Source organism: Lipophrys pholis, assembly GCF_963383615.2.
Source record: "Lipophrys pholis genome assembly, chromosome: 8".
NCBI classification, from domain to species: domain Eukaryota; kingdom Metazoa; phylum Chordata; class Actinopteri; order Blenniiformes; family Blenniidae; genus Lipophrys; species Lipophrys pholis.
Genome location: NC_137630.1, coordinates 22,220,494 through 22,362,169, shown reverse-complemented (window position 1 = coordinate 22,362,169; position 141,676 = coordinate 22,220,494). Strand labels below are relative to the sequence as shown.

Below are 141,676 nucleotides of genomic sequence, written 5' to 3'. Positions count from 1 at the left end.
TAAAAAAGAGACAAACAAGCTCATCATCACATACATGAACCATGACGAGAATGAAATGAAGTTTAGATTTGCTCGAAAGCAGTTACCTGGTTTTCTGCCGCTAACTCGTCAAGCAATCATAACTGTTGCTATAAAGCCTTATAATGAGTGTATTTCATTGAAGTGGCGACAGATAAAGTGTGAATGGTTGCGATTGTCACACGAATTAATATTAAGATAACGTTATTGTGTGCAGAATGACTAAATCTCTTAAACTTCACAAAAAAAACGCTGCCTTGTTACGAGACGTCAGACCTGCTTTTGGCAGTTATCTGAAAAAAGCCACTCAAGTATTTTTCCCACTGGAAAATAAAACCTTTATTACCTACCAGTTAATCATGACCGCACCATAAATTCCAACCGCTGCCACATAAAAACAAAGACAGAAAGCCTAATATTTAAAATCAGTGATTGAATGATATTAACAGTGTAAAGTTCCGAGGCGACTGTAGATGTTCTGTGGTGGGGTCATGCAGGTGGGTGCTCATGGTACCAGATGGGAAACTCTCATTTCTGAGTTGGGAATGTTAGTAATACAACATGAAGCGGGTCAGAACTCACATAAGCGGCAGAAAAATTGTGAGCATTTGTCATGTGTTTGTTGTCTAATATTGGACAATGAACAAATAGTGAGAGCTGGACACCAAGCAATACAACATAGCTTCTGCTTTGGTTACAAGGACAAACTCCTCGTTTACATCATGTTCTTGTTCATGCAAGGAGGTTTCCATGCAGAAGCACTCAGGTTTTTATTTTAACTGTTGACATATTTAGTGGTGTGTATTTCAAAAGCTTTTTCCCGCCACTGGCTTACATACGTTTCTCAAATGCGTCTAGCAGGTGAACTTGGATGGTGATTATGAAGATTTGGTTTATGGTGACGACAACCTGCTGGCACTCATTTGTCTAGATTTGGCTATGGCAGAGTTTTTTCCAGTTGAAAACTCTTTGGCTATGCCGACTCTAGACTGAGTTAATTAATTATTCCCATGTTTTAAATGTCAAATTCTGCTGTGCAGTGTTCAGTGTGATCTCTTCCAGGTTTTACACTTTGCAGAAATCTTGGAGCTCCACTTCACTGCAATAATGTTGGATGATTACAGAGAGCAAGATGCACAAATGCTGACATTTTGAATAAAGCCACATTTGTTTCCTAATTTGTTTAGAACTTCTCTCTGGAAAATCACAGCTTGACAGCATTCAGGAGTATCTTTTATGCCTCAAAAGCCCAACTTTCCCTCTTCCTGTTACTCACAAACACACTGCGAGTGAATGACATTTACCATTTATTCTAATCATGTCCATAGAAGGAAAAGTTAACATTGTTGTTTAGAAGAAGAAAAATAATTCTCCTTTTCACACATGTGGCGTAGAAGCAGCATGTCTAACAGTTCTTCCCGGGAAGTCTTGAACCTTGTGCAGTCTGAGACGCAGCGAGGGGCCCAGAGGAAGCGTGTTACTTCCACACAAAGGCGGCGCTAACCACCGTTCATAACTAAAGCCTTATCTCTGACACAACATCTGCTCAGCAAAGTGACAGCAATCAAGTGGGTTTATAGTCACTGATTAAAAAAAGAACAATCTGACAGCAAGCCAACTGCTGTTGTGAGGAAATCCAAACTCTTACCTGGTCTGAACACTGACAAAGTTTTATTTGCATGTGGTTTACATCATCCACCGTGCACTGCCTCTCAAGAGTGTGGACTCCATCAGCCCCTCTTGGTTTTGTGGCCTCGATCATGCCGATGCTCCCCTGCCTCAACAGCTGTAATGGGCTCACCGTGGAGCGACACAAACACTGCCTGCTGCCCAAACACTCTTCAGCTGCTGTTCGACCCTCCTGATTGGCTGTGACATGCTTATAGCGGCCCCCCATCGCTGCGCTGACATCCACTTTGCCACGGCTGTGTGACACATCTGATTGCTTCTGTCAGGCTCTGTCCTCTCAGCCTTATCCCCTAAAAGCTCCGTCTGACCTTTGTCTCTGTTTTTCTCCCCTTTTCAGATTTTCCCTGCCTCACACTCAGACTATTAGTTGCTCAATCCCATCCCACAAACCATCAAAATGTATAAAGAAAAAAATGTTTTTTTGGCATCAAAGTAGAATTTCAGTGATTATTATGTTAATAGTAGCTGATTGCGCGTAATAGTTTGCGCTCTCCACAAATCTTGTTTTTTATGCACAAAGCAGCAGGAGTCTGTTTTCACACACAAACCTGCACAGTGTGACTGCCAATATTCAATCGCTCTGTTTTGGCAATTAATATTCAACCATCTTTGTCCTTGTATAATTGAAAAGAATTAGGGCAGGTGTTACTTTATGTTCTTCCCACAGTCAACAGATTTCATTAACCCTTTTCACCTTGAGCTCCTGCTGCCTGTGTTTTAGGCATGAATATCATAACACATACAGTGAGGAGGCCTCCGGGTACCACTGGCTTTGTAGTTGATGAAGCTTTATTGAATTAATTTGTGTTCTGCTTTAATATTACCAATATGGCTGATTGTGGCTGTGTTGGAGGCCTTCATGTCCCGGAACAACAAGATGTGGCCGGAGACATACTTCAGTTCAGAGTATTTCACCCTGGCCTGGTAGAAAAGATAAATAGACTTTGTTCATGAAGTGTCTCCTAGTTATCACTGTGGTCTCAATGTTGTGGAAAATATTTGTATTTATTTTAGATAACCAATTGGATTGTCGTCAGTCCAAACGATCAGTTCTGGCAGGACAAAACTACACTTACTGTAGCCAGAAGATTAATTACATGGAGACTCATTCTGGTTTCAGATATTCTGGTAGGGTGTGAAGAAGAGGAGCGAAGTCTTCCTCAGGGTCTGGTTGAGACTAATGGTGGGTAATTTGAGATGACACCACAGGTAATTGTACAAATATTTCAGTGATGGACATAAATAGGGCAACATGTGTAAATAAAAGCTCTAAAATACTGTTGAAGTTCTTCAATCCTTGTAAGGAAGTTTTAGTATTAAACTAATGAAGAAACAGTCTGCAGTTCAACCGTGTAATGTACAACACCTGAGCCAACTAGTTTGTAGTATGTTTGAACTCATGTTTGTACTGCAAGCTCATGCAACTAACGAGAACTGATAGAGGCTGTTTGTTATAATTCTGTTAAGTATGAAGGTATGTGACTGAGTTAATCGTAAATCCAAGCTGTGAATTATCTAACCACTGACAACCACTGATCTTTAAATCCAGAGCTTATTTTAGTTAAGAGTTGTTACTGCTAAGACGAGACTGTCAATAAAATGTATACGCAAGACAATTATCGCATGTGAAAAGGGATTTTCTTAACATGGCGAACCAGTCATTCAAGCTCTCACCACCGCACTTTATGGTGGGAGTTTTTTTCTCCTTTTGTCGGAGCGGCTGCAATTTAGACTCCTGCATTCCTTTGTTTGACCTCTTGACCCAGCTCATAATACCTCAATGAAGAAACCCAATCAATATTTTAACTGTTGATATAAACCCACACATACGGTAGTCTGTCTTGTAAGCACGGTTAAATGGGGAAACGTCCCTGAGACATCAGAAGAGAGGTGACGATCCGGCGCTGTGCTCTGTCTCGGTACTAAGGTGACCCTTGCCTTTGGGAGGATGGGCCGGCTCAGGAGTGGCCAGGCAAACAAAGCGCTCCCTGACCCCGTGACCCTGCTGTAGGCCAACGCTCACTGTAGAGGGTGTCGCAGAACCCTATCAAATAGTCTCCATAAGAGGACCTTCAGGGACGATTTGTTGATCTCAGTATTAAAACAATATTTCATACTGTAAAAGCTTCTTTTTTTTTTTTTTTGTCCACATAGAGGTTTATGATGAGTCCATAAATAGTGTGACGTGGACATCGTGTCTTCTCCCTGGGGGACCTGCTGCTATTAGCACTCAGCCTGGATCTCTAAACATCCACTCACACGTATTTCAACATAAACTCACACACATGGACCCCTGGACCTCCTCACTTACTCTCAGAGCCATTACATCTACATCATTACCATCAAAGGCACACAACTGTTATATGGACTCTTGATAGTCATTCAACAGCCTTTTATTTCCCTAACCCCTCACACATTGACACGTCTAATTTCTATTTCCACCTGAAAGAAAAACTGCAGATTCAGCAAGTAACCAAAAGAGAGGCTTAGAAAAGTATACAGTGGTAAAATTATTTATTTGTTCATTTTATTCTTTTAAATATATATATATTTAACCTGCTTATTCACACCTCAATGTAAATTCGAATACTATCATCTTCATAGCTGTAACGGTTTGTTTGAAAGCTGTTGAGAAACAATCAGTGATCTTTCACCATCAGGAGAAAAAAGGAGTAAAGTTCCAGAAAGAACTGACATGTTTATTTTCCTCATTAATTCAAATGACTCGACAGTGAAAACACCTCAGAAACTGCTCAGAAAACAAGTTACTGATATTACAAATAATGGTTTTCATCCATCCATCTCCTATATTGTTTAAAGCATTTTAGGGTTACGGGGACGAGAGCCGATCACAAGTGACCATGAGGAGGCAGGATGCATCTTGGACTGGTTGCCACTCCATCACAGGACAAACACAAAGCGATAGACCATCACACACACTCACAACTGCAAGTCAGTGAAATGTGATGCAATGCAAATTACACAAAGGGAATCTTACACCCGTCTTCACAGTAATATCAGGCATCCTCATCAATGAAACCAAAAAGAAATCAGACCAAGTCACTTTTCAATGACGTACCAATATTCACTTTCAGCTTCTTCTTAATTATTTTTTTTTTGGTTCCTTATGCCAGAAACATTCTGGCTGCATAGTTGTGTAGCGGTTATCACTCTTAGCTCGTATCAAGAATGTCCCTGCTTTGAGTTTGGCTTGGGGGCTTTTTTTTATAGAATTGCTTGTTCTCCCTGCACGTCTCTGGGTTTTCTCAGGGAACTCTGGTTTCCTTCCACAGTCTACATACATGTACTACTCTAAATGACCCGTAGCTGAAAGTGTAAGTGTGTGTGGTTGTCTGTCTCTCTGTGTTTGCCCCGTGACGGTCAGGGTATGGACCAGTGATGGATCTGCAGTGTCACCGGGCCAAGATGGATTGAGTTAATGTATTTTATTTTATTGAGAGTCACCATAATGTTTTTGCTTGATCGATTCAAATCACGTCCAAAAACACACTTGAATATGAGACTGAAGATTAACTATTCATTATAATTTTGCGATTTAATCAATTTGCAAGTATGCTTGTATAAAAAAAAAAAAAATGTAATAAAACATATTTGCCACTGCTTGATGTATTTTGGAGAACTTATAAAGCCTCAGGCTCCAGACCTCTATCTATCCTTCATTACACTCCTGGCAAAGGCGTGAGGCTAGAAATTTGTTTCCTGTAAAAAGCTTGGAGTTAATAGTTTGTTATTGGGGAAGTTTTGAATAAACACAGTTTGGGGCTCGTGTTTAAATAAGTCAAACAATGAGACACATCTGTTTTTCCTCCATATGTTCCATGTCATTTATAGTCATAAGCAAAAAAACTTAAAAAGACCATTTCTGAAACTATGTGAATTGTTACTGCCTTCACTGCTTTTTCTTTTAAATTAACGGATTTCTTTTTTTTTTAACTATTGTTTTGTAATAACTGCAATCTTTGAAGGGAGGTTGTATCAAAGCCACCTTGTAAATGTTTAATAATAATTATAGCCCCTCCGTCCAGCCGTCTATCCATCTTCTATAGTGCATATATCCTGTTCAGGGTCGCGGGATGCTGGAGCCAATTCCAGCTAACTATGGGCGAGGGCAGGATACACCCGGACAGGTCATCAGTCCATCCAACAGACAGACAACCACACACACTCACATTCATACCTCGGGACAATTTAAGGTCCCCAATCAACCTCACATGCAAGTTTTTGGACTGTCGGAGGAAATCGGAGTGGGTAGCCCATGCACACTTGGGGAGAACATGCAAACTCCACACAGAAGGGTCTCAGCTGGTGTTATGGTCCAGTGTTGATCGGCCTGGGGTACAAAGGAATCATGAATCCTTTTTATTTGAACCCAGACCTGCTGGCGCTGACTACTGCGCCACCATGTGGCCTAATTTTATCTAAGTGTTTCATATTAACATAGGTAGTTTTACAGCTTTTTACAGTTTGTGAACCAAGTATTGTTTTTCCTAAAAAATGATTGAGCATTAGGCACAAACCAAATCTGCTTAGAAATTATTGTGATGATGATCGTTTCCCAAACTTCTGATAAGAATGAGGATGAGAATAAAAAACTAAGATTAAATTAGGCCACATGTTTTACAGTAAGAATTAATAGGTTCAGTTAATTATCCTGTAGTCACTTTTTATTGGTTTACAGCCAATACTGGAGGGTTGTATCATTTTTTTTTGAAAGACACATGTTAAAGTCATATTTATGTCTGCGCTTTTAAAATGTAATATTAACTGGATGTTTCCCACTTTCAGTCATGGTTGAACACCAATATTAATGTCAGTAAAAAAAATACAGACATGAGAGAAGTTTTTAGTTCTGCTTCTTTTCATCTGTTTCTTTGCTCTGAGCAATTTTAGGAGAGGTGATCTACAAAATGGCCTCAGCAGACATTTTGGTTTGTCATGAAAAGGAGACAAAGGGGCTGCTACTGATGGCTGGAAACACGCTGGTTGCCATTACTTTTGAGTAAGAAATTACGCGTAAACATCACACAAATTTAAATGTGCCATTTTGGATTTTGCGCAGTGCGGCTTGTTTGTCTCCGTTACTAATACCGGAAGTAAAAAATAATCATCAATTATGAAAACTAATGGAACCTAAACCCATCAGGTTAGCTTTATTTGGTTGTTATACCCTATAATATACCATGTCTGTTAAATAATTACCCGTTTAAATGTCGAATGAACTCCGTTAACGTCGAGAGCTAATAGCCAGTAAGCTCGCTCGGAGCTACTTTGTCAGAGCTAGAATTTTGACAACTCCTGAGATAATAACTATTATTAGATTAATTGTTGTGGTGCCAAACTACGGATGTGAATATGTAGTAATTGCGTAGTTGTATTTAACTCTACGAAGTATTCCCAAGTTAATGTTATCCAAGATAAGCTGACGATGTGTCGGTGCAATACATCAGACAGGTTGAATTGAGGATAGTTCCACATAACGTGAGTACTCTGGTATATCAGAAACCATTTCTAAAAAAAAACAACATCTGGTCCTTTTTTTTTTTGTTTTAGTTCTTAAGTTGGTCCCGCCCCGCAGTGTTTCGATAACAATTACTGTACAAAAGTGACCAAATTTCCTTGGAGACACTGTAATTTCCATGCTAAAGCACTAGCCGAATGAGTTTTGAGTGTTTATAATTCCAGGACGTGTGCATGTGTCGTGAATTCTCGTAAATGTCTACTTCGCTGGAGAAGCGCACTGAAAATCCGCCATTGTTGTTGTTGTTGTTTCTTTTGAATGAACGCCAGTTTCGCTGCCACTGCGCATGCGTAGGCCCGGAAGATGTTTTCAAGGACACACAACGCCGTCTTTGTCTAATCAAACAACCAAACCGCAACAGAAGTTTACAGTATTTACTTGAAAACGTTGCTGCGGAAACATGTTGTAATTCTGGTGACAGGTAGTTTGACCAAACGTCCTCTGTTGGAGCACTTAACGTCAGGCTTTCAGACAGATGGGCGATTTGCATCGAATATCCTCTGTATTATGAGGTCTGGCTAAGTGTGCGCCGTGCAGGGAGTCAATAAACGGTCATTGTGTATATTAGGCAACGAAAACAATGTCCCAGGCCTAACCGCAAATGTTGAGCACGGAACGCGACAAGCGAGTGGGAGTTAATATGTATTCGATGCTTGTTGCGTAAAGTAAACAAAGCTGATGTCGTGCGACGCTTTTATCCAAAACAAAAAGCCCATGTTGTATGTAGCCTAATTGCAATACTGGCGCAGTTGTTGTCTTTCAGGTTTTCGAGCTTTAACATCGTGGGTGATCACAATGCACAGATTTCATTTCGCAGCAGAAGTAAACTGAACTGGTGCGTAAAATACGAGAACCGGGGTCTAGCTAGTTTAATTCCATTCTCAGTCGTGGATGTCGGTACAATTCGGGGTGACCGTACACGTTAATCAACCCCCCCGTGAGCTGGTATCGGGTTTCATGGGCGGATGCGTCGCTTCGTAAGCCAATATTGCAGCTAGCCGTCCCGCTACGAGCCAGCCTCCGTATCCGCTGTCCAATGGCTGCATGTCGGCCGTAAACGTCACAGGACCCCGTTGGATGGTAGGAAAATGTAGCAGGACGGAGCGGAGTTAGGAGGACCGGCTGGATCGTACTGTATGGGAGTAGCAGAGGTAAGCCAGCCACAATCTAACGATCGTATATAAACAAAACGAGTCGCGTCGAGTCTGCGGAGAAGATACAGAACGCAGATTGTTTGCGCACGGAGTCCGATCGAGACAGTATTGTTGTGGTAAATCCTTTACCGTTCAGCCTCACAACACAAAGACCCAGGACGACACCAGCAGAAACAATCAAACAGGAGCTTCCCACTTTCAACAATAGAATTTTGCTTCAAACACTTTCCTCCGCGCCGGCCGGTGAGACGCGGTGTGCGCACTGTGACGATCGGCTGTCATTGCAAGTTTCTGAAGCGCTTGTCAGGTTGTAACAAATCACTTTTTATCCACTTGCTTTCACGCTTGGATCGGACAGCTCTCGCCCCTCATGTCGCTGCTGCACCGTGCACCACCACCAGGGGCTAAGACACTATCTGACCCGACAATGTGCACCGATAGCCGTCGTGGAGCGGCTCGTTATCTCTGTATTTCGAGCATTTGTAATCTGATAAAGCAACGAGATTTCATGTTGGGGTTGGACTTGGTGAAAGTTGACGGCATGGCGACGTTCGCGGCAAAACAGGAGCAACGCGAGACTTTGCAGAGGTTTTCTATACATTGGGAGGAACAAGGGGGAGGAGAGACGGAAGAGAGCAGCGTGGCTCCGGAGTCCTGCTGCTCCCTCCGCATACAGCATGGATCTGCCTCAAGGCTCATGGTGTCTGGAATACTGTTACCTACTGTCAAATAACCTACATACAGTGATTAATATATGTGTGAGAACGTCTGCCTTCATGCCATCTGACCAGACAGACAGACAATAGGAGGATTAGGAATAACACCCACACTCCCCCTGCAAATCAGATATAAAATATAGGTAAACAAATAGCAACTATTTGAAATGTAATTTCTAAAAGACAAGTGTAATGAAAAAGTCTATCAACTATGTATTGCAGATTCGATCACTGATCCTGTCAAACATACTGTGTATACTGAATAACAAAAAGCAATCCTTTTCAAAGTTCCTGACATCCAGCTTCTCTGCTGGTGTGATGTAAATTAGTGCTCATCTTCTTGATCCAGGACTCAAACAGATGGAAATGAAGAGCGAAGGATTCAAGTGTTGAGACTTGTCACATGAGCATTGGGTGATTTAATAAATGAGGATATTTTTGGACTTGATGTCAGTGAAAATATAAAGGACATATTGGACTATTGGGAAAATATGGTTGTTTTCTTTTATCCTTTTTTTTTTAGCACGCAGCAAGATGGAAAGCAGAAAGATTGTGATTCCAGCCTCCTCCCCTGAGAAATCCAGCCATTTGGAACTGGTGACCTGGATCAACAACCTGCTGAAGACAAACTTCAAAGATGTGAAGGAAACGGGCTCAGGTGATGAGCAGTCCTCATGCAGACCGTCTTTTCAAACACTTTTCTTAGCTCATTTTAGTCCCTCGGCTCCCCGACAGGCTGTGAATACATGGCTCAGACTAAAAGCGTCACTTACATGGTTTCACTGGCAAATCAGCGGGAAGGCTATTCTAAAGCAATGTCAGGGAATGTCACATATTTGTATTGAAGTAAAAATGTAAATTTGTGAGCACAGTAATCATAAGAACTTTATTAAATATTATGTCAGTATTTGTTCTATTTCCCTGCTGAAAAATTACTGTAAAAAGATCATAAATCCATTGGCACTGCTTCTTTTTGAATTAACCACCTATGTTTGATCCAACAGGTGCATGCTACTGTCGGATAATGGACCGCATTCGTCCTGGATCAGTTGACTTGGCCCAGGTGAAGCTTGATGCGCAAAGTGAAGAGGACTGCAAGCACAACTTCAGTCTCCTCCAGGAGGCCTTCACCAAGAGTGGCATTACAAGGGTATGTGTCCTGTCCCTAATAGATTTATTTGATTGAACAGAGAAGGGGATTTGTGGGAAATAGAAGAATCCCAACGTGAGTGGACAGAAAAAACCCCAATAACAAACATGACGCACATCAGTGAATCATCGACTAAATACCACTTCTGGAGTGAAGAAGAGACAAATTTCATGAAAAACCTTCACTTATGCTCAGACTGTAGTTGTGTCATCTTCACGAAGTTGAGATGTTTTTGAAAACTGGATTTGTACATCACTACATACTCTGAAACCTTGCTCCTCATAGGAAACTTCACTTGTGTCGAGAATGCTAATGAGCTTTATTAAAAAAAAACATTTACATTTATTTGTATATGTGACATAAATTTACATAATTGAAGCCAAAGTTTCTTTTAACCAGAGGTACATTTGCCTTTGTTGTCATATGTTGTATGTTTTACTGCAGAGCCTTCCAGTTGAAGACCTCATAAAAAGAAATATCCAAAGCACCTCTGAGGCCCTCGGTTGGTTTAAAGCTGTCTACACTGCAAATGTGAAAAGTGAAGGATGTGACGCCGTGAAAGCTCAGGACAGCCTTGAAATTCGCCCTATTCAGAAATTTGCTAAGGCACGTAAGTGTAATTTAAGACCTTCTTTCACTTTAATAATAAAGTCTTGCAATAAGATCAAGATAAAATCCTTGTACATGACAAATATCTCTTGTAGTGATGTATATTCTTTTCATTTTCTCAGGAATATTTAAAGGGAATTCAAAAGCAGAAGAAAATGACAAAGGTCCTAAAAAGTTTTTTTACATTGATCAGTGGAAGGAGACTTACGATTGGGCTGAGCCGAGCTGTCTTGGAGAGCTTTTTACCAACTGCTCCTCTTGTAAGAGTACCCTAAGCACGGGTTCAAAAGGTACCGTGGAACTTAAACGACACCAGGAAACAAGAAAGCACAAGAAAAGGGCTGGTATTTTCAGGAATGTAGTCGCTGAAAGTCAAATCACTGAGCCATTGCCTTGCAGCGATGCAGCCATTCAGTTCATTTGCAACCATCATGCTGAGCCTGCCAGTGATGAACAGGCGTCGAGACGCTTTGCACGCTATAAACTGGGGAGGCAGTACCCAAAAGACGTCGTATCTGCTTGTCGGCATACTCCATACTGTGTATACATTTATGGAGGGGTAAACGTGGGAAAGGACGACACTGCCTCTCTGATCCTGATTGGGTTTTTTGATGTTGAAACCTCCCGTCACTGCGTCCGATTTGTTGATGCAGTCCCTTCAGTGGACGGTGCAGGAGATCAGACAGCAGCTGCAGTGGTGGAGACCTTGAAGAAATTTGAGTTTTCCACAGAAAATCTCGTCACCGTTTATATCAGTGGTGCAGCTTCAGATGAGATTTGCTCACAGCTCAGGGCGCTCAACACAAACATAATAACCCTTGGGGGTCTGTACACCGTCACTGATGCTGCTTGTCATGCTGGTGTTAAGCAGTTCTGCAAACTGGCTCAGGAGTTGATGGCGAATCTTCATGCATATCACTCCTCCAGCTCTGTCAAGAGTGACAACCTCAAGGCCCTTTTTGGCTCCGATATCAGTCAGGACAGCGTGTCATTTGATCCCAGCACTTGCTGCCTTACATTTTACCCGTTGGTCACAAAAATCTTGGCGATGTGGACAGATCTGAAGTTGTACTTTAGTTCTTGCCGTGAGGACGATGACAAGGCCAAGTCGATCTATGCTCAGCTGAAAGATCCCAAAGTCAAGGCCACGTTAATGTTCCTGGAGCAGGCCTTAAAGCCTCTGCACAGCTTCCAAAAGCAAACGCAGGGAACTCCCCGAGCCGATATGGTGCTCCTACTAGAAGAGGCCAGTAGCCTGCTGTCCACCTACACCTCTTATTTCCTTCATTCCCACGCCGCAAGTCGTTTCCTCAAGGAGCATGATGCTCAAATCCTGAAAAACCAAAAATTCCACCTTTCGAGCGGTGAACTCAACCTGGGTGGGAAAGCTGTGGAGGACTTCCTCATGAAGTCGGAGGCTGCAGAGGGGCTGTCGTGGTTGAGTGAGGAGGCCTTGTCGTTCTACATCACAGTCACCGGCTGCATTGCACAGGAGCTGCCGCTAAACGACTGGATGCTCAGGAGCGTCGCTCAGCTGCTGAACCCACAGAGCCGACTGAAGGTGACAGGGAAAGCTGTGGAAGAGCTTGGCACCAAGTTGGGAGTCTGCCGTTCCTCTGAGGAGGTCGAACAGCTCACGAGCGAGTTCCTTGACTATCAGCTGGCGGAGGAGGGAGAGAATGAAGAGAAACAGAAAGACGCGTTTAAAGAGATTTCACTGGAGACACACTGGGCCGGCGTATTCAAGGAAACCAAGCAGACGTCGATCTTCAGGAGGCTCGTTTTGACCCTGTTGTCGTTTCCATGTCCTCCACTTGATGCTCAGCAGTTTTTCACTCGGGTATGCGAATGAAAGCCGATTACATTTCCTTTTCCATGTTTCGCCTTTGTAAGTAACTTTACTGTGACTCTTATGTTGCTTTCTGTATTTTCTTTTTCAAGCTTTTTAAAGATGGCAAGGTTCCACTGGGAAGTGACAGCGATGCCTTAACAGGAAGTGAGTCTGACGTGCCTTCTGACAACTTTAGCAACAAGGACGAGCAAGGTGAGGAGAGTCCAAACATTTGCTTTTAATTTGATGTAAGAACAAGTTGTTCGTACAAACCAGCCATTGTATGTATGTACATGTAACAAAGCTATTATTATTGTACTGTTGTTGCCTCAAATCCTGTAGCTGATTGTTTTTCTCTTCTTTCTTTTTTTCAGCACTGAATGGCTTCGCAATAAAGACATGTAAAGTCCGTCTGAGAAAGCTAGGTCGTATGAAATGTGTTCACTTATTATCTCCATTATTAAACTTTTTAAAATGATGTAAATGTTTGTTTTAACTGCAAGTTTAAGCAACGTTATTAAACGATTTTGTAGCGAGTTAAAAGTTCAGGATGTGGTTGTAATACTTAGTTTTAATGTAACAAATTGCCGTTATCCTATTTCTGATCATAAATATCGTTTGTTTGTTTTTTGTCTTCCCAGACTCACCTACTGATTTTGATGGTTTACCTGAACACAACGATGTGTCATTGAATGAGGTGACGTCTTTTCTCTGCTTCTTGATCTACCAGAATGAAAAAGAAATTTTCTAAAGGTTATGTGATTAATTTATTGTAATGACTGTCGGCAACACCGGGGTGAAACCAAAACCACACACTTTGTGCAGCTGTGAATGGAAACTTAGCTCCCAAATAACTTTTGTTTTTATATTCCTCTCATCTTCAAGAATGACACGTTCAGTGTTGTTTGTCTGAACAAAGACGTGCCTGTTTTGGTTTGCGTTTTCATGTGCATATTATTTGAGTGTGTAATGAGAGTCTGCTGTCTCTCAGGAGCCCAGTAGGGGAAGTTTTGGCTGGGAAGCCAGTTTGCGCCAGAAGCCGAAAGCCCGTACAGTGTTTCAGGCTGGTGCTAACACCTGGGGCAACCCTTTAGATGTTGATAACGACAGCAAAAATGGTCTGGAGTCCCAAGATGAGGTGGTAGGTATACTTGAGTATACTACCAAAATGCCTATGGGCCATGACATACTGCTCGAACAAAATAATAAACCGCTTGGTTAGAATCCTAAATGCTAAAAAAATGATGTACCAAAAGCTCTTGCAGTTAATTATTATTATTGTAAGATACGAGATAAAAATGATGCATTAGTCATTTACTGTGACAAAAACACTAAAACTGTAACCACAACAGTAAGTAATAAAGTCTTAATGATCCAACAGTTCATGAGGTATCTAAAAGGAAATTGGTTAGCAAATAAAAGTATTTTCAATGTATTCAAATATTTGGCTGGTGAGGCGACTCCTGTCCAAGCAGCACTGGTATTTGTGATGTACAGAAAGCGTTAGTGAGGGCTGACTTTGTGGTTTATTTACAGACTGTGGAAATGTCGCCATCAGGCAAACACACACCAACCAGAAGACGACGCAAACAGGCCTACCAGGTAATACTTTATGGACAAAGATGGTTTTATTTGTGTTTCAGAGCAAAATGAGATTGAGCTACAGTGGTTTTTTTTGGTTGTTTTTTTTTTCTTCTGCAGGATGGAAAGGGCTTTCTGACAGGGGAGCTGGTGTGGGGGAAACTGAAGGGCTTTTCTTGGTGGCCTGGGCTGGTTGTGCCTTGGAAAACCAAGAACACTCCTCCTGGGATGCGGAGGGTGGAGTGGTTTGGAGACGGGATGTTCTCAGAGGTCAGAAGTGTCATGTTTGGATGTCTGCAATCATAATTTGCTGAAGTTTCAGAACCAGGTCTTTTATTTATTTTTTAACATCATCTCCTTTTTTGTTGCAGGTTTATATTGAGAGCCTGCAGCTTTTTAGTGCCTTCACAAAGTGCTTCTGCAAAAATTCCTTTGCTGGCTTGCCCCTTTACAAGTCAGCCCTCTTTCAAAGCTTGGAGGTAATCATCATGTCTGCACATTCACAAAAGAGCATGTCAGGTGGATGATATACATTCTATGTGGCAACATCTTTTTATGTCTGCTGGGTTTTTTTGGTTAGTTTTTTATTTTTTATTTATGAGTGTCACATCTCCATAAAATAATATCTCAGGACAACCAGTTACCATCTTTGGCGTCCTTCTTTGTGCAAAAGTGACAAATAAGTGTAAGAATATGGACAAGGAGAAAGAACAAAACACCAAGAAATACAACATAATCCCAGACTATTAAATGCAGCCTTAAGCTTTAAAGAAACTCTTGTTGTGTGACCTACGTGACTCTGTGTCCGCGATGCAGTCCGATGAATGTTTGACACTTATAATGGGCAAGAAAAGTAAAAGAAGTGCTTCTCTTTAAATTACAAAGGATCACAATAATGTTGATGGGTTAATCTTTAAATGAGCTTCTTTAGGAGAAAAAGAAAAGTGCTGGAAACCTTTAGTGTGACTGTAATGATCAAAACATCACACAATGTGATCACATTACCATAGTGATGAATCTCCTGCAGCGCTTGATCCAACGGTCAGCTTGAGCCAATATTTGCTAACAACAGGCAGAGGCTGGACACACAAATCAAGATCTAGTCGATTACATAGAGACAAACACGGACTCACGTTCACACACAATTTGGAGTCACCAGTTAACCTCGCGTGCATCTTTTGAGGGGGACTTTGATGAAAACCAATACACAATGAACCAATGCAAACAGCCTGGATTCAAACCTACAACCTTCTCATGATGAGGGTAGAACTCTAACCACTGCACCACCATGTGGCACCAAGTACACTGTTTATCTTATCTGTTTTATGAGTAAATAAATGTCTGTGTGTGCTTTGGTTGGAGACTAACAGAAGGTCTAAATGTTAAAATGACACATATTTCCCGGCTTTGTTGACTCGCTGTCAAACCAGTTGGTCCCAATGTGTCACGTCTCACAGCTTTCAGCGAATGCAGAACTACTCGACTCTGAACATCTGATTTATCATCGAGAGATTCACACACACTTGAACTACTGCTCCAGGTCTGATCACCTCTGTTGTCTGCAGCTTGCGAGTGAGCGATGTGGGAAGACGTTCGCTCATGCAGGAGATGATAAAGACAAAGAGCTGAAGATGATGATGGACTGGGGTTTTGGAGGATTTCTGCCCACCGGACCTGACGGATTTGCTCCCCCTGGTATGAATTCATTTACAAATCCGTCTGCTCAAGGTAGAGTCACTGGTTGCAAGAGTCAAAGTACATTTATTTTCTGATATTTCTATTTAAAAAAAACAAAAAAAACCAGTGGATTTTCAAGCGCTTGAGTCAAAAGGTTTAGTTCTGAGGTGACAGGGATGTCAACTATATTTAAAATAATATACTGCTCCCAACTCCTCTAAAACACTGTTAATTCCCTCCACATGTTGCTGTTATACATTAAACAATAGCTGGTATTCATGAATTACATTATAGCATTAATAATAGCAGGTCCTATAGGACAACTCAGAAGGGGGCTTGTCTGTTTTCTCTCCATTAAAGATTTTCATTGAACGCTTTTCCCCTGAGATGAATATCGAAGCTTTTATTTTCACATTAAAGTTTCTTTATACTACAATCCCCTGGTGTTTCAGATTCTCCGTCACGTCTTGACGCATCTGAATCTAGTCTTTCTGACTACCAGCCACCACCCAAGAAAAAATACGCTCTGAAAAATAGAGCCAGCGTGACCATCGTATACAACAAAGGTAGGAATCAGTTTTCACAAAGTCTATAAAGTGAAAAACTCTGGATGAACTCACTTTATGGAATAGAATGTTTAATGGTACCGTCATCAGTTGTGGCCTCATTTCCCTTATTTTGTTCTTTTTTTTTTTTTAACAGAAGCAATAACAGAAAAGATCAAAGAGAAGGGTAAAACAATTGAAGGTAATTATTTTTACGGGAAACAAAACCCCTGATTTCAGAGTTTGATATAAACTGAAATCTTAATCGTGAGATGATGCTTTATTTCAGATTTTTGTTTGTCTTGTGGATCGACTGAGATTGATGTGGCACACCCGTTGTTTGAAGGTGGTCTTTGCTTTAAATGCAAGGTAATCTAATAACCCAGCAACCTGTCTTGTCTGTCTGGTGCGCTTTACTCCATCCCAGCCCACTGTCTCAATGTTTAACCTTCATCTGAAACCCAGCCGCCATTAACATTCGAAATGCTGCGAAACGACCCTGTGACTGTTTGCAGGAGAACTTCACAGAGACGCTGTATCGCTACGACGACGACGGCTACCAGTCGTATTGCACCGTGTGCTGCGCAGGCCTGGAGGTCATTCTGTGCGACAACATCAGCTGCAGCAGGTAAACACGTCTCCGTGGTTATCCCTTTGTTATTGGACAGCTCGGCTACGGTGCTTTTTCTGATTTATAGCAGGAGTTTAAAACATCTGAGGGGTCCAGTGCAGCCTGTTCGGTCATGTTGCAGGGGGTACAAATTGTTAATTAATAAAAGCAGCATGTTTGTCCTCAGTGGGTCACACTGTTTAGACATAACACTGAAACCGGGAACTACAACTACATCAGCATCAGGTTCACAATGTGAGCTGAAACTTGTGAGCTCAATGATGCCGTCATTTTACTGGCCTGTCGTCACAGTCGTCTTTATTACCTCGGTATTTTTCACACCAGGAGATCATGTTCATAGATGCATACAATATTTGGGTAATTGCAGTACTTGACGAGGCATGCTGATGCTTTCACTTTACTTTAAAAAAAAGAAATGATTTGTTCCCACCTCACATCTTTCTGACACGTATATTTTGTTTTAGTCTAATTTTCAGTTTTTGTTCCTGAAATTCAAGTCACAATACAAGCATATGTATATACAATGAAATACTTGGGGTAATTTGTCAATCAATGCGACCAACCTAATAATACAGGATTGATCAAATCTGTTTAAATATCGTATGGGAAGGACCCAAAGGCTTATTATGGTATGGCGAGTCTCTGTCTTTTGTCAATATAAACACTTTAATAGTCATTATGCCCTGTAGTTCAGCTGTTGAGTTGTTTTCATTTATACAGTACAAAAGTACAGATGGTAAATATAGTACAGAAAGCAGTCAGAACACATTTTTGTTTAGTCTCGTACATAAAATAAGTCGGTTGTCCATTTCTGTGTCCGTGCTTTTTAAACTGTTATGTCAAATGTGATTTCTGAATTATTTGTGAGAGCGATCTCTGTAGGAGTCATTCCGTGAGTCACACTTATTTTCAGATGTGTATCATATCCCTATGTGTTTTGATTGAAGTTTAATTATCAATACAAATCAAACCCACAGTCTTGCTTTTACTCTGAAAAAAATTACCGTCTCATTTTTTGCTTCCTGTTTTTCCATGGAATCAGTTTTTCTGCCACACTTCCAACACCTTCACAGATTTCTCAGGCGGATCAGTCTCCTGGTTTTTATTTTTTTTATCTCATGTACTTCCTCGGGCTGTTTGTCATCTCTTCCAGGTGTTTCTGTAAGGACTGTCTGAACGTCCTGTTGGGCCCGGGGACCTTTGACTCGCTGAAAGATGTCGAACCCTGGAGCTGCTTCATGTGCAAGCCGTCCCAGTGTGGAGGAAACCTCCGACTCAGGCAGGACTGGGGGGTCAAAGTTCAGGACTTCTTTGCCAACAACAGCGCCATGGAGTTTGTACGAGCCACGTTCACTTCTGAAACATGCAGCGTTATTCTGTTGTGATGAGTTTGCCTCATGTGGTCGAAGTGAAATTTATCTGGTAATAAATGCTGCTTCCTCATCACAGGAGCCTCACAGAGTTTATCCCTCCATACCTGCTGATAAGCGCAGACCAATCAAGGTGCTCTCACTTTTTGATGGCATCGCAACAGGTAGGCTCATCAAGTCGGATCCAATCATTCTTTATTATAAACTGTGATGTTCTGTCTGAACGCATCCAGAGCTTTTCAAGATTCGGTCTGACTGTTCTCTGATTCAGGAATGTGCACAGATGTGATCGAGACACTTGGTCCGCATTACAAAATGTTCTCTGCCGTCTTTAACTGGCCCGTATGTTGACAGGATACCTGGTACTCCGAGACCTGGGCTTCAAGGTTGAGCGCTACATCGCTTCAGAGATCTGTGACGATTCCATCGCTGTGGGAATGGTCAAGCACAAGGGGAATATTGAATATGTCAACGATGTTCGCACAATCACAAGAAAACATGTGAGTGGAGATTGGGGGGGTGCGAAAAAAACAATCCGCTGAAAATCAAGTAGAACTCATTTTTAACTCCGTAGTCACTCAGTTTGTTTTCAAGTTCATGCTAATGGTTTTAGAGTTTAGACCTGAAGGTTGTTAAACTGAACCTGAGCTCTGTTTCTATTAAAGCTGGCTGAGTGGGGCCCTTTTGACCTTCTGATTGGTGGCAGTCCGTGTAACGACCTGTCCATGGTCAACCCGCTCCGAAAGGGATTGTTTGGTATACAGTCTTTAAACTCACCTGTTTGCACAACAGTGGGCTTTAATATTGTCTCATGCTGTAGTGTCCTTCACATATACACTCCTCTTCACTGAGTCTCCGTCTCCGTCCTGCAGAGGGCACCGGGAGGCTCTTCTTCGAGTTCTACCGCATTCTGACCTTGTTGAAGCCGAAGGAGGATGAAGACCGCCCCTTCTTCTGGTTGTTTGAGAACGTGGTTTTCATGAGCGGCAACGACAAATCAGACATCTGCCGCTTCCTGGAGGTGAATGTAGTTTAAACCAGCCTGATGAGAGGTGAGGGATTGGAAATGGCTTCGTTTCTCAACATTTTTCTTTTTCCTCAGTGTAACCCGATTCTTATTGATGCGATCAAAGTCAGTCCCGCTCACAGAGCGCGTTACTTTTGGGGAAACCTTCCTGGCATGAACAGGTGAGCAATAATTTAAGTCGTTCTTTTCTCGTAAGTGTTGCAATACTGGAAGAGACGATCACTTTGTCTTTAGAGTCTGTTTACTTCAGTGCCTGCTCTCTTTCAGACCTCTCGCTACGTCTCTGGACGACAAAGTGCTTCTGCAGGATTGTTTGGAACTCGGACGCACGGCGAAGGTAGAGCGAGTGTGAATGATTTACGAAAGTTTCAATTTGTTCAGTTTTTGGCCCCAACTGTGCATTTTTATTATGAATTTATTGTCTCTCCGTACAGTTTGACAAAGTCCGCACCATCACAACTAAGAGTAACTCCATAAGACAGGGGAAGTCGGGGCCGCTTCCTGTCAGCATGAAAGGCAAAGAGGACTACCTGTGGTGCACCGAGATGGAGCAGTAAGTCTAACATGTTATATCGCTCAGTTGTTTCCAGCAAAAGGTGGGTTGGGCTCTGTCCTGGCTTATTTGTGTTGTAAACTTTCCTGTGAGAGATCAATTTCCAGAACAGACGGTAAGTTTGCTTTATTATAATTGCATAATGTTTTATCGTGAAATGACAAAGCTGGCCACCTGTGACTCTTGGGCAGCGACTAAAGAAAGAAACACACCTCACATTGATTCAATCGATGTCTGTAGTTACCCATGCCTGACTTCACTTCCTAAAATCTCACAACGTCGTGTTCGATGAACCGATGAGAATCACCAAACGGACTCGGTGTCTGGGAGCTTTGCTGTTTATTCAGAGCTTGTAATTGACGGCACAAGCTTGATTACTCCGTTTCTAAGAAACACAGTCGGCAACATTTATAAAAAAAAACAACAACAAAGAATCAGAAATCTAAAAGTAATCCAGTTCGAGTTCGAGCAGGCGCTTTGCGTCCACACGTTACTTTCAGAGTTTCTTTCTAACTTTTGTGCGTTTGGCTCCTTCAGGATCTTCGGTTTTCCCAAACACTACACCGACGTGAACAATATGGGCCGGATGCAGCGGCAGAAGGTCCTCGGTCGCTCCTGGAGTGTCCCGGTAATCCGTCACCTCTTCGCCCCGCTGAAGGACTATTTTGAATGTGAATAGAAACCATGAATTGAAACTTAAAGAGCAGCAGCAGTAAACCTAAAGCCTTATCGTGCCCGGCGTTACTACGTAGTACAAACTTGTCCAAATCTCTGGGGGAGCTAAATTAGTTTACTGTTACATTAACGATTTTTTAAAAAGGTTATTTCCTAATGGTCCTTTTTATCTGGTGAATCGCCGATTAATCGTGATCCTCCGTCACCAGCAGACATGGACGCTTTCCAGTTTACTTTTATTTTTCCAGGTGACCTTTTGAGGAATCATGGTGCTATAATGAGACAATAATATTGCTCAGAACACAAGGCCTGTGTCACGAAGCGAGGAATGACGGCCGGTGAGCTGATTTCTATATTTACTCAGGTTCTGGTGCTACAAAGCTGCCTGTTCAGAATGAGGATCGGATCGAAGCTTGCAGGCGTGTTTTTATACATCACTGGAGGCATTTTGCCCACCCGAAACAATAGGAAATGACATTTTTGCACAGCTGTTATCATACTGAGTGGTAGCTGTATTTGAATTCCACACAATTTTAATAAGAGTAAAGTCGGAATGAAACAGCGATACACTGTAATTCTGCTATCTTTCAGTTTATCTTGTCGGTTTCATTGTATGATGTCACCATTGGGGTTCAGCGTAAATGCCGTCATAATGTCGCAGCAAACACAGACTTAGTGAGTGAATGCATGAATATAAGGAACAGACTCTGCTCGGTGGGAAACTAACTGGTTCGGTTAAAATCATCAGGTTTCTCCAGACAAAAAGTCCAGTGTGAAAAATGTTCTTCCTCAGGAGTTTTGAGTTTTACCACTTTTGAAATCTTTGAATCGTAGTTTGCTCGATGCAGGAGAAGCATGCCGCCGTTGTTCCTCACCAAATAGTCGCCGAGCTTCGTGACCCAGGCCTCGGCTCACTACCTCAGTGCTGACTCGGTTAAAAACTCGGCAGTCAACGTTTTGATATTTGTTAATTTATAACGACAAACCTTAACTTTGCATCTCTCCAACTTGATCGTTCTATTTTATAACATTGTACTGTATCATCTTACTTAAGATTTTGATCTAATCCAGATTAGATCAGGTGCTGTGATGAATTTTATACGTTTTCTTCTGATTAATATAGTGAACGACTAGACTTTTTTTTTAACTCTCCTTTTTAACAAATTCTTACCCAGAGACGGCGCATCCCAGCGGTGATTCAAACTGACTCAACAGGGTTTACATTTCATGTCATGTTTTTATCTGTTTTAAGGAATTTTATGTACACCAAGACCAAAAATGTTTTAAATCTGCTTACTGAGAACTAATTGTGACTGGAAAAAATATTTTAAAAGAAGTTTTTTAATCTTCTGAGAGGTGAACCCCGGAATAAGCAAAACACAGATGCTAAATCAAGTTCAGGTACTCAAACTGATCATTGACTGTTAACAACCGATGATTTTTTATTTTTTATTTTTTTTAAATCATGTTGCCTCAGAGAAACAAACACATCGGTGCTTTAACAAATCAGGGAATCTTGAATCCATCCAGCTGGTCCCCCGTTCTGCGCGTTTGTCCGTGTCAGGATAGAAACACACTGAGAGTTTAGTCTGCTTTATTTTTAGCAAAGTTAAATTACACTGCCATCACATTGTAATGTAAACTGTGTGTTCAGCTGCCCAAGACCTCCAACACTTTGGTTTATTTACCTAAATGGGACTGCTTTGTGTTCAGTTTGAAATAAATAACCACAAATACTTCCAGACAAAAGAAGGAATTTAACCGCGACATCAAAGCTCTGCATGTTTGTTTCCTGCAATTTTCTGTTTTTACGACGGCCACTCGGGGGCGAAAACGTTTTTGCCCTTTCACTTTTTAGTCAACACCAAGTTTCCACATTATACACTCCTTCACTCTCACTCGGTGCAGTTTATACTTCATACACCTTCTATCAAAAGCTCAACTATCATGAGATATTTACATTCCTGATAAACAAACTACTCATTTAAATGGGGACGTTTGTAGTAAAGACTTTAAAAAGAAACAATCTCATTTTCTGTCTTTATTAAACTGGTAATCTGCTTTGGATCGTTTTCTTTTTTTAACCATCTTATATTCAGGTGGCTTCCCCCCCCCCCCACTTGCATTGATGTCATTAGTTTGAATATCACTGAATTACCACTGGTGCACTCCTTTTTTTTTCTCAGCACTGTTCAGGTGTCAGGATGTTTGACACTGGTGTGTTTTCACTGTTTGAATGCCTCGTGTTCGAGCCGAGATGTTTCAGGCCTTCAGTGTGGACGTGTTCGACACTTTTACCTCGTGATTTACTTGATGGTGCTAACTTTACCTGTGCATGTGCATTTTAACTTTTGTGTTTCAGCCTCTGAGCCCAATAGGAACCAGTTCTATATGAACATGTCTTTTATTTTTCCTTGTTTCCTCAATTTGATTCAAGTTGTGCTTCTGTAGTCATAAAAAAAAACAAAAAAAAAAAAACAATGCAATGTACTGTTGAGAATATTGTGTGTTTGTTTTTGGGGGCTGGAAAAAAAAAAAAGGACTAGAATACAGTGAATAAAAGTTTGTGTGGGTTTTTACTGGAGCAAAATGTTTGATTTGGTTTGTTTTCCGGACAAACGTTGAACTTTAAGTTGACAAACGGTACGAAAAGTAAGGAAATAGTTTGGTAGATTCTTTGTTCTAAGACTTATTCTTGACAATAAACCTTCCATTTAAAGTCTTTTCATTGAACTCTTCTGCACATCCCACAAATGCATGTTCCTTACAAATATGGCACGACTCAAAAGGAAAACTATCCACCTTTCAAACAGTATAATCACGTATTGCCAGGAAGCATTTTTCCAACACATTTCCTTACTTTTCTGTGAAATATAATTTAAGAGCATTACATTTTACCATTTCCAAACAACAGTGGTGATTAGTAGTTGGTGTAAAATCCTCAGACATTTATATCTACACCTGTCTATAGTTTTTACAATGTTTGACGGTTGCCTACATTCCATGGGAAATATTTCAATCAGGAAATAAAGCTACACAATGCCTCGATATATTCCAGTCTTCTCATCTTGAAATACTTTGTCCGAGTCCACACAGATTAACAAATGTATTTTCTTAACTAGTCACGTTTCTAGTCAAAATGCCTTATACATGATAAAACAAAAACAGCCAAACCACATTTTACCTGCATACGACTTTTTAGATTGACGTGGATATCAAAGCAGAAGCAGAAATGATTTGTTTTGTGTTCATGAAGAGACTTCTATTTCTCTTATTTCATGATGATTTCAGGTTCATTCGATTTATTTTATTTCATGCACTTGAAAGAAATGCAGTGCGAAAGATTAAATCTGTCAAACAAGAAAATACACAAGTGTGAAGTTTGCATGTTCTCCCTGTGCCTGTATGCCAAGCATGGGCATTTTATTGTGTAGCCCTGAAGCCAATTTCCAAACACAAATACATAAAAGTTTTAACGGATAATAATAGGAGAAAAAGTCATTTGAACTTTATATACTGAAAAGTATTCCCCCAAAAAATCTGAAACGCTTTAAATATTTTCAAGTCACATTTGCTGTATCTCCTTGTAGTAAACGTGTTTGCCCCAATTTGGTCCTCTGGGAGAAAGTCTGAAATTTGTGCGGCCTTCACACTGACCCAAGTTGTCCATTCCATTTATCTTGAGTGTTAGATAGATCCTGCCTGGTCCCACAAGCTAAAGTCAATCCCAGACTCATGCTGTTTCCCAGGGTTTCAACCTCCGAGTCATCCTGGAAGGTGTGGGACTCTGGTTGCTCGGCTGCACATCCAGCTTCGTCACTCCGGGCACTTCCTTCCCCTCCTGAATGAGCCGCATCACCTCCGCAAAGGAGAGCTGCTCTGTCTGGGTTTGTGCAGAAGCTTCTTCTGTTGGAGTTTCACCGACTTCAAAACCCGAAAGCGAAGACGTCCTCTGCTCCCGCTGCTCAACAGCACAGGGGGAAGAGGATTTCTGCTGTTTGTAGCTGGACCGGTCGATGGGCTCAACAAACCTGGTGGGATCAGAAGGCAGAGGACTGATGGCACAGAAAACAAAGCTCGTGTCGTGAGGAGGAATTTTCTGTGACACTGTAACATGATGACCTTTAAAAGCATTTTTCCCCACACAGTTGGATTATGAAACTGAGGCACTACAGCACATAGCTGCACCACACACTTACTCTCAATTGCAATCAGGAGTTTCTTACAGGGGAATAACACTGTATTCTCCTTTTTACCTACAATTCTGTTCCTCACTTACCTTCTGATTGGAAATTGCAGCCAAGAGCAGTTAAGAACGAGCAAATTCTCCATTATAAGGTAGAGTAACACACAACACAAATATTGTAATCATATAGGAGAAATGCAGGCAAGTAGCATTTATTATAGGTGTAAAGAATTTAGAGTTTATTTGTGTTTGTGTGGCTATTGGCCTTTAACATTGTGCTTGTAAGACATCAGTTGTATGTAGCAACTGAAAATTGAGGAGAAAGAAAGGAAGGTCTGCTTTGCATGTTCTCAGCATGTTGTTATGGGCAGTGGTGAACTACAGACTATTACCTGCCTTTTCCACTGACACACCATCTTCATGGCTTCCTTCACCACATCAATCAATCTTCTCTGAGGTCTTCCTCATGTCAAAAGTGTGGCTGGGGTTCAAAATGAACCCTCAAGTAGTGATACTGACATTATATTTTTACAATGTATTAAAACCAGACTCCCATCTAATGAGAGGAAATACTGGCTAAACATGACATAAACGCGGCTTTTGCTTTAGGTCCAGAATAAACCAATTATTAAGCTAAAGTGTCTCACCTGCTATAAAAGAAGAGTTTCAGGTCCAGTATTTCTTCTTTGCTGCAGTCGGGCTTGTTCAAACACTTTAATCCGTCCACAAACCGCTGATCCGCCTCGAAATCAAACGACTCAAAGCGCAGGAAAACAGATTCCATGTTTATCAAAAGTCAGACTTATGTTTTTGTTTTCCATTCACATGCTGGGATGAAACATCCGGAAGAGTCCAGAGGTCTGACAGAGAAAGAGAGGGTGGGGGGGCACAGCGCCCCCACACAAACGCCTCCGAGCGGTACTGCACACAGAGCAGCTTCACTGATGGAAGACCAGTGAGCTCCCCTGCAGGTAACAGAGGATACGTTCGAAGAGTAATTCTACTGATGCACTGAGACCTAAGTATCATACATTTATCTTTTTGACATGGATAAATGGCAGCTCGTCGTGCCACTGTGACCATTATTTGTGGCCATTTAGCCAATTCCCAAAATAAAGTCATTTTGACCACTTTTGAACTTAATTTGACATGTAGATACACCATATTCATAATGTTACCTTACATTTGTGTTTAGAAATTTAAGACAAGCCATTATTGTGCATATGTTCTTGCAGTATAAGTACTCAGTGACAAATGGGCCCTATTAGGCCAGTAGTGAGGTTTAAATTATGGTGGTGGTATATAATGATATATGTTGACCAGTTCTATGCTCATACATCCAACCTGCACTCTAGACAGGTCTCCAGTCCATCACAGAGTAGACAGAGAGGGAGAAACAATCACTCACACTCATAATAACACCTAGGTACATACTGCATTCAATAAGAGTCACTAATCAACCTCACTGTGGGAAGAAACCAGAGTAAATGAAGGAAACCCACGCACACGGTGAGAACATGCCAGCACCAAGACTTGATACCATGACATTTTTACTGTGAGGCGAGAGTGCTAATCGCTGCTCTACCATGCAATCAATTTAATACATTTCTATATGTTTAGTTAGTATGTAAACCAGTTCTTTCAGTTCTCATTTATTGTGACACAATGAATTAACCCTCTGGTGGAAAAAGGGAAACATTGAGGCCCTCACAATGAAGAAAGTTGCCCATCCCTATACTACATCTCTGTGTGCCCAAATGAAAGGTCATTTGATAAAATATAAACTGGTTCATTGCTTGAACTGTCTTCAATTCCACGTTACAAGCACAGTTTTTACATTTTCCTTTCTCAGACAAATAATAATGTATATGAGATTACACAATTGCAATTTGTTTTGTAACTTTAATGCCATTAAAAAATAAAATTACTGTCTTGAAAAATGTAATTCAAAAGCTCTTCAAAAGGCTCACTCAGTAGAATGGTAGATTAAATGCTGTAAATTACACTAATGTAAAATTACATACTGGATATAGCACGAAAATGTCTTATGTAATTCAAGTAATGAGAGTTTAGTAATTTGCTTGACCAAGGCTGAGAATAATTTTGCAGCAGTATTTTCCTCAAACTAATAATAACTCAATCACCTAAAAACAGCTCACCTCTTGAGGTTCATCATAAACCTGCAGGTTTTTGTCAAACACTGATTATTCAATCTAAATGGTGAAAAATGTGGAGCAAAACTAGTCAATAAATGATCAAAATAGTTAAAAACGAGTTTGTAAATTAACTTATTTTTTCATTTATTCCATCTTCTAAACCACTTTATGCAGCTCAGGGTCATGGGGAACGGGGTGAACTTTGTGTTTTGCTAAAAATAAAAATGCAAAGTGAAGTGTAGCCACACTGATACTTTATTAAAACCAGAAAGATATTTTAGCATATAAATGTTCTTGTTTTCAGTTTCATGTGGCTTCACTGGCCCCGTGTATCTGGGTTATCATGTTCAACCAAAGCCTCTCCACTGGGAACTAACCCACATCGATGTGTGTGTTTGTGTAACAGTGGAGGATGAACATGTGTGAAATGTGACCCCGTGTGATTGTGTTCCTCCTCCTCTTCCTCCGGCGCTTGCTCGACCTGTCCTTGACCACGACTACCAGCTGAGAGACAAAGAGCCTCATCTGATCTCATCTGTAGAGAATCAGTATGTGCTTGAGGGAAATTCAAATGTTGATATTCTTATCTGTAGCACAAAGCTGAACATGGAAAGATTTTAAATACACATTTTGAAAAAAAGATTTTGCTTTTTTGCCCGGTGAAAGTGGAAGTCAGGAGTCGCGGCCACTGAGTAAAGAAGAGAAGTGAGGTCATGCTCCTGACAGGTTAAGAAGTCTCATCCTATTAACTGCTTATCGTGTACTTTTTCTTTTTCTGAACATGTGGCGTAACAGCCAGCAGCACTGTTCTCGAAGAGCTGATTACTGCCTCGTAAACAAGTGTCGGAAGTGTGAACAAAATCATAAGTGACCGTAAAACCAAAAACACATGACTGGATTCACACATGATTTCACGTTCGATGTTTGTTTATTGAATGAAACATGAAGTTATCCTCTGTAAACATAGTATATAAAATGTATTATAAGTAAGTGACATAAGGATTAAGCCCAAAGGTAAAAGGAGATGGTTTTTTTTTTTTTTTTAAATTGCACCATAAGAAATACATCTAAATACAATTAACTGAGCGCTCCACTGAATCATCTTCGGTGAAGCTGAGTTTAAAGACTACATGTTAAATCTGTTCGTTTCTCTTCCTGGTGTCGATGTTAAGCTTCCGTTTCAGCCACAGCTTGAGTCTCCTGCCGTGCTCGCTGCGGGCGGGTGTCTGTGCCGCTGGAGCTTGCTCGGGTTGGAGGTTTGCCTCTGGGTGGAACGAGACTGACGGGCGAAGCAGAAGGTCAACGTCCTGCTGGAGCTGCACTCATAGTTCCCATCCTGCCGGCAGAAAAAAAAACCAAAAACAGGCTGATGTGAAGCATGACAATTTCCATTATTAAACCGAACATAATAACAAAGAAATAAAGGAGACATAGTGGATGTGAATTGACATGTCAAAGCTTAATGTTTTTATGATAAATCTCAGCAGGATAAAGTAGAAAGGTTTTAATTGTTACTGATGAATGTTGTGAGCAATGTGTCAACAGTTCCCAAAACTTTATTAGCACCTATTTTGGTAATAATCTGTTTGGAACATGTTACTGAGCAGTGTTTGCATGTTACTGAAATGTAAGACTTGAATAAAGCTTCATAAACTAGTGTTGTCACTGTACTAGTTATTACAAATAAAAAATGACTAGTAAAGTAATTATTTTTTGAATGATCTCTTTAAAGTTTCTTGGTAATGTGTACATAGCTGTATTGTAGCTATTGCAGTAATACTTAAAGATCCGGAGATTAAGATTCTTCGTTGCTTGCTTTAATGTAGTTCTTTCATTTCTTTTAAAGCTTTAATTTCTTTCTTTTATTTTTACTTTTCTTTAATTTCTTTGTAAAGTTTTTATGTATTTATTTTATTGCTTTTATTTCTTTGTAAAGCACTTTGAAACTGTGTTTGAATGGTGCGCCATGAATACATTTGCCTTGCCTTGGGTCACGCTAATGACTGATTCATTCATTAAGTTCAGCTGAAGTTACATCAGTTAGTTGAAACATGATCTATAATCTGGATGTTTCTAAAAAAAAAAACCTAAGAAAAGACGAAGCAGCGATTAGAAAGGGCAGAAAATCTACACATGCAGACAGCAGCAGGCAGCACCTATAAAGGTATGTTGCAGTCTATTTAACAGCACTGATTCTGTGGATATAGACTGCTTTTAAATCTTATAAGCTGCTTTCATTTATCATTCATTAGACAGTAGATTCTCCTTCTTATATAAACAGGAGCTTAGAGGTGCTCAGACAATAGCTGGATTTTGATCATGTTAAAGCAAACAGTCAGTTACGTACAGTAAGTATGACTGATGGGGACAACAAGGCAACAAGGCAAGGTTTTGTTTTTTACTATGAAAGTAGGAAACTCAATGAAATCACACATTGTGATAAAGAAGACATTTCCTGTTTCCTGCATCCTAATCCATCAGTCGGTCATTAGACTGTACTGTTGATGAGGTCAACGATCAGCACTTCCCAGCCGTAATGTAGCCACGTCTGAATTGGTATATTCCTATTTGTGCATTGCTTTGTAATGCAAATATGCAAATTTTGACAACAGCCAATAAAAAACCGAATAGACTGTCGTGCTTTTCAGCACTGACCTCCGTTGTGGTCGTACTCGTGCTTTGTCTGCCGCTCTGGGTCAGGCTGCTCCCCTTCTCCTCCTTCTGCCCTCGACCGGCCTCCTCTCGCTGCTTCATGAATCTCTGGTTGACGATCCTCGTCACGCTGTCGTTCCTGTGCAGCGGGGCAGCCGGAGGCCTTATTGGGACTCGTTCAAGGTTTTTCAGGCTCTTCGGCTTCTGCCCCGAGCCAGGCGGCGCTGGTTTGTCCGCCCGGCCGCTCACCCTGCGGAGAAACTCCGTCACCAGGCCGTACCGGTTGGCGTTGGCTGCTTTGCTGGGGGGCTTGTTGCTGCTCAGAGAGCCGTGGGTTTGACTCGCACCTGCACGAGGGCTGCTTTGTCGATTCAAAACGAGGCCTGGGTGACCTTTGTGCGACATGTTCCACAGAGCTCGATCCCTGGAAGTGGATGAAGAGGAGGAGGAGCTCAGGTTGGTGGGTGAGGGGATGGAGGACACGGCACTAGCAGAGTGTCTTCGGTAAAGTTTAGGTGATGAGGTCGATGATCGAGGTCTCTCGGCTCGGCCTGTTATCCCGTCCAACGAGGAGGAGATGTGATGAGAGCGAGCAGAGACGAGCGAGGGGCTCAGGACTCTGGAAGGGCTATTTCTCATGGTGATGGAGGTCTGAGTCCCATCTGTCTGCTGGCCCACGCTCACCATCTGAGGCTTGATGAGGGTCTGAGTACCCGAGCAGGCCACGTCCACCCAGCGCTCCGCTAATCTCCCCCTCTTCTCCTGTGAGCCGCCGTGACTCGTGTGCCTCCAGCTGGCCGTCATCTCCTTCATGTCGTCGCTCAGGTTGGCAGAAGACCCCAGACAGAGCTGAGAGAAGGAGGTCGGCGGCGTGCACCAGGGGGAGGGCGTGCTGACAGATCCACTGTCTGAGACGGGGCTTTGCTTCTGCTGAGCCAGCTGGACTCTGCGGGCGGACGGCGGGCTGTAATAGATGCGAAAGACCGACTGCTCCGGGGCAGTGTGGCTCCTCTCCATCGACATCTGCTCAAAGTTGAGATCAGGGAAGCTCAGCGGCATGATTAGATGGTCCCACGTCTTAACGGGGTCCTCTTGGTCCAGCTGGGCCGCCTCCTGGCTCAGATAGCACCAGTTCTTGCTCCGCTTAGCACCGTGTGGAGAAAACTGTCGCCGGACTCGGCTCCCTGTTGAGCTGCAGATCCTGTGGAAACACCAGGTGATAAATTCGTTTGGTCTTCGATGGGCTCATGAACAAGATGTTTGTGGTGAACACTGACCTGTCGGCTCCACAGGATCGTCCATCATGGAGAACACCGCTGACGGGACGCTGAGGCAAAAGAGAAGAAATATTTATATGGACAAACCCTGTGAGGGAACAATCCAGACTGAAAATCCATAAAGACATTCCTGGATTTTCAGTCTGGATGATAATGAACTCATAGTCTTTCAACTACTATTCATATGAAGTGAAATGAGCTACTCATGACATTCAGGAGTACTGATGGAGACAATGAAAGCAAGTGTAGGACCAGGATTTGACTCCACTATTTTAGATGCATTGCTTTTTTTATGCAAGATTTTTAAACTAATTCATTTTTACTTCTGTTAAAACTTTTACTTCCAGTTTGACTGTAGTTATTTAGATTTTATGGCTGTACCTTTGATTCTTCTTCTCCCAGGAGAACTTAAAACCTTCAACATTTTCAGTATTGCTGAGCGCTGTTCACGGTACTGAGAAACATGAGTTTTGTCTGTGATCGTAAGGTACTACTAAAGGGGCTCAGTAAAGATGAGAAAGATTAACATATTTGTGAAACATCAACAGTTTTCTGATTAAAATGCTGCTGTGTGGCTGTTGTTTTTGGGACACGGTAACCTTTAAATGTGGCTCTATAGTGAACAGCAATCTTCAGATGGATAACATTTTACTCTAAAGTATTATAAGCTTTACAGAAAAAATACATTTTATCTCTGATTTGACACAAACTCGGCAAGGGAATGAGCCGCAGCTGCAGCTCAAGTGTGGACCTGCAAAGCTGCTGGCATGCTTTTGTTCAACATGGAAAAGTTGTTTCTCTGAGGAAAAGCAGGATTACAGTCTAGTCAGTGGAGTAACAAAGACAATCTGGCACTTTGAAGAAGATCTGCAGTCCTGTTGTGAAATAAAGCTTCATTTCTTTGAATTTCGATTGATCAATATGAGGAAATGTAAAACTCTGTGAATGTAGGATGCCGAGTTGAATCAGTGTTTTCATATTGTAGACTCCAACATGCCTGTCCTGTTTGGCTGCATCTCCTACAGGAGATTACCCTAAATACTCTGGCATGGGTCTTTTCATGATGCCTGTTGAGTGTCAGGAGGATGTGAAGCCAGGGACAGAGATCATCAGTTGGACTTCCAGCTGTATCACGCAGACACACACACACACACACACACACACACACACACACACACACACACACACACACACACACACACACACACACACACACACACACACACACACACACACACACACACACACACACACACACACACACACACACACACAGCAGGGCAGCTCCTGCCTGAAGGGTAAACACCATCCTTACCTCGGCGGTCTCGCCCGGAGCTGCTCTGGCCTCACTGTCAAATTCAATCCGCTCATCCTGAAGCTCTTCACCGAGGTCTCGCAACAAGCCTCGCAGCACGGACACGTCTCTTTTATCCTAAATAAAAACAACGACAAAAAATGCTTTATTAGATTTTAGGAGTGACTTTTTCACGCTGGAGGAGATTTATATGTCATAAAAATGTTTTCCTTTAATTCACTATGTCAGCTTTCTCTACAAGACTCATATAGACCTAAACAAGTTTCCAGATTTAAACATGCATCATACAAGTTTTTAAAAGGTATTTTCCACATGGGAAGGAAATAGCGAGAACGGGTGGTAAAATTCCAACTATAAAATATGATAGAGTATCTCTGGCAGGGAGAACTCACAGCCACATGGCTGACGGTGAACCAGATAACAGTGATCAGATTCACAGATTCCCCATCCATCATTTTACTACTGAAAAAACTCCAAGTATGCCTTTGGAAGCATTCCTTTTCTGTTACCACAACTTTAACATTAAAGCAGATTAAAGCAAAATTCATCCTGAGTTGTCCTACAGCCAGTCACAAGCCGTGGATTTACAACCGTATCAAATCCATCCATCTTCATTAAGTCATGTTCAGCGGGTGTTGGAGTCTATCCCAGCTATAACATCGACCAAAAGAGGGTAAACCACTGGCAGATTTCTAATCAATCACATGGGTAACACAGAGGGAGACATTGAGCTACACACACAGCCATAGAATAGTTATTAATTTAGCCAACAGGCATGTTGGATAGGTGTTTGGATCGTGAGAAGTAGCGTGTTCAGACCTGGATGCTTTCAAAGCACATGATCCATATACTAAGTCCAGGATAATTACTTGTGCAGAACCTGAAGACTATTCTTAAGACGCCAAATCACTGAACTGTAGGCGTATAGACGGACGATTTCTTTCTCAAGTGAAAATCGAACTCTGACATTAGTCATAGCCTCAATACAACCTCAACAAGAGGACACTTCAGACTAAACTTGTATGAATTTTCTCATTCTTCTTATTAATTTCAGGTTAGGTGGTGCTCATTTCTGAACCCCCTCATGCTTTTACAATGTCCTTATTCAAGTAGAAGTATCAGCATTCCTGGTTTTATACTTTTTTCACAAAAGTCTCTGTGCTTGTACTTATGCGTGCATTGTGTGTACTTTTACTGTACCTCTTTTCCCTTCGTGTCCGGTCTGTTAACTTGACACCACTGATGGAGGATCCAGAGAATCTGCAAAGAAAGCTGCATTCTCGGATCCCTACAGCTGCTGACAAAATCATGTTGATCGGCAGGCGTTGCTCCGGTTTCTTTCGCTTTCTGCTTGGCTTCGTTGGTGCAGCGGTCCACTGCACTCTCCAGCTGGGACTCTCTGATATTGTGAGCGTCGTGATTTACATGTCCGTCATTGTGAGCAGAGGTCTTGCACATATCCTCCAGTGCCAGAAGCGTCTCCACCCGGCTGATGAAACCCAACAGCATGGCCTGCAGAAGCTCCAAAGCCTCATTGAGGAATATCTTCTGTGTCTTCCCGTTGGAGTTCTTCTCTGTGGGGGAGGTGAAAGTACTTGAGGGAGGCGAACTGTGGCTGTTTTTAGTTGGTGTTGTTAGGATCTGGAGCGCCGAGCTCAAAACGCAGGAATGATCTCTGAGGGCAAGAAGTGCTTCAAAGTCTTTCACACTCATTCCTTTGAGCGCTCTGTTGGGTTTGTTGTTGCCGTCGTCGCTCTCGCGGCTGTCTGAAGGGTCCCACTCGCCTCCGATGGGACCTTCTCGCGGGATGTGACACGCACTCGCCATAACGTCATTCTGCGATCGGTAGCAAACTGCCTCAACACCCACGTCTCTTTTGTCTGACTCTTCATTCTGACCCTGCTCACACATCATGGGTCCTACTTTCAAACCTCTCTCTCTATTATCCATTGCGGTCTGATTTTCATCCAAAACATCCCGGTTCTCTTCATCTTCCTCTTCCCCTCCTCCTCCTACTCCTCCTCCTCCTCCAACTTTCTCTCTGAGGTCGCTCATCTCTGCTCGCAGTCCTCGGTTCTCCACTTCCAGCTCCACGATGCGCCGGCTCAGAAGCGTGGCTTCTTCTTCCACCAGTTTCAGGTGAGCTTTGACCTCCGCCTCTCTGCTGCGGGCTGAATTTTGCTTCCCTTCTGGCGATTGCGTGGCGTCAATGTCGCCGAAGGCTGCGTGGTACTTGGCCAGATCGTCGCGCATTGTCTCGCTGTCTGATACCAGGTTAGTGAGCTTCTTGCACATGAGGGCCAGTTCCTCTTTGGCAAAGTGGAGTTGGCACTTGAGATCAGCGCTGTCATCCTTTTTTAAACAAAAAAACACAATGAAGGGAATCACAACCACATGAAATAACTCAGGGATGCAACTACAGCAAATTTGTCATGAATCCGAATCAAACCTCGATCTGTTGAGAAAGCCGCTTCTCTGCTTTGCTGGCTGTTGATCTGACGCTTCTTTTCCTCTGAGAGCTCTGAGGGGCAAAAACAAATGTTTTACCACACACAATCCACAGAAATGGATCCAGATGGGGCAGCACAGTGACACAGTGGTTAGGACTGTTGCTGGCTGCCTTTATGCGTGGAGTTTATAAGTTCTATGTGTATTTGTTACTTAGATCTCTTCACACACTCATATTAATTAATTATTCAATTATTTGAGAACGAAAATGTAATCTCCAGGTGAAGGACTGACAGGTGACCAAATGTACCAAAGAATCACGAGTTAAACTTTACGCAATGGCCCTTTAAAGTATGAAAATACAACTTAAGCTGCAGCTCCATCCAACCCTAATTGGCTATAGCAAACCAGAAGATGAAGGGATGAGTGGAGCACGGAGGTCTGAAACTTCCTCTTCATCACAGTGAGGCAGGAGTGTCAAACCCGCATTAGTTCAGGGACCACATACAGAACAATTTGATCTCAAGTGGGCCTGACCAGTAAAATAACATCTAGGAACAACCACAACTCGAGATGTAACGGTTTCTGCTTTTCTTCAGCCCCTCACAAGTTTCTCAGACAATTCAATCTCTTTCTGTTGTGTTGTGCTGCTGCTACTTTCTGAACAATACCCTGCTTTTTTTAATCCTTTACCCTCATATTGAAATTAAAAGCAAATTTATTATTAGTTATTTCTACACTTTCAAACCCAGTCGAGGAGTTTTCCATTTTCATGCTGCTCAAACATTTCGCACAAATCTTTCAAGCAGATTTGAATTTTAATCCTTAGAAAATCTCCCAAATTCTTGAAATAAATAACGTGAGGCTACATTTGGTCACCTTTTGAGAGCTGAATTTGTGGGGTTTTTTCTTTCTTTCATTTGTGTGTCAGAAACTTGTGATTAAGTGTGACGGTCCTAAAATTTCAAATGTCTTCACATTACATCTCCCAGCAAAGTAGGATGTATGCAAACATTACTCCAGAACCTAATTAGTAAAGCTAAACTCAAACATTTGTGTGAAACATGAAATCATTGTATTTTATAAGCTATGATAAATAACTGGGGTTTTTTTGTTTGTTTGTTTGTTTGTTTTTGTAAAATGTCCAAATTGATTTCTTCAGCGTTACACATGGTTGAGGAATGAATTAATAAAAGTACGAATTTACCCCAAAAGCCCGGAAAACACAAGACCGAAGCACCAAAAACAAAGAGTCTATCCACATTTTGGATTGATAAAACCATCACAAAACAAATATAACTTGGATTTTGACTTTATAAGGAGAAATGTCCAAGGATGCTCCAAATGTACGATCTCCCACTTTTATTCCTTCTCTGCGCCGCATGACTCAAGTTATTTGTAAGTCTGAGCATGAGCGGAATGTAAGCTTGTGTCTGGCAGCGTTGTCTCCCTGTTAAACACCAGACTGGATGTCACTGTGTTAATAATAGTGTTCTTATAGTCGAGCTGGAAGATGCGGACACCAGGACGGTTTCCTGCTCAGGGTCACGTTACGGTCTCTATAGCTGCCGTCCTGAAATGTGATATCGCTGACAAAAGGTGACATTGTCACCAATGCTGCTGCTTTATCTTTCTCACTGCATATCCTCATGAGGATTTTGTTATTGTTGAGGTCTGTGCAGCTTCTCTTTGAGCTGACAGCCTCGTGTTTCCTCCTTTAAACAGTCCAGCAGCAGAGCAGTGAGGCTCTGACCGTCCTCCCTCCTTCAGATCTCTCCACTCTGTGTTTTGTGCTCCTAGATTAGGTAATCTAAGTGGATTTCCCTGTTGGGATCAAAGAGACTAGCCTCTGCCTGAGATGAGTGGACCAGACTGAGCCCATGCCAAAGCACCGAATCCTGGATTAAACCAAGCACGTGTCACTGGAGTGCTCTGCAGTGAGCAAAGGATCCAGCAGGAGAGAATCAAAGGTGCTCAGGGTCTTCATTTGATGTCGGGGGAGTTGTGGCACCCCGTTTGATAAAAGGGTATTCAAGGATGGTTTTAGGTCAGTGTGTCAAGGCATCAACAGCCGTCTTTTTGAAGGCCATAATACACACTGATCCAGATTTAGCCGGGCTTAATACAAGCAGAAAGAGAGAAAGCGAGAGTCTATTTTTGTAATCCCTCGCACCCTCTCTGCTTTTTTTCCTGTCTTCTCAGCCGACATCATCAGCTGTGCTGAGAGTTCAGGCTCCAGCATACCAGGCTGCTTCACCCAGCCCCGGCACCGGGCAGCTGCCGGCCCAGCCCTCCTCCTCCCATATCCCCCAGGGTCACGTATCATTTGACTTCAGGGGGGAACGAGGGATGAGAAGGACAGCTGGACGGGTGCAGCTGTGTGGGGTAACCGAGAGAAGGACAACTGACCACAGAGATGAACATTTAACTTTCTGTCAGTGTTCAGACCACATATCAAGATCTCAGACAAATGAGTTATTAACGGTCCAGTCCAGTCAGCATTTACAAGTAACTAAGAACTGGAATTGTTCCCACTACCAAGTGTGGGAAATAAATGGGAATCCATGAAAATCGGAATATTCCACTGTGAAGTTGGGGGGTGGGATCATTAGAGTTCAAGACACACATTTAATACCACTCAAAACAGCAGCAATTCCACATCTACATGTACTCCGCAATAGTCCTTTATCATACGACCCACTACCCACATCTGACCTCATTTTCGGCCACAAGAAACACCATCAAAAACCTCACAACCAGAAGGTTCCAGGTTCTAACCTGTTGGGCATTGAGACCTTTTGATAGTGAGTTTGCACATTCTTCTTGTGGGGGTGTGGATTTCCACCAGGTCTCCAAAGCACTAATAACTTTCCTGACACTTTGTGTGTGAATCTCTCAAAGGCAGCACGGTGTAGTGATTTGCACTGTGGCCTCACAGCAGCAGGATTCTAGTTTAAAATTGGAGTCCAATGAGGCCTTTCTGTGCAGGGTTTGCATGTTCTCCCTGCAACCGAATGAGGTCTGCAGCAATCTGTAGATGTGCTTGCTAATTGTTTCTGTACATTTCCTGTTAGTGTAAATATGTGTGGATGTTTTTCTCTATATCCGCCTTGAGATGAAGCGATGATCGGCCCAGCTTTGCTTTTCCACCTGTTTGTTGGGATTGGCTGCAGCCCTCACCCCTCCCCCAACCCCTCTTCTTGACAAAGCTGCTATAGAAGAAGAATGAATAGAACCTTATTGTTGTTTAACAACAGTAGTTTTTTTACTCCTATTGTTGAATGTCTTGAGGGATCAATAACGTATGAATGAAAATCTCAAATTGGTCGGTCAGGTTTCACTGGTTTCAGGTTTCTACATCACATCTGTGTTGCTGCCTTTTAACAATCCTCTCTTCTTTTGGCTTTGACAAAAGCCTTTCTCACATATGTGTTTTCAAGGTGGGCCAGGATAGGCTCCAGCCCCCACAGGATAGTGTCCTGGATAGAGTGGGTAGAGGATGGAAAGGTGATTGGCGTTTCAAGAATTTTACCGTTAAACTCGGCAGGGTGAAATTGAAACTCCTGGAACAGCTGTTAAGTAAATGTATGACTTATGGGGACTCTGATGTGAGAAGCTCACCTCTCTGGTCTTCTCCAGCTCCGTCTGTAGGACCTGCTTGCACACCTCCAGCTCCTGGGTCTTCTCTCGCAGCGCCTCATTGTCCCACTCCAGCTGGGAGTTTTTCTTCTGCACCACCTCCAGCTCGGTGTACAGGCGGCGGGACACGCTCTTTGCAACCTGTCCATGGGAGGAAAATGCATATTATTGCAGCTTAAAGGAGGAAAAGTGTTGTTGAGTGGACTGTTTTCCCACAGCAGTCGGTTTGGCTGAAGCCGAGAGACTTTACAAGGAAATTCTTGTGACAGGAGATGATGGAGGGGGTGAGGGTGAGGCTGTCAGGAATCCAACACCACACACACACACACACACACACACACACACACACACACACACACACACACACACACACACACCCTGCCCCAGTTCGCAGGAACACAGTCTGGCTGCCACCATTTAACAACAGTGATTGAGCTGCGACATTTCTGATAAAAGCTGCTTTTATGTTTCTTTACTCACCAAGAACAGCTCACCACATAATCACCCTACAGTTTGACGAAAATATAAACAGGATGCACGATGAAGACATTTCAGGGTGATAAAACTGTTGCGGCGCGGACAAACAGCAGGGAGCACTTTACAGCTCAGCAAACAGCCGTGACTCAGGGTGTAGTCAACTGATTTCAGACCTCCAGTGTGCATGAACATGACGATCACTGTTTAATGTGTTGAAATGAGAGCGGCTCTGCGGCTCTGCTGCACGTTTGCTCTGATGACTGTGACTGGAAGCACCGTGATTCATCCAGAGAGCCTGTTTGTGGAAAAGGCTTTCACTGCTTGACTGGTGGTGAGTGAATTTAAGGGAAACCACCCGGCCTCTCACCTTGATGTCGTGCTCCAGACTCTTGACCAGCTCCCCGTCCACCTGCCCGGTCTGAGCCACTCGGATGCTGCGGCGCTCGGCCTTGCGGAGGCGGTAGTGGAGGATGCGGCACGTCTTGTTGGCTTGCTCCAGCTGCAGCCGCAGCTCCTGCAGCTGGTACACCTCCTCCTCCTGGAACATGTCGCGCATTTCCAGCATCTCACATCGAAGCTCCTCCACCTCGTCCTGGCGCCACAAAAAAAACACACACACACACACATACTGAAACCGGAGGCAGGAAGGACTGAAATAACAATACTTTGTTTCTGGGCAAGAGCTGAGTCATCAAATTCTTTACTTTCATTATGAATTTTAACATTTTTACCTTTTAATATCTACTTTTCAGTAATAGTTGCCAGTCATGAGTCTCAGGCATTTTTATTCTTTTAATGACTTTAGTAACTTTTTTGTTATTATTTAATGGAGTTAAACTAAGAGGATGAGAAGGCCCGCTCACTTTTTTTCTCATTTGGAACCAAATCTTTTCTTTGCAGGCAGTCAGACGGTTACACAGAGGGGGGGGCATTAAGATTTCTGATGCAGTTTGTAGGGATTGTTTCCAAACTTTGGGCTGTGGACAGACACGAGCGGTCCATTAGTGGTCACAGACAAGAGATCCTTAGAGTTACTTTTATCTGGTTTTGTTTTGGAAGCTTGAGTGTGTTACTTTGAGCTTTACAAGTGTGTGGTCAGTTTGAACAGGGGCACAGCTGTCAGCAAGGTCGACACAGAAAGATGTGTCGGGTTTGATCTGTCTGGAGTTTGCTTATTTTCATCGTGCACACATGAGTTTTGTCCGTGCACTCCGGCTTTTCTCTAACAATCCAAAAACATGCATGTCGTTTAAATTCTTTGGAGAGTCTAAGTTGTTGTTTACCCATGCCCACTGGCACTGCTAGATGTGGGTGTTCTAAATGTGAGTACTAACGTTAGATAACTTTAGATTCAATGTTAAGTAACAATACGGTTTTAAATCCTTGGACTTTATGTAACAAGCATTAATGTACTGCTTGTGTCGTGAGCTAATTTGATTAGATTGACTTTATTACCCAGGACAGGTCATCACTCCAACACAGGGTTATCAGGGACAGACACGTTCACACCAACAGGTCATTTACAGATACCAATGTCTTTGGGTTGTTGGAGTAAGTCAGAATATTTAAAACCCTGGATTCTCACCACTCCACCACCTACTTGACATATAAAGCGTCTTCAGTATTCTTCAACTAAGGGAGTAGTTGTCAAATCAGAAGATTTCAGCTTTAGAAATAGACCTGAAACTTTTACTGCAACACTGGGCCTCCGGATGGTTTAAGATGCACTTTTAAAATGTGAGGAAACAAAATAGTGAGGAAAAAAAAAACGTGTTTGTAAAGCTCATCTCCGGACTCCGGATATCCAAATGACTGCATTAATCAAGGAGTAATTTCCTGCCTTTTAAATGCACCCATGTGTTGAGTATTACTAATCTAGTCTGATAATCAGCTAAAGTTTTTTTTTTTTCCTAAATAAAAAAAACGAATTAATCTAGGTCTAAGTGCCATACAGATGAATTTTTTTCACCTCTTAAGGTGAGGCCTGGACTTTTGATTCGTCCATCAGCTTCTCCTCACTTGCTCTGGACTCTCTAATGAAGAATGACACGGCTTTAGCGCCGACAGAAAGTCTGCTCTCGTCTTGAGAGTCTGAGGGCTTTCCACAAGAACACACACACACACACACACACACACACACACACACACACACACACACACACACACACACACACACACACACACACACACACACACACACACACACACACACACACACACACGAGAAAATCTACACAAATACGAGAACTATTTAGACTAAATCAATCCAGATACCATGCAAACTAACTTAAAGTGAACGAAATCAAACCAACTCGATTAGGTAATTAGATTAAAGTAGATTAAACTTACTTTTAAGTACTCGTTCTCTGATCTCAGGTCCTCCACCTCTCTGACTAAGTCTTCAGTTGTATTCCCCATCATGAGCTCAATAAATGCCCCTGAGGAGTTGAATAAACTGAGCCCCGCCGGTGCAGCATCCAGCTGGGGGGCACTGCTGCCTCCCGCTCCCGTTACGCACGGTGCGTTTTCAACGGCTGCGTCCTCTCCGTCCCGGCTCAGATAGGCTTTGTCGTCTATCCAGCTTAAACCGTTTTCGCTGCTCGGGGAGTCGTTCTTGGTGCTCTCAGATGGGCAGTCGGATATTTCTGAGCTGCTGTCCGAGGAGGAGAGTTTCCCGGACAGGCAGCCGGAGTCTTTGCTCAGGTCCTCGGAAGCGTTGCTGGCATCGGAGAGCTTCCTCTGCGCGCACGGGCTCCTCTGGCACTCCGCGCTGGCACTTGACGGCACTTTCCCCGCTCGTTTAGCCTGCGGTGCCTCAGTTTTCATCTCCTTCGGATGGCCGCACTGCTCCGACTCTGTGTCCTTCAGAGAGGAACAGCTCTGCGCCTCTTTATTGTCATTTTTCTTGTTCTGCTGCGTCCTGGGTTGCTTCTGATTGCGTAGCGCAGTCTTTGCGCTTTTCTCTCCGTCCCTGTTCATTCCGAAGCTTTTCTAGTATGTTCTCTTTTCTTGTTGGACAGGAAGACCGCTACTATATCTAAAACAAAAGGATATTCTGAAAAAAAAAATAGTAAAGAAGAAAAAAACTAAAATCCGCCACTCACAAACAGAGGAGCTCCGACCAGCTGCCCTCCATCCTGAAGACTGAAACTTTGGCACGGCGCGCCCAGAGTCTGAATTCCCTGTCAACGCTGTGACATTGACGTGGATTAACACTGGCGTCCGGTTTCTGTGGCCAAAATAAAACCATTTAAACTGAAGAAATACTCTGAAAATGTTGTTTTCACCAAAGTAAAATAATACTCAGTTTTTTCTCCAAACCTAAATGTTTTAAGCCTCGTTATAAGTGCTTTTGACGATAAGTTAATTTAAGGATACATTTTGAAAACGCTGGCAAGTAATGAAGCATGCTGGCCACACTTTTTTTTTTTTTTAATTAAAGGGTACATTTGCTATAAGCACAATGTCTGAGGCTCCCAACTGTCTTGCATTTAGAGAGACACTCTTTGTCCCTATAAGTTTATTGGCAGACTTCGTACTCTAGTTTATATAAAATACTGTTGGGATCCACGGGCAATGAATGTTATTAGTTTGGAGACACACTTTTACTCTTTCAAGGTATAAATCAAGTCTCCTTGAACAGCCTGCCAGCATTTCACCTGACACCCTTATGGCTTTGAAATGTTGCTCATATTGTATTGTGTCTTCATTATGTTCATTACATATTTTACTTTACATTTAATTCGGTAATTCTTTATATTTCAATTTAAAAAAAGCAACTTTCTTTATTTTTACAAGGCAGTTGCTTCAGATCAAATTATCTCTCTTACAAGCAAAGTCTGACAGCATTAAAAACAAAATATGATAGACAGATACACATGGAGTAGAAATCATAAATATACAAACAAAATGAGAAAGTCCTTTAATTATGTGGATGAGATATGCTATGGGGAGTATAAGTGGAAGCCTGGAGCATAGGGGGGTAGGGGATCCTGAGTTTGGTAAGAAAGACCCTAACACTCACGAAACGATAATTTAAACAAACATGATGAAGGTACTATACAATTAAACATCTACTCCACTATTGTCAATTAAAAAGTCTGTAACACAAGTTTTAAAATCATTATGAGTGATAAGTTCCTTTTAATATTTTGATTTTTGAAGCGTAGACAGAGGGAGCAGAGTACATGAATGCCCTCTACCCAAACTCAGTCCATGTTCCGGGGCAAACTGCATGTTGAATTTTAAGTTAAAATGACATTTATGCAGAGGTATGATGTTAGAATAATTGCTTTATAAAGGAAGGTGTACCAGTAGAGGAGCCTGCGAGCAGACAACCATTTCACCTCACCATGTTGTCTACAGTGTTGCATGATTTACTTGTAGCCAGTAATTAATCTTAAGACGTACTGATAGGTCTCATGCAGCATATGCAATGATCAAGCATTCCTATAAATCACCATAGTCTATTAATGGCACAAAAGTAATAGCAACAAGTGTCAACAAACAACATTTATTCCAGAACTAAAAGCCAAATCTCGTTTTTTTATTTATTTCCAGGTTTTCAACCTGGACATTTGTCATCAAGCACTTTGTAACATTGCCGAAAAAGTGCAATATAATAATAATAATAATAATAATAATAATAATAATAATAATAATAATAATAATAATAATAATAATAATAATAATAATAATAATAATAATAATAATAATAATAATAAAATTTATATGATTAATAAAATTAATAATAATAATAATAATAATAACAAAGTCATGAAAGTGTGGGTGTGTGTGTGTGTGTGTGTGTGTGTGTGTGTGTGTGTGTGTGTGTGTGTGTGTGTACACCCTATCTTCAGCCCTCAGTCTTTACAAGTATCAGCCTCCTTTCTAACCAACCCTTTTGACACGGATTGACTAGTTAGTTGATTATTGATTGACTGACCAGTTCATATTGAGGCAATTTAGAATATGCCAATATCAGAATAGACGCATAAAATGCCACCACAATAGTCTTGTTAAAGTCTATACCAGTCTATACAGTGGGTGTATATGTTTTAGACATTCACATATTCAAGAAGATAAACAAGATAAAATGTTATAACATTTTACTGACAAGCCATAATTATGTTTATGTACATGTCATATATAGGCTATAGGCAAAGAAAACACAACAAATTCTTTTCTTTCACCACTGTGTAAATTTGCTGTATTTGTGTTGCTGCTGTACATGGTATAAACCTGATGTTACATATATGTTGACTGATGATGTTGCAGGAGTAAAAGTGCCACCTTGTGGAGAAGCCGAGCTGTAATTTCGTGGTTTGTGTTTCACGTGCGGTCGTTTTTCCTTGTTTCAGTGACCACAGCTGCAGCCTTCATCAGCATTCCTGCAGAAACCACGCAGTTTTATTCTTCTGACCTCCAAACATCACATCCCATCAGATCCTTATTGTCTCTGAGCGGGCAAAACCCACAGATTATGCTTTGCCGACACACACGTACACACATACACACACACACACACACACACAAGCTGAGCTGCTTGCTCATTGGTCACTGCAGTAGGTGTGTGGAGATGCACAGGAGGGTGTGAAGGCTCAGCATGTGCTCCATCTTTACATCCATCACATGGAAAACATGGCAGCCCCAGACTGAACAGGAGGGGAAAAAACGTGATCTGGGGAAATATATGTAATATAAATAAAAACAAATTCAAAACAGTCATTCGAAACAGTCTGGACATTTTTATTTGTTGTTTAGGGCACAGGCACAGCAAATCCAATGACGTATGATGAATGTTTTTATGGGAAAAGTATCTTGTAACTATATGAGGATCATAATATATCAATTGACATCTTTCTTATGCTTTATGAAAATAATCTAAGTATAAAATACAATCTAAAAGTCATTATATTTCTGTAAGAACCCTCACAATTTAGTTTGTTTTGTTTTTGTTTTGTTTTTACTTAATCTAAACCTTAAACCTTATACTGCTCACATTTCATGTTTTTACAGTGGTCAGTTTTGACCCAGACCACTAACTCCCTAACCTTATTGAAATATATCATTAGAAAGTACAGCTAGCCTAACTGGCATTAGTAAACAGACAATAAAGCCTCAATAAATGGTTGAACAGAGCACTGAATACATTTTTGGAGGGTTTTTGCAACACTCATGTTTATCATGCTATAACATACCATGTCTTACATGGCCATCTATCACACATGATACACATATCACACATTGAATTTAGATTAATTGTGAACAATTAGTGGATCTAAAATCTGTCAACACATATTCAAATTCCACCCAGAAAAGCATCAGTGTATAAAACAAAATATAGCACCAGTACAAAAGTATGCACATTTGAAACATTGCGGGGGTTTTCTTATACATATTATTGACAGAAACTAATCAAATTACAAGGTAAAAAAAGATTGCATTCAAATGTCAAAATGGGTCAAATTCAAACTTCATTCAAACATGTTCATATCCATATTCAATAATATGTACAAGCCCCGAGGTGGTTGAAACAGACACATCTGTGTTGCAGTGGGGTAATTTGTTGTGTTTTATTGACTTTTGTGTGTGTGTGTGTGTGTGTGTGGGGGGGGGGGGGGGGGGGGGGGGGGGGTGAAAAAAGCTGCAGGACTCCTTCTATTTGTAGCCCACTCCTGCCTACTCTCTGATTGGCTGACACACCTGTCAATCACCGTGTCCTTGCCGCCCTCTTCCGCCCAGTCTCACAGGCAGTCTTCGGTTGTTTATGTTTCACACAGCGAAATTTTGACCTTTCCTCACAGGTACACTTTACTAAACTATGTCCAAGAATCCGTGTCGGTGTCCGAGTTGCTGTGTCAGTGGCTCTGCGGTTGTCTTTCGCTCACATCGTGTCCAGGCTGACAGGTTAACTCGTAGCAGCTGAGATGCTAACTGCTAGTTAGCTCGCGGGGAAGCGGCGGCTCTCTGCGGCTCTCGGAGGAAGAGAGAGACAGGCCTTCATTGTTGTAGTATCGGCATGAGTTAGATAATATTTAGCCCGGGTGACCGCAGGCGGCCTCTCCGTTCGTACTTAACCCGCTGTCCGTGTTGCAGGTGCCGTGTGTGTGTGATGCTCGGAGAGCGGCTGGGCGGCAGACACAGGCCCCCGGTGGAAACATGACTTCATAACCTCCAGCTTCTACCAGAGCTCAGCATGAACAGCGAGGAGGAGTTTTACGACGCGGAGACCGGTGAGAGAAACTCGTAAAACCCCGCTCCACATGGTGAGATATGCCCGCGACTTATCGCTGGATGGATGGATGACAGCTGCGTCTCCTCTCCTCTCCTCTCCTCCAGGGCTGGAGTCAGATGATTCCTGTGAGGTCAGTTTCAAAGATGCCCTGGTGTTTGACGGCAAGCCGGGGACTGACGGCAGAGCCCCGCAGGAGAACGGAGTGTGGGAGAGGAGGTGAGCAGCCAGCCACGAAAGAACACTAAAGTACCAGCAAATTCAGTTTCTGCAATGGTGCTTTTGTTACGTAATCAATTTGTTTGCAAGCAGCCGCAGATCAGCACCTAAAAACCGGACTGTGCAGTACAAAATACAACATTTCTCTCAAATGCAAATAAACCTTTTTTTAAGAAAAGTTTATCCTGCTGACACTTGGCGAAGGGAAACAACCTACACTAAGTTGTGTGTCCTTCATTCATGACAGTAATCGATCTTGCGTGTTGTGTTGGACAGACACAAGGCCTTTATCCGTCTCTTATCACCTGAACTCTGGATAATAACAAAATGATCGAGATTGTGTATATATGTGGTTGACATGAGTTTCTTCAAGACTGATTGAGAAAATTGAGTTCATTTTTTTTTTTAAAGACATTTGTGGTGTTTCAGCCATTTAATTAAGGGTGTGTTTACTTTCTTCATATTTGGTCTAGTTAAAATGAACCCTGTGATGATTGCTGCTTTAGTATGGCCCATTTGTGGAAGTCTTCCTCTGCCAAAGTCCACTTGACGTCTCTTTATGCTTGATGTTGGTCCGTTAAAATCTAAATGCAGCATTACCTAACAAGCAGTGGACCAAATTTTTTGAAAACTTTTGAATGGTTTTATTTGTTTGTGTGATTAATTGTATGGAGCAACTCCTCCATACTTTTTATACATGGATCCATTGGCTTCTGCTCTGGCCTTGTGTTAGACTTTATAGTCTTGCAGCATGGATTGATGTTGGTAATTTAGGGTTCTGATATAATGTATAGATAGATTAAAATTCTTCTGAGACTGTTAAAGGTCATAGCACCTGAATCACATAATTCTCAAGGTAACACGACCACTCAGCAAGCCATCGTGACGTTGGGCCAGTGGCAGCAGAGACCATTAATATTCTTAAATTCTACTGTTTGATAGTATTGTGTCAGGTTGATGTCTTTCTTGTCTGTTTGGCTGTTGTGTAGTCTAATTAGAAGCCAATTAGTATGTTTTCTGATTCTAATTCAGGACGTTTGGTGAGATTCCTGTCACGTCAGGTGTATGGTTTATTTTGATGTATTTGATCAATTGGTCTATGTAGCGTTCATGTTTTATTCATCCATGATTTGTTGTTGTCGGTTTTGCAGCAGCAGAAGTATATGAACCAGGACCCTTTGAGAATAAGATGTTTCTTTCATTTAGATGTGTCTGTCTTTTAATATAAATGCAGTTCAAACTAGAGTTACTTTAAAATTAGACCAAATACCCCCGAGAAGCATGTTCGCTCAAGGAGAAGGCAGAATTCATGTTCCCACGGATCCCACGGACTCTGAAATGTTTCGTCATTCCTGTTGCTCTGCATGTTCTCACATGATCATGTGCGTCTTTGAGTGAGCGGGTTTGAAGGTTTCATCATGCATGCATTTCCGTGTGTTTTCCCGACAAGTCCAGTGAAAACGTATTTTTATGTTGGCCATCAGCAAACACTTCCACTGCAAGGCATTTCCTATTGGTTTCCAATGACCATCATTTTGCTCATTTTCAGCTTTGTTAGACGTTCTGTCGGATTCCTTCAGATAACTTCTAATGTCATTTGATTTGATTATGTCCCAGGAAAACGCTGCCAGCCGAAATGATCTCCAGAAACAACTTCAGTGTGTGGAATATACTGAAGAAATGCATCGGCATGGTGAGTCCCACCTGCCTGTTAAACAGCCGGAACAAAATAAACTCTTGTTCCGTGCAGCTACGCTCATTGTGATCTAAATTTTTAACGTGAGATTATCTTCAACAAGCTGCAGCCAGATTCTTGGCTCGTGTGACTGTATTTTCTCAAACTGAATAATTCAACAACTTGCGTAACTCAAATTTGCTTTCAACCCTCTTCAACAAGATCAATCATGACTGAGCTCGTGTTACTTCTGGAAATGGGGACGTAATAAACTAAATGACTTAAATGAACACAGAGGGACAATTTATTGTCTTTCCTGAAAACAGGGACATTTCTATTATGTGCAAGTTATGTAATACAGTGCATGAATTCGTCGGGTAAATGCTGTTCAACAAACTGCGTTACTCAGTTAGTCACCAGTTTGTTATTTTTCCGGTTAAATACACCCAATTCTTTTGCTGTGTGTCACAGGAGCTGTCAAAAATCGCAATGCCCGTTGTGTTCAACGAGCCGCTGAGCTTTCTCCAGAGAATCTCGGAGTACATGGAACACACTCACCTCATCCACCGAGCCTGCAGCTTGTCTGACTCCATAGACCGCATGCAGGTACACGTCACACAGGAAAGAGATGCCTGGTGACAGTTTGATTGATTGGTTCTTTTTTCCCCCCTCACTTCTTGTGGTGTTAACTTTTTGTGTCAGACACGTCAAACACTTTTTTTTTTTCAGTGACAGTGATTTGAGCCCAAGAAAGCGATAGGTTTTTGCCAAGATTTGCCTGAAACGAAAACTCTGTCGCGGATTATATTGCAGTTTATGATCCTATACTTTCACCCTCACCAAATTACACAAATATTCTCTTTTACAGTCGCATAAAACAAAGAAAGGCTCATAGGCACTAATAAAGGTCGACCCTTGAAATTGATGAAATTATATTTTCAGTCGTTGCCGCTCTGCTGTGTCTCACTGTACGCCTCTGCGACAGGTCGTTGCTGCGTTTGCTGTTTCAGCTGTTGCATCTCAGTGGGAAAGGACTGGAAAGCCATTCAACCCTTTACTTGGGGAGACGTACGAGCTCACGAGGTACCTGAGAGGACGGATTCACTCAGTCGCGCCTTGAAGATAAAATCGTGTTTCACACATTTATATGTTTGTTTTCAAGAGAGGACGAAGGATACCGATTGATCTCGGAGCAGGTGAGCCACCACCCCCCCATCAGTGCCTTTCACGCTCAGTCTCTGAAGCAAGAGTTCGAGTTTCACGGCTCCATCTACCCAAAACTCAAGTTCTGGGGCAAAAGTGTGGAGGCAGAGCCTAAAGGCACCATGACGCTGGAGCTACTAAAGTGAGTATCAATACATGTAAAGGTCAAATGATAATATATCAGACAGACAGGGCTGCTGCATAATTTGCTTAATGCATGTTTTGGATAAACGATCATCAAGGCTGAGCAGTGAAGCCTGGTGTAGTGTTTGGTTTAGAGGAGAAAGGAAGACAAGTGTGAAACGCCAAAATATAACTGTTATGCAAATAAAATTGGATTTTAAAATTGTACTTTGAATAATGGTAGATCGTTGGTAGATCAGATGTTGGTTCAGCAGTAACGGCAGTTAATATTAATATGTTAACAACAAAACAGGTAAAACTCCCCTGTGAGAAGTGATCACTGCAGAGGGAGGTGAGGCTGCTGTCGTCTTCTACGCCGCTTTATTCAGCTTCAGGTCGCAGTGTTTGGCCCTGATCCTAGCGGATTATGAGTGAATGAACACCCAGGACATATTTCTCGTTCATCACAGGACAAAGGCAGTGTGACACTCACAGTTGACTCTAATTGACCTCAAACTCATGCATGCATATGGAGAACATGCAAACACGGCACATTAAAATCCCTCAGCCGGACTCTATTTTCAATACATCCTGGTGAATTCATGATATGGGGGTGAGATTGGAAACCACTCCACCAACATGTGGCCCCCAATTTCACATATATGGATGACAAATGACGCAGTCATAGACTTCAGGATCATCGGGCTGTTTCTGCTGGAGATTTTCTTTCTTTCATTGATTTTTTTCTTTTCCATTGTGCTTGCTGATGTGAGATTGTTCAGTTCTTTTTTTTTTTTCCCTCTCTTCGTGCTCACGCAGACATAACAATGTTGTGTATTTTTGATTTTTATTTCTTTCACAGACATAAAGAAGCGTACACGTGGACGAATCCACTTTGCTGTGTGCACAACATCATATTGGGAAAACTCTGGATTGAGCAGTATGGAACAGTTGAAATTTTGAACCACAGGTAAAAACAACAAGTACTTTATGGTGAAAATAACAAATGCTGGACGAGTGACGAGTGATTTCAATGTGTGATTTATTGCTCTCATGGTCATTTTATTGTTGGTTCATTTCTCAGCACGGGGGAGAAGTGTGTGTTGACTTTCAAGCCGTGTGGGATGTTTGGAAAGGAGCTGCATAAAGTAGAAGGTTATGTTCAAGATAAAAGGTGAAGAGCTTCCCCACTTCCATAAACGCTTGCTATCATTTGTGTGCGTTTATGTTTTGTCCCTCTGGACTGAATAGTATTTATTTTGTTGCTTCAGTAAGAAGAAACGCAGAGTGATCTATGGAAAGTGGACGGAGTGCATGTACAGCGTGGACCCCAAGGTTTACGACTCCTACAAGAAGTCAGAGAGGAAGTCCAGCGGAGACCCAAAAAAGCTGAGACAGGTGAGGAAGTCTGCGTGTGACGGCCCGCTGTGATGAAACGGCAGCTTACAGTTTGCTTTCATGTTTGTCTTTGACTTGTTTACGTGTGACTTGTTACTCATCACTGTGAAAATGTTTTCTCAAACGGTATCTTTTCCTTTCACAATAACATGCAGTGGCATTAGTAGAAGGTAAGGTAACGGTGTACTTGGTATCTGTAGTGTGCTGCTGCTGCTGTCTAGTAACGTTCCGAGTGTAGTGTATGATTAGATCATTGCCAGCACTAATCCATATTGTCTTGCAATGACATGCATCGTTGCTTGAGAGATGTGTTGAATTTGTGGCTCTGTGGATCACCTGTTTGCACATGAAATGTTTGTGCTGTTTGCTCGAACACATTGGTCCTCATGTGTGTGTGTGTGTGTGTGTGTGTGTGTGTGTGTCTGTAGGAACATAGCGCTGACGGTGAAGACGCAGACGAGATGCCAGAGGTTCAGGAGACTGTGACTGTGATACCAGGAAGTGCCTTATTGTGGAGGATAACGCCGCGGCCCGCTCACTCAGCACAGGTCAGCAAACCTGCAATATGTTTTCAAAACAGGCAACAAATCACTTTCCAGCAATAAAATCATTGTTCATCTGATTGTTATAGATCTATTATACTATTCGTTGTTTAAACAGAAAAGGAAGCATTAATCTGAAGAACAAAATGACCCGAATCATGAAAATAGTTTGTATTAAAACACTAACAAGAATGAAACCGTTTACATGTGATTGTGTTTTTTAGATGTAGTTCACTGAGACATGAGCATAGAATTATCTGCTGATATTTGATTAGGATGTAATAACGTTCATGTGATTAAATTAGTTTCAACAAAAGCCCAATAAAAGACGAAATGAGCCTTTATGGTTTTTCACTTGATATAATGATGATTTACAATCAGCATGAAAGAACAATTAAATCACAATGAATTACTGATCTATTGTGTTACACTCTGGTCTGATCAGCTGCAACAGCTTTGACCTGAACTCTGCTTCTTACAAAGTGAACAAGGTTCAGGTTTTAATTTACCAATTAGTTTATAACTCTTTCTATTACATTTCAGTGTACATGATATTCTTCCTTGTCACAAATAAAATAATCCATGATTTTGAGCTGAACTCAACATTTTTACCTTTTAAAAAAAATAAGATTTATGGCAAAGGCGTCCTAATGGATCACATCAGATGGTTAAGATTGTTCGCCCTCAAAGGTGTTGGTTTAGTTTGCAATAGGTTGGAAGATTTCCTCCTGAGAAAACGTTAAATGACCCTGCATCCGGTGTATTTTCTCTCTTGCTTGTAGATGTATAACTTCACCAGCTTTGCCCTGACGCTAAACGAGATGGAGCCTGGAGTGGGGAGTCTGCTGGCTCCCACAGACTGCCGACTGAGGCCCGACATCAGGGCCATGGAGAACGGAGACATAGGTAAAGACAAATCTGCAGCTTTAGACTCGATGAGAAAAGCTGGGAATGTTGTTATAAGAAAAACCTTTTTATAAGACAAGTTAAAATGGCAGCAAACAACAATTAAATCTCAAAAATATTTACTCTCACAATGAGATGCATTATTTAATGGATAAAATATTGTAGCTTCTTACAATTAAACTCTCATAAATAGATATAATCAAGGCCGGTGCAGTCTCTGTAAAGATGACATACCTGAGGACGCAGGCTCTTTTGACGCTGTGTCTTTATAAAGGAATTTTATTGGCTTAAAAATGAAATATCAATATTAACCAAAAAGGAACTTTTCTACTACTTTTGATCTGCTGGGGGATTTATTTTTTTCCAACTCCTTTTTTTTTTGTGTGTGTGTTTCTTTTTGTAGATTCAGCCAGTACAGAGAAGGAGAGGTTGGAGGAGAAACAGAGAGCGGCACGCAGAGAACGATCCAAGGACGAAGAGGAGTGGTCGACCAGGTAAAAGTTTCTCTTTGAAAATGTCAGTTTCTACCAGTTTCCTCCTTTCGTAAAGAGCTCAGATGTGGGAATTTTAAAAAGAGGTCTAGAGACTGACCTGGTCTGTTTTCATGGCTCGTGTTGTTGGCAAGTCGTCTCTAAAACCCGGTCTGACGTCTTCGTTGTCTCTCCAGGTGGTTCCAGCTGGCAACCAACCCCCACACGGGAGCCGAGGATTGGCTCTACACCGGAGGATACTTCGACAGGAACTACAGTGACTGTCCCAACATTTATTGACACAGGAGGAGCTCGGTGTAAACACCTTCTCTCTGATAGGATTCACTTTGTTTCTCAGCATCTAAGATTCGTGACCTTTCGACGGCCAGACGCTTGCTGGTACCGTGTCTTTGTTAGAGCCGCTGATATCGGAGCGTTTGTCAGATTATCCGCAACTGTGAAGGATGTGTGATGATACGGAGGATTTTAGAGTTTACTGACTGTAAATGTTGACATCAAGCATCTTCATCTTTACGTGCCCTGAACATGTGTGTTGCTCACCCATTGGAGGGTTTTGAACCTGCGTCCAGTGGGAACTCTGGGGTGGCGAAGCAGCTGCTGCAGGACACAAAGGGGATTTCTTCAGTTCTAGTTCAGGTACTCAACAATAATCGCACCTTGTAGACTCACCACACACTTCTGTCGCATCGCATTCAAATATCAGGGGTTATTTAAACACACATGCTACTTTTATATTAGCCTATTTGACACTTAGATGTCTATTTTTAGTTACATCACTAAACATGCGTAAACTGTCACAAGTGTTTCTGTGAATAGAGACCTAAAGTAGAGATACAAGCTGCTTATAACTCAGTTTACTGCCATGTCGGACACACATCGATGGTACCTTTATGTAGTCATCTGCTGTTACATAGATTATGTGTATAATAATAATCTGGTGCATGCATGGTCACCGGGATGATTATTCACACACAAGTTAAAGCCATAAAAACCTTTTCTGCACTGAGTAGAAATGCATTCATGTGAAACTTCAAGGTTAAAGGATGCAGAGACCGACTACAGCAGCAGTTTTTCTAAAAATGTGTTGGAAAGGCGCCTCCCCAGGCAGTAAATATGTTGGTTAGCAGACAGTGGAGTGTATGAGACTCAGAAATCCTCAGAAACATCACTCTTTCCTGAAAGGGGGGATATGCATCAAACTAATATCTGATATTTTCTTGTACTTCACTTTGAGGTTTTTGTTTATTGGGCACAAAAACAAAAAAGGAAAACTGCAGTTTGAAAAGTTTAATCAAGAATCTGAGAGCTTTAAAAGAATTTATGCAAGAGAAATAAATACAATATTAATATTATGAAGTCAAAGTCGAGTTGACCTAAGTTTAAAGTCAAGAATGAAATTTTCTTTTCGGTTTTTGTGTCACCTCAGTCTTTTTTGAGTTTCTCTTCCACTTCCACTAAATGTCATACCTGAACCTGTACTTTTGTCCTTCAGCTCAATACTAGATATTTTTCCCCCTCCAACGTTTAGTATTTGACTTCATTCAAAACTGTGTTATCCAACATTTGGAATTGAATAATAAATGATTATTTTTAGCCTAAAAACACAAGTCCTGATTGTACTCTTTTCCTCCGCGTTGCCATGAATTGCAGTAAATAGTTGACATGAATTTGGCTGTCTGCAGTTTATATCCACATCTACACTGAGGAAGGTGATTTAGCCTCAAAGAGGATTTCTCAGTAGTTTCTTGAATGTTTACCGGCAACACCAATGATTATTCAAGCCACTTTTTAAAAATACCTGCTAAAAAAAGACTTGCCACATGATGTGGCGTCCTCTGGGGAGGTGCGCTCCACTCTGCTTCCAAGAGAAAGTTTTCAGCCATGCCGGTTTTCTCCTGCACGTACGGACGAGTAACTCGGACCGACTGCAGTGTCCAGCCTACTCCTTCAATCAGACACAGGCCTGTCTGCAGCATAAATCTATGCAAAGTGATTTATCCCCTCTCCTAAGATGTGAAAACTTCAGATTCCTCTCTAGCGGGTAGCCGGTGTGACAGATGCAGCAGGCGATGAATGTCGTGTGCTGTTTATATAAACACTCGTATACGCGCATGCAGCGACGGCTGCTGTTGAACAGCGTAGATTATTAATTTTAGTTTTTTCGCCAAGCACTAACATTGAATTAAACTGCACATGTAAACGCTCACAGTCCTATGCACATGTATGTACAGTGAAATCTCCTCCATCCAGTCTTCCCCCTTCATCTTTTACTCTGAATTCAAAGCACTTTGTGAACCTGTGGCTCCTCAGAGCCGCGGCTCCTCTCCTCCTCCCTCTCGTCTCCTCGTTCAGCCTCCGGCTGGAAATGTTTACATTGTGAATTTGTTGATGTTGATCATGTGTTTCCCCTCCTTCATACTGTCATCCAGAAACAACCATATGCATACAAAGCATATTTAAGAAAATAAATTATGGACTACAAACTCAACATCTCTGCTCCGTTATTTGCACTGTAAACATGCGTCGGTTTTCCTCGAGTGTCTTCACACAGTTTGAAAACATGCATGTGAATGTATGTGTGTGTGCTTTTCAGAGGCAGCTATTAAAACAGAAATTTGAATTGAATTGTTGCATTAATTAAAAACCAATGACAATACAAAACAAAGGTACAACTATTTTCTTTATTACAATTTGCATTTTAAACTAATTAAAGCTACAGGCAATTGTGAAGCTTATATATATATATAGTGTATAGTTTATTGAAAAGCAATATAAGTATAAAGACACTTTTTAATGTTGAGTTAAATTTATTCACCAGGTTGAGAATATAGAAACTACAAACTCATCTGGATACTTTTGCCACCCCAGTCATCTTTGTTCCCTATGATGAACTTGTCTGTCAAACAGACATCTTTTATGTGACATAGTGTGACGGTGAGTATGTATGGGTGGAGACACCGTGTTCTGAGTAGAAGTTGCTGAAGTCAGAGGGGAATGGAACAGTTGGATAAGATATTGAATCAAGATGTATGTGAAAGATTTCTTGAGCTTGGCAGACATAAGGCCGAGCACAGAGACAGTCCGTTGAGAATGTCCGTGCAGGATGTGACGGCTTCTCCCCGATCGGAACAATAAAGACATCGATGAAGATTGTGCTCTCACAGTCCTTAGAAAGACAAAGAAATCAACCTATCACATAGAAATATCCATGATTCAGTTTCAAGATTCAAAGGGATTAGTTGAGAGCTACGTTGGGACCACGACTCAATTTACACATCCCATTTTACCTAAATATAATTATTAAAAAATAAATACAATTGCAATTATTATGTATGAATTTAGAATGGAAGCAATTTTATTTTAACCGTATTTAATTAAGCTGTGCGTACAAGAGGTTTCACTGGTATGACTGTTTTATTTGCAGATATGAAACCTTACAATTTGTTCGTCTTGGCTTGTTACACATGTGTGTCGAGTCTCGGAGCTCTCTATGAAATGGGATTCCGAGGCTACCTTTTTCCAAATTTGTAGGTGGCGCTGTTGAGTCATTTCACAAGTCACATGTGTAACTCCCCCAAATTATCAAATAGTTCTCCAGACATTACCAGTGTGCAAAATTTCACAAAAAGTTATGCAAGTGAAGTCCCTGAAAAACGTGATTTATCTTGGCGATGTAACTTTGTGAATAATCTGAGGATCCAATAGGAACCTCCTGCACCGTCAGTGCTCGGAGCCTAACAATAGAAATAGAAAACTCAAAATACAAATGTCACAAATCATGACAAAGTCGTGTAAAATGTTTTGTACAGAACCATGTCCTTAAAGTTTAAATAAAAACTGATGACCTTGTCCTTATCATCAGTCCATTTATATTTTTTCTTAAAAAGTAGAACAGAATGTTTCTTGTTTTAAGTAACAAAGATACCTTATTTTGCAGTTTTTGATGTCTGTTAAAAAGGTAATTGAAGATCTATACTGGTTTATTGTGTATTTTCTACTTCATTAGATGAGAAGTTGCTTTAAATAATTTATTTAATTTCAGTTTATTTGCGTCTTTGAAGGTTTGACATGCGATACAGTCTGTCGTGTCATCTCAACCAAACTTGCACTGAGGCGCCTAAAGCCCCCACGGACTGGCACACGGACCGACCAATCACAGCGAAGCACCCCATCTTTTTCAGCCAATCAGAGTAATTTTCGGCGAGTTCTTCCGTGGTGCAGCTGAAGGATAATTCAGGCAGAAATGTGAGTTAAACTCTGTATTTTATAAATGTTTCGGTTTGTATTTGACGCTCCGTGCCTGCGTGTTGATTGTGTGTGTGTGAATCCGTGAAGCCGGCTCTGGTGTGAGCTCTGGGAGCTGAAGGAGGAGCGAAGGCAGCAGGATGCAGAGTCACTGCTGGGCTCCAGTGTGTGTTGGTGTGAAGCTCTGGTTCAGTCTGCTGCAGTTTAGATTCTCTCCATCAGGCTCTGTGGGGCTTTAATCATCACAACATCAGACTTACAACACACAGTTACAGATTTACTGTGAGTTCATATTCAATGTGCAGCAAGAAGCTTTGTCTGTGTTGTGCAGACATTATTATTTCAAAATATCAAGATGGGCCTCAGCGCGCGTGCGTGCGTGTGTGTGTGTGTGTGTGTGTGTGTGTGCGTGCGTGCGTGCGTGATATTCAAAAGTTCTCAAGTTTTTACATTTCTGCGGGCTAATGAAATGAAATGAAAGGAACATGTTGAGAGTCACAGTTTTGTGGAAACAATTTATAACTAAGCCACAAATGTTTAAATCCATGCTTTAAAGATATAATCTACATGATGATGTGAGAGTTACTCTGATGTGATTTAAGTAATTAAAAGGTGAACAAATACTGTTTTTTTTATTCCAGTGAACTCCAAATTGATAAATATTGTCATTTTAAAGATCTCATGCTTTGATATAGAATGAATCATCCAGACATTGTATCTGAGAAACATGTGAAAACACTGGAACGTCACTGTGTCATTTCTGTCTGTTTTCTAATATTGACGCTGTTAAACCTCCTCTAACAGACTCCACACTCCTCCTCTTCCTCCTCTTCATCATGGCTTCCGGAGCGTTGTTCCCCAGCCTGGTGTCCGGGTCCCGCGGCTCCTCCAGTAAATACCTGGTGGAGTTTCGTGCGGGGAAGATGACGATGAAGGGCAGCACGGTGACTCCGGACAAGCGTAAAGGTCAAGTCTACATCCAGCAGACGGACGACTCGCTCATCCACTTCTGCTGGAAGGACCGGACCACCGGGAACGTGGACGACGTAGGTGCAGCCGTCGGCGAGACTCGCCCGTATGCGACTTGACCAGCGGCGTAACTCTTTTCCACCTGTGATTCAGGACCTGATCATCTTCCCCGACGACTGCGAGTTCAAACGGGTGAACCAGTGCACCACCGGGCGGGTTTATGTGCTCAAGTTCAAAGCCGGATCCAAAAGGCTTTTCTTCTGGATGCAGGTCTGAAGCTGCAACACACGTTTTATCTCTCTGTGCTTTTCTCTTAACGCTTCTCATTAGTATGCAAAGATAAATCACCAGATTTGAAATGCTGTTGCAACTTGTTCTAATTTTCTTTTGGCAACAAAATGGACGTACTTTTAAGCAAAAATGGCATTATTGTTGTTGTTTACTCATCATTGACATGGAGGCTGCTTTTTCTCTGTTTTGCTAAATCCTAGCACAGAAATATTCACAAAACAGTTTCCACTGAGGAAAATACAGATGACTTATATTGGATATTAATATTTTAATAGTTTTAACTATGAACATCTTGCATTCATTCTGTTGGTTATTTAATTTGCTTAAATGTAAAGTAGTAATTTAAGAACAAAACATAAATATTGTTTATTCCTCACTTTGTTTAAATTATTAGAAGGGAAAATAAACTGGAGCTTTTTTTAAAGTGATTTAATATCTTAACATGTCATAAATAACACTGACAGATAATTAACTAAACAGAAATAAATGAACAAATAAACTCAATGGATAACATAGAAGTAGTTATATTCTTATTTATTTGGATTCAATTCTTCATTGTCAACCTCTTTGATTCTTGTTTTATATTCTACATTTATAGTCACTTTTTTCAGACTAAATGAATATTAAGAATGTAAATGCAGTTGGACATGTTTGTTTTTAATCATGGTGACTGCTTTAATGGATATATCGGATGTGTAGCTTTAAGAACATTTAGAATTCACGTTTTAACACAATAACACCCTGTATCAGTCCATCTTTGCATCTTGATGAAACACAGTCGGACTGAAGTTTTGCTCTGATTTCAGGAGCCGAAGACCGATAAGGACGAGGAGTACTGCCGTAAGGTGAACGAGTACCTCAACAACCCGCCGATGCCCGGCACGCTCGGCAGCGGCGGCAGTGGAGGTCACGACCTGTCGGCGCTGGGCGGTACCGACTAATTGTTTGATTCCCATTCATCACACTTTACCAGACCTGAAATATCTCATCTTAATGCTACTGCGTCTCTCCTGCTCTCCGCAGGCGAGGGCGGCCTGCAAAGCCTTCTGGGAAACATGAGCCACAACCAGCTCATGCAGCTCATTGGACCGACCGGGCTGGGTGGGATTGGTACGTGTGCTGCAGATCTGACGGCATGAAATGAACATGCATGTTGTTTGGACCTCTCGGGACCTGTTGGCTCTGTGTTTCAGGGGGTCTGGGCGCTCTGGCCGGTCCAGGTCTGGCCAACCTGCTGGGCAGCAGCAGCAGCAGCAGCAGCAGCAGCAGCGTTCCTGCAGCCAGCAACTCCTCCACCAGGTTCCCGCCTCTTACTTCTGCTCATTACATTCAAAGAACAGCCGGGCAAAATAGGCTTTTTCGGTGGCTTTATATCTGTTGTTACTGCTGGAACACGGGTGGAAATAAAACTCCAGAAAGATTCAGCCGCAGTTTCAAGTTTGAGCACCAGGGAGACACATTTTGATTGTGAAGCTTGGAGCTGAGAATATCCGCCTAAAGTTAATCTGGACTGTTCACATGAGTTATTATTTTGTATATCCCTTTTCTCTTTACTGTCTGTTTTTACACATTTATACTTATTCCCAGATTTATTAGACAAATATTTACACGTTAAGCTCATATTTGCAGATTTCAATAGGTCTATGATGAACTGCTAAATGTGTCAACACATTTTTGAAAAGTTTGACACATTTAGCAGTGTATAATAGATTTATTTACACATTTGCAAATTTCAGTAGATGTTAACTTTTGTTTTTCACAATTTGGCATTTTTGGCCTCTTTTGAATTATTTTAAGGTCTGTACTTCTCTGTTTTAGTTTGTGTTGCTTAATTCCCATGTTAGTGAATTGACTCACTGCTCCATCTTGTGGTACAAAGTGGTATTACAAGAACAGCCACGCTCCAGTCAACTTCAGTGAGTTTTTGGGAAAATGTCCTGATGCAGTGACTATTTCTAGATTGTTGTTGTTGCATGAAAACATGACAAACTTGGTTGGAGAACAGGAAGTACCTGATTGGTGGAGGCTCTGTTCCATGTTCATCGACTGTCGTTTGTTCTCCTCTCAGTCCGTCCACTGCTGTCACCCCGACCTCCACCTCTGCCACCAGCCGGCTGGGCTCCTCGCAGGTGCCCACCACCCCAATCACTCCCTCCACCACCTCCGTGGCCTCCCCCACTGCCACCACGCCCTCCACCCCGGCTGTGACCTCCATTGCGGCGGGCGCGGCCAACCCCACCCAGCCCATCCAGCTGAGAGACCTGCAGAGCATTCTGGCCACCATGAACGTCCCCGCCAGCGGGCAGGGAGGTGAGACGCCGCCTCAGGGGATGGCATGAAGCCACCATTAGGCCTAATCACTGCCATCGCATTGAAATTATGCTTCAAATAATGAGCATTCTGATAACAACAGCATGTGTAATACGGTGCAGTTCTCCCATAATGACCTCAGTTTGTTATAGAGGCAGTAACTTCCTGAAAGTACTGCAGTCGGCGGCTGTTGGGATTTAATTTCCCTGTGCCACACAACATTAGGCACAGCTCGGCCTCCCGCTTCAGTGACGCTATTTATCACTGTGTCCACAGACTCGCAAGCACAGCAGAAGCCGGCGAGGGAGCAGGAAGAGAGTAGAGTGAAAACAGATGAGGCTGCTGAGGGGAAGTGAGATGATATGGAAAGCAGCTGAAATGAGATTAGGCCCGAGAACTGATCACATGATGTCTCTCTTGTGAAAGTCATGACTTCCTGCGTTTTCCGGTGAAGACTGTGCCACCGGAGTTTGTGGTGATGAATTATTAACAAACAGTTGAAGCAATGCTCAGATATGAAACAATTAATAAAAAGGTCTAAACATATATTGTAATGACATCGATGAGACAGTGGGTGAGCAGGTATGACGGGACTGAGTTGTCAAAATGTGACATAGAGGGAATATAGTGACAGTATTTATTATATTGAGTTTAGAAAATTAAGCAAGTTACTTTTCAATAACTGACGCAGAACGGGTTGGGTTGAGTAAGTTTGGATTCCTTGCACTCGTTTTTCATACTGGAATTTCTGTGTACTGATATTTGGAGTCGTACTTCATTTGGAATAAATCAAGTTAATTCCGTCGTGTCTGCGCGGTGCAGTGGACCTCGCCAGTGTGCTGACGCCGGAGGTCATGGCTCCCATCCTGGCCAACCCCGAGGTGCAGCAGCGGCTGACGCCCTACCTGCCGTCCGGAGAGTCGCTGCCTCAGAGCTCCGACGAGCTGCACAACACGCTCAGCTCGCCACAGTTTCAGCAGGTGGGCCCTAAGAACTCAAGTCATGGGAGTGTGTCGTTTGTTTGAGACGTTGAGCTCACGGTTGTGGTGTTTGCAGGCGATGAGCATGTTCAGCAGCGCTCTGGCGTCGGGCCAGCTGGGTCCACTAATGAACCAGTTCGGTTTGCCTGCAGAGGCGGTCGACGCCGCCAACAAAGGAGGTCAGTGTTTGAGATTCACTGCTGCAAAGCAAATTCACGTCACCGAGAAAAGCATCAACATCAGGGCACAGGAACCCAGATAAACGCCACAACCAGCCGACGCCGTCCTGGAGGTTGTTGTACGTTTCAAATGATTCAAGTTTACTGTGCAGTCAAACCTTGCTTTTTGAAGAAGTCGGTTCAGTGAAGTTTTGAACTCAGGAATACGTCAGTGTCTCGACACTAACTTTGGTTGCTTAGCAACAGCGGGCAGCACATGGTCACCGTGCAGCTCGAACTGTAACGCACTTTGATTTATCTTACAAGATGTTGTGATATTTTCCTTTGACGTGTTGCAAAGTTTGTGAAATAAAAGTAAAATAATGAGAACAGCAGGTAAGAGATTGAAAGTAATCCCCGGGTCTCTGATACGACTCTGCTTTAGTTACATCCCTGGTAAAGTACATTCCAATTCATCCACAGAAGAAAAATACCCTTTTTGTGACACCGAGGCCCGCATACCCAAGCTCACTTCCCACTGCTGCAGACCTGCAGGAAAGCTGAATGTGTCAGACTCAGACCTGTTTTAAAAACTAAATCGACTTGTTTCATCCTCAAAACCCAACAAACGCTGAATCTTGTTTCCTGATCGACAAAGTAGACGGTCTTTTTTCTTCTCTACTGGAACACACACTGAAAATGATTCCTTTATCTTGGTAAAATGATTCAAATCAAATATGAAATGCAAAATGTTAAGTATGAAAGAAAATTGGGACTTTCACACGCCCCAACATCTCATTTGTAGGTATTTAAGTATAAACTACAGCCAAATAGGATAAAACAGATTTCAGAACGTATTGATCGATTTTTCAATTGATTCTTATGAGAAAATCAGTTTTAAGAAAGAATTTAGTTTGACAACCAAGGCGTGACTGTATTCCAATATTTTTAATTTAGTATGTATGGACTCAAATATAAATTTAAATCCAAGAAAACGTGGGAAATGTAATTGTTTAACATTTTAGTAAGAAATAAATGGTTGAAATATATATTTAGATTTCTGGACATGATTCTGTGCAGATGTGGAGGCTTTCGCCAAAGCCATGGAGACGGAGACGAAGTCGGACCAGGACGGAGACTCCAAAGACAAAAAGGACGACGATGAAGACATGAGCCTGGACTAAAACGCACCAGATTATTTATTTATTTAGCTGCTTTTGTTTAGAAAGGATAAAGATTAATACGCACGGTAGATACTGTGACTCTCGGCTGATCGTGCCGTGAATCCAGATCTGCTGGTTTAACCGAGTGAACTGAGTGTTATTTTACCTGCATGTCAGCTTCCTGTCTCGTGAGAAGAGCAGTAAAATCATGGAAACACTCGCGTGTGTGTGTGTGTGGTGTTCATATTGAAGACTCGTCAAGGGTTTTTCTTTAAATACATTTTTAAAAACATTAATTTTCCAGTACAACATGTAGAGTTATTACTCATAGATTTGACACCAAAACATACATCGTGTGCAGTTTCACAGATCAATTATTTGGATCATTTCATCACGTCTGACGCCATACGAGAGCAGCTGCGGGTAAAAAAAAAAAGGGGAAATTCTTAAGAAAAACCCCCACAAGATTACAGTTAACTAAAGATTACGATTATCTTCCACACCGCTCCATCGAGTCGAGGTGATCAATCACCCTCATCTATTAGAAATCTGCAGCCCAGCGACATCCCACCGTCCTGTTTCTATTTACACATTGAAATCTTTTTCTCCATAAGTTTAATAAAAGCGGTCCTCTCATAGAGCTGATGATTGGGAGTGGGAGCCATGTGATGTGATTATCATCTTCATACTAAAGACCAGGAGGAGATTCGGTTTGAATGAATTAAGTAAAATATAGTCGTTTGAACGAGGAGGCAGTTTTTCTAAACTAAAATACAGCAGGAAGAGCAAATTCAACCATTTATTCACTAATTGATCAAAATCTTGGACAATATTTCAGATTTTGATCATCTGAATTTACAAACCCCCTTTTTTCCCCCCGACTGCACACCGGCGGCTCTCGTGTGGCGTCGTGACGTCAGACACACATAAACTGAATCATCATGTTTGTGATTATCTTTCACGGACGAGAACATTTTAAAAGATCAACTGCAGCGGGACGAAGAAATGTCAACACCAAATATCACAGAGGACAAGACTGTCAATCATTTCACTTCCACTGGAGCTTCAGGCACTTTTTTTTTTTTTTTTTTTAATTAAATACTAAAACACTCATCATACGAATCTTAGGAATTACTGCAGCGAAGCATCAACATCCATTCCAGAGCGCTACGATTCAAATGGACGACAGCGACAGGAACTTCTTTGGGTTTGACTTTACGAGCTACGAAAAGGAAGAAAAAGAAAGTAAAATTTCCTGAGAACTGAAGGACGTGACGACGAGTCGTATGACTGACGCGTTAATGACATTTTACAAAACACATCCCTGGGTAAGAACTTGAAAAACAAAATAACTACACTTAGAATAAATAAGACAATCTTACAATCCAGTTTGTGTGCAGGCGACACCGCAGGGGTCAAACTGAACGTCAACTCTCCTCCGGCAGAGCTGAAAGCTGCTTCTTGAGTTTGGCGAAGTGACGGAGACGAAGGACCAGAGAAGAAAGGCTGCTGCTGTCTAAAGGTGTTTCTCTCAACTTCTACAGTGTCATGTTTCAGTCCTCATGGCTAAAGAAGCGTCAGCGTCACAGTGGATTAAGAAAGGCATTCCCTATTAAAAAATAAAAATAAAAATAATCACTTGTATGGGTTGATTAAAAAATAAACTATACAGGCTGTACAGTGATGAAGGTGCAGGCGAGGAGCTGGTTCACAGACGTTTCAGTGTTTGTTTCCTTCCAATACGAGAACACAAAGAAAGGAAACTTGTTCACGAGACGTGAAAGTAAAAGCACAATTAACGTGCTGATTGAACGTCTCTAACATAGAGCTCATGAGGGGGTCGACACCAGACGCCACGTCTACAAACACATCCAGTCTAAACGAGTGTAAACTAGTTCTTCACTCACAAAATAAATAGGAGCTATTTGTTTTGAACACCACAGCTTATTAACTGGTCAATCCACACACACACACACCTTTACCACACGCGCACATACATACACATACACACACGTCTGCTGGTGATGGCGCCGCCGCCGCTCTAACCCTGCTGCACCAGCCTGCGGTAGTGTGGCATGACTTTGCTCTCGGGGAGGTAAAGGCCCATCTCCAGTGCGACCAGCACGGCGAATTCTAGAGGAATCAGCTCCCGTCTGTTGATCCGGAAACGCTCCTCCAACTTCTGCTCGTCCACACGGGGACACATGGGGACAAGAAACCAGAGGAAATGTGTCACATTCAATAATACACAGGAGACAGCGAAGGCTATGATTGGTCCACACATGACATTTATACTCATGCATTTGTTTGTGTGCAAAATAGTGACTTCTTAGGAGAGAGGAAGCACTAAAATATCTGACTTATGGTCATGATTGGCTTTGGGGATGGACATGGGACACACCTACCTTAAAACAATGAAGGATCATTATTTAATCACCAAACATTTCTATATTTCCATTCCAGCTTGAGGCTCCGGCTTTTATTCTATCTATATCGTTTTGTTTACACTTTTCGGTTTTCATACCGACTGATGTACAACACTGTGGTTGTTTTTAAAGTGCTATACAAATAAAGTTGAGTTTGCAGGTTCCAATGTATTCTAGTTACTCTGATTCCTTCCCACAGTCCAGAAACAAGCACTGGCCCCGAGCTGCTGACTCTAGATTGCCTTTAGTCGTTACTGCATGTTGACTGGGCCTCCCTGTGTTATTCTGCTGATAGATGGACAAACTTTCCAGACTAAGTACTTCAGAAGAGCGACGGATGGAGGCTGCTCGCTCAGATTAATGTTTTCTCACAGTTTGAATTAAAAATCGTCATTTATTTATTTTTTAAATCATATTATCATTTATTTCTGTATTCCTCGATGACTCACTGAGCAGGTTTGGAAACGGCAGTAAGAACAGAAACAAGAGTCTGAATCAACTCCACATTGTTTTCCTGCTCAGCAAACAGAGAAACAGCTGCTTCTGTCGCGACTGTTTGCTGATTTTACAACCTGCAGTACTGGAAGTGCAGTGGTTGTTATAGTGGTGACGAGAGAGGTCACCACGTCGGCCAGTGATTATTCACACACCAGGGACGGGGATTCTTCTTTAAGAATATATAAAAAAATATATATATATGATTATATGACATATGATTACTTACTAATAATGGCGTAATACTAAAACAGTACTGAAACAAGTCCAAAGAAAATCTTTTGAATCGAATTTGTCTGATACTTCTTTTGTAGAAAACTACACTTACTGGCACAAAGACAGTTTTTGTTTAAAGTTATTACTGCATTTAAATGAAAGTGTGACTTTAAGTTTTGTTGCAAAAGCATCACAGTTATAACAGTTAGTTTTTCCGTTTGCCCTGTGTGCAGCAGGTTAGTGGAACATGATATAAACTATACAATCTGGTTTAAAATGTGATTTTTAATCCAAGATTTGATCAAAGTGCCCATCTTTAGCAGCCCAAAGGCTTCCACTTATTTCTTTCTGGAAAGCAGGATAAATAGTCTTCATTTGTTTGGTTGAAATAAAACGATGCCGTGTCTCCGCCTGCAGTCGTGGAGGACACGGGCAGTTGAGAGAAAAATGTTGTGTAAACAACACTGAGCTGGTTTTTCTTCTTTATTTACTGTCTTCTCTTCTTGTTGTGTTTCTCTTTCAAGCCTTCATAGGGGATTTTTATAGTCCTCTATGAAGGGTGCCAGAGTGTAGAAAAGTTCCAAACATCCTTATCAAGTATCGGTTCCTTAGAAAAAATAGATTAAAATACATCTAACTGACCCAGAGCACACATTATATCATTCCTAGAATTGATATTGGAAATAGAAGACTCACTTAATCTATGATTGTCATTACTTTGTGATTGAAGTTTGGAAGAATCGGGAAGAAATGTGGAGGTTTTTTTGCCCGATAAAGAGTTAAACTGTGTGGAAACTTCACTCACGTCGATGAGCTGCTTGACTTCTGGCTTCCGCAGGTCGCTGCTGATCTTCGCAGCCAGCAGCACGCATGTCGCAGACACCAGCTTCCTGTTCTGCTTGTTGAGGCGACCCTGCAGCACCAGCTTCTCGAAGTAAACAAACGCCATCGCTATGGTGACGGGCTGGAGGCCACACTCCTCGCTCACGGCCCTCATCTCCCTCTTCAGGCTGGCCGGAGGGGGAAGAACGTCACAGTCGGCCGTTTGTTTTCAGAGAAAGAAAGAATTGTGCGACGCCAACGAGCCACATTCAAATCAAAGTTCAACTTTCGAAAGGCTGAAAACCAAAGAGGAGCACAAACGATATCTGCACCTTCTTATCTTGCTCAGCGTCAGCTTAATGTGAGGAAACTTCTCCTTGAAAGTCTCGTTCATGTCCTTCTTCAGGTCAGACGGCTTCACGTACTCGATGACGGTCGTCTGCAGGGATGAAAAACAAGTCGGCACGTCAGATCAAACCCGACTCGAGTCAGCAGGAGGAACTCGCTTCACATGCAGTCACATGGTGCCGAGCAACAGAACAATTCTAACGGCACCCAAGGATGTGAAGAACCGTTTCACACAGAGCAAAGGGAATCAGGAAAACTCTGAAATCAATTAAAGAAAAAGCAATCTGACACAAGTTTACCTGGTTCTGTAAATGTTAGTATACATACATGGAGTCGGTCAGAGGTTATTCCTGAACTACTGCAAACCTAAATTTGGGAACGCAACTTTCTTTTTTTAGCTGCAGGAGTAACAGAAGACACTGCATCGGTCCTGGCCTGGTGTCCATGTGAGGATGGGAATCCATTACTGTTGTGGGGATGTAAATCTGCTCACTCAGTCCAAATACAGTGATCAGTCTGCCTCGTGAGGAATAAAACCAAGTCATGATTCATATAATTAGGCCTCAAGTTAATGCAGATCTGCAGGAAATAATCCTAAATAATTGAAGTCACAATTTCAAATCACATTCAAATAAAAACCTTAAACTTGATTTAGAATCGAGTCACAAGCAATAGTTGAAAACTAGTGGAGACGGCCAATCATTCTTTATTATGGAACAAAATCTTCATTTTGTGCTGGAACGTCCTCAAATGTCTAGAAGGTGGAGGTCTTCTGATAATGGGTACATGTGTTTATTCAGTAAAAGCTGGCGGCTTGTTTCGGGTCTTTCCCAAACTGTTTCCTGTCACATTCGCCGATGAGCTCTGGCAGGTTGCAGCTGCGACAGCGTCTGTAGCAGGTCTGTAGTTTCAGACCGAAACCCCACAAATTATTCATCAGCCTCCTGAACATGATCCACAAAGTCCCATTTTAAATTTATAGGTGTGCGACGTCTCCCGTTACCAGATACAAAGACATTCAATTACTAACACCAGCCGGTTTTCTCCACAACATGACAAATGAATCTGCACCAACGCCTGCCAAGCAGCGCCCGCCCCCCATCAGACTTTTCAGCCGTTCTACAAGTGGCAGAGTGTCGTTCAAACATGATTGAGTTGTTTGATACCTTTTAAAAAAACGTGCAGAACTCAGATTATTGGGAACTTTGTGACAACCTAAATGTCTCTATGATTCAAACTGCATTAAAAACCTTTATGAGCAATTAAAATAAGTTGGTTTGCCTCATAGTAGTCTTGGATGTTGCTCCTCTTAAACTTTGGCATTCCAGCTCAAACTGCCTCCGAAGACTTCAGTTAGAAATCTAAATCAAATAACTACAATTATCTTGCTCAAGGTTCTGAGTCTGAGCTCTTTTGAAACCCAGACAACCTACGCTCACAGCTGTCCTTGAATGCCTCGCTGCTAAACTGAATCAAGCCGTCATGTTATGTACCAGACTCTTAGCAAAGTCCACCTCCGCTGTTGATTCGGTTCAGAAACAGCTAAAGAGAATCCATCAAAATGAAGGATGAAAAAAAAAACCTGTTTCATCCACATTTTCTCGATTTCTGGGACACTGGAGAAAGGTTTTGGGCGTGTTCATGTTTGCTGTCTAAAGGTCATGTATGTCACACCAAACAAGTATCAAGTTATTACATGCAGAAATGATAAAAAACATTTTTTTTTAAATCTCTATTATGAATTACACTGGTACAATTGACGAGTTCCACTGGTTCCAGCTGAATAATACTCACCACATATGATGCAAATATCAGGACCCTCTTGTGTCTCCCACAGGGCCACTGCGGGTCACTGAGCAGGTTCGGGTCGTACTCCACAACCTCCTCGATGCCTGAAACGCACAAATAGTAGAACCTGGGTGAGTCACACACTGGAGGTCGGGTCGACGGGCAGAAGCAGCAGTGGGTCTATAAACTGGAGCCGTACTTGGGTCCTGCGCCGCGCTGTTGTTCAGACGTGCAGGGGTGAAGTTCCTCTGCCCGTTGCTACGGAAACGCGACTGCGGGGTCTGCGATGTGCTGTTCTCCGCCGCTCCGCTGCTCTTCTGTCTCACCAAAGCGTTGGTCGGAAAAAGCAACTGAGCGTAGGACACCGTCTGAGGGGGGAGAAGGAGACAGTCAGCCGTGGGAGGATTTCTGAGAGCGTGCTGGTATTTCTGTATCTCAGGGCTCGATGTTTACCTTCCCAATGGCACCCAGCTCCACGCCTTCCAGGGACGGAAGCAGGTCCGCTGCCACCACAGAGGACAGTCTTTGCCTCTGAGCCTCCAGCTTAAGATCACTGTGAAAAGAGGCACATTTGTCATTTCCAGCACGCGCTGCAAACACGCTGCTGTTTTGCCCAGGGTGACATGGAGGATGAGGGAAACATAAAAAGCGAGGATGTGGGCGCTCTCTGCTCGTGGTGTTGCTGTCCTTGTACCTGAGGTGAGCACTCTCTCCATAGGGCAGCACTGAGAAAGCAGCATATAGCGACCGCTTGGCACAAATCAGCATGATCCTGCAGGACATAGCAAGTACAGGCAGACAGAACAGATGGTGTCAGTCTACAGGAAACAGCCACAGTCACTGCTGCTCAGAGCCTGCTGTACACAGAACATTCATCAGCTGCTCACAGCGCCACTTCTACAACACAAACAATCTAAATCTCACAACAGGAGGGTACACAGCGGAGCTGGACAAGATCCAAAATAACACCTGAACACAGAGGAAGTCATTACTCTTAAAATCTGTTAAAATCAGGAAGAAAATAGTTTCACATTTCTGGAAATTAGTTTTTGATTCTTCTGCTAAGATAAACAATGTGTGAGCCGGCTGGTTGTTTAAAAACAGCTGAAGTCCTCCTGAGACAATCTACACAAATGAGAAGAAATCTTTGAACCGCCTCGATTCAAAAATGCAGTTTTGGTTTTGTTTTTTCTGCATTTATGTACAAATGATCCTGTTTGAGTCTTTCAACAACACAAAAAGACCTACTACAATTGTTCAATATTGGTCATCAGACACAATATTGTGTCATTCCAACTCAGTGAGAGTGTGAATCAGACAACATTCGGGTAGAGATTAGCTCAAAAATGAGAGAGAAAGTTATTAAAGTAGCTGAAAATATGTTGACAGCTTCAGATTGAGACTGTGCATTTCAGACAGGAACACAAATATTATTCAACTGAATTCATCAATTTATTCTGAATTATATTTCAAAGGTTAATAGTCTACGATATGAAAGGTTTTAAAAGTTGTTGTTTTTTGGTGGAAACTACAGGTTTTATGGATATATAGTCTTGAACTAGCCTTTTTTATATAAATTTAAATATGGATGAGTGTGACTGAAATCTTTCTGTATCGCACAAGAGGTACAACCTAAAGCAGGACTACCTAAAACTATGCACAAATAACCAATAAACTCTACAGATTTCCCTGGAGTTCAATTGATCCGACATATTTATAGATATAAACAACCAATCAGTCTGCTCAACAGCAACACAACCTGCAAACACACGAGAAAGAACAAGGCAAACACGAGGGGGGGGTGCAGTCCTTAACAATAACATGCAGTCAGCAGTCTCTGCCAGGGACACTCGGCAGTAAACACTCATGCCAGACCTTGAGGGGGAAATATCAACTCTCTCTAGGAGGTGGACAGTATTACAACACAGGCTTCTTCTAGTATTAATTACCAGAAGTTATGTAAGATCCAGAGCATCACTCCCTTCAGCTCAGAGAGCATCAAACAATATGTGACAGCCTCAAACAGAAACAGAAAGCCAAACCTGGGGCACAGTTCGGGGTTGCTACAGCACTTTGTTGCACTCACCAGCAGAAAACATGTGATGTATGAGGAAATGAATATGAAGCAGACAGTGGAAGACAAATCAAAAATAGTGAGTCAAGGAATGGCATATGAAACATGGCAGGTGTTTTTTCATTGAATGTTGATACAATAAATCTCAGTCTAGATGTCACCATGTTCAATGTGGCCAGTGTCTGTGGTTCCCCCACTATACTGTTGGTGCAATATGGTGTTACATTTCCACACTGCACCTCTTTTGGCTTTTGCTAAGCCTCCAAGGGTGATTAAATTCACCGTAGCAATCAACACTGTTATTCCTCTGCAGCCTGCATGCCACAGTTAAGCAGCTTATTACAATACCAGCAGGAGCAGACAGCAGACTCAGTGAGGTTCCACATTCAGAGCCCAAAATATAACCACTTCTGATTTTAACCACATCCCTATGCAGTGTGATTATGTGTATCTGTATGTGTAAGTGTATGTGTGTGTGTGTGTGCATGTGCGCTTGCGTGTTGATGCTGTCTGGACACTGACCTGCATCCTCTGGTGTCATACTGTCTCATACTCTTGATGAAGTGGACTTTTTTTGGCACCTTGGGTCCAGGAGAACCAGACACGTTCCTTATCCTGGGCAGAAAGTCTGTGTTAGTGGTTTTCCTCATTATCAAGCACACAAGGACCATGCACAGGTAAAAGACTCCCTTATGGAAATCACTTTACATCACTGAGTCAAATGAGTTTACTGAGTACTTTCACTAAACGACACTATACATGTGGCAAATGACTATAATATGTATTGAAACCATATAGATAAATACAAATATTACAAGTAAACACATTGCTGTACATGAAAGTGCATTTCTGTGACTGTACCGGCTCTAATTTCACACGGAAGTGAAAATCCGGTATTTCATGGTGACTCACAGACTTCCAGCATACTCACCTCTGCCGTGAATCCAGGGAGTTGGTGGCCGGCACGGGGCTGAGCGCGGCGGGCATTGATCGGACGCGGGAGCAGGGGTGGTGGCCGGTGGGGACCGGGGACAGAGGGGTGTCCGGGGTGAGCGTCTCCGCCGCGCTGGCACCTTCCAGAAACACCTCGTTGGCTCCCACGGTACCTGCTCCGGCCGGTCCCGGAGACTGTATAAGAGAAGGCCGGGCAGGACTGACCACGCCGGTGAAACTAGAGGACGAGCCGCCGCCGGCCGCAACGGGGTCTGTCACCGGGGCCGCCGGCCCCTGACTGTCCGCCGGCGGCGGCGCGACGGTTGGGCCATCGTCTCGGTGCTCCTCGGAGGCTTTCTGGTCACTGCTTCCATCGATAAGCTGACACTGAGGCCGCCCGTCGAGTGAGATATTGGTGAGGAAGAGGAGAGCGGCCTGTCTCCGGCGGGAGTCCTTCGCTCTTCTCCGGTGCTCCCGGTTAGTCCTCGCCGGTTTGGAGGTGCTGCTGGTGGATTGCAGACCGCAGACAGCGGTCGCCATTCTAGTTTGAAATGCAGCTGCTGCTGAAGGCACTGAGAAACCGGTGCCCCGCGTTAGCCACGCCCATCTCTCTGCTGATTGGCTGGGAGTGTTGACATGTAAACGAGCTTATGCATATGGTGTCCAATGATTGGACGAATCCCCAAAAGAGTCTCGCTGCTCGTCGTTGATTGGTCGTGTGGTAATCATGGGGGCTGGTTCAATAACAAAGAACTACAGTGTTGCTTCATTGTAAAGCTCATTTCTTCATATGATTCAGTCACTCAGCTTCTTGATAGTTATCTACCTGACCCACTTTAATCTGCGGAGGTTTTTTCTCCCCCCTTTTTTGGTTTTTAGATTCCAGAACCACTAACTGATGAATGAACGATCATTATCACCTTTAACACTATTTAGGCTCTGCAGGGAGAGAACTTTAATGAAAAGCGTTGTGAGAACACACATAGCCTTTAGACACCATTCAGACTACGAAAGAAACAAACGTGCCTTTATTTGCGGTTGTATTTAGATTCCCTGGGGTAATATTGTGATTTTCTATGGTCATCTTAAGGTCGTTTTGTCTCTCATGTGTGTGTTTGCAGTTTTGTCACTTTGTGATACATTTGAATTTCACTTGATTGTGATTATTGTTTTTCTTTGTGGCTGTTTTGTGTCTTTATGTTGTTATCTTACATCTTTTGAATTGTATTACTTCAGGACCCATGGGTGTTTTAACTCCCTGCCTTATTCCATTGGGCCTGTTGAGTGATTTTGTTAGTAACTTACTATAAAGTAGTGAGATTTGACCTAAAATTCCTCACAGCATATAATTTTATCAGGTTTGAATCATTTGTGAATATTGGTAACTTGTTATTAAAGGCATTGACAAAACATTGGCAAATCTTTGCATCAGGAAGGGCATGAAACTTGGGGAAAAACAAGTATGCAAATCACACAAGATGGTCTCACTGGATTGGATGAGACCTGTGTTGACAACAACCATCTTCACTGCTGTTGACCAAAGCAGGGCTGATGGATGCTGAATGGTGGGTGACCTTTAAGGAGGAGGACACAGAGCTGGTTGGAGTAACAGTAGAAGAGTCATGGGATAGAGTGAGATGGAGACAGATGATCTGCTGTGCTGAGCCCTGAAGGAAGCAGCCGAAAGATGCAGAAAGTATGTCTTTAACTCCCTAGTGAAATGTACACGATAACATTTGATCTAGTTGTATGGCTGATTGTAGTGGCTCATACTCTCACCTCACATTTCAAAATATTCCCAGGCTCCAGTTTCCTCCCACAATCCCAAAACATACATTTGGGGTTAATTAGTGACTCAATTGTCTGTAGTTGTGAACAATAGTGAGTGATTGTATTTCTCCACTTTGCAAAACTTCAGTAAACTTCAGTAAACTATTAATAATCTACTGCAGATCGTAATATTGTCTTGTCAGGAAGTGGTATCACTAAGCCTTTAATCAAAGGCTTAGTGATAGTGCTCTTTCTCTTGACTTTGCAGCTCAATGTTTTCATTATTTGGTCTGCTCGCTCTGAGTTTCCATCACAGTAATTAGATGTTGTGTAACCGCTGATTAAAAACTCTTTTCCCGGTGGTCATCTATGATTTATGTTGTTATTCATTACGTTGAATCTCTCTAAGCCAGTCATGTTGGGGTGTCCAAACATGTTTTCACATCAGTATTTCCTTTTGAGAAAGTGGCACCAGTGATCAGCACTGGAGAACGAGTCAGAGAGAAGTGAGGCTGTGATCCTGAGATCAAACACGAGCGCCAGCTAACAGCTCGGCTGCTTGTTCTCTCATTTTCCTGCAGCGTTACAAGTTAACGGGACAGTTTGCAGCAGATTTCCAGTTTGGTTTCACACCCCAACGACTTGTAAACACAGAGGTTTGAGTGAGTGTCTCTTTGAGACGGAAACTGAAGAGTGAAAGCTTTTCCACCTCCTGAGTGGGGACCGATCAATAGGCCCTTTCCTCCCTCAGAAGGAAATACAAGTTAGAGGAATTAGCACAATGGAAAGAGTGCAGTTTGTTGCACTGCTGTTTAGAGAACAGGCTCTTCTGTGGATGTAGGTGAGAAGTCCAGCACCGCTAATCTATCAATCCACTAAAGACAGGATTAAATCTCAAGCTGATCAACATGTATATATGTATGTATGTATGTATGTATGTATATATGTATGTATGTGTGTATGTATGTATCTATGTATCTATTTATGTATCTATGTATGTATCTATCTATCTATCTATCTATCTATAATTTTTTAAAACTTCTGTATTGTGAATAATTCAAATCACTTGCCAGGATGTTCTTCCTTGTCAAAGGACGATTGTGAAAAACTGCTGAAAAGAAATTATAAATTAATCAAACAGTTGAACTGAACTGAAAAAAAACAAAAAGACTTTCCTCCACAAATTCAATTACATTTCTCTATGAAATAACAGGACGTGCAAAGTACATCTAAGATATGCTCAGTGGACCTGAAAAGAAGAGAGGCTACGATTAATTAAATCATTTATTTGTGTGATCCTCTGTACATAGACACAGAGATCTCTGGTAACTACTGTATTTATACGCCCATATGTAGATTTTAAGCGAAGACAATAAAAAAACTAAAATATATAATCTTTATTTAATATATATTTATATTAGTTTTTGGTAGTGTTGAAGAGCATTATACTGTATGTGCACCTCAAACGCAATCAAAAATAATACACAGACATTATGTGTAAACACAATGTTTGAGGACCCTCTCGCAATGGAGATGCTACATGTCAAAGGTGATATAATAATAAATACTGTAGAAAAAAACAACAACAAAAAACCCTCCAAACAGCAAATGTCAGGTAAACACATTGCTCTTTATTTTAGCAACAACAACACGATGAAATATTCTCCTCCTCATCAATAATCTTTTTTTCCCTTCTTGCTCTGAACAGCAACAGTCTGGCATCAGTACACCAGCTTAAGGCTTTTTGTTTCTCGCTTTGTGTTTGAGGTACAGCCCCGCCCAGCTCCTGCCACCACGAGCTTCCTTTTTATGGTGCCATGTGCAGTTGTTACATGATGAACTCAGTTAGCACCAAAACCAAAGCCTCTTTGGCTTTTTTGTGTTGTTGTTTGCGTGTCTGTTGTTCTGCAGCAGTGGTGGTAAAGGTGCTTGGTGGGCTATTTATTTATCTGTGTCATCTGGGAAAAACGAGCTGAATGGACAGTGTTTACAACAAAACTGTCATTATCTCGACACAGTTTCAAATAAATTCAAATGCACAAGGCAGGACTTGTTTACACCCACATACACTCAATCACATGCTGGTATGTGAGCTCAGACGCACACATACACGTCAACACGCACAGTTTAGAAACGTCCCATAGGAAACAGCCCTGAAAGACAAACTGGCAAAGGTTCATTTTACGGGTCTACAGGTTGATAGTTTCCTGGAAACAGTCCAAAGAGAGAAACCATAATTCAATTTTCTTTGTCACTAATTGGAGATGAACTGTGCTCAGGTGGTGAAATACAAAATTGTACTTTTTTTTTAAATTAAATTGTAAAGCACCACAGCTGAATCTGTAAAATATTTCAATTATATTGTAATTGAGTGACAGTGAGGTTTTAATTTTTTCATGAATATAAAACAAAAGCAGCCAATTGAAGAGACAAGAACAACCCATGAGAAGCTACATGACTGTTTCTGCTATCTGAACACAATTTGTCAAAGGAAAGTTCTGGGAAAATTAGGAAATAATGGACGGGTATATAAAAGTGTCAATACCAGGACTACTTGCCTTCAATATATCGAAGCTGTTCCGACCAGTCTGGTGTCTGGAGCTATTACTGTGTTCTTTCTTTTTTTTTTTTTTACGTTTTTCAGACAACAAAGTATCGATACGGTACAATTACAGACAGCGCTGTCCCTCTGCCTCTTCGTCATTCTACAGTAATTTACATGTAAATGAACGTGTGTCTTGCTCTTGTGTGAGCTGGATGTGCTATGAGAAGAGCGCTGTGGAGAGCCCAGTCAGCAGGATCATGTCATGTTCATTTTGTTCATCCACATTCTGGAGGAAGGTGTAGTGGTGGCATGTTCCCAAAAAATAACAAACTGCTTGTAAACACACACAAATCTCTTTTTGTGTTTTTTTTTTTTTTCTTTTTAGCTCTAGCTTACCTGGAAAACAAATATAGTACCACAGGAATGTTGTAAATCCCACAAACAGCACGGAAATGCTCAAAGCCTCGTCACAAATAATCACAATTTCGTTCTCTTTTTTTTTTTTCCCTCGTTTTTACATTCAACTGAAATGTTGCTTTTAAATCACCCTTCAGAGCGAAAGCAACCTTTTTCAGAGACTCCTTCAACATGAGTGAAAAGCTATGGGAGATGACTGGTATGGGGATCGCAACCTGTGTTGTGTACATGTTGTAGATGTTTAAAACGACAGAGCGCACCTCACCTGCTCATGATATTTTAGTATTAGCTGCCATAAATAATCATGCATGTTGAAGGTTTGTCTCTGTCATCGACCGCTTGGAGAGGTTGTGCTGAAACACACTTCACTGAGGAGGACTTTGTGCCTCTGATTGACAACAGCTCAACTTCTCTGTTTGCCTGTGCTTCTGTCTGCGCTCGCCCCGCGGCGAGCTTCACCACTAACGTCCTGTACCACGTCCTGACCTGAGAAATGATACAGAAAACCAAGAATATGCACCGTCGTGAGACCACACCACAGGATTTTTCCTTTGTGAAAAATAAAGACACAACACCTACTCCCGTTCTTTGCCTGTCTGTGTCCAGCACACAGAGAGCAACCAAGTCGGAGCAAGAACAGGCTGCTCAGTGAGAGTCATCCTCCTGCCATCTTTATTTAAGGCAGGGCACCTGCAACAGCAGCGAGCTGAGTCACAGCCCCTTCAGCACGTCACACGGTGGTCTCGTACTCCATCACTTCTTTGGGTGTACCTAGGCAGCGGTACTGAATCCTTGGCGTGACCGGGGCAGCACTCTCGAGCACCAGGATGGTTTTACGCAGTCGGCGGTCGATGTAGTGGGCGTCCCAGGCGGGGTATCTCTTCCTGGGAAGGTCTATTCTGATGACTGGCCCCTCTGTCCTGGGTGTGAGCTGGGACACCGGCGCCTGAGCGCCTCGAGGCGGCCGGACCTGAAACACGTCTCCGTCCACCCCAGGCCCTTGCTCTCTCTCTGACCCTTTAGTTCTCTGAAGGGTCCTGGGGGGGCTGCTCACCAGGTCAGGAGGGAGGCTGGCGATCGGGGAGGCCAGCACCTCCACGGGAACCTCCTTCTCTACAATGTAGCCCCACCCCCAGACCGAGCCATCGGGGTGCAGCAGACAATAATACACAAACATAAAGAAGGTGCCCAGAGCGTAGCTGCTGGCCACCACACACACCATGATGACAACGTAGAAGTCTGAGGCGCGGGGGCCAGGGTGCAGGTACCAGGCGGTGGTCAGCGCCACGTTCTCGATGAACACCGTCAGGCTGTAGATGAGCATCCTGCAGCGTGTGCGCCCCTCTCTCACGCTGAACCAGCAGAAAACGTACACGATGCCCACCATCATGTTGTAGATGATCTCCTCCCATTTGGACATGCAGAAGTCTGTCTCGCCTTGAATTATCCAAAACGTCATGATGCACCAATGGGCGACGATGAAGATGCCGAAGTAGAGCTGGAACACGGAGGCGAAAAGGGCGAAGGCCAGCGTTCGCGCTCCGATGGCGAACAAGTGCCACAGTATCTGAACTATGACAGCCTTGTAGGTCATGGGCAGCTTATCGTCTCGAGAGTCCCTGAGGACTTTCTGATAGGAGGAGATCATCCAGGCGAGGGATATCAGTGAGGCAGAAGCTGAAAGCCCTGAGGAGGCAGAGAAGGGGAGGGCGAGAGAGGAAGATTTAGAGAGAAGAGTTAGATGGGACGGAAAATGCTGTGGGATAACCGCCTTAACATTTAGCACAGGAAAAAAACCAACACACAATTTCCCGCTGAGCGGAGGCCTGACTGATGTGACTCATCGTGCACAGAGTGGGCCGCAGACACGTGAAGGACTGATGTGACGATTTATTTGTGACATGTCGATGGTGGCTGTGTGGTGATTGGTCATTTTGGAGGCACTCACCCTGAAGAGGACGCACATGACCGACCTGGATCATGATGCTGAGCTGCAGCACCAGCTGGGGGGCGCTCTTCAGGAAAGACTCCAGCAGACGCAGCATGCTGATGTCAGCGCTCTCGAACATCATCCTCCAGTAGTAGTGGCGGCGCTCCGGGTCGCCGTGCCAACGGCTCTGCACGCCCAAATACAAGGCGTGGACGTACCTGCACGTTCGAGGCAAACATACTTTTATTATCAGCGCACAGAGGAAAATCAGAAAAATCTGTTGGAGGTCAGTGAGCTAGAGGAGCTTTCTTAAACATATTGTGAGCAAAATTTCAGGAAATATCTAAGTTTGTGACGGAGCATTTTCACCGCTGTGCTGACAAAATCCAAGGTAGAAAAAAAAAAGTCTCTGATTTGGTTTTAATATTGTGCTTCAAAAAGAGACACAGAGTCTTAGAAGTCAAAATTCATTATTGCAAGTTGGTACATTTTTGCCAAAAAGCTGGTTACTTCCTCCTCTACGATTCAGATTAGTCTGAAACTGAAGTAAGCAGCTCTGTGGTTATAATTCTAGTGCAGGCATCAGAGGGGGAACGTGGAGTCTGTCTGAAGACTCTTCAAATGAATTAAGTCAAAGGGCTACAGCAAAAGAAAGAAAAAACACGAGGAGCTGCAGGGAGAAAAGAAATACCAAAAAAATGCTTTCAGCCTGGTTCTCTGATTGAAGGCTGAAGGGAAAAAAAATTTGCTTTATTGACATGTAGTTCCACCTCTTTCACAATCTGTAAAGCAGTGGCCTTGTATGACTATAACACATATTAAAACGCCGAACAAATATTTGTGGTTATTTGAATGACAGAGGTGGAAAAAGTACAAGTAGAAATTCAAATGCTTGTATACAAATTAGTTGAAAAAGAAGAAGTACTAATTTAACTTTTTGTTCCACGTAAAAGCACTGAAAACTACTGAATCTCAGCCGTTTATTACACTTGTGAGTTGCTCGTTTAAAACCTAATGAAAAATAGTCACTAGTGTATAGTTATCTCTCTCAATCGGGCCGGTGTTATTAATGTGCACAGAGCTGAATTTGATGTGAGACATTAGCTGAGCCGTCAGCTTTGTGTGCATCAATTTAACGACTGATTCACTCTTTCAGCTCAAGTTACATCAGTTATCCAAAGGACGACACTGTGAAATCTGTGTGGTGGCAGTCATCGAAACAGTTATGATGACAAGCGAAAGACAACAGGAAGCATTAACAGAACAGCTACCAACACGCAGACAGAAGCAGACATACAGGTTAGTGAACTTTACTAACAAGCTCAGTCAAACGCTGGCCTCCGCGACTGTGTTACACATCTTATATTAATACGTTACTAATGCAGTACTGCCAAACAAGTGCCAAACACTGAATTAAAAAGGAAAAGAACAGGATTTAATGTGTTCTTGCAGAAGAAACGGACAACTTTGAAGGACATTTGTACCAATCTCCCGCTGACATCATTTATTTTAATAAGCCGGTGAATAGAATTCTGCTCTGAACGAGCTCCATTATCAACGTTATCTGACTCATTTCCCACCACGTTCCTGCTGTGTTTCATTGTTACAGATGTCACATTCAGCAGGAGCTTTTCTTTCTCTGTGGCCACACCTTCCTCTCCTGTCCTGTACTTTTTAAGTTGATTTCAAATCTGTGGTAAACACCGATTGCCTGTTATTGTTCTGTGCATTTAGATTGAACTTCATGTTTATTCTAGGATGTGACGATTCGGCCGAGCATGCTTTGCCTTGTTCTGATACAAGAAGTAAACGTGCAGGAGAGCCAGAAAAATAAACACTTCGGTTATCTGCTGATTGCAGAGAATTCTCCATAGGTGCAGTGATAATGTGTGTGTGTGTGTGTGTGTGTGTGTGTGTGTGTGTGTGTGTGTGTGTGTGTGTGTGTGTGTGTGTGTGTGTGTGTGGGGTGGGTTTCCACCGACCTTAGGTAAAAGATTATCTTCAGAGGGCGCATAAATGTTTGAAAAGCACCGGTGCTTGTTGCGGAGGACTGAAGCTATAAATGTCTCGGTAATTGCCTCGGGGAGAAGGGTCAGAAGAGCCCCGTGTCAACAAGCCCACTGAACCACGAGGGAGTTTGTGTAACCCCCCTTTTTTTTTATTTTTGTTCTTCTTCCAGCTACACTGAGTGTGCCTTGGGATGCTGCACACTGAGAAAATAGAGCATATGTGCTGTAATGAGGGTCAAAGACACACACACACACACACACACACACACACACACACACACACACACACACACACACACACACACACACACACACACACACACACAGTTTCATTGCACGCTCTTTTTTCTGTGACACGGCCCCATATCACATCACGAGCGAGCTGACATTTAATTCTGGTAGCCGGCCCCAAATTGATCTCTGTTCACCTGACTAACAGTGTATCAGTGTCGGATCTTTCCCGAGTTAACGGCTGAGGGTGAAACGCACGGTGGTAATCCTCTTAATGTGCAGACACGCCGGTCTGAGAGCAATGGCAATATGAATGGGGCATGGACAACAGCTTTAATGGCATTACCGGTAATTCTGTGCCGCCACACTGTTTTAATGCGCTCCTGGACACACTCACTCTCACAAAGACACACACACACACACACACACACACACACACACACACACACACACACACACACACACACACACACGAGTCGTCCAAGTCTCCGGGAGGAAATAAGGAATCAATATATATTACCCATAGGGCCGTCCTTAGAAGCAGGAAGAAGGAGGCCACAAAGGAAAGACTGTATATGCAGATCAATCAAACGATTGATTTGCATTTGATTCCATCGTTACACATGATCTGTCCTCCTGTAACACCCCAATACGTCTATAACGTACAACTTTGAGTGTGTTTTATCCAACCCTGGTCCCACCGCAGTTGATCTGAACGCCTCCTCCAGGCTGGCAGCAGTTCAGAGCTGTCAAAGCCCATCAGAGGGCTCTAAGCCTGAACACCGACTCACACTCACTGACTGAGTGGCTGACCTACAGACCCACTGCCACCCATGTGAGAGTAATGCCAATGTGCACACTGGTTTCTCTGAAGTGTCCTCTTAATTAAACAGATTTAAGCTTTTTCTTTTTTAAATAGAAAATTCCTCCAGATATGATAGAAAGAAAAAAAGAACTGCTGGGAAACTGGAGAATATGGATTTTTCTAAACACAACAGCCAGAGCCTGAAGGTAGGAGCTGAAAATACACTGAGGAGAGAAACAAGTTCACACATCACTGGAAATCAAAAAGCAACCCTGTGACGATTCATCACCGTCACTTGTGAGGTTCCTTCTTGTTTCAAAAAGAAACCCAAATGGCAAAAAGGATTTTCTCTAGTTTTCTGTACAGGGGGGGATTGGTGAGGATGAGTTTTAATGGTTTTCTGAGAGATGATTGACCTAAAAGCCCCTCGGGGTGGGGGGAGGCTGGGGTGGGAGAGTGGGTGGAGTCTAATTCTCCCATTACAAGCCAGGGACATTTGTCAAACAATACAAAAAGACATTGTGGTAATTTGGCCACAGTCCTCCCTGAATGATGGGGATTTAAACTGCAGGGAGGGATCCATGCACACAAGCACACACACCGTGTAGTAGTTCACCCCGCATCCCCCCCCAGACTCACCTCCAGACCTGGGCCAGCTGAAACATGTGAACGACGCCCTGGAAGATCCACATGAAGCCTCTGCAGCAGCTCCGGGCTCCTCCCCCGGTGCCCGGCCCGGCGGTGCGGCCAGCGCCCAGCTCCCCGCCGCCGTCCTTGCTGCTCAAGTCGCCCTCCTGCGCTCCGGACGCCGCCACCACGGCCGCCGCCGCCGTGCCGCTGTCCACCGTCTCCGAGAAGTCGTAGGCGAACCATCGGAAGCTCAGCAGCTGCACGACCACGGACGGGACGATGACAAAGACCAGAGTCAGCGCGAAGAACCAGTAGTCCCTCCTGAGGTAGTAGTCCGCGGCCAGCCACAGGTCTGAGGCCCCGTCCGAGAAGAAGACCAGCAGGGCGCACAGCGTCCAGCAGCAGTCCGCCAGCGAGTAGCGCTGCTCGGCGGGGCGGCGCGGCGGAGGCCGCGGGTCCGACCCGGAGGGACACTCGGCGGGTGGGAGCTCGTTTCGTAGGGAGATGGGTGCTCCGTCAGATTTCGCGGCCATGTTTGTTGTAGGGAAGAGAGTGAGGAGTAAGAGATGGGAAAATGATGGAGAGGAGGGGGAGGGAGGGAGGGAGGGAGGGGGGTCGCGGAGCCTGACGGTCCGTATGCACGCGTGAGGGAGGAGAGAGAGAGGATGGAGAGAGAGAGAGGATGGAGAGAGAGAGAGGATGGAGAGAGAGGGGGGGTGTCACCACCGCTCAGCAGCTCTGATCTGCATTAAACACGTTGAAAGTCCAGAAAAAAGCTGCGCGTCGCATCAGAAGCTCAAACAAAGAAGATCTCCGAGGTCATCATCATCCTTCACATCCCCTCATTCATAAACACTAACTGCCTGCAGCAAGAGGTCAGAGAAGAACAGGATACTCCAAGTACCCAAACACCAGCTTTAACATGTCAAACAGGCTCCACCAAAACAATCTAGGTTGTTTAGAATGAGAAAATAAAAGCTGTTGAACCATTATTAGGGATCAGCTGTGAGGCTCATATGCATGTTTGACCTTTGGGTTGAAAATAATAAACACACATGAAGAGCTACATGATGTAAGGGAGATTCTGAAACTCCCTTACATTCTTGCCTTACATCAGCCGTATGTCCTGTTACAGGAGAGATAGTGACTGGAGTCTCGTTCCCCTTTAACTCTGAAAAAAGAACAGTTTGTCATGTTTGGGCCTAATATAACAATACAGGATAACGACAATTTGAAGCAGGACATGTTTTTAAACTGATTTCAGAAAAATGGATCAATCACGTGTGTTGTTTTGTCCTCTAGATGCTGTTTTCTAACATAAAATTAAAACAAATCGTTGATCAAACTGATCCCTTTTATAAATAAAATAGAACATCTGTCATAATAAATAATGCAGTGCAGTAATATAGGTTATTTGGCCTGTTTAGACACAAAATAGTAACACATCCATGAACGTGAATTAAGGTATGTGAAGACAATAATATGGTGAAAAAGCAGATTTCCCCATCATTTCATCCATACTGTGAAATTTCCATATAAATTATCTGAAATATTTCAAGCCCTTTCTGTTTGATCCTTTGTGATTTTAGCCTAGTCATGAAAATCAAGAGTATCTTAAAATATATTTGATAAAATCATAGGTTTCTTTAACGAAAATTTAAAAAATCTAACTTTGTAAGGGCTGACAAAACAGAACTGATGTTATTCAGATTGTGTAAAATGCCCTTTTAAGGGGTCATATTATACAGCTTTTCAACACTTTCACATGGGTCCACGTTGTATTCATTTTATTAGGCCACATCCAGCTTTTCCTTGATTTTCAGCCATTTGAATATTGGATCATATGAGGCACATTCAAAATCTGCTGTGTCTGTGTGAACTGGACTGGCTCCGCCCACACATGCCCATATTGAGAAGAGGAGGAGGTACTTCTTCTGGCAGTGCCATCTGCCAGAGTAGAGCTGTTTAATTGTGGGAGGGTCAAAGGGAGGGCCTACCTTGATTGGGTTTGGCTAAACCCCCGATGACACTAGGGTTTGATTTCTGATTCGCTCGGAACACACTTTTTCAAAATTGAAACAAGCCAGGGAGAGAGAGGACAGATTTTCTTCACTTCTAGGGTGTCATTTCCAGGTATGGGAACAATTACTACTGTAGAAAAACCATTAGAAAGTGAAAGTTTCATAATATGAGCCCTTTAAAGCAGAACTCAATAATATACTATTGATCTTTGAGTGACCATATTTGGTGTCTTCTACATTTCTTGTTGTGTACGCCTCACTCAGGAGTGGCTGGCAGTCTCACAATATATTAGTTATTTAATATTGAGATATGTGACACTTTCACTTTACAATCATGACACGCAAACTTGGATTTTGACCTTTGAGGAGCAGTAAGTATTTCAGCGATTGCTTTGTAACTAGTTAGTAGCACATACGGGTAATAAAGACATATCAGTGGGCTATTTTATGCCGTTGAGTTTAGATTACTCTGCTATATCCGTGTCCGAGAAGAACAAAAACTTGTTCAAAACAGCACCAACTTTAGCTGAGCATCACAAAAAAATAAATAAATTTGTTCAATTAGTTTTTGATTCAGATCACATATTCTGATGAAATAGCAAAAAAAAATGTTTCATATTATAAACAGCAAAAAGGAAAAACTATTTTCAAAATGACAAAAATCGAGACCCAGAGTAATGAAAATGTACTAAAATTTAATCATTCATAAAAGCTGGAAAATCATCTGTGACAGGGTAACACAAGAAGCAATATTAGAGTTGGTTTAGTACAATATATTTTCAGCCTCAAGACACAAATCAGAACGCACCATTTTCCCCATCACTCTATAAAATACTAATTTCCTTAGCTTTATTATGCAAAAATGGAAGTAGAATATATTATGGGAAATATGGAAGGCTTGCAGCTCTCAATATAAAACAAAGTCACTTAGGAAAGATGTTATCTCGTCAATGCACATCCTTGTAAGTAGGAGCGAGTAACTTATGGCCAATGATGCATCTTCATTGACACTGTTAGTGCAGAAATGTACAAGAAGACCAACATTTCACAGGATTCCTTTGCAAAGGTATCGTCACAATATGCCAAAGATCGATGTTACTTTTAATAAAAGGTTTTAGTTCCCGTCTGGATTTTACTCCATGGTCTCCTCTTTTACACTGATATTTCCAAAAGAAAGACACCTTGGAGAAGAGAGAAAAAAATAACAGTTGTCATCAGGCTGACGGAAAAAAAAAAAAGGTGGATTTCTTTGCCATTAAAAAGCAGAAAAGAGTATCTCGAGAGTATGTGCCATCTCCTGCCATTTCGCGAGTGGTGAAGTTTTCTGTCGGCCCATTTCAAAACGCTCTGGAGAGGACTTGGAATGCTGGCACGGTCCACTGGGAAACAGTTAATCATTACACGTTTCTGCAAGGAGGAAAAAAAAACTGTCAGAACATGCATCTACATCTTCACCCAAGTTCAAACAGACACACTCTTGCCTATGTAAACTGATCATCCACAACATTATGACCACGGGCAGGTGGCAGGTGCCGGCTGGATGACTGGATCAGAGCATCGCTAAATCTGCAGCTCTTGTGGGAAGTTCACAGGTTGTAATATTCAGTTTCTATCAAAAAGTTGATAGCAACAAGGACTCATTAATGCTCGATATACCATGAAAAACCCGCCGTGTAATGTCCAGAAGTCTGTCACTAACAAGTTGTTGCCATAAAACACAGCAGATCTTCAGAGACCTGATGGGGCCCACGCCTCAACAGGTCTGGGCAGTTCTGGGCCTATTCACTACTCACATTACTCTTTAGGTGTACAAATAAAAGCCCCAGCAGCTCGAACAAGTTTTTCTTTGGACTGTTTAAAGACCGTCGAGTGGTTGCTGAACATCCAGATCATCAATAACAAACACAAAGGGAAGCGTTTGATGTAAAATGAATGAATCTTCCTTTGTTTCCTGCTCACTTCATGACTTCCTCGTCGATCAGCACGAGCAGGAAGAATTGTAGCGAGCTGCACTGTACAGCAGCCGGCCACGCTTTTCAACAAAACTGTAAATGAAGCAAGTCCTGCGCTTCAAACAAAACTTGTTGTTTTCAGCTTTTGGTTTGTTTTCCAGCCTCCTGCCATCACAGAAAAAACGTTCTGTGTTTTCACTGATGTGAAAGTTTCATTATCACAGTGTTGCAATGCAGCCTTGTTTCAGAACGACATGTTTACAGTCGCTCAACCGAGCTCCAAGTCTCCAGAGACTCATTTTCATATCAAAGACGGGAGACGCTAAACCAATTACTTACATTCACAAACCTGTGAAATCACAGACAAACACACTGCGTCTCCGGGGAAACCGAAGCTGCTAAATTAAAGTTTTATTTATTGGATTTGTTGCATTGAAGAGTCCAAACATGCAGACTGTCATATGGAACAGTTACACTAATTAAGCAGCAGGTGGAGCCACAACATTTGATGAAATTGAGCATTTTATAATAAAATAAAAATATTTTTTGATCCAAGTGAAAATGCTCAGCCTCTAAATTGATTGGAACACATTTAGACACTGGATAAGAGTTTCACTGGATAAGCAGAAGCCGGTGTGGCAGAGTGCATTAAGGGACTTCAGACAGCTTCCATCTCTTCAGCTTCAACACCCAGAAGACTTTGTAGAGAAGCTTTTAGAAGAACATCGGCTGTTTCAATCGGCATTTGCCCATTTTATCTGAAGTTACTTAAAGTCACAGTGTTTGTCATTCAAAATGAAGTAATAATCACTGCCACAGATCTCTAAACGTTCAGTGACAACCAGAGCTCAGCGAGCAGCAGAGACCCGCCAGTGGAATAAATTTTGTTCCGACTCCCACTCACCTGGCCCGGAGCTGCCGTGGGAGGGCATTTTAGAGCAGCGTGCAATTCGACTTCTTTTTTGTCTTCTTCTTTTCCATCGGCGTTTTTCTGTTGATCTGTCGCACCAGATCATAGAAAATCTACAAGAGGAAAAACTTGGCTGTCTCAACGTGTATTTGCTCTAGCAGTGGAAAGCGAACAGGAAGAGAATCAAAACAAAACTCAAGAAAGATCTTATCTGTGAGCGCTTCAGTCGACACTGAAAGCAGCTGCGCACAAACTGGGAGAGACTTTACAGACGTTCGTTTTCTTCAGCAAACAGAATATTGAATCATATCACTCTTAAAACTTTATAATTCAGTGAACAGATTGTTATTCTCTGTAGTAGACCAGCGGAAGAGATGCTCTGCTTCTGATTTGAGGATTTCTGTCTGGTAAAAAGTTTTTCCTCTCCACTGTCACAGATGCTGGATCATGTGGGATTTTTTGTTTGTTTGTTTGTATTCAATTAATATGTAAAGCACTGTGTGATTACTATGTTGTAAGTGGTGTTGTACAAATGATTAAGAATGGAAAGTGAAGGTAAACATCTTTACTGGATACCAGTGAGACTAAACTATCCATCTGACTCACTTTAACACCTGATCACTTAATTTCTATTAGGAAACGTTTGCATCATTTGCTCTTACCTCATTAACATTGATCTTTGATTTAGCTGAAGTCTCTAAAAAGGCACAGTTGCTCCACTGACGGGCCAGGTTCTGACCCTGCTCCTTGCCGACCACGCGCTCGTCCTCCAGGTCGCACTTGTTCCCCACCAGGATCATGGGAACCTGCACGATCAACACAAATCAAACAATCAAGGCCCCGAGTCATTTCGAAGATGAGACACACATGTGAAAAGTTGAAGTGAAAAAAGGTAGCAACTGCTTGATATTTAGGAACCTGTGGCAGGACAGAAGCAGCAGACTCATGCATGAAAGTCATGCAGATAAACAGATCTGAGGTGAACCGAGTGCAGCGACACCAAGTCAAAGCAAACAAGAAAGTTCACATTACACACTGAAAAAAATTATAATTCTTGATCCATCTTCATGATGACTTCCCAGTAACACTCAAATAATAAACCTCAAAGCATCAACCAGGAGTGAACCTGAAACCTGTTTAAAATAAAACCGAACTATCTCACTAACACCCAGAGCCTCTTCGTGTTTTACCAGTTTCAATGTCACCAAAGCTGCAGGATGCTACTTCTTATAAGACTATTACACATTATGTTGAGCTGTAACGACGAATTAATGGCTGGAAACGAATGAGCAAAGGTTTAAACCGAGTTTTCTGTGGAGATAAAAAGAGAAATTACCATTCAAAATGTGGGAAATATTATGGTCAGTTACAAGTAAAACATTACTCCTCTGACTAGGTAGGATATCTTTTTAAATAACAGGAAATCCAAACATCCTCATCACTCAGTGCTGCATTTGCGTGCAAAAATCTGTGAGACCAGAACCAAGACAAGACAAGCAACCCGTTATGAATAAATAAAGCAGCCGCTCAGCGTGCGGCACATCCTCCCTCCAAATCAAATGATGAGGTGACAAAGGCTGAAGGTGGGAGAAAGCGTCGTGCAACAGCTCTGACATTTCCAGCCTGTCACAAAGTCCCCCCCCCCCCCCCCCGGAGCTCTGAACTCTTCCCCACAGAGCTCGCTCTAATGAGGGCGCCATGAGCCCAAGAGGTGACCCACACAGATGACATGGAGGAGAGAAACAAGTCCTCAGTGAAGACGAACTCTCAGAGGACTGAGGAGGCGAATCACAGCTGATGCGTCCCAACATTTTACCACTCACAGCTCAAACCTGTTCAATGAAATCATGCACCCCCTCAGGAACACATCAAGGAAGAATTGGACCTAATCTAAAGCTCATGTTCAGCCTTAAAGTCAATCTTCTCGGGTGTATTTAAGCTTCTGTAACAATCTTTTGTGTTGAAATGAAGTAAATAATTACCCGAGCATTATACAAAATACTTCATCTGTCAAAATATTATTCAAACATTTAAATGAGCTTAACTTCTTCCTGTCCTTCATTATGTTTAAGTAGCTGCTATTTTCTATGAGCAAACTAAACTGTCTTTTATTTTCCGATGGAAAGGGAAGACTTGTATTCTTATTTTCTTTCTTTTTTCATTACACAAATGGACTATTATCAGTTTAACTGCCAAGTCAGTGACAGGAACATTTCCTTCCAGTGTGATGATGGAGGAAAAAAAAAAACCTTTCACTGATTAAAAAAAAAAAAAAAGAGCCTGTATGAAGGAAATGTTTAAACAATTTGAAGCAAAGTAAACATTATAAATACTAGATGACATGAAAATAAGCCAGGATCATATTAGTTTGCAACTTTTGCAGGTTTTTGTTATGAAAACATTTGATCACATAAATTAACGGGAAGCATTATGAAAACTTAAGATGAAGTTTTAAAGAGGTCTCCACTCACGTCCTCGGTGTCCTTTACTCGCAGGATCTGTTCCCGGAGGTCCTGGAGGTCGTTGAACGTGGACTGAGCTGTGATGGAGTACACCAGAGCAAAGCCTTGACCGTTCTTCATGTACAGGTCCCTCATCGCTGTGAACTGTTCCTGCAAACCCGCCACACAGAGGAGACGCCGTCAGAGGCCCGTCCACCTTCACCTCTTCACCAAAAAGCAGAGCTCCACTCTACTTACTGTGCCAGCTGTGTCCAGGATCTCAAGCATACATTGCTGCCCATCAACCTCCACCTGCTGTCATAAGAAAAAAAAAATACATTTAGAAGGAGAATGAAGGTGTTAAATTCAGCTGCTGTCAACGTTCGTTTCTGACTATACCTTTCTGTAGGAGTCTTCTATTGTGGGGTCGTACTTTTCCACAAATATGCCTTGCACGAATTGGACTGTCTGAAGTGGACAAAAGAAGAGGGAGGGGTCATCACTCCAGCTTGTCGTCATCATCATCATCATCATCATCATCATCATCATAATGATCATCATCTTCCCACAACAAAATGTAATTTCAGTAAAACTCACAAAATACCAAAACAAACATGTTTAAGCAATCAGAATAGTGACATTTTAGGTTTCGCCATCTCAACAGTAAAACATGTGCAACTCAAAGATATCAGCCGCTGTCAAAAGAAGAAACAAAAAGTGCTTTGCTGCAAAGCGCAGTCAAGTAATCTGTCCTCAACCATTTTCCTCCAAAGAAGAAGTGAAAGAGGAAGTCGACCTGCGCTTTGCTGGCGGCATAAATACGCACTTGGCTAAGTAGCAACATTCATCTCATGACATCAATCCAACTATCAATTAAAAAAAAAGTCAATACAGGATATTAAGAACAACAGTAATGTGTAAAGTGTGTTTATTATTGTAAGAAATAACATTTAGTATTAGTCCAAGCAAGTAAAGCAACTTGATAAACAACCTCCATGAATCCACTGAGCCTTTGTTGATTTAACAACATTAACTTGGTGTGGAGAATAAAGAGCCAACTTAGTGCGTTCAGTAAAATACATCACGATCGTGTGGCTCGCGCAGCTTGATTATATAAGTGTGACAGAGATTCGGCTCCTGGCAGCAGCCATAACTCACCAGTGCAGATTTTCCCACGCCTCCTGATCCCAACACCACAAGCTTGTACTCACGCATGGTGGGCAACTTCACTGGACAGCACAAGAGTCTAAGAGAAAACAGAAGAAGGGGGAAGAGTGAGACTGAGCCTCATCGTGGAGTATCGAGCGACAATACCATCAGCGATTATTACAATAACCTGCAATCGCAGCAGGTCTCATCCATAGTTAAAATAGTAGAGCAAAGTTCCCTTGAACCAGGAGGCAAACAGAAGAAGCACCGTCTACTGCTGACGCCGAACAAAATGTGGATCTTCAGATAACTTATCACGCATCTTGATACTGAAACTATTAACTGAGCTGATGTCACAGTGAACACCCCGTCAGCGCAGTATCCACAATGAAAACTCACTGTTGACATCAGCGGATTGAAACCTCGCTCCCCTGCCAAAAAATGAGCTCTCTCCCCCACCCACTACCAGGGGACTTCAGCTGTCATGATACGGGCGTCGCCTTTTCAGAAAAAAAAAAAAGATGGCGAATTGAGATATTCAGTAACAGAATAATGAAGGCAATAACACAAACATGCTAGTTTGAAGCCGCAGTGCACTGTGGAGCCATGGAGGGCTCAAAAGTACAGTCGGGAGGCAGTTCTAGTGCCACAAATAACTTCATCTCATTACAATAGAGGAGAAAGGCCACAGAGAATGACCTGTCATCAACTCCATCAGCCTGACACAGTTTAGACGGCGTGCATGGCCTAGAAAATATTGGCACCAAGAGGATCTGTCACAAGCATGGAATGTTCAGGATGAAGACAGACTGATTCTCTCACATTAGCCTGTGACACCTAAAGATTCAGGGGATAAAATATTTCAGTTTAATAAAAATAATTGTTCTTGTTCATATTATAATGAACTTTCCAGATTATGAGCGTTTGACCGATCACAGAAAAAAAGACATTTCCAGTCGATGGTGAAGGTCAGGGGTCAGACAACAGTACTTAGTCACAAACATGTACAATAAAAGCAATAGATGTAAAGTAGTGTTTTAAATATCACTGAAGTGGAAGTGGAACATTTATCTGACATATAAATGTCTAAGATGGGGGTGATACACAATAAAATCTCTTTGAATCTACTAATTATACCATGTCTGTGGGACCTTTGTCAAATGTTGAGACAAACAATACAAAAACCACTCTGTCACACTCCACTGGCATTTGCAATTCTAACAACGACGTATGAAGCAGCACCAGAAACTCTCAGTGTGAGCCGGGAATACAGGCCAGTCCACAAAGAGCCATTGTGATGACCCTCCTCTTCTCAAGTGCACCATACAAACAGAAAATGGAGATCAGAGGGTGCATGCATGACCATTACACTGAAATCATTACTGGGACGATGGGGGTGCGCTCAGGAAGGTGACGCCAGCATGTGCATGGAGCATTTGTTGGCCTAAAAATGGACATGGAGGCAAATCACACAGGGTTTAAAATGTAAATTTATGTGGGTGTCACGAAACTCGCTTCAAAGCCTTTGACATCAGATAAAAGCCAGCCTTCGTCTGATTAGATATGAGCCTGGACTCAAACAGTGGACAAGCACTTGAACACAACAACCTTCATCAATCGTACTCATAAAAGTGGTATTAACAGGGCCGCCTTTTAAAGGTTAACAGCACATAAACACTCACACACAAATACTGCATGATAATCAAGGAATAGGTTGCATAACATACAAATGAACAAAGCATTTGCATAAGTTTAGAGAACAAAAATACGTCTAGATAACACAGTCCTTTCTTGCAAACAGCTTCACTTACTGTGTACACGGCTGCTGCAGATGACAACTCCCTCTACATCTGTGGAGGGGGGGGCGAGAGACCCTCAGGTACACTGATGTCCACGGGAAGGTGCCAAGGGTTTGTTGGGAGCCACAAAAGCGAGGCTACGCCAAACTGCGTGCACAGGAAACTGGCCCTGAAGTGAACCAAAAACACAACAATGATTTTTCTCAAATCAACAGTTTGCTGACAACCACGTCGAAAAAGATCTTTATCAAAAGAAAGCTTCAAACCCGACACAAGCCAAAGGCAGTCGGAGGAGCTGCTGAAACCATCTGCTGTGCGGTGTGTGCTATCACATGGTGTGGCGCTTATTCTCTGGATGGACTACTTTTTACTGCAGGTGCTTTATGGAGTCAAGAGGTGACTTTTCAGATTACATAATGACAGACAAAACATTTCATTCAGGCTGAGGCTTTCGAAACCGAAAAGCTGAGCACGGGCTGACACACATTAAAAAGGATTTTAAGAGGCTATATAGGAATACATAAGGGGGTTTGACACATCTGTGTCCAGTTTCAAGAGCCATTGTATTACTATTTAAGTTTAAAAGCCTTCTCCTGAATCACTAACAATTACTGTGCCACCAAAGATGTACTGAACTAATGATTTAGTGACTTTACCGGTTGAGAATTAGAAAAAAACTAGTGAATACTTTCCCATTTTACTCAAAGTATGCTCATTTGAGGAATAAACACTGGACTGGTGATGTTTGAGAACTGTGCAGTACTCCACAGGACCCCTAGGGGTACAAACAACATCTTCAACGACTTGTTGCTGATTACCAAACAGTAGAAAAACTAATTGTGGATGAAAAAATGTTCACCCTGGTTTGGATGAAACTACCCTGCGGTTCAAAACAGGAACATATAGAAATAAAAAGGAAATGCACTTAAAGTCTGCTGAAATGCACAAACAAATCTTCAGTTACAACTCACACAAGAGTAAGTTTAGCAAAACTAAATCTCCAAATATCGATCACGGAGTAAAATATCGGTATGTGACAGAAAAGACGAAGAGGAGACAGCTTCGGTGACAACTTATATCGCAGTTAGTTTCGAGAGGAAGGGTGTGGCTATTAGTTTCCCAACGCAACAGACCGCTGCTCAAAACCACCGGGTAAAGTCTGAGAAAGTTCCGGCTCAGCGTACAGGAAGCGCAAGTTTATGTAAAACCGTGAAAGCGTATCGATCATTTATGCGCGTCGGATCAGAAGATGAACTTAGACCGTCGGCACGCAGCTGACAGGCTGAGCTAAATGCTAACCCAGACTGCTAGCCCGTAGCCTGGAAAAGTACGGCGACCTGTGCGCCCCCCAGCACCGCCACAAAGTTCTCTCGCCTCGGTTCACGAAGCACAAATCGAGCTCGGACTGTAATGTAAACTCACTTCGGGGAAAAAAACACTTAATTTTAATTTAAAGTTACTCGGCCGTTATAGCAACTATTTAGCTAACACGGCAAGTTAGCTAACCCGTTAGCGACAGACTAAAGTCTAAAGATTCTGCTTTCACTTCCACACTTTTATCTAAAACTCCAGTCGGGTTTGTGTCGGCAGGAGGACGACATAATACACGACTGAGAACAGAGGCGATACAGCCGCGCAGTATGTTACTTTCACTGAAAATTATGTTTGTGCCGATAACTCGATAGTTAGTCATTCGCTGATGTTAGCCGCACTGAGTTAGCATGGAAGCTAAGCTATTTTACCCACAGGAAATATTTCACAGAGGCAACCCCAGAGTTTCATCACACACAAATAAATGTCTACAGACTTAACGCGTACAGTAATGACACCAATCGCTGGGTGATTAGCTGCCAGATGACCGACTTTACACAGCGATAGAAGCTCCAGAAGACACTCACCGTGTTCCGCTATGTGTGCGCTAAATGAGCCTGTGGATGTACGGAAGGGTCGGAACGAGCCGCGGCCGCTGATTGGACGAGAGGCAGCTAATCACAGCGATCCAGGTTACTGCACGATTAAAGCGCACACGCATGCACACACACACACACACACACACACACACACACACACACACACACACACACACACACACACACACACACACTAGAATAAAATATTTTGGAATAGAATATTAATTTATACTCCAAATATATACTTCAAATGTGAGTAAACAACAGATGCACTGTCCACCCATCAATCAGGTGTTCAGATTGTTCGAGTGTCGGTCTGATGACCAAACATAGAGAGCCAATCACTCTGACACACTCGTTCATATTCACCAGTTTTTAGGGGGGGTGGACAAAACTCATGGATGCAAAGCAAGAACTTGCAACTCCTCACAGAAAAGTCTGGCCTGGACTCAAACCCACAAATTTCTCGGCAGGAGTGTTAACCACAACTCCACCACCCTGCCCAAAACAGTAGACCAAGTAAAAAGTACACTTATACATAGTTGTTTCAGCTATAGAGAGTAAAAAGTGTGTGTGGTGTGTGTGTGTGTGTGTGTGTGTGTGTGTGTCCTGTGATCTTTGGTAGTTTCCTGGAGGCCAATTACTGGTAGTTTGTTATAATTTTGTGTCTCTTGTGGCATCATCTTCGTTCCTGTTGAGATTGAATTGTGTGACTTTCTGTTCTTTTTGGGCGGCATTGTGTTATTTTCTGTTTGAGATATGAAGGTCCTCCTCGCTGTTGCATTTCATTTATGACTCTGTGATAACGTCGCCTTTGAGTTGGATCATTGGTTGATTGATTTCAGTCACTGTGGTTATTCTGGTTGAACCATTACGTAATATATTTTCTAGATTTTTGTCCCTTTCTAGATATTCTTTCATTGTTCAGGTCAATGACGGCATCCTCTGTCTCTCCGTCCCCCCTGGATCCATGAATGTTCAGCTCCTCACATTATTCCCTATATGAAAACAAATCTCACATTATGATTTTACAGAATATGTTGCTTTAACGCCAAACATTGAGAAGAAAATGCCGAGCAGTAAGAAACAGCTGAGAGTGTTCAAAGTAGCACACCTCCACTGAGAGCAGCACATGTTTGGCAGACGACTTTTGAGGTGATGCTTGAAGTTAAATCTAGAAAAAAGTCCCTTGATGTACAGTATAAATTACATATTGATGTGATATCAAACCATTTCCGGCATCGTATTTGTGCATTGTGTCAGTTTGCATGAGTCTGGATCTGCTCCTGTTGTTTGTCTTTCTGGATGCAGTCACATGATGTGCAGGAGACATTCAGTTGAATAAATACTGCGGTGGCGCAGAGTCAGTCCTCATCTCATGCTCCTGTTTAAACTGCTTCCTTCTAATCCAGTGATCTGATAAAGAACTACATATTTAACCTCCAGGTGTCAGGTTGGTCTGGCCAGTGATCACAGTATCTGATAATCATTGAAAGCATCCTGATACTCCCAAATGGAAGCAGGTGACAGTTTTAGGTCAGACACAGGAAACTGGTGATCTGCAGGCCAAATCCTGTTCTTAATCTTTGAGTCACTTTTCCAAAACTACTAAATTGTTGGTCCACCATTGTGACTGTGGCAGATCCTGAAGAAGTCACCAGTCCATCAAACACAGAGAGACACTCACGCCTCTGAGGGTGATTTAGAGGAACAAAATAAACAAGACCTGAGTGTTTTTAGACTGTGAGAGGAAACCAGAGTGCACTGGGGAAACCCACACAAGCAGAGGGAGCACATGCAAACTCCAATCAGAAATACCAGACAAGAGCAAACAACAACTCCCCGGCTATTTTGAAGACTTTGGAACTCAAGTATCAATTGTCATTTCTCTTCATCACTTCTAATGATGTTCATTTTAGGGTATAAAAAAAACAAAATAGTAAACTGCATGAATGTTGAGTTAGATTAGAGATGTTTAATAAGTTATTTTTCATCCTAGTAAGAGTCTATTAATGTGTTCCATGAGGTAGTGAGATATACAGCATGTGCTTGTGGTTGAACTAGTTTTCAGGGCTTGACGTGGCAGAGCACGGAGCTGCAGACAACAATAACAGAGCAGCCAATATGGAGGTATAGGCAGTTCTGTAGTTTTATTAGTTAGCAATTTATCTTATTTGTCCTATTATTAACTCCAGAAAAAGTTCAGATTTTTGTTTTTTTCCATTCTCACTATTTGGAAATGTCGTTTGTAGAAACTGAGCTGCGGCTGTGACAGGTTTGACTCAACAGAAATGAAGCTCATCATTGCTGCATCAGACAGCCTCTTCAGTAAATGTTGCTGACTCAGCAGCCCGGTCTCGTTGCAAGAACCTCCAGGGCTGAAGGGACACTTGATGGTCCATTGATTTCGGTACTTGGGTGAAACAGTATCTTGATAAATACAGAATAAAATGCAGTGCCAGCTTTGTGGTCCTGCCAGGATGAACTAGTTCATTTTACCTTTATGACGCTTATATTCCAAATCTGTCACAGCTGAGAGAATTTGACCGTGTATGATGTCTACGAAATGTAAAAACCACCAGAAAGCTGAAGAAAAGCTGCATATTGAAATTTGAAGTTCTCACTCGCTGCACATTTCCTGACCACTCTGCAGCCATCAAATCTAAATATCAAAATATTCCCGGTTGCAGGTGAACAATTCTGAAAGGGTTAATTTAACAGCCTTATTAGCTCGGTTCTGCTTTGACTGGTTTGAATATCAAACATTCACACATTGGATGATCAGGCTGTGAACAGGCCTTGTTTTCCTCTTTAACAGTTGTCTCAGTACATCCTGTTGGTGATCATCCACTTCATATGGAGATATTTCCTGAGTCAATTCATCTGGACATCCGAGTCCAGGAGACTCATCATGTCCAGGGCACCGCAGGACAAAGTGTTCCTGGTTTTATTCAAGCGACCCCATCAAAGCCATCGAACATGAATCACAGATATGGGAAGAGTTTGAAATGACAATTATCAACTGTGTTTTGTAACATAACATTTATAATTTACCTCTATGAACGATTTAACCTCAGTTCTATATATCTATCCCATCTTTTGCTCAGTGGCAGCTGCCCTTTTAAAAACGGAATATATTTAACATCACATGTGACTTTTGATCATCTGTGACTCTTAAGCGTTTGAATGTGACTGTGTCTCTGTGTGTTTGCCCCAAGTGGCGACTTGTCCCTGGATGAAGTGATACGACTATAGAGTAATGGCTCCCTTCGGTTGTCTTTAATCAGCCTCCTCTGACACAAACACACACTCGGAATTATCTAATTATTATTAGCTCCGATGTGACGATGAGGAAGAAGTGGAAGCAGAAGGAAGAGCTCTTGTCTTCTCAGTGTTTCCTGCATCTTCCTGCTCTGTCTTCCTCCCTCTGCTGGTTTCTGGCTCCCCCTTCAGTGAAAACCAAACCAAGACGGTTCAAGAAAAAGGAACCAAACAAGCAGGTTCCACTGCATTTTGAAGGTTGGTGAATTCCTTGTTTTGTTGTGGGCTTTCCGTGAAGGAGTTTAATTAGTCTTCTCATGAACTGAGGTTTCATCCATCGTCTTTACAACGGGATTCAGGACAGTGATGGTTACCAGAGCGGGTTCCTGAGCACGACCCTTGACCCCCAGCAGCTGCTCGTGCGGGACGAGTTAAATATAGAGAAATAATTTCCCTATGGTGATCAATAAAAAAATCCTTTTTGAGACGCATTCTTAAAGTTTTACTGGAAGAGACCATTCCATCTTTAGAAAAAGTATTTGACCTCTATGAGTGCAGGTCATTTTGTTCAGAATATAAACAAAAAATCTTAAAAATCCTCCCTGTGAATCACCGAGTTGTTCGATGTTTCTCCATTTCTCTTGAGGCCAGTCCGTGTGTTCTTCAGCAAATCATATCTTCTTCAGCACATCTTTCTTTTTAAACGGTGGCACTTTTAGTTTCACTCGGGTATCTCCAGATCTTTGCTGACCTGCCTGGAGCTGATCATTGGATCTTTGTCACTCGGCTATTGGTGGTCTTGCTTTCCTCCACACCTCTTCGGTTTTGCTTTTCACTTCAAATATCATTTTCTGCACTTCTTCATACATCGTTCCTTCTCTCCACTCAGTGTTTTAATCTGGAACAACATATTTTTTTACAGGTTTTTAGAGAGAAATTTATGAACGTATGCTGACTTCATCCTTAAATAAAGACCACCGGATCAAAACCCAGTAATTGAACTCCACACTATTATTTTGACCACGCCCCTTTCAATTAATTATTCAATTACACAGACTGGAGCATGAATGTTTGTCTGCTGGTTTTTCTATGACTCTACTAACCTGCAGACCACGTTCATCTGTGAATAAAGTTCAAAAATCACCTTCAGGAAAAGCTGATATAAAAGGATGTGTTGCATAAATTTAGTGGGCTGCATATTTCTAATTCTTCTATTTAAGTTCTATATCTTAAACTGCAAGGTGAAGGTCTCTTGGGAAGATTGTCCGCTTTGCAACAAAATTCAGAATAAATAAGAAAAGACACTTTATTTATTTACATGTAACTTTGGATAAAGCAGTATAGAAGATATATAGATTAGACATAATATCCACGAGAAGCTCCACAGGTTGGTCTCTTTTCAGTGAAAAGGCAAGACTTCTCCATAGAACAAGAAGGCTTTATTCCACAATATAAACCTGTAACATCTTCAGCTACCCCGAGTCCTTCCCAGCGTTTGTTAGGACGAGTTACGAGCGGCGGGTCTGCACCCCGGCGGGCGTCTTGTTTTCCATCTCGGACCTGCAGCAGTGCGTCTTCGCCACCGTGCGCAGCTCTCTGTACATCACACCACCATCGCTAAAACACATCTCAGCGGAGACCAAGCCATTTAAGTCGATTCAGACAAAAATTATTGCTCAGATAAATAAAACTATTCTACAAAAAAAAAAAAAAAGGGGGGAATAATTATATTAAGATGCATGTACTAAACACTGGATCAGAAAGAAAGGAAAAACCTGCAATAGTGATTTATTGGGGGTGTCGTAGGGGGTGAAAACCTCAATTCTGTCCCCTCAAAATCTGTTTAACATGCAAGGAGGCTCCAAAGACGAAACTATCAACCTTTGATTTACTCTCTTTACTGTGGGAATCCTGGTGTAAGACTCCTCTGCGTTGACAAAATGGATTCCCATGCAGCACACTTCACTTCCTGTGTTTTTTTTTTTTGTTTTGTTTTTTTGTTTTTTTCCCGATTTAGACAACCACAAACAATTCATAAGAAGAAAGAAATATATATATAATATATATATATATGTAAAAATACAAAAAAATAACTAAACATTATAGTTCTGGACAACAAGTCAAAGAGGAGATAGCACCGTTGTTACAAAAGGGTTGGACAGACGGGACAGAGGGGGGGGGGGGGGGCGGCGGGGTCAGTGACACATCCAGACCGGAGGCTCTGATAACGGAGCGAGGACACGCGGGGCTCTGCAGAAACGCCGCCTTCATTTTCCCACGTTATCGTCTTTCAGCGAACACGCCACGCAAACATAGTCCTCTTTCTCCGCCATCTCCGCCGTGACGCCCACGCAGACTTGGTGGAACCACTGGTTGCAGCTGCCGTCACACTGGACCCAGTCGACCTGAACACACGCAAGCACACACGCACACACACGCACACACACACACACACACACACACACACACACACACACACACAGACACACACGGGATTAATCACAAACCTGCAATAAACAGTGCAAACAGCTGCTTGTTCACACAAGCAGCTGCAACATTATTATGACCACCGTCGGTTCTCAGGAGCGTTTCTCATTCACTAAAGAAAAACATTCCCGCTCTTTTTCTCATTCAACGAGATAAAACTTTCACAAAACAAAAACACAACAGTCATTTTGCTCATCCTTTCACTACTGTCCTGTATTTCAGCAGTGTGTCACACATCTGCAACATCAGCTCTTCGGGCCTTCACACAATAATATCGATCAGCTGCAAGAAAGTTTTAACTCGTTGCACAATTTGTGGCCAAAACGTCAAAATAAACCAACAAAAACTTTAATCTTTATTATGAAACAAACTCTAGTTGCTATTGTTCTATGAATTACTAAATGTTAATGCTAAACATACTCTCTATTCTCATAAGGAACTAGACGTTTCACCTGAACTGGATCAGCAAGAGCAAAATAGATGTTTAGGGGAAAAACTGAAAGTGAAAGCAAACATAATAAATGTCATATCTCAAGTTTTTTTGCCTGGAGTAAGTCTGGAGGGAAACCTTCCCGCTGGACTTTGTTTACCAGCTTGTCTCTGAGCGTCGGCCTGCTGTGTGTTGCTGAGCAGCTGAAGCTCGGTGGAGTTTTTACAGTTTGTGGCTGCCTGCTGTGCTTTAAAACGAGTGAATGGAGGCGGTGGTACTGAATGAAGAGATGGAAGACTAGAATCTCAAGCTGAAAACTGTTTGCTGTGTATCCGAGTTGTTATCTGCTGCTAAACACATTTTATTACACGGTACTCTCATGTTAAAGCCTCGTCTCTCCTAAAACGTCGTGAACACACTGCAGATTTGTTCCAATAATTGAAATCCTCTGTGTCATTGAAATGAGTGCCACGACTATATCATCATAGTTCTAATCAAAAAGGTTAACCTTTTATTTCATTCTTCAGCTGCTGGCTATCAAATCAAAATAAGGAAATAATTTACCCCTTTTATTGATTTCATTATTTCCTAGAAACATGGTTTAAGTGATCTAAAAATCATCTATGGCCATCTTTATTTATTTTTTCCTGCAGTGTGACAGAATGACACCGGTCCTCTGCAGGGTGAGCCTCTTCGTTGTGATGTGCAGACAGTTACAGAAGACGCTCTCACCTCGTCTCCCTCGGGCAGCTGACATCTGTCTGCGGGACAGACGGCCATTTCCTCGTCAGAGTCGTCGGACTGGGAGAAGTCGGAGCGCGGGGAGGACGAGGTGGAGGCCGGCCTGCGATGCTGCTTCTTTTTGTTCATCTTCTGTCGTTTGTGAGCGTGCTTTTTGTCCTTCCCCCGACACTCCGCATCACAGCCTTCCCGCTCCATGTGCCGCTTTGCCTTCTTCTCTGAGCCGTTGACCGTTTCCCGCACATCGTTGGCGCCGTTCTAGAAAAAGGAGAATCAACACCCTGAAAGTTAAAGTCTGTTCAGGTTTGCAAATATTGAGTTTGGTTTGATTGCAACTGTCTGGGTAGGCTGGAGTAAAGATTAATCACGTGACATGAAACGCTTAAGAACATTAAAATGTATCAACTATTGTCTTCATTTAAATCTTTGAGCATCCGTGATCCCGCTAGTCTTCATGGATATTCAGGTCTCCATCTGCCCAATGTCTTTACAGCTTTAATCAACCAAAGCCTGGACTCAAAGCAGGTATATTCCCTCAGTGAGAAAGGAATACTAACCACTGCACGATCTGCAAAACATTGAGTTCAATGTGATCCCAGCAAGTAGACTGAATTAGATTAGGTGAGGAGGGTAAGAGAGAAAAGGAGGATTGTTTTAAGGTCCAAAGTTGTAATTATCATATATTTCTCTTTTCTTGTAAATTTGTCTAGAGAGCTGCACCACATGTTTAAATGCAGATTTTTGAATTTGTACCTGGTTTAGTGGCAGATTTGTTCCCTGAGAGTTGTGCATGTGTGTGTCCGTGGACTCGTCCTGCGGTGGCGACATGCATCTGTTTGTGTGTTGGCTACTGGCGCGGTCCAATAAAACGTGGTAGAGACTCTGGACCTCCGGCAGAGAAACCTGCAGCAGGAGCCCCTCCACCATCAGCTCCTCCAGCTCCCGACTCAAACCTGATACACACCAACACACACACCTTAACAAGCCACCGACTTGATGTTCACATACGGGATTTTGGATGTAAGAAGCCCGCACTGACCCTGCAGTGGTATGCATCTCTGCTCGGTGTAGAAGACGGTCTGAGCTTGGCTTGTCCTGTTCCACTCTGGAGTCAAACATGGAGCCTGTGTGAAAAACACCAAACCTTCAATGTAATGTTTGTAACTTATCATACACTGGCTGAAGAGTCTCACGGACTGAGAGCGACCTGAGTGTCGTCGTGGGGGTTTTCGCTGCCTGATACGAAGCGGCTGAGCGTGGGAGGGGTTCCCGGTCTCTCGTCCAGCTCCGGTAGGTTACACGTCTGTGAAATCTCCTGCGCTCGCTGCTGCCAGTCACCTGTCCGCTCCACCAGATAGTGCAGGGCGTCGCCCTCCGGCAGGCGCACCCCGACACGCCGCAGAGAAGACAGCAGGGAGAGGGCTTTGCTTAACGGGGGCTTTTCTGAGGGCTGGCACTGCGGACAGAGCCACGGCTGTGTTTCGCAGGAGTCCGACGGGTCTCTGACACACACGCTGTGAAAAGCATCCCTGCACAGTTCACACTGCAGCATGGCACCCATGGGCGCCTTCTGGCAGAAGCACACCCTCAGGTCCATGCAGTCTGCTGTGGGAAGGAGCTTTGACTCATTGGCTGCCCTGAGATTAGAGAAAGCCTCCATCTCCCTGAGCCGCAGCTCCTCCAGCGTCGCCATCTGGTGAATAAAACATAACAAGAGTCATTTCCTGATGGAGGCAGTTAAACCATCGTATCGCTGTGATTAGGCCTTTATGAAACTTTAATTCCTGCTGCTCTACTTTCGCTGCCACTTTCCCACGCTGTCAAAAACCCTTCATTCATAATTTTCACATCACTACGCTGCCATCAGTGAGGCCATCTGCCCCTGTTCTCTGACTGCCATCGTAACTCTGTCCTCCCACCTGCTGAAACTCCCCTCTCTTCACTACACCGTGACTGTGCTGAATCATGTTTAGCCTCAGTAAAAAATTATTGATCTGTATTTACAGCAGAGGTAGAATCCTTGGTCTCTGAAAGTGCCTTTTCCACGTCGCCGAGAGTGTTGAGCCTTGGTGTTTTCTTTTTGTTACTTTTCGGCGACTGCTTTCCTTTCTTGGCCTTCCTCTTCGGGGAACCCACGTTTCCAACTTCACATCTTGGACACAGGACCTGCAATCAACATGAAAACATCTGAGTCTGCTGGACTGACAGAAATCATCCTCTACATCTCCGACTCAGGCACCGATGAAGGAAGATCACATTTAAATGCAATTTAATGACAAATCACTAGGACTGAATTTGAGAACTGGCCCTTACATCCATTATTTCTATTTAGATGTTGCTCTTTATTTGGTCGTTCTTTGAATGAATGAATGAAAGACCAGAAAATATCAAAGACTTATCACAGATTTACATTTTCTATCATGTCGTCAGTTTTTTTACAGTACTACAAAAAAACAAATACAATTTCCCCTAAAAGTGACTAAAACACTTTTTTTTTTTTACTGTTGATGAAAAAAGAAACTGATTCAAAGCTGTAAGTCAACAACTGACTTTACTGACAAATTTCATTTGTTTCTTTGTGCCTAACGTGACACAAAAGTGGTTTAATGTAGTGTTGATCAAAGTGAGAGAGGAAAACAAAACAGCTCATAACTGAAAAAAGCCTGCTGATTCTTTTCTTTGACTCTTCGGTTCATCCTGTCTGAGTATCTCTTCATGGCCTCTCCTCACTAAAAGCCTGCTCTATTCTGAAAGAGCAGCTTCCACGGAGCCTTTCTTCTAATAGTGCTGAGCCTGATTATCCAGCATCCTATGCTGGCCATTTGACGTGAGCCTCTTCATCTGAATAAGGAACAGAGACCCGTGACGAGCTGATGACAGCGTTCACAGTAGTCTGAAATTTTCACGAAAAAAGTTCCTAATCATGTATATTTTTTTTCACTGAATTAAAATTTCTGGAAAAAAATCAATCTCAGATTGCTGATCTTAAAAAGAGGGTGTTTCACCTCCAGTAAGGTAGATGTTGAGTCTTTCTGAAGAAAAGCTGCTGCTGCGGATTCTTTCCACTCCTGTACTTCAGCCATCAGAGACTCTAGTCGGTCCAGAGGCTCCAGGTGGACTTGGATGGATTGTCCTCGCAGCACCATGTCAGACAGACTGTCCCACATCAGGATGCAGCCGCTGGCCTGGAATTCAAGAATTGATTCAATATTACAATTTTCACTCAATTCTACCTGTGTGCAAAATCAGATTGAGTAAAAAAAAAAGTTCCAACCTGCAGCTCTTCGGTCTCTTGAAGCCACTCTTGAGCTTTTCTGATGGTGTCTTTGAGGAGGAGACAGTTGGGGAGGTAAGCGGAGATGCTCGACACCTTTTCTGCAGCAGCACTGAGAGTCTCGATGGAGTGTGGCGGTCTGGAGGGCAGCAACACACACACCAAATCACACACGGGTATCTCGCAACTCTAAATAAAATGAGCTGTCATGGCGCTTTGTCCGGATGCTCTCCAAATTTTTATTTCCACAACATTTAAAAAAAAAAAAAAAAAAAAAAAATGTTTTGTGCTTAAATCTGACAATTATTTAGCAAATTCTGACTCCACATATAGAGATTTTATATATACAGAACAGTTTTATATATCATGACATCTAAAACTAAGCTAGATGAGGAAAACTCTCGAAGCATGGGAAGATCTAAGACCTGACTTGTGATTAGTTCATCTGATAATGTCGAGAACAGATGTACATTTCTGACAGCCATGCCATTAAAAGCCTTTAGGAAGCACTTATGACAGTTAAGACTGAACAGCACTGAGTACCAGTGGAATGAGGGCAGAACTAAATATGATGCTCACTTTTTGTTGATCTTGTTGAATATTCTAGCAGCAGCATTTTGCACTAGCTGTAATTAAAGTGAAGCAAAATCAGGAGCATTGACGTATTATCACGTTATTCAGTTACAGTCAGCGCAAGAACCTGCAAACAGAGTTACAGCTAAGAAGCACAGAAACATTTTAGTATCACATGTTTCTGGGTAGAACTCAGGGAAGCCTGTCACCCCGGGGTCAGGTCGATGTTTTGGTTGTTTTTCCACCACGTGGCTCAGTTGTAAATGGTCGTTCTGTATCGGTCAGCTGTACTCGCCTGGCTTTGAGGAGACTGTTGGCCTTTTCCTCCCAGTGCTCGGACATGGTGAGCTGCTCCTGAAGCCGAGCCATGGCCTTTTCCACAGATGCATGCGGCGCCAGACCGACTCCCTGGTCGATGAGCCTCCTCATGGTCTCCAGAGTGAGAGCGGCGGGCTGAGCGTTGGCCTGCTGCACGCCCTCCAGCCACCGGGCCTGCTCCAGCCTCTCTCGGAGGAGGGGCAGCTCGGGAAGATCCACATCGAAGTCGAAGCTGACGTCCAGCAGGCTCTGGATCTCCGTCACACTGGGAACCTCGTCTGCAAGGACCTTCTCGCTGTGCTGCTGGAAGTCCTCGATGCGATTCAGGAGTTCCTAACGAGAGAGATCATCAATGACTCACATTCCTCAAAAAGGTCTGATTTACCTTCTCTAGTGGTTTAAGCACAATACTGATAACTGGAAGAGGCGATGTTGTTTCATTTTGCTCCTCCTGTCTTTAGCGTCTCCCTGCAGCTTTATAAATAACTGTCAAGCAATAAATGTCTTTATTTCAATCATTAAAGACCCTGTTCTCTCACTGGCTGAATATATTTCTAAACAACAGCTTGTCCTTGGCCTTGTAGTTTGCATTGTCAATGTTTGGCCAAGTTGATGCAAATGGCTGCTCTCTCCTCTCTTCAGTGTCACTTATTAACGGTTTCTTCTCTACGAGTTAGTCTGGCTAGAAGAAGAGGGAACAATTGTTTGATAAAATGGAGCAGTGTGATTGGCTGATTTGCACCTTTTACACGGATCCAATGAGCTGCTGCAAACCTCAAAAAATAATATTCTTTTACTGATTAGTGTTTGAGTGTTTATTTCTTCATCATTAGATTACTTTACATAACGGTCTTTGATTGTTAGGCTTTGTTCTTTATATTAAGATTTTAAAAAAACAACCTGTTGCTTCTTTTGAAGTTCAACTGCCTTTTAGGAAAAGAGGCGGTGCTGAAAGTCAGGGAGACGACCTCTGAAGCTTTGGGCAGCACAATGAGATGATTGTTTAGCGTCTTCCACACTATCGTTAGAGGAATTAGCTTTCTGACAGACTGAAATGTGAGAGTTTCGTGTGGAGTCCACATAGGATGCGAGATTGTCTTTCTTAGCGTACCTTCAGTAGCGGCGCCTGAGGGAGGCTACAGGAGAGGTTATACAGCTGCCTCACGAATGACCTCAGCTCCTCCACGGTCAGCTGGCTCCGGGACTTCACGCTGTCACACCGATACCTGAGGAAGCCATAGCGCTGTGTGAGGGAACATGTAGGACATAGGAATCATGAGCTAGTTCAATCTGAGACTTTACCTGGTCTGTCTCTTGCCGTTCAGTAGCTGCTGGGCCACCGAGGAGCACTTCTCTGCGTCCTGTGTGACCAGGCGGAGCCGACGCAGAAGGTCGTTGTCGGGGAACGACATGGACTCTGATTCAGCCAGAAGAGCACGGAAGACGGGAAGGCCTGAGGAGAGAGTCCCTGGTTAATCACGCAACTAAGCACATACTGTGTGTTCTATCAGCAAACTCCTGGACACTTGGAGAGAGACTTCTAAAGTTTCACTTCAACCTGGGATTTTGTACATGTTGGGACACACTGGTATAAGTGACCTGATTATCATGTCTCACAAAGGATGTAAAAGTTGTCCTGTTATTAGAATTTCTTTGAGATGTTTTTGTTTATGAGTGCATTTACTGACTTATATTTAAGATTCTGAGTTGATAATTGAGTCCCCAAATCAAACTCAAATCTTATTTGTGTGACTGATTTTGCGAGACATTGGCAAGGAAACTATGTGAATCTACTTTGGAAGATTTAAGAGTTTTTGCACTGCATGCTATGGAAAAAAAGATTATTGCCCTCTATACTGGAAAAACAATCTCATCATGACACAAAATGCACTGTAGGAGAATCACAGCGTGCTGCGTGGAGCAGAGAATATCACAGTGTAGTTGAACACCAGCCGACAGACGGCCGCAGGTTGTGGAGCTGTGACACATGGCAAACGCCACAAAGCACAGCAGCTGCCATGAATGAGACTTTTATTTTCTCTCTCAAACAACTGCTGGTGAAGACCTGACGGGGAGGCAGTGATACAGTGGATGACCAGTCTTTTATCAGCTTTCTCTTCAAATTAGTCAAAAGTGGATAGTAAGATATGTAACAAAGTTTTTTTCAGACATCTGCCCTTTACTTGCATCTATATTTTTCCAAAACTTTTCCCCCCATCATCTGTAGACGTACGATTCCAAGAATTATGTTAACATGAGCGAAAATGTGTCTGCACAGTATGGGAGCTAATTAGAGCGAATGTGGAGAAATATAATACAAACTATTCCGTCTGATTGGCTAAAACAGTCAATATATTGTTGTTTCTTCTTCTGTACCTTTCTTTTTCTCCAGTTTAGCTTCCAGAGTTACTGACACGCGGGAAGCCCATTCGTCATAGACCTCAGCTCGCCGCTTCACATCATTTATCATGGGGTGCAGCTCGTCCAGTGTGTATCTGTAACTGTGGCCGTAAACAAAGCACGCAATTTGTGAGGCACACAAATCCAGTTCAGGAGGAGCATCTGGTTTGAAAATATATTCTAATGGACATCCACTGACAGATCAGTGATTAATCCAGTCAGAGCCGCAGTGGGACTTACTTCAGTGTGTAGTTGGTGACGGGGCAGGAGCAGAGGTCGTCGATGTGGTGGAGACAGACCAGGACACCCGGGCTGCAGGAGCAGGTGACGGCAGACAGGTAACAGGTGGTCCTGCACTTGGCACACTGCCGCTCGTCATCCTGGAGGTGATCGTACTTCGCCTCTCTGCTGTGCGGCACCCCCTGAAGATGTGAGACAACAACAAATGTGTGAAGAACAATTCCAGGTCGAGTGCCATGCGGTGGGTGGGCTAAATAAGCCAGGTAAGGAATAGACAGTGAAACGTATGTATAAGATGTAAATATTCTACAATACGAAGAAAACGGCGAGTTATTGTACCATTTTCTTCACTTTGTCCCTCAGCTCCTTCTCCTCCTTGATCATGGAAACCATGTCCTTGTAGACTGCAGAGGCCAGGACCATGTTGAGTGTCTCTGCTTTTGAGGCCATGTTGCACACCATCTCGTCGTGGGAGAACACGTTGTACCGGTGCAGCATCCGGTAGTGGTCCACACACTGCCTGCCAAGAGGCATCTGCAGGGACAGAGAGGGAACCAAAACGTTTTATTTTGACAGTCATGAATGTGACTCTCTTTCAACATTTCACTTCTCTTGTTTTTCTAATCTGCACATGTTCTGCAGGATAGGATCATTTTATGAAACCACCATGAGACTTTTTCAGGGAGGTTAAAATATAAACCAGTACTAATTAATAACTTGCTGGGATTAAAGTCGAGCACTCACTGCAAAAGATTTGGATGGACAACTTTGGTCACTGAGAGGGGAACTCAAATTTTATGGAAGAGAACTTTGGTAAACAATTTAATAAACAAAAAGTTCTGACTCGTCTGTTAATTAGGTCTCATAAAATAATGTGCATGCAGTCTTATATTTTGTACCTCAAAATGCATTTAGTAGTACGGGAGTTACTGCATTGTGCTTCAGAGTACAACATCTTCCTCCATTCCATACAGTTTTATACGAGTCTTTAGTCTCGTGTGTCCTTTTCTTCACACAGATCTCCTGCCTTACTGGTTCCCTCCAGCTATTGCTGATCTCAAGCGCCGGTTCTGCCTACTCCTCCCACAGTGTGTCATCCTCACTGGCATCACTCGCATTCAAAGCATTTGACTGGCTTGTTGAAACCATCTAACCTCTGTCGTTAGCTTGCCACCCCTCAGGTGTGATCATTAAGTCAGAGTCCATTCTGCGCTGCGGTTTGTTTGCCTCAGTCAGGTGTCCACAGATCACATGTGTGTTCCTCAGTTTTTCTTAAGACTTATTTCCAGAATAAATTTGTAAATAACACACACACACACACACACACACACACACACACACACACACACACACACACACACACACACACACACACACACACACACACACAATAATCACTATAGTTAATTTTCCCCACAATTATTGCGATTTGCTTATTTTATTCTTGTCTAATATTGTGATATGTTGTGTGTTTCCATCTGTGTTTCCATCTGCATAACCAGTAAATCGATCTGTAGGTTTACCGATGACAGCAATCTAAAAAAGCTGTAATTAACCTGAAAATTAATGGACAAATACAATACTAATACTATAATTGCAATATCATTGTGTATAAAAGAAAACATACAAAAACATTGTTCCCTTGTGAGGTGTGTGTAGACCTACCCAGTCCACGGTGCAGAAGTTGACGGCCTCAGCAAAGTTAAAGCCCTGGTTGAATCCACTGTGATAAGCTCGAGGGAATGTGATGACAAACTCGCCAGCGCACTGATTTGTTCTGTAAATCTGAACCGGAGCAAAGACAAAGTCAGCCTGGGAGCGTCTTCATTTCAACATCAGTTGTGTGTTGTTGATTTGGTACAAAGAAACAACAGCATCAACCACAACAACAGCAACAGCATCTGTACGTACTGGGACTCCGTGGGCCATCAGTGTGTTGGGGTTCATGATGGTGACCAGCTGGTGGAGCAGATCAGGCTGAGAGTCAAACAGCTCTGGGGCCAGTTTCCTCATCACCTCCTCCAGCTGTTCTGCAGCGAAACCTGGAGCACCGTACCAGGTTTTGGGCTCCCCCCTTATTAAACAAACAAACACCACTTAACTGCTGTGCCAAATATAAAATGTGAGACCTTGAAGATCACAAGATGCTTCCAGGTTTGCTTAGTTTACCAGTGCAGGTAGTTGATGGAATAGCTCCAGTGATCCTCAATGTGCCAGCAGAAAGAGGAGAAGCACATGCCGACATAAAGCCACGGCAGCGTCATCCCACAGATGTCCGCTGTTACGTGAGTCAGTACAGACGGGTTCATCATGGCCAGGTTGTTGAGGTTCCAGCCACATTTGAGGTATTTCTGTAAATAAAACATGAATCAATGTGCATGAGGCATAGCTCTGATTATTAAAAGGAAGAGTAAAGCTATCGAATGTTAAAAGATATGAAACAATTATTCCAGTTTGAAGGACTTATTTTCAAAGAGCTTACCTCATCTGCAGGAGAAACCTTGAACTTCCCATTGGGGATGGGGAATCCACTCCCAAACTCCTTGGAGGCGATATCTGCTCCATATTCAACTGTAACGTCCTCTTCGATGGCTCCGACCAGACGCCAGAACTCTTTCTCCACCAGCTCCGTGGGCACCATCTGTAATCACGAGTGAGACTTTCAGATTTAACAAACACGACAGCGGAGACCGACAGAAAGGCAGAGAAAGCATCTTCACTTACATGAACTGGCATGTTGAAGTAATCAGATTTGAACGCATCTGCCATTTGTCCAAACGCACGGAGGGAATAGTCTCTGTATGCCTGTTCAAACCCGAACGCCTCGTGAGGTTTATTGCATTCCTGTTGGGAAAGATTTAAAAGAATGGTTAAATAAACAACATCTTATGATGTTTTGTGAACTTTTAAAAATATTCCTACGGTCCCTTTTTTAAAACCATATTCTGTATAGTTTTCTGCAGAGGGCCTGTGATCCTTTAAATATTTTTTCATCATTTATCAGTTTCCTTTTTAGGATAAAGGCGCAATCACTGGACCACAACAGAGGACGTCCATGTGACATTTTTCAAACAGGATTTAGACCTCGACATAAACATCAGACCAACAGCAGCACCTAAGAAGTGTGTTCACTTGTTGAACATCACCAAAAGCTCATATAAAAGTCTGCTTTTTGTCACCTTAAAAATATTGCAAAGGTGCGTCCATTTCTCTCTCTGAAAGACACAGAAAAAATTATTCATGCTTCAATTAAGAACCTGGTAAGACAAATGTAATGCTCTCCTTACTGGACTTCCTCAAAAAATTAAATGCATGAAGCAGCTACAGACAGTTCAGAGCTGGAGAAGAGAGCACAACTACCCGCTCTACTTGAAAATATGCAAAATAAGATGAAATGATTTGAAATTCTAATAAGGTATTTTATTCAAAGGCGGTTACCTACACTGGCTTTTAGTGAGTTGAACGATTTAGTTAGAAAAAAACATGATACTTGGCATGAAACTGCCAAAGATATTCATGGTTTTGCACCAGAATATTTGACATATGAGCCCTCGGGACCTTTAGTGAAGCTACTTTCTAATTTTACGCTTCAAGTTGATAAAAGCCCTGATCTGACCTGCGGACAGATAAAAGTGCTGCAACTAAAAGTACTTTTTAAAATCTCACTTCTCACCGTAATTATTTTTCTATTATAGGCTGACACTGTGTTTTACTATAGTTTAGATTTATTTTTTCGGCCTTTATCTTCATTTTTTAATTATATATTCCTCATAGTGTCGTTTATCTTTCATTTGTGTCTTCTCAAGTCAGTCTTGTCTTGATATCTTTCCTTTTGATTTATCTTTTGTCTTCTCATACACATTTAGCGTCTATTTACCTGCTCCATTTCACAAATCATAGTTGCACTGTAGCCTTTTTTTAAACTAAATTCTAATTATTATTGCCTGCATGTGTTGCTTTTTTTTGTCCTCTGTGAAGCACCTTGAATTGAATTATACAATCGCCGTATTGAGATGAATTAGTTGGTTGAATTTATTTTTATTTTTGTAAAAACAAATACCGATCATCGCTCTGATGATTTACCAGATGTCACTTCAGGAGCAAACATCCGGATGTATTGTTGGGTGAGCAAAATCTAGTATCAGTATCATCCCAAGAGATTAACAGACGAGCATAGACTGAATTAAGAGGCTGCAGACAAAACGTTCTTGTTAAAATAAATGAGATGAACTGTAAATTTGCCTCTATAAAATACAGAATATGCACGTTGGTTCTGCTTGAGCTCATCAGAGCGAAGAACCCTGCTCACCTGAGCCAGACACTTGGGGCACCTCCAGTCTCCTTTGGGGACGTTGTGCAGCGGAGGGATCAAGCAGAAGGTGTGGTAGCTGTCGTCACAGCCGTCACACAGCAACAGACGGTCTTCATCTCCCCCACTGCCACAAACCAGACACACCACCAGATCCACCTGGACGACAACAAGGAGCCCGAGTGACGGATGGAAATCACTTCAACGCAACAATTCAACGTGAACACGGCTTCATAGAAACTTCAAGCTGTTAATACAAACATGAAGCCAAACATAGTCTCAGAATATTTAACAATTTGAGACCCGATCAGTTATTTATGCAAACATCTAAACCTGAAACGGGTAAAATCAGAACCTATAAATAATAATTTTGGAAATAAAAGTCATCGTAAATAAGATCTATTTTTTAATACAGTTTTAAAAGAGGTTAAAGTTGACTGTGAAATCGTGGGATATTTATGAAATCATGTTTTGTTTTTATTTTGTACAGCTGATCTCAGATCAAAAGTGCTTTTGTGCTTACTGGACTCGGAGGAATCGGAGGGAGGAACTTCTTGTACCGCGGTTTGATTTTTTCAGCTTCAATTATTGGTTCCTTACTTTCAACTGGTTCTTGTTTCACAAGAATAGGAATCTCTTTTTCTGTAAAGGAAACAGCAGTGATAGACTCATTGAAGGGAGAACTTTACATTCTAAACATCCAGAAACAAACAGAACGCAGAGAGTTAATGATGCATTTTGAAGTTAGTAGCAAGAAAATAAAAGAACAATTTGAAATAATAGTATTTGTAAACATTAAATATTCCTGTAATTACAATTATATTTAACTTTACTGTCATTCATCAACATCTTAACACAAAAACATATTTACAAACGTCCAAATTAGAAATTACAATGACTGAAAGATACATTTATTCAACACGTATCTGGGTATGTAACTCCAGTATGATGAAAATATTCATAAGTCCTCATACAGTGACAGATGAAATAAGAAGGACAAAATAATGTGCGCTGAAAGAACTTTTGTTGAATCTCATTAAACTGCAGTATTTTTCTCTCTAGATCAGGGTGTTGGACTCCTTTTATTTCATGGGCCACAAACAGTTCAATTTGATCTTGAGTTCAACTCGACCAATAAAATGACGGTGCTGTGAACGTACTCTTAAAGACTGTACTGCCCAGTGAATAAACCAGAAACAGACTTTACTTCCATTAAATCTCTTTTATGTTCCTGTCTTTTCAGAACTGTTTACTTATAAAGGTGGTATGTTTTCCAGCCCTGCTGGAGGATGAGGAGTCTGACCTGGTTTGGGCTTGGCCACTAAAGAGCCCATCCTCCGCCGCAGGTTGGGCTTGCTCTCTTCAGGCTCACCTGGTTCGGTCTTTATGCAGACAGCCTACAGGAAAAAAAAAAAACAACTTGTGAAATCCTCAGAGCTTTAACATTCTGGAAAAAAAAGAAGTCTGTGTTGGCGATTCCAGAGCTTCTCTTCGATGGTGTGTGTTGACTCTCTCACCTCATACTTCATGCGCTTGGCTCTGCGAGCGCTGGGGCACGAGTCAGGCGTCTCTGCAGGCGACCTCTGAACCGGGTCCTGCAGCTTCTGCTCCTTGATGTCCACGTCCTCCTCCACTTTCTCCACCGGTAGGACTGGCTTCTGAACGCACTGAGGGAAACAGGGAGCCTGTTAAAACCTCAACTTCATGGCTATGAAAATCCTGCATGTGCTTAACTGGAAATACCAGAAGACTCAGTTGCAGTGATGTCAGTTGGCGGTGGAATGAAGGCCAATTAAAAAAAAGGACAAGACAGATTCAAGTGTCTGAAACAGGACAGGCTGAGTGAGAGTAAACACTTTGAAATAAAAATCCACCAGTATTACTTTGATTTCAGTAGTAGTGGAATGCATCAGACAATCCACCAAATGTGTTTAACAGTCGTGACGTCCTCATATTGAAACAGTTGTAGCACCGTCAGAGGCCAGAAGCCATAAGAAGGATGTGGTTAGTTGGGGAGGAAGATGCCAAAGAAAGAAAAAGGCCTAACATGTCACAGTTTTAGCAGCAAATGACTGTGTGACACTGTAAATAATGTGCTCCACTACACAGGATTTCTTAAACACCACAGAATGAAGCACTTGTAAAGAGGCAGGCGCGTGTGAGCAGTGAAGCAGCACAGACTTTAATCCACCAACTGACAGATTGACAGATTACAGAATGAAGTCTGAGCCACAAAACAGTAAATTACTTTGACGTGTGTACTCGTATCTTTAATTGTTTTAAAAATACTTTCAGGGGTTTCTTATTTCATTTTAAATATTTCTCTGTTAGCCGTTTACCTTTTAAGTTAAACGTTACCATGAGACACTTCAGTTTTGAAATATGAGAAAAATGTCAGTGTGCGTTGCCACAATACCAAGACTGATCTCAATCTAAATGGATGAACATAGAACCCTTGATGTCTTTGTCTGTGCATCACAGACTCATTTATCAGATGTGACCAGATGAAACACTAACAAAAAATTTCACTCAACATGATAAACCAGTGAGGAAGACCAAGACAAGATGAAGGTGATGAAGCGATTTTGAGACACGTTATTTAAGAGGTTGGTTTTTGTAGATTTATAAATGAAAGAGAAGGAAACAAATCTCCTTTTAAGGATTGTTTTTTCCTACGACGGTACGCATCAACACCTGAAAATCTGTATGAAGTAAAATCAGTCGTACGTACAGCTCTTCTGTGGATAAGTACCTGCTCATATTTTCTTCTCTTGTAACCCCAAACAGAAAACACAACGTTGCGATCAGGACTCCATGCAGGCCAGACAATGACTTCCTTCCTAGGATTCCTAATCAGTATTCATACCTCCACATTGTGCCTCATTCCATTGGTTATGTGGTCGCTGATATTGTTGTCTGCTGCAGAGAAAATCTGGAACCCATCAGATGTTTTGATGATGGTATTGCGCGATGGAAAAGTACTAGTAAGGTTAGTATCTTCCAAACATGGTGAGTTCCTTTATACCGCCGCTACAACCTAAAGTCTGCAGGTTCGCTGCTCTAGGATGCGAAGACCTGCAGGACAAACTTTGTGTAAGTCTTTGTGTTAATTCTCTAAAAACTATTGCAAAAGATCAGAAAGATGAATTGAGTGTGGAGACACAACGATTGAAATGTGAGGACTCTGAGCTCCGCCTGCCTTGTTAGTGATCACTTTACACCAGGTAGTTTTATATTATTCCTTATAGAGGTTATCTGATGTTGATCACTGAATAGAGCTGGAACCCTCTTCTTCATCTATCTTTTTAACAATACGCACAATATTTCAGTGAATGTATTGTAAGTTGCTCATCCATTGTTTTGCTGGTGATTGTGGAAGTTAACGATGTCAGAATGTTATCTGTTGTTTTGCATACTTTGCAGACCAGCTTCCACCTTATCAGAGCACAAAGAGTATCAACTGAATCTGAGACCTGAGCTGATGCAGATGCTGAGTTTTTGTTTTATTACATTTAGCAAAGTAACTGCAGTTTGTGGCAGGTGTCTTCAGTGTGCTGACCTCAGAACACTTTCCTCAGTGCTTGACACAGATGTGAAGGGACAAGTGTGTCTTCTTTGATCAGGTTGAACTTAGAGCTTTAAAATATTCAGACTATATTCAAACTTATCAGCTAGAATCTTTCCAGTTAAAAAGATAAACAAACTGTCACATGAGACCCAAAACAGAAGAGTGATCATGGAGGAGTGACGATGGCTTGTCAGGTTTCTCCATATGACGCCGTGAAGTTGAAATCTTAGCCACCGTTAAACAGGCAGTTTGTTAATGGAGAGGCTTCTGAGCTGGGACTCAAACATACCTTTTCAAGTTCGGGTTCAGCCTCCAAACCCATCAGTTTGGAAGTTGGATCTGGTGCCTGAGGCAAGAGAGAGCTATTGTCATTCAACAATTTAGAGTGACCTGTACACAAGGTCACTTGCACCATCTTAGAAATTGCATCAGGGTGCAAATGCAATCAACTGAGACACCAGATAATAAATGTACATTCAATATATTAGTCAGACAAGACAGATCATTTAGAAATGACAGAAATTCAAGCTGACATTTAAAAAAACACATATAGAGACAAGCATCTCCTCTGTTTGTCTTTAACATTCCAACAATGTTCATTCATAACACCGATTCTCCTTCAAATTGTCTAATTCTGGCAGAACACATTTATAAATTTAGCTTTGATGAACAGATAATGAAAAGCATTATCAAGACACACGCAGATCAGGAGCAGGATAAGCTGTCCCACTGACGCAGGAGGCCGACTCACCAGCAGGTTCGCGCCGTTCTGAAACAGATTGTAGGGATAGAGGATTCTCTCGTAATGCCCTCGCAGGTGAGAGCCCACAGCTTTGCCAGGAGCAAAGCCCATTTGGTGTGCGATCTTGGTCCATCGCCTGTCCTGGCACACGATGTCGAATCCACCCTCATCTGCTACATGCTGAAATGACACACAGTTACATTAATGAGAGGTAATAAATAGCCTCCCCCCCAACAACACTTTATAGACACCTCATCAATCCACAACACCAACTGAGCCTGGATCTTATTTTAATGGTTCAGTTTATATTTTTTTGAAGCAGAAAGCTCCTGATTCAACAGTTTATCCATGAGGTTTATCAATGGCTGGGGAATTTTATTATGAAAACACTGGATATCTTATCTAACATCAAACCAAAATGTACGTTTTGGTACGAGTACAGTGTGTAGAATCAGTGAGTTTCGTGGTAATCACGTGAAGTGACAACTCGACTTCAGAGCATCATTGTGTGTTTTTTGGTCTTGTCTGCTGGTGAATTAGCTTTAATCACTTTGCAGGGGAGATTAAGATGGATTCTGCGTCCATCCCCATCAGTGTATTGCACCCTGGGAATACTATATTACTCTAAGTTTCAAAATATATGTCCCACAAATACCAACATCACCTCTCTGCTTAACACTCAATCCCACTAATAAACAAGTAAAACTGAACATTACCATGTTTGTTAAGGAAGGAGCTGTTAATGGGGGCGAGCTGGGTAAGTGTGCATAATATAGTGGACATTGAGTGTATGGAAATGATGTACAATATAAACAGTGATCAACCTTGTTCAGCTTGTAGAGATCCAAAATCTTCCTCTCCACATGAGGGATCTTCAGGGCACATCCCTGCAAATCCCAAAACTTGGCAATCTGGTCCAAGAAGTTGAGCTTGACCCTGGTCTGTGCCTGAGAAAAGACGCGAGCAACAAAAACAATCAGCAACACAGAACTGAAATTAAACTAAATATACTTCCATGAGGTAAAACAACCAAAAAATCACAACAAACAAGGTGGTGAATGTTATAAAATAATTAAATAAATGGCTTTGAGGTTCATTTTAGTCCAAATTTGATTGACTTACAGCTCAGGAGCCTAAACAAGCAATTTATCAGTTGATATGCAACATTGTTATTACAGTGTTATTACTGCTTTTATTCCATCATCTGTATTATTGATGCAGCCTGCACGGTCATAGTGACTTTGATAATGAGATAAGAAAACACAATAGACAATCTGAAAGCTGTGAAGCATAGAAAGGTACTATAGTAAAATTAGGACTGATCTAATCTGACTAACAAAACTCACCTCCAACTCATTGAGCCTCTGGATCCGGGGAACAAAGTGAAGTCTGTCAACATCACAGGCAAATGGAGGCTGCCAACCCTAAACAGACACACAAAAAACACACATAATAGCACATGAAGGTCACTATGGAGTCTGGGGACTGATACAAAGAAGACTTTTAGGAATTCTAAAGGACATCCATTGCAGTTCGATCTTCAAATTGAGTTTTAACATCTAAATAGCTTCATTAAAGTGAAGTTAGGTGAGTGGAAGGGGCCGGTGATCACAAGGTTGCACATGTAACACTCAAGTTTACCTAAAAAGCACAGCCTGCAGACATTGAAAGAACACAGCGATCCTATACAGCCATCAGCAATCCTGTCAAAAGCACCATCAATAACACAACACCCCAACATCCAAACAAAAGGGCCCTCCCCCAAGTTTCTTGTTTAAAGTGAGTATTCAACAACATCCCCCACTGGCACACAAAATGGCCAGATGGAAGACTCTCACTCAGCAGCCCAGCTTACCACAAAGCCAACATGGAGGACAACACCCTGTAACAACACACACTCCTGCATGAACATGACTCCTTCCAGCAAACTCACATCTTCATCAGACCACAAATGGAACATTAGGCCACAAAAACTGAATTTAACACAACTTCTATAGTCGATGCTTGGTGTTTTTTTTTTTTTTTTACAATTTATTTCGTTAATAATAGTGGTGTTCAACATTAATTACATGTTTATTTATTTGATTGTTCCAGCTGAAGTGGGGGAAATATTGACCAGTGAAACATTTGATGAGAATATTATTATAATGTATGTTGGTTGGTGACATAATTATCGTGCTAAATGGTGGAAAAAGTGATGGAGGACACGTTGCTTGACCCAATGATGCTCCTTCACAGAGCGGAGAGAGTAAATACGTTGTTGGTCGCAGCATGTGGGGCCAGAATGTGTGAATCGGGGGTTAAATGAATGTTTTTAAAGTGTGGATCGCAGCATTGTCAGCAGCCTGCAGCTCGATGTCTTCCGCATCGCCTCCTCTGACAGGTTGCTTAGCTGTTAGCATGCTAGCTACTAGCTCCGCGGCTCAATGACCGGAGCGCCGCGGTGACCGGCGGCCCCACGCCGCCTTTTCACCCGCTGACACGGCTACGCGACCGCCAACGCGCTCCACCTCGGTGGGAAAAGACGCGTTTGACGTTTGAAAACGCGGCTGAGCGTGCGGCGGCAAGCCGCGGCAGCACAAAGACTGCGCGTGAGCCGCTGGTACATCCGCCATGTTGAGCAGTCCCTTTAAATCCGCGGAGCTCCGTCCATCTACAGCCTCTAACGGCCGAAGCGACGCAGCATCCGCGCCTCGCGCGGCCGAGCAGCCGGCTCTGGACTCACCGGGGGCGGCCGCACTTTGCAGATCCCCGTCTTTTCCGCGATGGGACGGATTTTGTTGATGAAGGCAAACGGATCTCGGAATTCCTCCCAGCTGGGCTCGAAGACCGGGCACTCCGGAGGAGGCTGGAACTCGTCCGGTCGAGGCAGGCTCATCGTGTCGGACAGACCCGGGGCTGGAGGCGCTGGAGACGGGACGGCTCGCGGCTCGAGTGGACGGGGCTCCGGGAGGGTGTTTTTTTAAAATTTGTTTTTAATCCGGTCTGATCACCGTCAGAGTCGGCGGCGGTCGTTCGACATCAACACGAGAGGAGGCAGCTCTCACACACACACGTACACACATACACACACACACACTGATCCACACACACACATGAAGGGACTGTTCCAAGGCAGTGAGCACGTCCGCCCGAGAAAATAGACACCACGCGCTCCTTCTTTATTTCTGCCTCATACATGAATAAAGCAGCTCCTGCTGCTGCTTATTGACATGTTATACACCCTGTGTAACACTGCTGCAGTGCATCTTACTGCACAACAAGAAAACAGACGAACTCTGATCATTACATCATGGTTATAAAATCACAATATCATAATAACAGGAAATATCCACAAGTAAATAGACAGATCATGGAATTTCAGCAAAAACAGTCAAACACAGTCTCCATAGTGTCCTATAATAAAGCTGTTGACAGTTTTCCGTTACATCACATGAAGGATTCATACTGTTTACCATCATTGATGATATTCTCTTCACACGGTGTGAATACAGAATATGGCCAAATATTCAGGACTTGAGGCTGCAAGTAAGAACTATACATTTTAATTGTAAAGCTTTTAAAAATACTGAAACACACTTTACATAGTTGTATTATAAAATTACAAAATGTTTAAACAGAGAAACATCATCTGATGCCATTTTACATAATCATGTAATTAACCCAGGGTCCATAGTTATCTGTACTACAATACTAATATTATTTATGACATAAATAGAGCACATGTCCCATGTCAATATTTTGCAAACTTCCATTTATCTTCTTTACCGTTTAATCCTGCACAGGGTCGCAGGGCACTGGAGCTGATCCCAGCTTACAATGGGCCAAAAAGGTCAGCGGTCCATCACAGGACAAACACAGAGAGACAGACAAACGCTCACATTCACACCTATGAGTAATTTAGGTTCACCTATTAACCTCGCATGCATGTTCTCGGACTGTGGGAGGAAACCGGAGGAAAACCACACACACACTGGGAGATCATGCAAACTCCACACAGAAAGTCCCTGTCTGGTATTTGAACCGGGACCTTCTCGTTGGGAGGCGAGCATGCGAGAGGGAGCGGTACACATATGATCTATTCAAGGAGGAAGTCATTCGTTTTTGGCAACAGGGCTAAAACTGATGACTTTATTTATTTCATTAGCAATATAATGTGATTTCAAAAAGATCTTCTATTAACTTGTCTGCATATAATAAACCAGCTGTGCTTTTTCAATACCACAATCATCTGAATTGCTTCATTTCAAATTTCAGTTTAAAACTATGTCCTAATATCAAACAAAATAAATATAGAAATGTTCTGTTTTCTACTATTAACATAAATTTCATCCATCCAGGATTGCTGGAGATGATCCCAGCTGTGGGTTAAGGCAGGTCAACACCCTGAACAGCGCAACAGTCCGACAATCACACACACACACACACACACACACACACACACACACACACACACACACACACACACACACACACACACACACACACACACACACACACACACACACACACACACACACACACACACACACACACACACACACACACACACACACACACACACACACACACACACACACACACACTCACGCTTGTGAGGTTGACTGGTGATCCTTTGGCATCGTCGGTGATAAAGAAACAACCCATACAAGCACAGAGAAAACATGCATATTCCACACAGATGGGCCCAACCAGGACTCAAACTCACAACCTTCCCACCATGAGACGAGAGTGATGTTCAATACCATGGGCTTTAAACGTAAATTATATTTACACATACTTACGGATAGCGCAAAACAATTATCTCCAATTTTGCACCCAAAATGTCTAATGATGTTACATTCTTAAATTATTCACTGAGAAGATAATGATTATAAACTAATTGTCTTATAAAAACCTTCCCAGTATACCTGCAGATTTCTCTTTCTCTATTTGGTAGTTATTTTCCTCAAAAACATTTTCTAATCAACCCTCTTTTATCTCGTCTGCTTAGTGATCCATCCTACCGACTGAAATAAAAAAGATTTATTTCTAACAAAGCAAGAAACAAAGAAATTGTGTTTTATTTCAATTTAATGTGTGTGTTAATGTTTTATGTTCTCTTTGGTTACAAATATAATATTTAGGTATAAAAAGATACAGCTTGTCTTCATCTAGTAACAAATCTATTGTTTCCATGTTCATACACCCTCCATGGTCAACGTATTTAATGTGATATTACTCAGGTTCGATACTGCACTGCAGTACAGATAAGTAGCCTGATCAAGTGTTGAGCTGATCTGTCTGATAGTTATCAAAAAAATTTATTTATTAAGGAACTATAGATTTAGATTAAAAGTTTTGGATTAATATCGAATGTTAGCAGCTGCTGTACTACATACAAACCGATGATAATAGAACACGTTACTGCTTAAACACACCAGTGACATGCCTTGTCATGTTGTTGTCTGTAGTAACACCTAAACTACACATGTAATAAATGCTTCTCAAACGGCAGGTTCTCCCCACCAAGTCACAACCATATGGAGGGGTGATGGATTTTCTATTTGTTTTAATTATATAATATGCTGCGTCTTAAGTAACTGAAGCACGACTCTCCTCGTGCTTTTTAGGAGCTTTTAATGTGAAATCTGTAAGGTTTTTATGTCTAGTCTGCAACTGTTGTTATAATTATAGTTATGCATTAACGCTCGTTTTATCATTTTAATTTGTCCCCATTGTCATAACAATATAAACACAAGTTTGAATTATCAATAGTTTCACATCCAGGCGTTTGTTTTTATTGTAATTTATTCTCAAAAATGAAAAGGAAAAAAGTAATGCTGAGAAAAGGCATTCCCCTGACCCTGAGTTTTCCTGCAGATGTGACCCCTGAACCCCTGGGGAGCCGCACCTCACACTTTAGAAACCTTTGGTCTAAACTGACAGAAGGAACTATTTACCAGAATACAGTAAATAGAGTGTAATATGTAATTACTCTAGATATTATTTTCTGTAACATCATCAATACACTTTGATACATTCTGTAGGTTGAACTTTTAGACATAAGTGATGAACTTCTTCTTTTAAAGTGTTTACTCTTGAGCTGTTTGGTTTAGTTTTGTTTAGTTTAGTAGTTTATGCAAAATGGTGACTGCTGGCAGACGACAGGCTAAACTTCAGGTCAAACAGCCCCGAGTTTAATAACTTAACTCTCATTACGGCATCTGAGTCGGAATAATCAATCATCTGAGTCCACGCTGGCGGTATAGGTATGAAGAAATGTGTCAGTGTGCAGCAGAAAACAGTCCCTCTCTTTGTAAGCTGCCGTCTGTTTACACTGTGGCGGATGGATATGAGCAGGTGAGCCTGCGGGGGCCGCCGGGACTACTTGTTTAAATAGAGGCAGTGAGTTGTTTGATTGGCTGAGTTTCCTGAAACATCTGCTGCAGGAGGCCCTGTGACAGCTGCTCTCACACACACACACACACACACACACACACACACACACACACACACACACACACACACACACACACACACACACACACACACACACACACACACACACACACACACACACACACACACACACACACACACAAGTCTCAGTCTCAGCCTGTCTCACTGATGTGACTCAATGAAGGAGCTTTAAAAAGTTTACTAACAAGAGGATAATCACATCATTATGTCCTGACCAACAAAGCTCCCCAGAAAACTTCAGTTCTTCTCTGGCGTTGGACGAACAGCCACCAAGCACCAAAATGACACACATGTAAAAGTCCTTGTCACAAAAAAAAAAAAAAACTCCCACAAAATGACCATTATGAGACAAAGAAGAAATAAGATTACATAACCCCCCCAAACAATAAAACCTGTACCCCAAAAGAGTCATAAAAATATGTAAAACCTACTAAAATGAAGTACAAATTAATGAAACTATGAAAAATCTGCAGGCAATCATGTAAAGTGAACAGATATGAAAATAAACAGTGTAAAGATACACAAAAGATGCTAAATAATCCAAATCAGGCACAACATAACCTAAGAGATCAGTTAAGAATAAAATAAACCAATGAGACATGATACAAATCATCTTCACACTGTAACAGCAAAATTATCAAAGACGGACAAAAAAAACTAATCAAAAAGAGACATCAAACTTTGTAAGGCCCTAAAAGATTTAGTAAAACTTCACTGGTTGTTTATAAAGACGAAACACTTCGTCTTCACCAAAGTTCACAAAGTATATATATATATATATATTTCAAATCAGAGTCACCTCTTGTAATAGAAAACAGGCGTGAGTAAAAAAACGTTATTACTTCAGTTGAGTGTAGTTTAAAGGTGTTCACTCACAGATTCACTGCTGGTCATTCTTGCTCCTGTCACATAAATAAACGTTTGCCTGTGAATCATGTTTCATTGACCCAGTGAGGTGATTATGTGCAGGGGTTTTCCTGACACAGCACGCCGGCTCCACTCGACAACATCCAACATGAAGAACAAATTCAACTCCGTCACTTATTTATATTAACCTGAACGACCAGCCAGCTAACCATCATTTACCCACAGACATTTGGTTTTGCGTTTTTGTTTTCTGGGCTAAAATACTTGACGGGGGCAGGTTCCAGATGTCTCAATGGTTTTTTCTGGTAGCTGAGCGTTATCACTCACCCCCTGCCAGTTCAAGTCAGTGTGAGAAGCCGGCTGCTATTGGTGGAGAGAATAAACTGCTCTGCTCACTGTCACATGACTCATGAAGGTAAATCTGCCTCATAAAGTCGGCAGAATTAGAGGACTGCCTCGAGTGCAGGACAAGTCGTCTGACGTTTGAAACTATTTTACAGGAAGAGACAAAGAGGTTATTTAATTAGACTCATTGTTTTTGGTAAATATCAGATAAAGACATTAACTACTAGATTAAGGATTCAAGAGAGAAAGAGTGGAGTTTTATTCTTTATCGGCTCAGTAATAATCTGAATTATTCAGTGTGTCTCAAGCTGTGTTAAGACGTCACCAGTGGGACACCAGTGGAGTGACTGAATGGAGCAAATAGTTCCTTTATGTTTGCAGTTGCAGCGTTAAAGTTCTTTAAAGTTCACACGGGACCATCTGATGGGTGGGTTCGTCCTCACCTGGTGGATGTTGGACCCGAAGGACATGTCCAGGGTCTCCCTCGCCTTCGCTTGCAGCCATCAGTGGACGAATGTATTAGTTGCAAAAACACTCAATCAAAAAGAAACACAATTTCCTTTGTGCAGGATTGAAATGAAAGCAGGTGTACATGATGGCGTTAGATTGTACCTCATCAAACGGGTGGTGTCATTTAGACTTTGTAGAAAGTTGAAGATGAATACAGCTGGAAGAAAATCACTGCTTGTAACCACAGAAACATGAGAAGCTATTACAGTTCTATACGCTTTTGCTGGTTTTACTATTTGATATTTTTAGGTATATTCACTGTTGTATTACTCTCATGTTAAATAAATGAATAAATGTGAATGAAAACCAACGGGAGATATTGAACAGACACTAGGAGGTGGAGTTGGTTGCTCCAGCAGCATGTGGGGCTGATAAGACCTGACAACTCCCCCTCAGTGGGGTTGATACTGTTCAGACATTAAGGCCACACCAAACGAATGATAAAATGAGTCGACGTTCACAGTTAGAAAGTCATCATATAACATGTGCTTTTTTTTTTTTTTTTTGTGTGACTGTAGAACAGCAACATTCCACCACCTGATCAACTTCTAGAGTGTCCTTCCTTTAATTGTGGCCAGCCTCAGGCACGCCTGTGAAATAATCCTAGAACGAGTCTTCGATCTTTGAGTTCAGTCGAAGAAAATAAGGATTTTGGAAAAAATAAAGATTTTCAAGGCAAAAGCTTAGATTGACAAAGTATACACAAGTAAATCTCTGTGTGTAAAAAAAAAAAATCAATGGTGCAACAAAATGTTTGAGGGTAAAAGGTGGTGCTGTATTACAGCCTTATTATTGGGTTAAAGGTTGAAATATTGAAACTTGATTTAACAAATGAAACCCAGCAAAATGATATCTCCTATAACAAAGGCAACAATCTTGACTATTTCAGGAATGCTCTAGAATGTACCTCAGGCCACACAAGAGTTAAATAATCATCCACAGGAACAATAAATGATATCATGACCAAGTCTTAATGACCTTTGTCCTTCGCACACCTCACGTCCGTCCATCTTCTTCCAGCCGTGAGCCGCTGATCCTGCCAACTGTGGTCAAAGGCACCGGGAGATTCCATCACAGAGAGAGAGAGAGAGAGAGAGAGAGAGAGAGAGAGAGAACATAAAAACTAACTCCTGGAAGGTCAGCAAGTTTACACCTTTCCTGTTGTTTGGAGAGATTGGTGATACACTTATTATTATAATACTCATTACTAACGCTTGTCTCATATTCAGTGCTTACTTGTTGGGATACACAGTAATTCGGTGAATCATCTTTTAAGACCTTTAAACTGAAAGAACCTGCACAAAAGGTGCTGCTGGATTATTAATTGTGCCCCTCTGAGATCACACATTTACTATTTCTCCCAACTCCTGTTCACCAAAGATGGAAGTAACTCGGTCATTTGCAACATGAAATACATCAGAGTGTAAATAAGCATAATATGTATTTGCAGGCCTAAATAAACTTCATCTAACCTGTGGCTGTTTGCCTGTTCTGATTTATCGCTGCAGATTTGTTGCCGTTTTTCCGAAACTCGCTGGTTGCGGGAACGTCTAACATCCCGGTGATAATATCTGATTTTAGAAAAGTGATGCAACCTCATAGTGAACCAGTCATTTTCACTGCAGCACCACAGACGTCCAGCAACCTGCACAATGTGGAGAGTCTACAGAAGGAAAACATTCATTGGGCAATGAGTTCATTTTTACTAACTTTAAGCAAGTCTAATACTGCGTTAAAGCAGTGACGATCATTAAATGCTATTTTATTTTCTGTAACTGTTTTTGCAACAAAACTGTTAATGTGTTGAGGAAAATGTGGACTCTGGCCGTGTTAAGCAGTTGAATATTTGCTAAGAGGGTGAAAGGTAATTGTATTTTCTAATATCTACACAGGCCCAGAGAGAACATGCAAACTCTACAGTGAAGAGGAGCATTTTCTGTGCTGCACAATATCATGTGGTCATGTTTTGCCATAACAATATGATAAATACGTGGTAATGTCTTTGCACTTTACACTTTGTAAAATATAACAGCGGTCCTCTTTTGCTGCACGTTTACATCTGAGATGTGTTTTGGAAGTGGAGCCGTTTGATAACTTGGTGGTTTTTGGTCATTTGTCCTGGATTTTGTTTTTTTATTATTTTCACATTTGACTTCTGCTCAGTGGCCACCAAGTAATAAAATGGTTAAAACTAATTAGTTAATCTCACAATCTTTGAGATTTATTTCTCAAATATGGTCACGCTGGATTTGCAGAGCATGAAGGCACAATGTACGGAAACATGATGAGTCTTTTGCAATATCATGCATGTTGATGTTGCAATAATAATAAATTTGCAATAAATACTGCTGCCCAAACAGCTCCGTTCCGTTCCAGTAACATGCCAATAGGAAAAAGCTAAATGGAGATATTGTGTAGCTTTCATATCAACAAAGACAGAGAGCAGCGTGAACAGCTCTTCTGTCTGGCTGGTTTGACGCTGGAGTCTGAATTCATGGAGCACGTTGGAAGAAAAGCTTGTTGTCTGAGCGAAATCAATTAAACACAGCTCCCTCCATCCTCCTCTTTACGTAATGCTCCCAGAATAAAGGGGAAAGGAGTCACCGCTGCACTTGTTGCTTGGATACCGGCGGCGAGCAGCTACCTGAGGATGAGGATGCAGCACATGTACTGGACACAGGTGGAGGTAAACAACCACCACCCCGGGGCTGGACAGTTTCTCAGGCTTGCTTTAGATTCAACAATCTAGTTTTTGTTAACTTCGGTTCAGGCAAAGCTTCAGGCCCCTCATAATCTCTAGCAACCCCCAGAGAGGGTCCTGGACCACAGGTTGGGCACCAGGAACAAAATATGGCTCTGAAATCAGCCTTGGGATAGTTTTTCGAAAATTATACTGTTTTTTTTTTTCATAATTCCTTTAAAATTACATAGTGAATATTTACAACAAGACAGATTGGTGAAGTGAAGATCGCTAAACTACTTCTAGGATTTAATCTAACAGCAAGTCAGTTTTTCAAACCACATTGCTTTTACACATTAACGAGTTTCGAATGCGTTAATCCATCTTATTCCAAGTATACTTGGATTATAAAGGTGATTTACAGTCAAATGTTTATTTCTAAAATTAACATTCAGGTCAAAGTTTGCTCTATCACCTTCCTGAAATGCTACCGGCTCATGAAATGACTTTTGCTGGATAAAAGAACAAGTCCGATTTACAATTTATGCTTTGTAACTTGTTCCAAAACAGATAAATACTGTTTATGAATTTTGGAAAGAAGAACAACTCAAATTTGTACAATAAACTAAAGTATAGGAAGCTAACGGGGAGTAAAGTTCAGAGATAAATGTGAATTAATTCCAAGGGACGACTGTTTTGCCTCCAGATCTTTCAGATTTCAACATGTTGACAAATTCCGCTCGTTTTCTCTGGAGGGAAAACTTCCTGAACTCAACATGATTTTATGTTTCAAGAACATAACTGGACACAAATGTTCATTTAAAAACATGTTGGAGACCTAGAGATGTTTAGAGATTAATAAACTGCAGATGAAGCTGAACTTCCGCACCAGTCAGAACTAGGATAAAAGTGTAAAGACGGAATATTGTGGCAGATATTTTCACTGCAGATTGACAGATTTTGATGTGGACAGAATAAAAGTCAACTCATTTAGATGAATCAGAAAAAGTCCAGTCTACCTAAACAAATGAATATATAAAGCTTCCTTTTCTTACCTTGTGGCTCCAGATGAACCTCCGCTGTTTGGATGAGCGGTCCAGGACGACGCCGGTCCTTCAGCTCTCAAAAACGAGACTGAAGGATTCATCAGATAAATTAAATTTTGGATGAAAAATCAGACGTTTATGTCAGAATGTCGCCGTAGTTACTGTGCACCGAGTCACGTTTTGTTAAAAGCTTTATTATAAAAGAATAGAATCGCATCTACTGCAGTTATAAACTCACGGGGTCCCATTTCACAGTCCAACACTGCGTCCAACTTACTATTCCAATTTTTTCATGAAGAATTAAAATGAGGTGATTTTCCGGGTGGGGATTGACTCACTCTGCAGTTTGCTTCACATCCAGTAGTTACGTCTCAGTTGTTTTTACTTCTTGTATTTGCACAATAAAATATATTTTTGTCACTTGCTGATGTATTGATCAAGCAATCCATGCCATTGGTCAATGAATATTAGTTTGAAGCTTCTACATCCTGCAACGTGTGCCCGTTCGTTATCGTCTGATCCATTTTATAAGCATTTACATTTCAAACCCTCACTAGAGGAGACAATGAGACCATTAAAATGTCACAAATTGCCCCGGGATTAAAACTTTCTTTGCTTGATTAATGGGCCTTCAAATTAGTGCTTTGTTTTGTATTGTTACCATCATTTGAATCAAATTATTAAAACAATAAAATCATTTTTACTGTGACACCAATTGAAAAGTAGGATTGAGTTTTTAATCTTACCAGTTTAGCACTAGATTACCAGTACCTACATCAGAATATTCAGCATCACGACAAATTGTCTCTTTAGTTTTGCATGAGACGCTGAAATCAGTAATGAAATGGAGAGTTGGAGGGTGAAACCATTCGGAGGCATCCAGCAGCAGGGCGGTTTTTGCATTTCCTCTGCGAATGTGAGCGATGACTCTTCACGCCACAGACGCCGCCGACTCGGCCCTGCTGACAGCGTGTGAACCAGCAGGCTGCATTTCTCCTCTCTGGGTTCAGGTTCACCACAGACACCAGTTCTCAGTGTGTTTATTTACTTCCCAGGCAACAGTGATGTTGGGACGGTGTATCCTACACATACATGTCCAGATCTATATGCTAAGGAACAACAAACAATACATCACATGCACCCCGTAGTTTTTACTTTTGTCTTTTCGACTTCAGCCAAATCAAGGGACCATATAATAGTGCACTGGCACGGTTCAGTCATTTCCTGAAACAATATTCATCTGTAAATATATTTTCCTCAGAGAAACCTTACGTAATAAATCTTCTGTATTAAAGTGATTTCCCGATCCAAAAGCAGAGTTTACAGGAAGCATTACAAAAAAAACGGGGGCTGAAATATCTTCGATGATCTCGCGTATGCCGAATGAGTTGGCTCACTTACAGCTTCTTAAGAGTCGCTATGATCAGAGTCTAACGGGAGGCAACATGGATGTCCACTGTTCTACGTAGGCCAAAGATATAAGGCAAATAGCAGCAACTGGAGTCTGGATCTGCTCCATCGTCTCATGTGTGGTGAGTAGAAATATATTGCACTTTGAGGACGAACTGAAAAAATAATCTCACGGACAACGAGACACGAGTACCACCGACAAGACTCATGCAAGTGGTGATGGGCTCCTCAGACGCCTCTTTAGAGGTGAAGTCCAACGCGGCGAAGCTGAATGTCTGTAGCACGTCTCTGTGTGGCGAACCGTCTTCATATAGATTCACATGGGTTCTTTTTCTTTTTTCTTTTAAGAGTACCTCTTTGCATACTGGCGAACAATTATCTCCCTTTGTGGCTCTGTCTCAGTGGAGCTTTAGCAAAGTCTTAGCTGCCTGTCCAGCCGCCTGATTCTCCCGCTGCGGTTCTCGTCGAAAGCGTCACTTTTCCCGGAGCACGCAGACGCCGGCGTCGCACCGCTGGGTCGCCATGGAGGTGACGACCTCCCAGGAGTCGATGACCGGGTCGTAACATTCGATACTGCTGAGGAGAGAGTTCCCGTCGTATCTAAAGAGACGGACAGGAAGAAAAGTTTGACGCTCAGAAGGAAATAACGCGGCTCCACACAGCTACACATTTCATACGAGACTCGGAGGGGAGTGACGACTGCTCCGCCACCGTGCAGCCCGTCAGGCTGCTCAACACAAGATAACTTCACAGTGGAAGAAATGCTATGCTGGAACTAGTTGCGTCTCGCACTCCAGCTGAATCTCTGTATTTATACACGGAGGCATAAGGCTCTTTTTAACAAGCGGCGTGTGAGAAGAAACACCAGTGACTCCTGTTCGCCTGCCAGTGACGCACCACAATAACTTGTCTGGCAACGAGACGAAAACAAATAAGTTCCTACTTATTTAACGTCACAGTGGGTCGACTGTTATCTTCATGTCGTGCTTTATTTATTACTTGTAAGAACACACACCCACAATACATCCTCCTCTAAGTGTGAATGTCTTATTTCAGAGAAGTTCCATCGTCAGCACAGAGACTTTTCTCCTCCAAGACAAACCGTCATCTGGAGAGGGACGGACTTGTGATCCTGGTGAACCAGAGAATCCACAAGAAGCGTGTCCTCCTGGTGTTTATCCACCTGGATTCTTACAATATACCCTGAAATCATTCTGACAGGAGAGAAGAGCTTGTTTTGGGGAGATCAGCTGAACACAGCAGCTTCTTTGGTCTGTTTTCCTTCATTTACCACGTTGCTGGATTTTTAGTTCTTTAAAAAAAAATCTGGACTGCATGTGGGTCACTAAGAGTCGACTTTATTTTCAGAGATAAGAAGAAAGTAAATGATAACTCCAGAGATCACAGGATGGCACAAACCTTGGTTTGCTCCGAGGTTCTCAAAATGAGTTTCAAGTTGCATAAATCAAGAGACTTTATATTTATAATGACATGACAGCTGGTGTGACTCAGTTTGTCTGCACTGCAGATTTTTTTTTAAGAGGCCGTGACCAGGGGGGCAACAAGGTAAAGCAAAGTTGAGAAGCAGGGCTTGAAATCTTGATTTAAGACGGACGATGTGATTACACCGAGTTAATGTAAGAAATCCAACCCTGACAGAGCCCACGTAAATCTGTGGAGACGTGTTGCTTCACAAAGTGGTGAGAAATACAATCTAAGAGGTCTCCCAGTTACACACGTGTGAGTTTGAAGGCTTATCGGATGACAAAGTAACGCACATCAGTTTATGACGTTGTGAAACATGACTCGGCATTGTAGTCCAGCGACAGCTGAACACACGCTGGACTGAGCCGCGGTTTGGTCTTGAGCCTTATGTGACAGCCATTAATGAATGAGCTTGTTTTTCAATGCGGGGAAAAGGTCGGTTAAAAGTTATCGTGGCCGGCGTTGCACCGTAACTTACATGCTGGACGTGTGTCACGATGTGATCACTAACATTCCCTTGCTTGTGTAGCAGTTAAATTAAAAATCCATATTAACTTCATCTAAAATACATAAAGTTTGTTAAAAGACTATATTCAAACTCAGCGTTCTGCTTCGGTGGGTTTTTTTCTCTCCTTCTATAGCAGCTGTGAAGAGAACAGCAACTAAAACGAGTGCGATCAGGAGCAAGTTCCAGTCTGTGCAAAACATTTGTTGGAAAGTTTGCAAAAAGCTTCAGACTCCCGACACTGACGAATCAAATGATTCTCTTCAAAGCTGCAGTTGTCTATTGAGCGCTAAATGTGTTCTTTGTGTTTCTCCAGACAGCATGGAGGGATAAACCCTGGAACTGCTGAGACAAAACACAAGCAGGAATGTTACACAAGGCCCGGTAATCTCAGACTTTCAGTGGATTTTACAAAGAATATGATGTATTTACGCTCACAGCTTCTTGGAGGGTGAGGTTTATATGTAAGCATCAATTCACAGCTGCAGTGAGATTCCAGATCGTGGTCCTGTCCCTCTAAAGTTTGGATAGGGTTTTCTGTGTTTCCAGGTTCTTCAGTTTCCTTTCATGTTCATTTGGGACTGAATATACATTTCTTTCTTCTTACCCGGCGATGGCGTAGAGTCTTCCTCGGAGAACGGTCGCCCCGACGTAACATCGAGGGGTGGTCATACTGGCCACAGTGGTCCAATAGTCTGTTCGGATGTTGTAGACCTCGACAGAGTCCAGGTGTGAGACGCCATCAAAACCTCCCACCACATAAATGTGGTCATTTAGTAAAGCCACGCCGGCGCCTGGAAGCAGAACGAAATCGTCAGACGGACACTCGCCTCACGTTTGACTCCCGCCGATCCTGTTGTGCTACCGACCAGATCGCTTGGTGGCCATGGGCGTGACGCTGGTCCAGTGGCCTGTGTGTGGGTCATAACGCTCCACTGAATTCAGGATATTTAGTCCGTCGTATCCACCTGAGAAAGGATTTTAGAATGCTTAGAGGCACTGCTTTTCAGGTATTCTGTTGGTCCATTTTAATCTCGAAGCAGTTTTTGCGGTCAATGTGTATAAATTCATGACGACTGAAGAGGAGTTCAAAATGACCGACTGTGGAGTGACTCATCGGTCAGGCAGCGAGCCGCTGCCTGACCGATCTTCAGAGCCTGAAGATCTGAAACACGGCAACTGTCAGCCAGTGCTTCAGAGAGCCTGACGAGACAGTGTGATGAAGTGAGGTGAATAAATGATTGGACTGCCATTGGACAGGATAGTTTTTTATATTTCACTTAAAGATTCTTGTGTACGGAATCATATTCGGGTCAGAGAGTAGTAAGAGAGTCAGGGGTTGACGGTCTTGCTGAAGGCTGCAGGAACCCGCTGGCAGTGGGATTTCAACCAGAGAACTTCTACTTACAAGCTTTCTGCCATAATGACATAGTCATAAACATTAATAGATCATTTTGAACCAAAGTTCAACAAGATTAGCTGATTTCTCTCCTCTAATGATGCAGTTTGTTGCGATGTTTCATGTGTGTGATAGAGAAGTGATTTTCTAAGCAATTTTAAGCAAACCCTTTGGAAATGTGAGACAGTACATTGCCGTGCTTCTGATAATACATTCAAATAATGTTAGTGGAACACTTTGCTTTGCAAACAATCAGACAACAAAAAATTGTAAATGCAAATATTTAAATAATAAAATAACTGAAATGATCTAACAAAACACCAAAAGACTGATATGCAAGTATGACTTCCTTTTTACCTAAACAGTATATCAGACCACTGGCCACCACCAGGCCAGCTCCTTCTCGCGCTGTCTGCATATCTCCCAGCATGCTCCACTGGTCGATGTTTGGATCGTATCGCTCCATGCTGGTGTGACGCCGGCTGCCATCGAAGCCCCCGGCCACATAGATCATGTCTGTTCAGAGATGAAAACACCGCGACGGTTACTGACCCCTTTGCTGTGAGAACAGAGGAAACCAGGGAGCGAAGAAAGATTGGTGAAGTTGGAACTCCGTCACCTCCGAGTGTCGTTGCTCCTGCGAGGCCACGGCGTACATTCATGGTGGCGACGGTGTACCAAACTCCATCTTCATCCGCTGTGTAGTCGAGACATTCAACAGAGCTGAGCCTCGACCGCCCGTCGTAACCTCCGATCACATAAACTCGATCGTGGAGCGAGACCGTGGCCACGTAGCGTCTTTTCCTTGCAATATTCTGATGAAGACACGTGTGTTAGTGTTTCAGTCAAACCTGAGAAAATCCAAACCTCTTTTTAAAGACTTTGCTCACAGGTAAGAAGCTCCATTCTTGAGTTTTGGGATCGTATTTCTCGACGATGTCTATGGGCGACTGCTGGCTTCCAAACCCACCAATAACTAGCAGGACTTCTTTGGCACCTGGCCAGGAAATCAGGAGATTACAAACCAGCTGAAAACGACACATGCACTCAGCTAAACCGGGGCTGAAAACTGGCTCTGTACCTAATCTGGCTTGTGTGCGTGGGCCCTGCATCTCACTCCTCAGCTCCGGTCTCAAGTGGAATTTCTTGGCTTCGTCAACGAGGTCTCGGCATGGCAGGCTGCACCGAATGAGAGGCTGGAACGCGTAAAGACCGGCTTGATTACAACGCAATCAACATAACAACAAGCAATCCTAGCAGCACGGAGTGCGATTCGACAACGGGATGAGCTGGCTCACCTCTGCATCGATGACGTCGGTGATGTAGCGGGGGGTCAGGAGCGGCATTCGCACAAACTCCAGCATGTCGGGCAGGTAGGGCTCGCGCTCCTTTCGATTGTGTTTGACCCAGTTCAACACGGCTTCAAAAACCGGCTCCTCTGAGTCCACCTGAAAACAGACGGCATGCAGAGCGAGAGAATTCACAGCTCCGACAATAAATCAAAGCTTTCACTCAACAATCTTCTGATAGATAGCATCTTGTTAAACAAGAATAAAAATTATGTGGCTTTGACATTTTTGTATGTGGGGGAGAGGAGGAGGACTTTTCACTTCACAGACACTTGCCCTCCACAAGCATCAGGAAATGATCTCATTTTAACAACGTGGACCAAAAAAACCCAAAAAACTAACGAAACGGCCCCACAAGAAATGCTGTGTTGACGTAGCTTAAATGTAGTTATACCGTCTCTGTTTGAAGCTACAATAACCAGCCAGTCATTTGCAGCCATGAAACCATTATCAGTCAGTGATTAAATGTACAAGTTGCAGGATATATAAAAAAAAAAATCTTATAAAGCTGACTTTATTATTGTCTCCCATAAAAAAAGCTTGATATTTCATTGCGATTTAAAAAAAAAAATTGAACAGAAAACTTAAAATCTCACACTGAACTAATCAAGACAAGGTGTGAGATCCTAGAGAGACTAACTAAAGAAAATACAGACTATGTGGATCTCAAAATCAATATTTGGATACCATAATAAAGATTGGATATTTCTGTCTCGCCCTACAAAAAAGGCGACAACTCGTCTAGAAATCATTAAATTGTAATAAATTCAGTTAATTGTATCGATTTTCCTGAAAAAAAAGAGCAGCATATCTCTAGAAAAAAGACAAATTACAGGGATGACATGTGGAGATAGTCAGTCCTCCTCACAGCATGGTCTAACACACGAAACCAAAAACGTCTCCAGTATATAAAAAAAAAAAAGTTCAAAACTAAACATACAGGGATGTTTGTAAGAAGAAGCCCTTCATCTTACTCGGTACTCTGGATGCAGCTCTCAGTTTGAAAAAGGTTGATGACCCCCTGGATTAAACCGTTTTACTTCAGAGCAGTTAAACCATCCAACTGTGTGGCCTCCACAGTCAGCGGCCAGCGTTTTATACCCACAGTTCACAAGGTCAACTGCCTTCTGTCATACTTTACTTTAATTAAAGAAAACCTCCAAGTGAACTCAAGTCAAGAGAATCAACCTTTACTTCATTCTCGGTGAAATGTCGGTTATTGGAAGTGGCATTTCTCAGGAGGGATAATGGGCTTGATTATAGTTTAACTTCTACCATTATTGTTTGGACTATAATTTCACCTTTCACTGTAAATGTAAACACACAAAGTGCAAACGTGAAACTGAGCATTAGTAAATCAGCCATATAAGTTCACACTCTGGGATCACAAAGAAAATGGATCGAGGAGGAATATACGGTACCCTGAATGTGACTCAAGTTTGTTGAAGATTTCTTTTTTAAAAACCATTATAAAAAATGACAAGAGGTGAAAACTGAGAAAGGAACAAACTGAAATAGGCTTTCCTTTCCTCCTTCCTTCCTTGTGGGGCTGATCCGAGGAGACTCTGTGGTGAACTCCGGGGCTCGACTGACTGAGACACTTTCCCTTTTTCAGTCAGGTCTTTGCAAGATTTTATCAAACTATTTAAGACAAAACCTTTTGTAAGCACTGTGCTTTCAATGTAAATCAATCTAATTCCTGCAGGTATTTTCATGAACGACATTTTGTCAAGTAAAGCTTTTCAAAGTGCTTTAAAATAATTCATCCACCATCAGTGCCTTCTTTTAAATCATCTAGATAAGACTCACTGAATGCCATGTCGCCTGTTTACTGTCCTTTCATCATTTTTAACAGGTAATTTATCTTTAATAACTGCATTTCCAATGTTTTATTTTACTTATTGCTTTCATGCAGAATGTGAAACAGGATGTTAGGAAGTGATTTCATTCTGTAAATATCAAAGAAGAAAATCGGTTGTATGAAACTGCAAATATAGACTCTGCTAACATGTTACTAATTCAATTCAATTCAATTTTATTTGTAAAGCGCTAAATCACATCAACAAACATCTCAAAGCGCTCTTACAATGATAGCGGACAACAGAACCAAACTAACACTAATGTGACCCATACAACTCAGCAGCACTTAGATATAACAGCATACACAATCTTATGCTTCTGCAACATCCTCAAATAAAAAACTGGAACCCATTGGAGAATTGTTTGTTTTGTTTTTCCTCTTACCTGGATTTCATCACATTTTATAAGCTTTTCCACTTCTGTCTGGCTCAGCAGCATAAACTCTTCATGCTGAACAACCTCGGAGAAATGCTTCTGGGAGAAGAGCTCAGCGGCCTGCATCAAGTCCAGGCAGTTGTGAGTTTCTGCGAAGTCTCGAATGCCCAGACAGTTGGAGGGATCGAGCTGACTCTCCAGAAAATCGCAACACGCTCTTTTCACTCCTGAGAAAGACAAATAGAGATGCCAGACAGAGATGAACTCAAAAACTGATGAACAGGACATGAACATCAATATTTCGGTCCTAATCTGGGGATGCAGGAGTTACCGTACTTTAAATCTGATTATTATTCAAGTAGAGTTTAAAGTGGATTAAACATAATCTATCTTGTTACACAATGGATCAAAATGTTATGGGTGCGAAGTACATATATGCGAATATACTCTAAAAAAAATTATAAAATTAAGTGATTCAGCCAGTTTTCCATTAATTATTGATTGAACTTTCTATACGTTCAATAACTTTCTTATATCTACATATTTGCTTGATAAATTTGTTTCTAAGTACAAGACGAGGTCACTCTATTCTGCATGTAGATATACGATTACAAGGTTATTTAGCATAATACATATGGGTGAATATGATTAACAATGTAAAACACTTTGGGGACTGCTCAAGTGGTGGAAAAGCTATATATAATTGAAGTCTATTTACCATTTCATACAGCATGTGAGTGTACATAAAAGATACCACAATACTATTCTTCTTTTGGAGACGTTTTTCTTATTAATGTTTATACAATATGGTTGGATATTTAGACATATACACATTTAACAATCACAATACAGTTGCAGATGGAAAAAGCGATAAAAAAAGAGATTCTGATTGAAACACTGCATTCAACTGTCACAACTACACAATGAAATAGTGCACAAGTAAATGAAAACTGTTGTGTGGCATAAAAAAAAGGATTTTTCAACACCTCTCTGGCTTTTCTTTGCTTTCAATAGACATTCAAGAGCTGTGAACTCCCTGTGAATACACTCACAACAACACGAGCCTGCATCAGCACACACCTTTCAAGCGGAGGCCCAGCCGGCGCCTCTGAACGCACCTTTGAGCTGCAGCAAGCAGGCTGCAGGGAGCAACTCCTGCACGTTCTCCACTGTGACCAGAACCGTCTCTGTGTACACGAAGTCCAACAAGATCTCCATGGTCGATGCATTGAGCCCCTGAATGTCCACAAACGATTTCCCCTTTTCTGCAAGCTGCGGAGCAACAACCACAGAAACATGATTATACAAAGATTACATGTTATATCCCGTAGTCTGATCAAATGGAAATATCTAGAATTCGGTATTCCTCTTTCTTGTTACCTCACTGGTGAACATGGCACAGAAGTAGTCGCTGCAAGCAGCCAACACGATCCGGTGAGCAGGAAAATCTGTGTTCTCTACCCTCAGAGTGATGTCGCAGAGCGTGTTGCTCTTGCGAAGCGAGTTCATGGCGTTAAGGATGGACTTGGCGTGGGAATTAGTCATGATGTCCTTAGGAGCCATGACGCCTTGAGAGTCCGTTAAGGACCTCAAACTACTGAGGGAATCTGAAAACAACAGACGGGCTCTTCTTAGGAGGAGAAAAACATGGGAAAAAGGCTTTTGAGAATGTACAACATAAGGTCTGAAACTGATTAGTCACTGGGCAGAAAACGACTTGGCAACTATTTAGATGCTGGTCGTGTTAAAGCAAACGTCTCTCATCACAAATAAGATTGTGATATAAATGTAATTTGTTGTCCCTGGAGGATGTGGTCACATAAATATAAACTGTGGAATTGGGATATGGACAGATTATTAAACAAGAATCCTAAGATTTCAGGGTTCCCCTCGTCTTATTAAAGAAATAGTAAATGTATCCCAAAATTAAACAAAAAAGTCAGAATCCCAAAACAGAAAATAACCAGAAAAATTTTACATATTAAAGCTAAAACACAAAGAATCAAAAATTACTGTGAACTGGAATAGAATGAAGCATGAGCCATGCAGGTGGCTGCAACATAAAACTGACAGAATAATATCGAAGAACAAAAAAAGCACAGATGCAAAACATCAGCAAAAAGGAAAACACAAAACATACATAAGACCGTGATTCCTCTTATCTGTTTTCTTTTTATTATTGTTAGGACTTCCGATTACAGTAGGAAAACAGGAGAAATGCTCAATCACTGTTGCTCAACACAACTCACAGTTGTAACATGTAGATTTTATATTTTGTCACTGTAGATTAAAAAAAAAAAAGTTGGACCATTTATGTGTGGTGTTATACTTTAGCCAAACTTCTGATCGTCTGCAGCTGTGTTTTGTTTTCTCTTAAAAAACCTGTCTTTTTTTTTGTTCAACAACTTTTTTGCAAAGTGTCAGCACAGCAGTTTTCATCAAGAACTGAAATATACTGAATCTTCGGGTGATTAGGTATTTTTACTGGCATTTTTTACAGAAGAAGTGCAAAAAAGCTGACACTTGATATAAACTACCTTTAATAAAAACAAACCTCCCAATTGGAATATTGTTCTGAGGTTGTCTTTAATTTCCACCACCAAGTTGAGCACTTCCTGCTTGTAAATTCAACTAGAAGCTGCAACTATCATGTTAAACATAGATCGACTGTCAAGCTCTTTAGCAGTTAAAGTCCAATATCCGCATTATTATGATTTTACTGTAAGCCAAAAGGAAAGAGTTATTTCAGATAATTTCTTAATTTTACATATTTGCTGAAGATATTGATGGGAGAAGATGGGAGCAGTGAACAGGATTTGATAGATGGAGAAATAAATGGAAAAGATTTGTCAGCAGATATGATATTTGTGACCACAGTCCGATATCTCCACTGGGTAATGTTTTACAGTAATCTAAGGTCAATATAAATGTATTTGAGGACAGTGAACATGACTGTTGCACTAAAGCAATCAAGGATCATCAAAGTTTTTGTTTTTTGCACACAAGTGATATGTCTTGAAAAAAAAAAAAAGAAGAAGACTTTTCTGTTAAAAGTGGGTATTATTTTTGCACTGTGATACAACTTACCATTGAACGATCTGAACACTTTTTCCACCACTGGGAGGCAATAACTATAGCTACACATTAGCTAGCGGCAGCCAGCGACAGCTGACGGCTAAAAACGCCAACGCCACAGAACAACTAGGAAAACACGGCCACACAAAGTGAGCTGGCGGCCGCGGGGAGACAAGACATGAAGCGACACACACACAACAACTTGCCAAGAAGGGACATAATAATAATACCTGTCGCCGCCGTTATGCCGACTCAACGCGTCTAGCTAAGTTGCGCCGCTAGCTAACGTCAGTAGCAGCAAAGTCCCTTGTCCCAGCTCGCGCTGTCAGTCACGCTGTCTGAGGAAAAACACCCGCAACTACCGCGAATCCATGACGACCTGAGCCCGGCCACACTGAGCGACGCCTCCGTGAGCACTGAAACGTCTGGACAGTCAAAACGGCGTCATATTGTCTCTCGACGCGGGCTGTTTTTTTTTTTTTTTTTTTCTTTTTTCACCCCCTTCATGCGGCTACAACACAGCGTTGCCTGAACTGCAGCAGGTCACAGCGGCAGCGACTCCACATAGTCAACGTAAACACACCGTTGCGTGTAAGTGCGTGCGCGCTCCCCGAGCGAGCCGCCGGCGTTACGTAGGGTTCGGTCTGCCCGCCGAGAAGTGCATGCATCCGGCGGGGGCGCGTATGAATAAAGCGGACGTTTAAGATTACCGCAATTCTTTTTAAACTATTGACCATGTAAAGTATTGTTGAGCAATGTTGTATAATTGTTGTAGGAAAATATGATGAATGTACTTATTGAGTCAGCTTGTGCTTTATTTTAGATTTTGAAGTCAATATTTTATACTTGTTTTTAACTGCATTCTAAACATGTGTTAGGTGTTTTAAAAGTCGCTGTTAAGTAAAATGTATTATTATTATTATTATTATTATTATTAGTCATAATAGTAATAGTAATATTATTATTATTATCATTATTATTATGAGTGGATTTGAAACAATGAGCTGATGGCCATATACTTTGGTCTGAACTATTCACTATAAAACAATGAATGGATCTGGCTATCCTGCAATCCTAAATCATAGAATGGATGGAGTTAGGAAGGGTTAGTACAGTAGTAGCCTTCAGTGTTAATGTCAATCTGGTCACTAACCTGCCTGTTTTCTTGTCCCTTGGGATTAATAAAGTATCTATCTATCTATCTATCTATCTATCTATCTATCTATCTATCTATCTATCTATCTATCTATCTATCTATCTATCTATCTATCTATCTATCTATCTATCTATCTATCTATCTATCTATCTATCTATCTATCTATCTATCTATCCATCTATCTATTGTCGTGGTCTTTGTTGTAGAAAGTAGTCCTGGGCCAGATGCGTAGACAAAGACCGTACGAACATTTACTCTACTTGTTGTAGCTATCCTGGTACTCAGTTATTCCAATGGTGCAAAAAAAGACTGAGAGAGTGGAGCTGGATGCAAAAAACAGAGTTTTATTTCCAAAACCCGGTGCAC

At 42.1% G+C, this 141,676-nt stretch overlaps 9 protein-coding genes across 19 annotated transcripts; 3 read left to right on the top strand and 6 right to left on the bottom strand.

The window, feature by feature from the left end:
- Positions 1-9,650: 9,650 nt before the first annotated feature.
- dnmt3ba (DNA (cytosine-5-)-methyltransferase 3 beta, duplicate a) lies at positions 9,651-23,342 on the top strand (the record flags this gene model as incomplete). Its single annotated transcript, XM_080468547.1, has 21 exons — positions 9,651-9,774; positions 10,121-10,266; positions 11,747-12,715; positions 12,817-12,919; positions 13,348-13,403; positions 13,698-13,847; positions 14,243-14,308; positions 14,408-14,557; positions 14,659-14,766; positions 15,853-15,982; positions 16,799-16,878; positions 17,025-17,137; positions 18,294-18,477; positions 18,590-18,674; positions 18,865-19,010; positions 19,176-19,266; positions 19,383-19,531; positions 19,613-19,698; positions 19,805-19,874; positions 19,972-20,090; positions 20,628-23,342. 21 exons carry the CDS (start codon positions 9,651-9,653, stop codon positions 20,767-20,769), a joined length of 3,267 nt encoding a protein of 1,088 aa, XP_080324673.1. The 3' UTR covers positions 20,770-23,342.
- A 4,672-nt stretch (positions 23,343-28,014) lies between these two features.
- Positions 28,015-42,061, bottom strand: LOC308113422 (uncharacterized protein). Its single transcript, XM_080469708.1, has 9 exons — positions 41,265-42,061; positions 39,283-39,507; positions 38,421-38,579; positions 34,801-34,872; positions 33,552-34,703; positions 32,352-32,468; positions 31,037-31,086; positions 29,763-30,960; positions 28,015-28,443 (listed from the first exon to the last, which is right to left on the bottom strand). The coding sequence occupies exons 1-9, from the start codon at positions 41,892-41,894 to the stop codon at positions 28,288-28,290; spliced, it is 3,759 nt and encodes a 1,252-aa protein (XP_080325834.1). The 5' UTR covers positions 41,895-42,061; the 3' UTR covers positions 28,015-28,287.
- A 3,582-nt stretch (positions 42,062-45,643) lies between these two features.
- Positions 45,644-55,187, top strand: LOC308113741 (oxysterol-binding protein-related protein 2-like). Its single transcript, XM_080470193.1, has 14 exons — positions 45,644-45,721; positions 46,014-46,150; positions 46,257-46,368; positions 47,986-48,061; positions 48,515-48,649; positions 49,029-49,126; positions 49,206-49,388; positions 50,232-50,339; positions 50,454-50,543; positions 50,641-50,767; positions 51,196-51,315; positions 52,092-52,215; positions 52,619-52,709; positions 52,883-55,187. The coding sequence occupies exons 2-14, from the start codon at positions 46,114-46,116 to the stop codon at positions 52,983-52,985; spliced, it is 1,404 nt and encodes a 467-aa protein (XP_080326319.1). The 5' UTR covers positions 45,644-45,721; positions 46,014-46,113; the 3' UTR covers positions 52,986-55,187.
- Positions 55,188-56,849: 1,662 nt separating this feature from the next.
- LOC308113872 (proteasomal ubiquitin receptor ADRM1-like) lies at positions 56,850-63,043 on the top strand. The gene is made up of 10 exons (XM_080470400.1): positions 56,850-56,951; positions 57,756-57,997; positions 58,074-58,190; positions 59,018-59,141; positions 59,235-59,321; positions 59,405-59,510; positions 60,280-60,521; positions 61,344-61,501; positions 61,578-61,680; positions 62,740-63,043. Exons 2-10 carry the CDS (start codon positions 57,788-57,790, stop codon positions 62,841-62,843), a joined length of 1,251 nt encoding a protein of 416 aa, XP_080326526.1. The 5' UTR covers positions 56,850-56,951; positions 57,756-57,787; the 3' UTR covers positions 62,844-63,043.
- A 52-nt stretch (positions 63,044-63,095) lies between these two features.
- Positions 63,096-72,466, bottom strand: cables2a (Cdk5 and Abl enzyme substrate 2a). Of its 5 annotated transcripts, XR_013935519.1 has the most exons (11): positions 71,923-72,466; positions 71,514-71,606; positions 69,612-69,689; positions 69,371-69,470; positions 69,117-69,285; positions 68,924-69,021; positions 67,114-67,220; positions 66,765-66,969; positions 64,834-65,004; positions 64,205-64,431; positions 63,915-64,044 (listed from the first exon to the last, which is right to left on the bottom strand). XR_013935519.1 is itself a non-coding variant. In XM_080468722.1 (10 exons), the coding sequence occupies exons 1-9, from the start codon at positions 72,462-72,464 to the stop codon at positions 64,864-64,866; spliced, it is 1,533 nt and encodes a 510-aa protein (XP_080324848.1). In that variant the 5' UTR covers positions 72,465-72,466; the 3' UTR covers positions 63,915-64,431; positions 64,834-64,863. The 5 variants fall into 5 exon arrangements, 3 of the variants coding, with proteins under 3 accessions (XP_080324847.1, XP_080324849.1, XP_080324848.1); XR_013935518.1 differs by having other exon boundaries at positions 64,205-65,004; XM_080468722.1 differs by having other exon boundaries at positions 63,915-64,431.
- Positions 72,467-76,327: 3,861 nt separating this feature from the next.
- Positions 76,328-83,006, bottom strand: xkr7a (XK related 7a). The gene is made up of 3 exons (XM_080468845.1): positions 82,271-83,006; positions 78,605-78,804; positions 76,328-78,342 (listed from the first exon to the last, which is right to left on the bottom strand). Exons 1-3 carry the CDS (start codon positions 82,792-82,794, stop codon positions 77,387-77,389), a joined length of 1,680 nt encoding a protein of 559 aa, XP_080324971.1. The 5' UTR covers positions 82,795-83,006; the 3' UTR covers positions 76,328-77,386.
- Positions 83,007-84,957: 1,951 nt separating this feature from the next.
- Positions 84,958-94,484, bottom strand: rap1aa (RAP1A, member of RAS oncogene family a). 3 transcript variants are annotated; one of them, XM_080469605.1, is made up of 9 exons: positions 94,432-94,484; positions 92,546-92,702; positions 90,744-90,831; positions 89,985-90,053; positions 89,844-89,900; positions 89,616-89,756; positions 87,807-87,950; positions 87,139-87,257; positions 84,958-85,689 (listed from the first exon to the last, which is right to left on the bottom strand). In XM_080469605.1, exons 3-8 carry the CDS (start codon positions 90,798-90,800, stop codon positions 87,168-87,170), a joined length of 558 nt encoding a protein of 185 aa, XP_080325731.1. In that variant the 5' UTR covers positions 90,801-90,831; positions 92,546-92,702; positions 94,432-94,484; the 3' UTR covers positions 84,958-85,689; positions 87,139-87,167. The 3 variants fall into 3 exon arrangements, with proteins under 3 accessions (XP_080325731.1, XP_080325732.1, XP_080325730.1); XM_080469606.1 differs by having other exon boundaries at positions 94,352-94,453; XM_080469604.1 differs by lacking the exons at positions 92,546-92,702; positions 94,432-94,484 and adding an exon at positions 90,922-91,092.
- A 5,349-nt stretch (positions 94,485-99,833) lies between these two features.
- Positions 99,834-119,873, bottom strand: kdm5bb (lysine demethylase 5Bb). 3 transcript variants are annotated; one of them, XM_080468653.1, is made up of 29 exons: positions 119,512-119,873; positions 118,133-118,210; positions 117,611-117,733; positions 116,796-116,966; positions 116,334-116,390; positions 113,994-114,143; positions 113,780-113,873; positions 113,000-113,118; positions 112,477-112,635; positions 111,347-111,382; positions 110,892-111,011; positions 110,650-110,808; positions 110,337-110,518; positions 110,079-110,241; positions 109,833-109,952; positions 108,507-108,701; positions 108,168-108,349; positions 107,904-108,028; positions 106,830-106,980; positions 106,639-106,753; positions 105,505-105,860; positions 104,637-104,775; positions 104,368-104,547; positions 103,367-103,528; positions 102,560-103,055; positions 102,402-102,467; positions 102,116-102,315; positions 101,354-101,620; positions 99,834-100,109 (listed from the first exon to the last, which is right to left on the bottom strand). In XM_080468653.1, the coding sequence occupies exons 1-29, from the start codon at positions 119,662-119,664 to the stop codon at positions 99,972-99,974; spliced, it is 4,656 nt and encodes a 1,551-aa protein (XP_080324779.1). In that variant the 5' UTR covers positions 119,665-119,873; the 3' UTR covers positions 99,834-99,971. The 3 variants fall into 3 exon arrangements, with proteins under 3 accessions (XP_080324779.1, XP_080324778.1, XP_080324780.1); XM_080468652.1 differs by having other exon boundaries at positions 102,402-102,486; positions 102,570-103,055; XM_080468654.1 differs by lacking the exon at positions 111,347-111,382 and having other exon boundaries at positions 102,402-102,486; positions 102,570-103,055.
- A 9,540-nt stretch (positions 119,874-129,413) lies between these two features.
- Positions 129,414-140,759, bottom strand: klhl12 (kelch-like family member 12; the record flags this gene model as incomplete). Of its 3 annotated transcripts, XM_080469831.1 has the most annotated exons (13): positions 129,704-130,706; positions 132,704-132,890; positions 132,966-133,064; positions 133,853-134,011; positions 134,115-134,310; positions 134,386-134,492; positions 134,577-134,691; positions 134,794-134,943; positions 137,089-137,306; positions 138,198-138,351; positions 138,460-138,686; positions 140,167-140,280; positions 140,385-140,741. In XM_080469831.1, the coding sequence occupies 12 exons, from the start codon at positions 140,222-140,224 to the stop codon at positions 130,580-130,582; spliced, it is 1,797 nt and encodes a 598-aa protein (XP_080325957.1). In that variant the 3' UTR covers positions 129,704-130,579. The 3 variants fall into 3 exon arrangements, with proteins under 3 accessions (XP_080325956.1, XP_080325957.1, XP_080325955.1); XM_080469830.1 differs by lacking the exon at positions 140,167-140,280 and having other exon boundaries at positions 129,414-130,706; positions 140,385-140,759; XM_080469829.1 differs by lacking the exon at positions 140,385-140,741 and having other exon boundaries at positions 134,386-134,691; positions 140,167-140,224.
- Positions 140,760-141,676: the final 917 nt, after the last annotated feature.

Coding starts and splice junctions, on each gene's coding strand:
- LOC308113422 (XM_080469708.1), bottom strand. CDS start 41,894: ATGAACAGGGACGGAGAGAAAAGCGCAAAGACTGCGCTACGCAATCAG. Junction 31,087..32,351: donor CTCCGGGCGAGACCGCCGAG/GTAAGGATGGTG, acceptor CTTTTGCCTCAG/CGTCCCGTCAGCGGTGTTCT. Junction 28,444..29,762: donor CGAGTACGACCACAACGGAG/GTCAGTGCTGAA, acceptor TTCTGCCGGCAG/GATGGGAACTATGAGTGCAG.
- LOC308113741 (XM_080470193.1), top strand. CDS start 46,114: ATGAACAGCGAGGAGGAGTTTTACGACGCGGAGACCG. Junction 48,062..48,514: donor TGAAGAAATGCATCGGCATG/GTGAGTCCCACC, acceptor TGTGTGTCACAG/GAGCTGTCAAAAATCGCAAT. Junction 51,316..52,091: donor GGCCCGCTCACTCAGCACAG/GTCAGCAAACCT, acceptor TCTTGCTTGTAG/ATGTATAACTTCACCAGCTT.
- LOC308113872 (XM_080470400.1), top strand. CDS start 57,788: ATGGCTTCCGGAGCGTTGTTCCCCAGCCTGGTGTCCGGGTCCCGCGGC. Junction 59,142..59,234: donor CGACCTGTCGGCGCTGGGCG/GTACCGACTAAT, acceptor TGCTCTCCGCAG/GCGAGGGCGGCCTGCAAAGC. Junction 60,522..61,343: donor CCCCGCCAGCGGGCAGGGAG/GTGAGACGCCGC, acceptor TGCGCGGTGCAG/TGGACCTCGCCAGTGTGCTG.
- cables2a (XM_080468721.1), bottom strand. CDS start 72,464: ATGGCGACCGCTGTCTGCGGTCTGCAATCCACCAGCAGCACCTCCAAA. Junction 71,607..71,922: donor TCCCTGGATTCACGGCAGAG/GTGAGTATGCTG, acceptor CTTTCTGCCCAG/GATAAGGAACGTGTCTGGTT. Junction 67,221..68,923: donor TGATATTTGCATCATATGTG/GTGAGTATTATT, acceptor TCATCCCTGCAG/ACGACCGTCATCGAGTACGT.
- xkr7a (XM_080468845.1), bottom strand. CDS start 82,794: ATGGCCGCGAAATCTGACGGAGCACCCATCTCCCTACGAAACGAGCTC. Junction 78,805..82,270: donor CAGCTGGCCCAGGTCTGGAG/GTGAGTCTGGGG, acceptor TCGAACGTGCAG/GTACGTCCACGCCTTGTATT. Junction 78,343..78,604: donor TCATGTGCGTCCTCTTCAGG/GTGAGTGCCTCC, acceptor CTGCCTCCTCAG/GGCTTTCAGCTTCTGCCTCA.
- rap1aa (XM_080469604.1), bottom strand. CDS start 90,947: ATGGATGAGACCTGCTGCGATTGCAG. Junction 90,832..90,921: donor GAGACCTGCTGCGATTGCAG/GTTATTGTAATA, acceptor GTTTTCTCTTAG/ACTCTTGTGCTGTCCAGTGA. Junction 87,258..87,806: donor CAAAGATCAATGTTAATGAG/GTAAGAGCAAAT, acceptor TTCCTCTTGTAG/ATTTTCTATGATCTGGTGCG.
- kdm5bb (XM_080468652.1), bottom strand. CDS start 119,664: ATGAGCCTGCCTCGACCGGACGAGTTCCAGCCTCCTCCGGAGTGCCCG. Junction 108,702..109,832: donor ACTTCTGCACCGTGGACTGG/GTAGGTCTACAC, acceptor CTGTCCCTGCAG/ATGCCTCTTGGCAGGCAGTG. Junction 105,861..106,638: donor CTCAGGCGCCGCTACTGAAG/GTACGCTAAGAA, acceptor CTCTCTCGTTAG/GAACTCCTGAATCGCATCGA.